The sequence below is a fragment of the Polyodon spathula genome, chromosome 9 (genome assembly GCF_017654505.1).
Source record: "Polyodon spathula isolate WHYD16114869_AA chromosome 9, ASM1765450v1, whole genome shotgun sequence".
NCBI lineage: Eukaryota > Metazoa > Chordata > Actinopteri > Acipenseriformes > Polyodontidae > Polyodon > Polyodon spathula.
In genome coordinates this window covers 31331174-31464494 of record NC_054542.1, presented here as the reverse complement: position 1 = coordinate 31464494, position 133321 = coordinate 31331174, and the positions used below count along the sequence as shown (strand labels likewise).

The following is a 133321-nucleotide window of genomic DNA, read 5'->3' as shown; positions in this document are numbered from 1 at the left end:
AATAAGAACTGACAATCTTAGATTTGGACCGATCATATCTAATTCCCTAAGTTCTACTGGCTAATATAAAAAAGTTAATTGGACACTCCCACACATTCTGCAAATCATCCCCTATCTGGAATAAAAACAATGTATTGACCAATAGTCAACCTTTTGTGTACCCAGCTTGGTCTAATAGGGCATTCATGATCTTAACGATATATTCAGTGGGACTGGCCTTCGTACATTCAAGGACCTAAAGGATACTCACTCTTTCCTTGGCTTTTCCTTTTTTATGTACCTGTGGCTTTGGTCAGCACTTCAAGCTTACGGTGTACCATGGAATATATCTCCTCCCTCTCATCCCATCCCGCTGTCCCTCCTTGTGGTACTGTGTCGACTATCTATGGACACCTTATGACCCAAAAGTGTAATAATCTAGCAATATGTAAAACATGGGAACTTGGCAAACTAAGCTTTACACCTGATTTGGATACAATATGGTCAAATATTTTTAAACACTTTAAAATAATTAATAGGGCTTATGCCACTCATAGACGTTTCCAAATGAAAATCATACTTGATCTCGCTTGTACCAGTTGTAAGCTCAGTCTAACTGGTACCAATTTACACATGTTCTGGGATTGCCCAGTTATGTTGCTTTTTAAGTGAGTTAAAAATTCAAAAGAACTTTGAGGGGCATCACTCTGTGGGATAATGACCACTCTACTCAGAACAGAATTGGCAGAAGTGAGGTTTGCTCAATGTCTTTGGCACAACTTATGATCTGGAAAAGCAGAAATTCCCTTTTCTTTTGTTGTAAATGATACAATGTGGGGTTTCCAACTGCTTTGAAGAACAATGCACATTTCTTGGCAACTAAGAAGAATATAGAACTATGTTTTTAAATGATGTTCACCATTCAGTTCTTTGGAGTTTTTGTTCTCCATATGCCTAATTATTGCATTGCCCCAGCATAGCATATATCTGAAGAACTGTCTGCCCAGTAGGTTACATTTAGTTTCTCTTTGAGCCAGCCCGGGTGGTTGGCATAATAAAGAGCTCTCAGCCTGTTTGTCATTTTCTCTAACTAAATCCCAGACATTTAATGGAATTCTGCCAATACCTTGAACAGCAGATAGGCCATAATCTATCATGCGGGAGTTTCTTTTTTTTTTTTAGTATATGTATATTTTTAAGAGAAAAGATCTCATACCTTTTTATTACAATATTCAGAAACATTATATTATGAGTTTTCAAATCCCATGCAATGCTTAGCAATGTTAACTTTACATTGCCCTATTAAAAAATGACCCATATTTTTTGTTTTTTCAAAGTTGAATAATTGTACACAGCACCCTCCAATAACTGACAACAGAATAAAAACAGATTGAGTGGAAGTTTTACTGCTCTCACACCCCATCCTTTCCATAAATAGATACTCGCACTGTCATCAAAGACATGCAATACATTTAAATACATTTCTTCTAACAATTACAGTGCTACCAAAATACTTACTACCATTGCAGAAGAACTTCGTATTAATTTGACCTCATACCAGTCATGACATTTGTTATTCAATATTGTATTAGTTGCTATTTCTGGGGGGTATAATGAAAAAGTTAAGTCTAACCCATTCTGCATGGGTAATAAATATATCATATTGGGGTTACACTGCTACCATGGGATAGATTGCTCATTACAGTTTTTTTTTTTTTTGTATGCAACAAGAATAAACCTCATGTACAGTATAGCCATGTATATATGAAATAAAACACAATTAAACAATTTAAGATAAATTGAAATATTGGCAGAAGTAAAAAAATATGTATTAAATCGATATAATGTCATTGTCATCTCCGAAACGCTCTTAATCAAAGTATAATTCCTCTCCCAATGAAAACAAGCCACATTGCTACATTTTCCCATCGCAAAAAGCTTTACTAAAGTGCATATGATACTTAGCATGCAGCCAGTGCCTGTGTAATGTTGGTAAATGTGTGGTTTCTGCAGCTGTTCCCAAACAAGAATGCAACACCCTTGAGAAAAGAAAATGCAAGCATGGGCCATTGGCCAACACTGAATTACAGATAAAGAAGTTATGGTGTCCCTGAATATTGTTTGTAGTGCCACTAGATGGCAATAATTACCCACCAGTAGCTATTCTAGAAAATAGTCATGCTTTCTGAAGAGAGCCCAGTGTCTCCTAAAAAGATCATGTGTCAACAGACAGCTTTTCAGGAACTAGCTACAAAAACAAACATTTTCAGTCAAGTTTCATCAAAAGTTGTTAAATGTTACCTGTATTTTCCAAAACACAGTTTTACACAACTTTATTTTCCTTACTATACTTCCAAATGCTTAAAACTTGTTTGGCATCATGTATGTCCCCTAGATGGCACTACAGTGTAATAAAGTGTCACATGTCATTTAATCCTGGCCATGTCAGAGTTACGTAAACACTGTATCAAAGCAAATGTGTTTCACGGACATGGATTTCCTTAAATCCCACAAACCAGATCTTAACACAGAAATTGGTGCCTTTTAATGGGATTATCCGCAGATATATCAAAATATATTTACCGTACCAAATAACTTGACTGGGTTGTGGATATATTTTCTAAATATTGAGAACAAATGATCCTACTATAGTCAAAAAGAAAAAAAAGAAAAAGAAAAAAAAGGTTGTGTTGATACCATGTTATAAAAATCTTTAAAAACTACAGTTTAGGGTTATGTTGTAGATTGTTTTGCTAAACCAGCTCACTTGATCCAAGTCTGTGGGAGTGTATAAATATATATCTTACTTTTTCTTTTCCTGTTCACATTAAATAAGTTCCTTCTCAAGCTTGACCAAAAAATAATTCAGGACTGAAGGGGTTAAACACTGTGTTGTTACAGTGATTTATCTACGTTCATCACCAGACAGCATTACCAATTAAACCAGCTGAAACAAAAACCTAAACTGTGGAGGGTACCTGAGATTGAAAACCACTGTCGTAATACAATTACTGCTCAAATAATTTGTTTCTAGCTTTTTTTTTTTTTTTTTTTTTTTTTTTTTTTTTAAAGTAATCTATAAATATTGCACTGTAGCACTATACTGCATGTCAATATTCTGAAATATCGCTTTTGGTCGGTCCTCAGTTGTGGAAGTGGTAGCCCATTATGTCGTCCGCAGCAATCACTACTTATTTACCCTCTGATTGGCCAACAATCTTCCACTTTTAGGTTAGTCCCCACTGTGCCCTTCTATTTTCAATCATTTCAATGAGCAGCTATATATTACCAGGTGGCATTGTTGTTTTGATGGCTTGCTGTGTGAGCTACAGGACTGTGGTTTGGTTCATTCCTTTGGCATAAAGCTCTCAGGACTGAATCTTATGTCAGTGTAAATTCTGTGGAAAGATGATCAGGAATCTGAGGGCCAGACAAAATGACTGTGATTTATTTAACAGAAGGGTCCATTTCAATCTAAATACTTGTAAACCAGCCCTATTGTAGATCTCTATTGCAGTGATGTCAATGCATTACCCCTAGAGAAAAAAAAACAAACAAAAAAAATCACTAGCAGGATTAATACAATGCAGTGCTACTGAGATCCATCAGACTACACAGAATACATTTTAACCAGAAGAAAGAAATGGCTCGTAAGGATCGGAGTATATCCAGATCACACTCCTCCAGCGACAATGCTGGTTTTCTTTTCCCAGAACACACCACTCATTTCAATCAGGGCACCATTGTTGGTTTATCAATGACATCTCAATGACACAGATCTTTTTCATATTTCCATATTGCTTCATTACTACTGCTTGGCACAACTGTTTCTCCTGTGCAGATATTTTTGATCGCAACTTCCTAGTTTTGTTTTCTTTCCTGATATTGGGATTCAGGGAAGCTGCACTAAAGCCCAGTTGTCACCTGAACACAACTCTACCTTTATTAAAGAAGATTAGCCAACAATCTGCACTTGTAGAAGAGATCCATGTAACTGGTGCCCCAACAGCTTGGCTTAGTAGGAAAGTGCCAACACAGTCCAGGCAATATTTTCTCAATATAGTATAACTGTTTTGGGATCCCCCTTTAAAGTAATAAAAGTCTGGGGATTTTAGGGTCCTTATTCAAAATGACCGTGTCTGTCCATCTGTCTGTCACACTCTACATGGGAACGTAAGGGAACTGTCTTGAGTTAAACCAATTTTTTCTTTCTTTTTTTTTTTTTTTTGTGTCTGTAGAACCTTTGATTTGTACTGGGGGGATGACCCTATGAAATGTAGATTCTCTACAAAACTCTTACTATATTATATGCTGTGCATGCCACAGTAAAACAAAACATGTTTATACTTAAACATTTTTATGTGCATCTTTTTACGATGAGGACTCCACCTCAGAACTGTATATGTCACAGTGTTCTTAGAGCATTAATCTGTAAGTCATTGTGTAACTTTCAAACCTAAGCGTATCGGTTTACCAGCTGTTTCTTCCATGCTATCAGAACAAGGTGGAAGCTAAAACATTTAGACTGATAGACAGAAACATATGGTGGCTCTCAAAAGTATTCACCCCCTTGGACTTTTCCACATTTTATTGTGTTACAACATGGAATCAAAATGGATTTAATTAGGAGTTTTTGCCACTGATCAACACAATAAAGCCCATAATGTCAAAGTGAAAAATAAAATCTACAAATTGTTCTAAATTAATTACAAATATAAAACAGGAAATAATTGATTGCATAAGTATTCACCCCCTTTGTTATGACACACCTAAATAAGCTGTGGTGCAACCAATTGTCTTTAGAAGTCACATAATTAGTTTAATGGAGTCCACCTGTGTGCAATTAAGGTGTTTCACATCATTTCAGGTTAAATACACCTGTGCCTGGGAGGTCCCACAGTTGGTTAGTACATTTCCTAACAAAAACTACATCATGAAGACGAAGGAACATTCAAAGCAAGTCCGGAATAAAGTTCTTCAAAAACACCAATCAGGGGTAGGATATAAGAACATTTCCAAGTCATTGAATATCCCCCAGAGCGCAGTAAAGTCCATTATTAAAAAATGGAGAGAATATGGCACAACTGTGAATCTGTCTAGAACAGGCAGTCCTCAAAAACTGAGTATCCGGGCGAGAAGGGCACTAGTCATGGAGGCCACCAAGAGGCCTATGGCAACTCTAAAGGAGTTACAGTCTTCCACGGCTGAGCTGGGAGACACTGTGCATACAGCAACAATAGCCCGGGTGCTTCACAAAACTTGCCTTTATGGGATAGTGGCAAAAAGAAAGCCATTGTTGAAAAAAGCTCACATCAAATCTCAGCTAGAGTTTGCCGGAAGGCATGTGGGAGACTCTGAGACCAAGTGGAATAAGATTCTATGGTCTGATGAGACCAAAATAGAGCTTTTTGCCCTCACCGTTAAGGGCTATGTTTGGTGCAAGCCTAACACCGCATATCATCCTGAGAACACCATCCCTACCGTGAAGCATGGTGGTGGCAGCATCATGCTATGGGGATGCTTCTCTGCATCAGGACCTGGAAAGCCCGTGAAGATACAGGGCAAAATGGATGCAGCAAAATACAGAGAAATCCTGGAGGGAAACCTACGGAAATCTGCAAGAGACCCAGGACTTGGGAGAAGATTCATCTTCCAGCAGGACAATGACCCCAAACATACAGCCAAAGCCACATTGGAGTGGCTTAAAAACAAAAAGGTTAATGTCCTGGAGTGGCCCAGTCAAAGTCCGGATCTCAATCCAATTGAGAATATATGGAAAGCTTTGAAAATTGCTGTTGACCAAAGGTTCCCATCCAATTTGCCGGAGCTTGAGCAATTTTGCAAAGAAGAATGGGCAAAAAATTGCAGTGTCGAGATGTGCAAAGCTTGTAGAGACTTATTCAAATAGACTCATGGCTATAATTGCTGCCAAAGGTGCCTCTATCAAATATTGACTCAAGGGGGTGAATACTTATTCAATCAATTATTTTCTGTTTTGCATTTGTAATTAATTTATACAATTTGTAGATTTTATTTTTCACTTTGACATTATGGACTTTTTTTTGTGTTGATCAGTGGCAAAAACTCCTTATTAAATCCATTTTGATTCCATGTGGGGAAAATGTGGAAAAGTCCAAGGGAGGTGAATACTTTTGAGAGCCACTGTAAATTAGGGCTCCACTTTTTATTTACTAGTGTCCTAAGCGGTGGTCATATATTTTGTTGCAGAATCTTTGTTAGTTAGCATGTGTAAAAATTACATCTTCTTCTGACATTAATAGCCAGAGTAAATCAGATAGAATTAAGCAGATATGCAATAACCATAAACATGATTCTCTTATTATGTCATATGGGGCTCACTGTTGGCTCTTCAGGCTATGTTTTCATCTCTATAGTAAAAGGCTAGTTAGTAAAAAGGGCCTTACACAGCATGATTTCCTCTCTAGTTATCAAGAACGCAGCACGAGGCAAGCTATAACAAATTCTCCAAGATTGCATTAATGATAGCTGGAGCTTTGTGATAACTGTAATGCCCAAAGCTATTTCATGCTTCTAATCTTGTCAGCTTGAAATGTTGTCTTATGTAATGACTATGTGACATAACTGTCAATATATGAACAAACGGCATAATTAAGCCGTCATTAACCACTGTTTTCCTGCAACAAGCAATCACGTTAGGGTAACTGAATTGATAGGTTTATGTACATTTTTAATGTATACTAGATCTGAAACAAAAAAAAAAAACATCAGAAATGTGAAAAAACGGCAAGTTATCAAAAGTGCCCAGCCATTTAAAGTGGAGATATCAAAAACACAAGCCACGTTTCAAGAAACCATTGGGGCAACCGTGGCCCATATCACTTTGTTGACTGTTGCATTGTTCAAGCCAACCGGTGGGCAACTGCGACCTGGCAACCTTTGCCAGCTGGCTGCAGCTGCACAGAAAGAGTGGCGGAACATCCCACCGCAGTCTATCCAGAGGCTGATCAGGTTTATGCGTCAATGCTGCCAGGATTGTATTAATGCTCAGGAAGGTCATATCCGATACTAATTTTTTAATGTTTTCATTTTGACAGTGTGTCACGATTCTTTGATCTGTATTTTTGTTCACATTATCTGTGATTTTGTTTGATATCTCTGTTTAAAATATTTGATTAAAATCCACTAGACTTGAGTGTTACGTTTGTTTTGTGCATCATTGTGTGTGTATATATATATATATATAATTTTCCATGTTATTTGATTTGAGATCTGGTGACTTATATAATGTTATACTGTAGTACACACAGACAACACTTAATAAGTTACGTTCCTGTAAAATAATGAATAACTCCGCTTTTAAAATATTTTGCACACACAAGCTATTGTCTGTTTTATAGAAAAAGCTTTAGCTTTAAGAAGACAGATTTTCTTATGGCAAAGATATATTGTGTGCATTTTTCCCCCCACAAGTTGTGTGCTTTGTTTAAATGACAATGCAGTGTATTATCTCATCAAATGTACATAAATCAAGCAGTTCAGACATTCCAAAGAATTGAACGCTATAATATGTTAACATAATATACAGACTTTTGTATTTATTTATATAATAATAATAATAATAATAATAATAATAATAATAATAATAATAATAATAATAATAATAACATCTTTATATAGCTCCTTTCACAGTGGACCACAAAGTGGTTTACAGATGTAGGCTGTGAACTGTGCAGAGTCACTTACAATAGTCACTTCAACATCTCATCTGCAGGATGGAGCACAAGGAGGTTATGTGACTTGTTTAGGGTCACACAGCAAGTCAGTCAGTGGTAGAGGTGGAATTTGAACTGGTGACTTGCTAGTTACAAGCCCTGGACTTTAACCACTGGACCACATTGCCTCCTATTTTAGAAGCAAGGTGCTGCAGAAGGCCCTATACAGTGACTGAAGTAGTGTCTATCCTGTCTGTCAATAAGCACTATATATAGCACTCTATAGCACCTGAGATTTGTGCCTGCCTGCCTTTGCTAAAGTCAATTTGCATGTGACCACTGTGGCTCTGCTTGCGATTGGAAAAATATTACATCAGAGAATATAGGCATAAAGAAATCAATCAAAGTAAAACCTGATTTAACCTATAAACACTTTAAGGACTACATGGTGTCCACTCAACACAGATACAGCATGTCTTTTGCCAGACACATACAAACCATAACAAGTCATATTTTTGGAGAGCTTGGTCCAGTCAAGGAAAGATATTATCAGGTTAGTTTGTTGCTTTAGATCGATGTTATGTCTTGGTACAAATGTTAAATATTTTAAAATTAGAATTCTATTTGGATGTTATCATAAGCTAATTGTTGTTCCATACTTAATGGCTTTAAAATGAGGAGAGCAGGATGAATTGCTTTACTGAAGGATTATCAAGTATACAGTATGCATGTAGTCAGTTCAACTAAACAGAATTTCCAGGGGAGTGATTAGTCTTCTATGTTGCAACATCATTTTATTGTCCTGTCTAATAAGAACTGTGCTTTCTGCAAACAGATTTTACATTAACCTCTTAATAAGCTAATGGAATAGTTTAATGATTCTAGCTTCTTTATAAATATGGAGAATGGTAATCAGTAAAAAAAAAAAAAAAAAAAATTGCGTGTTTAATAAACATGAAGCAAATGAAATTATCTTTGTACATGTTTGGGTAATTAATGTAATCATTCAGATCCGGACTGTGTTCCTTGATGAATTAACTCCATCTGCCATTTTATGGGACAGCTCCCTCCATTTTACAAAGATAGCAGGACTAAAGCGGTTTAATTGAAGCAGATACATTATATAGGCCTCACATTAAATGTCATTTAAGGCACTGTTGGAGAATTTATTTTATTAGGGTGTATTAGTGTATCAATCCTTGATTGCATACTTTTTCCCACTCAATTTAAATGAGTAGCCAAGTGTAAAGATCACTTTTATGAGCAATAAAAGCGTTTAGTCCAGTGGCATTACTATGGAGTGCAACACCCTACAACTTGTATCATGTGCCAGCATGCCAACCTACTCCTAGCCCCCCTGGATCTGCAGCATGAGTTAATATGCATGGAAGCCGAGACACACTGATCAGCGAGAATAAAAACAATGAAAATGAATCTATGGTTGTTGCTTGTTAATGGACTTGTTTTGAACAATAATAAAAGATCAATACAGGCATGTTCAATAAAAAGAACTTGGACAAAAACACATGTGTGTCTTTAGTAAACCTGTAACAAGTGCAAGTGGCACCTTACACGTCACATGAATGTGCTTTTCATATCATCTTGCAAGAAAATGGCGTTAAATGAAGGAACGAGTGTTACTTTTTAAAATGTCCCCAGAGAACACAGTACTCTAAGGTAGCATTGTAGCTTACCAGAATTTTTCATTTTTGTTTTAAAACACTGAAAAGAGAAGCATAGCCTGTATTTAATGGATTATCTTCACTGTAAGTAAAGAATATTTGTTTTATTTAAATTTAAAAGTCCTTTATTATGATTTTATTAAAATGCTGCCGAATAAAAGCTACAGCAATGCAGTGTTTTATCATCCTATGTTTTCTTATTTTTATTTTTAAGAAGGCCCATTTTGATTTATCAGATCTGTGCCTATCAGCATTATATAACTGACCTGTCCCATTACACATCTGTTTAAAAACTGCTGCCCAAATTTATTTTCTATTTTTGTACAAATTCTGCAATTGACTTCATCGCTAAATACGATGAAGTCAGTTATTTTAATTTAGTGTAAACTGATCTCTGGATTTTGATAATAGCTTGGGAGGGAACTGCATTTTTCTTTTCATTATTTGGGCCCAGTGACAAAAATGTTTAACAAAAATATATACAGAATTAAGTACACAATTAACTTTCCCAAACATGAGCCAAAAAAATAATCTATAAACACAGACATTAAACTAAAAGTACATGGCATGACTGCAAGAACCCAGCCGGATAATTATACAATAACACTCATTTAAAAAACTTACCAAGTAAAGAGATTCGACCTCCACGGCTGTAGCAGATCCAATGTTGTGTAATGTCTCAAAAGTTAAAATACTTCAAAATAAATCAAGATCCAGCTGTAAAAATCATATTAGTAAAATGCATTTTTGGTGTTGTTGTTATCAGTATGTGAGCAATTCAAAATGTTGCAAGTGCCTTTGGTTAATGTGACATGCTGTAGCTGGCAGTTTTTGATGCAGAAATCCTTGAACCTTCATAAATTTGTGACACTCCATTTGGTATTTTAGAGAAATTGTCAGTGGGGTATAATAACATTTTGTGGGGTGCAAAAACTCCTTACAATCCCACTCTAGCAACACCACATGTTTATTATCCATATACAGTAAATCCATATATCTACTTGTATTAATTTTAATTTATGTTAATGTATAAAAACACTGTTAGGTTCTTTTCACAATGGCAATGAATGATCAAGGAGGGAAAGAACAATTTCAACAGGTGCGGTTAATAAAATAAATGAACCTGGGAGCAGACAGTGATCTTTGTTATTTGAGAGCTCAGCTGCTTTGCTTGTTTTTCAAAGGATTGGAACACAAACACATATTTCAATTTCCATTTACTTACATAGTGTGGGTGTAAATAATGTGCCCGCATTAGTAGAGCTGCGAGAAATCTCCATGGAAACACTTGATCACTGCCATTTAAGCCTGTGGCACAGATAATATGAGCTGGCTCACTTTAACCTGTTTGTCACAGTGCTGAACATTTCAACAAGATCCCTGGGCCTTCGTAACACATAATTTGTTTCTCTACTGACATCACCTGCCTTGTTTACAGCTCTAAACCGTCCTGTTTTAATTTACCAACATTTAAGATTAGATGATTTTTCCAAAATTAAACCATTAAACACAAGCAAGGAACATAGATGTTTTCGGAGAAACAAATACTAGATGGAAATGGTTTCAATATATAAAATGTACCCCTTTATTGTGTTAGTTATGCTTGCTAAGTTCTTTGTTGTTATTATTATTATTATTATTATTATTATTATTATTATTATTATTATTATTATTATTATTATCTTTTAGGCTAAACTACATGTGCGTTACATTTAAATACAGTCCCTGAAATTGAAGACCTATACACAGGACAATTATTTAAGTACATACAGCATGTGGGTTGATGAAAATATTGTTGACCTGCAACTGACTTACATAAAAATTTAAAATAAACTAAATCCCATTAGCAGTTTTTTCATTCCACGCTTTCTTTTTTTGCTTATATTTTGCATTAGTGTGCTAATTCTTGGTTTTATTTTAAGTGGTGCAAACTTTTCACTGGAGCAAATGCTGTTTTGTTTTTGAATAAATGAACAGAGTTTAAATCCTGATAAACCCCAAGCTTGTTTTATATACTGGAGCCCTGCTTCAGTGCAGGGATTGAAATATAATTCCTAGCGTTTTTTATTTTTTTTTTTATTTATTTTTTAATGGGTAGATTGTTGTATGTGCAATTATTATGACAGTCATGCATTAGTAGAGCAGTATAAATATATGTAGATTTTTTTTTAATTTAATTTTATTGTATTTAGGACATGGGCAGTTAATTAAAAAGAATGGGGGACTGTATGTTACCATTACTGTTGCTAATGAGAAATTATGGCAACTAAATTATTTTTCTGTGCTAGGTTGAAAATGTTAAAGAAAATTGGATAATGTTTAATGAACAATATGTATGTAGTTAAAAGATTATGTATATTATACTATTATTGATATGCATCTATTTGAGTTGTTTTATTACTGTGTATCTGTAATAAAACTAAATTGGTGAAAAATAAAATGAAAAATTGTAAAAAAAAATTAAATTATTTCAAGGGGCTCACCAATGCCCCCCAACAATTAGTAAGGAAGACATTAAAATCTGAGTAACAGTTTACATTAAGTATCGTTAATTACTGTACATACATAGTCACTTAGTAAATACACGTGTACTAACACATAATTGCGTTATTATGCATAGTTACAATGTACTTAATGTGCAATGTTGTTTGCATGATATAACCCTAACCCCATTAACCCTAACTCTAAACCAAACCCTAACCCATTTCTAGTACACCTGTGTACTTACATATATCATACAAAAGGATATACACGTTAAGTAAATTGTAACTGTGCATAATAACATTGTAGTTATGTGTAAGTACACATGTATTTACTATGGAACTATTAGAAACACTTAATGTAAAGCGTGACCAAAAAGATTTTGGTAACGCTTTACATTAAGTGTTTCTAATAGTTCCATATTAATCAATAGTTCCAGCAAGCTGTTAAGATCAGAATTAATTACTAGTGATTTATTCTAAGAACATCTCTTTCGGTAATGATGGGTGGTATCTAGTAACAATACTGAGGGTTTGGAACTTATCTTCATTTTATAACTCTATGATTGCAGCCCATTCAATTGGTTTTAAACCGAAATCAATTATTTTTGGGTGGCAGAGTTTTCCTCTCACTGAGGTGTATTCCTTTATCCATTAATAAGCACTCAATAATATGAGTAACAACAAAAGAAGCTTCTTTGCCCAACCTTTTGACAAATGTCTTTCAGTGTCTTGTCAAAAACCTTTGTGTCAGAGACAAAGAATGTTCTCCAGTGTTTCTCAGATTTTTATCAACATAGCATAGTGCAACCTGATGACCCCATTAATAGGCACATTTTACAAAAGTTTCTCATCAACGCAGGGAAGTTATCCTTGTCCTTTACCCTGCCCTCAGAGGTTTACACTTTCCTCAACATGCTTTGTCTTTTGCCTTGCTCAGTGTTGCTTTTGCCTGCTGTTCTGACAACCACAGTCAGGTTTGATGAGTTCAGACCTTTCAGACTCTAAACTGATTCATGGTTTTGTAACAGAAGATATATTCTGAAGGCTCAGCCTTACCAAGCTACAACATTAACAATTGAACAATTTGACATAGTTTGAGATTTCAGGACAATATGCATGTATACCTCATGAGAATTGTATAATACCTAATTATCATCGATGCAGAACTTAAATTACATATTCAAGAGTGGTTAGGACAGTGTTTATTATAAATTCAGTTTTTGAAATCAGGCCATGGGCAGCTTAAGTTTAGTGCTGTGAATGTATTAATGCACCAAAAGCAGCCATCTATGAAATGATTTAAAATCTGGCCTATCAAGATGATTTGTTATTATCTGCCCACATACAAAAGGGGATTTAAATATGAAACAATAAGGTCGACCTTTTGATATACAGTACTATACAGGTGTAAATAAAGTACTTTGGATAGGCTCAGACTTTGTTAAATAATATTTAGATGTTTTTATAGTTTGTTTTTATTTGTGTTGATGTCCCTAGGAATGATCGTAAAGATAGAGTTAATGCTGAACCATTCAACATATTTATTTGTTTAAACTGCAAGAGGATGTTTAAGTAATTTCACACCATCATCTTTACCAAGGCTACTGAAAAACAAAACAAAGACTTAAATTCACATGACTTACAAATTCTCCTTTGTGAAGCAGCATAATGTTAGCCTGCATCTTCAGCCTTGAGTCTCTATGGAGCTTCAGTCACAGCTAAATCAAAATAATAATTGTTAGCTGCTGTGAAATCTGTACTGGAGATTGACATGTAAGCAAATTGTTGCAGTCCATCATTAACAGTAGTAGGGGAGTGCCCAAGTACGAGTATAAACAAGTATTCATAATGAGTATGGCCATTTTAGTGGACCCTTTTTCATACATAAATGCTAACATATTTTATTTTTAGTTGAGAAAAGGGATCCTGCTAGAACATGTTTCATTCACACAACACATTGGGAGTAAATAATTTAAAGGTGATGGAGAGTAAACAAGCTTTGGTTATTTTTCTTAGTGTACGGTACATATTTGAAACTCTTCTTGGGTATATTAAGTTCCTTTAAAAATACAACATGTTTATCAATAAAACATAACAGTGTATCATGGGCGTTAATGTGAATGGCAAATGTTATACCGTACCACTTATCATTAAATGAAAATACTCTTTATTGTTCAGTATTGGAAAATTGTGTTTTTATTGGTTATACAGCATTATAATACTACTCACTTTCATTGTAAAATCAGATTAGAAAATTTGACTGTATTTTTTTTTTTTTTTTTGTAGTTGAAAAAGTAGAATCTCTTGCACTAACTAGCAAACCCGCTGCCAGTCCCCCAAAAACAAATGCAATGTTCTTGTTTAATCATTTTATCATTAAGCCTGTTATTACTGTATATTTTACATATGGTATTCTGTAGCTTCGCCCGGCTCACAGCTTATTTCAAGTTCACTCATGTTAACATCTGTTGCTCGGGTTGGTAGGGTGAAAAAAGGTAATTGGCTTGACAGCAGTAATGTGAGTCACCCTGTTGATATTTATCCCCATTTTAAATGGTTGTTTCAAATTGGTTTCAGAAATGGCAGTGGAATTGATCCAAAATAGATCCAAAACCAAAATGTTGTGTTTTGGTATGTTCTAGCATCGACATGTTACAGAAGGACTGAGCTCTGTCACCATGCATGCAGTCTGGCAGAGAGCACATTTGTAAATATCCAGATTTTTTTTTTTTTCACTTTTCTCTAGTCCAAAACTTGCGGTGCTCCTCTTACAGATCATGTGAGGTCATTTGTGTTGCCACTGTGTTTTCACAAAGGCTATGAGACATGAGCCATTCGGTTTAAAATAGATAGTAAATGCCCCTAAGGAATCCTCAACCACTTTCACAAATGGAATATGACAGCCTGCTGGAAGCTAGACAGCCTTTTTGTGCTTCAGAGGCCACTGAAGGAACTTGGAGAAGGTTATAAAAGATTACCAAAGACACTGATAGTCTAGCACCAGCACTGTCCCCAGATAGCCTTTTAAAGAGAGGATTTTCTAATTGGGTTTATAATGTGACCAGACACATCATTTTAGCTCTTTCTATTGTCCCTAAGGACAATTTCTCTATCACAATGCATTATTTTCTACCTAGTACTGTACTGTGCACGTTACATTGAGCCTTGCTTATCTCTGATAGCTGTGTGCTTATCTCAATACAGTCTCATTTGCAAAGGTGAAGGAAGGGCAGGAATACAAGAGAAATTCCATATCGTCATAGGCATCCATTCTGTCACTTCCAGTCATTTGAGAGACCAGTAGTCACTGCTTTCAAGGCATGAAGGATTCGTCCCATGGCGGCAAAATAAAAGTAAAATAGTTGGCTATCAACATTATTAATACTGCAGAACCAAGAATATGTTTGACAGCCTGTTTAGAAAAGCTTGGCACGCCGTTACTCAACCTCATTCTTTCTGCAGATGTTTGTCACAAAGAGGCAGTTTAGAGTAAAACAGGACATCCATTTATGTACAGATTAAACATTTCTGGTGTGTCATTTATAGGCATATCATTCAATGAATCTGATCTGCTGGTTTTTGGGGTTTTTTTTCAGAAAATACTAGTAGTTTGTTTGTAAAAAACTTAAAAAAGAAAAAGGGAGCCCCTTCTGTTCCACATAGAGAATAAGCAATACCGGCTTCTGCTTTTTGTTACATATAAACACAGTAATTTGAGATTTACTTTATAATAAGGCAGCTTTGAAAACACCAAACTGAAGTTCAGCATACATTGTTTTTGAAAAATATCTGGTTAAAGATCACAGCAACACCATTTACTTACAGTATTTGAAATAAAAGCAATAAGCCCACAAAAAAATAGCCTTGAGTAAATACAGGACACCCGGGCCGGCGCTAGGGGGGTGCCACGGGGGGTCCGGCCCCACCAAATGTCCCCTTGCCCCCCTCAGATCCATTTTCCTAAATGGTTTTAAAAAAATAACATCAAGATTTTTTTTTTTAAATCTCTAAGAGTGTGAAGTTGTGTGGGACACACACACACACATACACACACACTCAGTTTAAGCTCACATCCAGTTTAAGAAAACATTAAAATGAAGACAGAGTGTGTGTGAGAGAGAGGGAGGTACTGTGGACAGTTAGTAAAGTTAATGTAGAGATTATAAAAAAGTTAGTGATTTTAGTTTAAATGGACTAGTTTCAAGAGACGGTATCAAAGTTAGTGATTTATTATAGATCAAATGTTGACTGGTTCTGATATAATCTATATATATATATAATATATATATCTAGATATATATTATATTATATATATATATATACTTATGAAGTAAAAATGATTATTTTAGTTTTTGACATCCATTCATTTTTAGTTATTATTTGCCTACATTAAGTTAGTTTTATTTACTTCTGGGCCTTCTTACCATAGTTCTGCTGCATCACTGAATCAATGAATCATCTTATTATTCAACAAAATACAGAACCTGTGACTCACACTGCTACTAGTAGGACTGATAATAAAAGTCCAACAGAGGAAAGTAACATAAAATCTTGTTCTTCAAATGAAACAGCTGATGATAGCCAGTCTGTTTTAAAATATTATCCATGCTGAGGTATGTTTGTAATAAAAGATACCTGCTTTTGTTTTCCTTGTTTCATTTTCGGAGTAGTAAATTACAAGGATACCATGTTTACACTACATGGGTTTAACAACTGGAAATCTGCACTTGAACGTGAAAAGGGTTTTCACAAATGTGCCATGAGTCATGCTCATTTACAAGCTGTTGCTGGTTGGAGTGAGTTTAAACACAGACAGGCAACGGGAGAAACCATTGAGTCTCTGTTTGGCCCTAAACAAGTGGAGAAAAACAGAAACTAAGTTAAAAGCATTGGAGAGATAATACATTTTCTTGTAGTCAATGAACTCCCCCATCGTGGACTGTTTTACAACTGGGCTTTTCATAAAGCTATTTGAATACATTCTACAGAAAGATTCCTCTAGTTCCCTCCCCATCTTAAAGGAACTGGAGCCGAGCCTGCAAGTGACCGAGAACAACAACAAAAAACCCTGCTTACATTATAAACAGGATAATAGACCACTTGAGTTCATTGTGACAGAATCATTTAAAAACAAAAGGTATGAGAGATTACATTGTGCAATAAGTCTGTTATTATTTTAATAACATACACAATTTTTCAAATCAGAACAAAGAATGGATATCTTGCCATATTTAATTAAAGGCCTGTTGCTCTTCTAGAGGTGAGACAACCTCCGCTCTGTAGATTTCTGGAATTATTTTAGTAATTTAATTTCCTTTAATCGGATGTGACTAGGGTCTGAAACCAAGGTAAAATTAGAAAAGAACATTTAACAATGTATTAAATATAACCTTCCACAAATTCTTTCCTGATATATTATTAAAATGTTATAATAATGATTTGTCAAAAAGTACAAATGTACTCTTAACCAAATTACCTTCATTAATAACTTCCTACAGAAGAGAAGGAAGATGTTCCATTTATAGTTACTTTAAAACACTCAAGGGGGAGCAGCATTAATGTTTGTAATGTTAATAAGTGGTTTGGAAATTGATTTTCCAAAACCCTGGTTAGCACTCCTTTAGTGACCTTGGAGTGCATTGTAGGCCTCTAATGTGTTATGATTGTGTTTAAGAAACACAACATACAGTACAACAACAGGCCTCTCATGAATGAACGAAGGACCTGCCCAGCTCCTCGTCACCAACCTTGATGTGCCCTCCCTCGTCCTGTTAAATAATAATAAGAGATATTAAAACAATGCAACTGTACACCAAGGCAAAAAAAAAGTGTTGTATCCGTAGCTGGAATCCCTTTGGAAAAGTTAGTGCTTCCATAATGCTACAAATGTAAAACAGAGCCTTTACGCCAGAATGTATGAATGAACGTTTGACCACTAAGCTCATTTCACTTATGACAGATTTTAACCCAGGAATACAGAGATGAACACTTCACCACACAGCCCCTACATTGCTCCTGTTTTTAACTGTTTGCTTCAGAACAGCTAATTGTATTCTGGACATGTTAAAGATATATTTGAGAAATTCAGACATATACCTGCCTGGTTAGTTTTTTGGTAAAAAAAAAAAAAAAAAAAAAAGCATACCAATCTATTTTGGAGCACTGACAGTACTGTATTCGCTCAAGTAAAAGTAGACTTTATGTAAAATTCGACCCCCCATTGTGAGGGCGAAGTTCAGGTATCATTTATTTTTCCTAAATATATGTATTAGATATCTTTATGGCATTTGAGTGGCAGATTTGCAAAAATAACAATTTTATAAGCACTTCTATCTAGAACCGCCAGACGCGTCATTTTGGCGTGTACTTGTGTAGCCTACAATAGTATTATTTAAGTATACGAGCCACACTTTCTTCCTGTATGTATTTCAATGGAATGTTGGGGGTGGTGTGGTCTGGCTGAAACTGCGCCTGTGTTTCATGTGACAGGTCCTGGATGTAAACAAACCTGGGATTAATGTTTTTATATATAGACAATGTCATGGAATTGTTTTTGTCAAATCTTGAGATATTTGCATTTTGATTTGAGAGAAATTAAATTTGCTCTGGCAGCGAGGGCAACAAGGACTTGCCCACAACAATGGCAGTGCTGCTGTTTCCCACAGAAGCACTGTGCTGCAGGGTCACGCAATAGAAAAGATAACATTATTATTATTATTATTATTATTATTATTATTATTATTATTATTATTATTATTATTATTATTATTATTATTATGCCCCTTCATAGCGTTCATGCTGCCGCCGGTCATCACAATTAGTAAATATAGGCTCTTACTATAAATTATACGTCGGTTCATATGTTCAGGATTGTAGTTTGGGTTTAAATTTCTTGACTTATACTCGAGCAAATACGGTAATTTTTTAGTGATATTAGCCCATATTCATAAAACTTACTGCCTCCTTTAACGTGCCAGTAATAATGTTTACCATGACAGTATTTCATCAGGTGATGCATAACCCCATTTACCGTGAAAAAACTCATCGCATTAGAATAACATGCCCTTAGAGACCACGTTTCTCATTAGCATATTATCAATCTAATTCATAAATCTGTATTTTGTCATTAATTGACCCTTACCAGCATCATAATGTGTCTTAACGATATCATTTCATTGCATCATTTTGGCGTACGTATTCTTTTAATACGGGGGTGAATGCAGGTTTTCTTAACCTTTCACTCGCACCCACCTCCTTTTAGTACAGGAATTCCTTGCTAAACAGATACCGTCCGTACATTATAACCAATTAAGTGAGACGTGTAGGAATTGCATTATCCAAAGAGACCCACTGAAAAAAAACAAAAAAAAAACGACTGTTATACTGACAGGATGAAAATAAACCCAACAACAGAATAGTATCATAACGTGTTAATGCGGCACCATGATCTGTTTTGTGTACTAAGAAGGCTTCGGTAAAAGAAAATTTAATTTCAATTTAACATCATGAGATTTTTTTTATTATTATTTATTTATTTATTTTAGTAAAGAAAGTCATTGTATCTCATAAGATTCGGATAGCCGGTGTAGCCACATTTTCACGATGACACGACATATCGATACCGGTTTTCAAAAAGTAGTGATTTTTAAATCCTTACTCATATTTTAAAAAAAAAAAAAAAAAAAAAAAAAAAAAAAAAAAACAACAACAACAAAAAAAAAAACTATATGAACATAATTTTGGGCTGCCTTTTATTTTTTAGAGAAAGCACAGCACAGTGCAGTCAGTGCAGGGAGTATGTGATTACGCTGTGATTTGCGTAAACCACGTTAAACTCGTTGAACATAATGTGACAGCCGCTTATTTGGGGTATTTTTCCTTCTCCTGAGGCATCCCGATAAAGCACTGCCGACTGTATTAAAAAGTTGCTACATACTTCTACGTTCGACATTCACTGGAAGGTGGTGCTTATTTAGCAGTTTATGTTCATTGGTTTATACTTGATACACAGTGTAAAATTCTTTGTGGAAAGCAGGTGAAATGTATCAAGCTGAACTTGAGGTTGTATGTAACAAATCTACTGAGATGTACAGTTGGAGCTGACTGTATTAGAAAACGATTTGCCAGCTGGAACGTTGAAGTGCTTAACTGTGAATTCAATTTTAAATTACTCCGTGCCTACATACCTTTTTTTCTTAACATTCTAATCAACAACTACTCTGATAACATAAAACTACTTAAACATACTTTCTGACGTTGGTCTACAGACAGGCCATGTCTGTGGCAGCACATCGTAATAAAGACTCAATTCACAGCTACTGGACAGCAAATCAACAGGGAAGACACGATTGGTCCACACTTCTGTCAAACAACACCCTCCTTCAAAACCAGCCAGTCAAACTGCCAACCCTGTTTCAGTTCTTTCCGCACCAGCGGAATTTTACCTGTAAAAGAGAAAATAAAGAAATAAATCATTATTAGCGAAGCGGGCTCTTGATGTGGGCTCTACCGTCTGGTAGATGACCTTGACTTTCGTTAGCGCCCTCATCTACGTCTTGGGATGCATAACTCTGGTCACAGTCATCTACCACACGGTAGAGCCAGCATTGGCAGGCTCTATGGCTTAAATAAAATATAGACTAGTAAAAATGTATGCTTACCACTGGCTCTTTTTGTAAAGCCCATGCAATACATTACATTTTGTTTTTTAAAGATCTGAAATAAAGTAGTCTAATGTCCCTAGCTGCTACTGTAAAATGATTTTTTTAAAAAAGTTGTACCACTGTTTGTTTAATGTTGCCGTAGTTACAGCATGTAACTGAAATGTTTACATAACTGGGTTATCAAAAGCTGGCAGCAGACCAATTCGGTTAGCGTTACCCTTTACCCACTATAAAAACACAAAAGTTTCAGTGAAAACGATGACTGTAAAGTTACATACTCATTCGTGATGCTATTTGGGACAGAGAATGATCAATGATGACCCACAGAATTGATCTGAAACAACGAACCTGTTCTGGAAGTAAAAAAAAAATTAAATGAGTTGATAGAATTCATTAGCTGTCGTGCACCATCACAGTTTTCTTTCTGGGAAATCCTCACTGGTTGTATATGTCAACAAATACGAAGTAAGGATAGGTTATCTAAAGAAAATGAAAACGTGAGTTGAGGTTTTTGAGTTGAGGTTCTATTCACAATACTTCAAGGAATGTTTTTTGAAGCTAATTTTAATGAATAAATTAAGCATTGCACTTTTTCAACTGTTGCATAGACTATTAGAAGTCTGCAGTCGTTTTTAAGCACTGTTTAATGTAAGAGAAGGTTTAAAAATACACTTTAAAAACAGTCTTTTGACACTTTGTCACTCACACACAAACCATTACGGGATTGACTTTTGTACTTTTTCCTTATGACTGGGATGTTGTCTATTTCTCTTCTCGGTAATCCTGTTGATGGATGTAGTGCTCAGCCACACTTTATGTATGTGCTCACATAATTAATAATGAGCATACCTATAATGTTTGTGACAGACTTGTTTACTAACCAACCAGATCTCGCAGCATATACTATCTATGAATTTAAAGACATTTCAGCCGTATTGCCTTATGTGGGTCAAGACCTTGAGAGTGTTCCATTAATCTTACACTGCATTTTATGGTATAGTTTTATAAATTGATTTCTGTGGCCTTTCCTGGAGTTTGTGGGGTAATGAGAAAGTAAATCTGTCTAATGTTGCAGCCAATGTGTAATATGTTACTTGACTGAGAAAGACTTCTGAAACGTGAAAATATGAAACCTTGTGAAGCCTGACAAAAAGATCTAAAGTGGTAACCCGTAAGAGCGCATCTAGTTTATGTACAAGTGCAAATGTGTCCGGTAGAAATTGCTCTAGGTCTAGGAACAGTCAGACTTTGAAGAGCATCTATAATTTTGCAAGCTGGTGGTTTTTATGGTTAGGATTAAGAGTAAGTAAGTAGCTTCAATTTCTTTGTGTTTGCTGTGATTTTGTGTTGTTATAGGTTCTATTGTTTCAACACTAATAAAATACATGATAGTAAGTAATGCAATAAAAATAAAGTAACAATGACATTGTGACAGAATAGTAAACTGCAAAATGACTGAACAAATCCAAAGCCTAGTAGAATTGTATGCCTGGTTTGTGCAAATATGATTAAGTTAAACGGTATAAATCTATTCAACCTTTACAATGTGTTTGTGTAAGTCCAGAGCTACAGTAACATGATAGTGTTGAAGGTAGTGAACAATTTTTGCTATGATATATGTATGACTTTGACAGTATTATATCAACTTTTTCATGTAATTCTGTTTTGTGTACGTAGGCTGCAATGTCCAAATGAAGAGTAAAGCAACAAAATAAAAGGATAGAGACTTAAACCAGGTTACATTTTGCCAACAGAAACAGCATACATATTTATGGATTTAGATAATCTGCCTGTGCTGCTAATAAATTTAATCAGGAATCTTCCTGGATGATGTTGTTTGACAGGCCAGTCTTGTAAGACCCCAATATGTCACCTTGTTGAAATCTATCAGAATTACTTAATGCTAAGTCATTCCAAAACCATTACTATGATGGTCAGGCCTGCCTTCCCTCGTCTTTTTTTATGCACATTTGCTTTTCTATTACAGACTGTTTTGAGATTTTTCAGCAGCAGGTCTGCAGATGTTGCTGTGACTAAAATGTAGATTAGCTGCATACCAGAGAGTGTAGCAGGAAAGCAAAATACATTCCAAAATATATTTAACAATGCAAGGTAGCTTTGGAACTATTTCAACACTTTTTAGCAACTGCTTAAAACACACTGCTTTCCATAATACTAGCTCTGTTCTTCGATTTCAATTTGTTTTGTTATCCGAAAAAAAAAGTTCCATTAATGCCATGTAGGTGTTGTATAACAGTCTGAAATATTTTTACATAATAGGAGTTGCACTTATGAAAAAAAAAAAGCACATGAAAAATGTTATTCTTTCTCCATCCTTTGGGTCCCTGAGTTGCTCACCAGGAAAAGGCTTGACCTCATGGTGTGCATCCTGGCTGTGCAAAGCTGCAGGTTAGGGAGACATGCAATCAGCTTTAAATTTAGATATTTGTTTCTCGCTCAATCGCTTGTATGTAACAGGATTAACCAAGGCTGCCCTAATTGAACAGATTTAAAAAAAGTTAACCCCTAAGTACATACTGCAATAACATTGGTTAATGAATTCAGAAAGCCTTTTACTCTATGCACTTTAACTCCAACATTGCTCTCCTTGGCACTATACAGCAATCACACATGAACGATTTTCTATCTCTGTACACTGAGAATAGATTAAAACATTAGTTACAAAAGAAAAAAGGCCGAAGCATTTAAGCTTCTGCTAGCAGCACTTATCTCCAGGTTGTAATGTCTAATTACTATATGTACTTTGCTAACATTAGAAACCTTCATAAGGCACATACAGTGTAAGCAGTTGATATACAGTAACCATCAACTATCTACCAACAATAGATGCTGGCTTTAGAATGCAGCACAATATACTTTTTCAATTCTCTTTATAATTTGTTAATGGGAAACTTGTTTAGTCAGAATGTTACTTAACAATTTTGCTGCAGAAATATGCTGCTTATATTGCATAATGTCTCTAATCCACTGAACAGTTGAGGGTGGGGCAGCCTGCTTCATCAAATAAAAATGGGCATCTGACCAGCAATTCTACAAAAGGGTTGTCCGGCTGTAGCTTGAACAAGAGGGCAGTGCAAGTGCAAACAGTGTGGTGGGATGAATGAAGAACAGCAATTTGAATTTTCAAACAAACAGCTTGAAATGTATAGGTAAAATGACCATGTTTTATTAGTTATACAATCAGGCCACTCCCTTGCCATAGGCTATGCCACGATACACCAGAACTTTTGATTTCTGCAGCTTATGAAATGGATCAAGTTTAATCTGACATCAGTCGTGGAGACTACTGCAGAGGAGAGCAAAATAAAAAGCAATTAATAAAAACATTTTATACATGTATTTAGGAATCCATGTATTTAGGAATCCAAGTATAAAAAGCAAAAGAAAATAAACAGATATTTTCTTCAACCTCCAGATTAATTTGCATTTTGTGCTTATTATGAGGTCTCTTCTTCCATCAATGCGCAGTCCAAATCAAATGCTTTAGTGGTCCAGATGCAGACCAGGGTCCACCTGGTAGAGGGTATTGGCTGTGTTAGGTAGCAGGTTGGGAATAATTATTAAACTTGTTCTGTCACTGCTGGTATACTTATTAGATAAATACTGGCACTTTTAAAATCTATATTACTCTTACTGGAGTTTGAGTTATCAAAAAATGACCCCCTCATGGGCTGGATGTGCTGACATTGCCTTTTCCTAAGCTCTCCTTTTCATAGCCAGTCTAATGCCTGGATCAGAAATGATAGGTAACAAAAGCTTTACTTTGTCTGTTCCTAAAAATAGCACTCAGGCTACAGTATGTGTGTAATTGTATTTTGGCTAATCTATTATAAGTAGGTGTGTTTAGAATCCAGATATGTTCCAGAATATCCATGTATTATTGCCATTAATCCTATATTTACTATCAAGGGGACTTGTATAATTGAATTTATATTTAATAACGCAGCAAATGAAAAATTACATTACAGTTACTAACATTTTCTGAAAGATCAATAGCAGTGACAACCCTGAACTAGGAAGCCCTTATTAAACCCCACCATGCTGTTTTGGTCCCTGACCTTTGACATGACCTATGTGTCACAATCTTAACATCTGAGGCCCTCCGGTTATCTGAGTTCCCGCCATCTCCAGATATTATTCTCTGAGAAGTAGAATAAGCTGGTATCTACAAGAGGACAACGGTGTTAATATTCCTTCAGAACAAGGATTGTACCAAAAAGTATTAATTTAATAATACTTCAAATAGCTAGGTAGATAGATGAAAATGGCAGATTTGACATAACCTATCATCTGAGCCATCTCAAATATTGCCTAGATCGACTGAGAAAAAAAAAAAAGAAGCCTTTGGGATTGCAAACATAAAACGTATTTGTTTCATTTACAGTACCTAATGCATGAGTGTAAAACATGTTATTAATGCTGGCAGACAGACAAGAGAATTATTATTTTAAAAAAAAAAAAACCCTAGAGTTGGTATAAAAAATATAGCCGATTACTGCAGTGGGCAATGCATTAATATATTCTGGCACTGAAGGATGAAAGTGGAAGAACTAGAACATAATATTTCTCCTTTGTGGTAATGATCCTGATTCCCAAACCTCTCTTAATTACAGCCCAACCAGAGCAGTGTGAGTTGCAGCCCCCTCCCCCACAGCAGCATATTACCATCCAAATGCTATGCTATCTAGAAAGGTCATGTGACCCTCATCAGGCTCCCATGGTGGAGGAGGGGAAGCAGATTGAACCTGTTCTTTGTTAAGAGGTCAATGCCAGCTCTCTTGCAGGAAGGGAATTACCAGCCACCTTCTAATAGCAGCTCGCTAAGGAATGGCTTCTTAGAGTTTGTTATATTTTAGAAGGTCAGTGTTTGTAATGGTTCATGCAGCATCGTGGAATCCTTTTTATCCAAACTGTTCCAGACACATGAGAATAAATTATATAATGCATTTGCATGAAAGGGAATTTACATAGAAACTGTGACTTTTTCCATAAACAAAATGACAAACACTGTCAGCTATATTCCTTTTTTTTTACTTTTGCTCAGTATTTCCTTAAACTGTATTTCAATGTTATTAGTAGTAGATAACAGCAATAGTTGCAATGTAGGAATGGATAGTTAGTTCTTTAGAAGCTATTTATTTATTTAATTACATTCCTGCTCACAATAATATACCCCTTGACGAGTTACATATCATTAACAAGGGGGTCCCGAGGAGCAGCAGGCTTCAGTATAAAGGACACACACAATGTAATTGCACTACATTTGTATAGTTAATCTATATTAATTTTCAACCTGGCTAATTGTAATTTACAAATCACAATCCTTGTAGACAAGTGATCTGATATTTAAAAATACTCAAAAGAAATTAGATCGGTACAATAAGATGTGTGGTGTTTGTGTTGGTTCAGTGTCGAGAATACAGATATTGAAGGGAACTGCAATGTGTGTGTCACAAAAACTGCTGTAGTGGGTGACGTCAGACCAGAAACCAGGAAATCAGGAAATAAACAAGAGGTGGAGTTTGGTGAAGCTAAGCGAATGGTCTCACTCAGAATTTTAAAATGAATAGACAGACAGAAAATAAAAGGTTGCAAGACAAACAAAACATAGGACACGGCACTGGTTGCCAAAACAAAGAGATGAAACACCAACAGATATCCCATGTACCAATGACTATATACAAACATTAACACATAACATGCAACACAAAATACACACAGGGCGGGGCACTTTACCACAGTGTGACATGAGAATTCTTTGTCAATAGTCTGCTTCAGAAAATATTGATCATTATGGCTGTAAGTATAAAGGTTGTTTGTATCATGGGGTTTGGAGACTACATAATTACACTGTTACTCTATTTTAAACTTACCTGTGATGTAGAACTAGAGTCCTGTGAAATTATTTTTATTTTTTATAATTTTTCATTTTATTTAGTTTTATTACAGATAAACATTTAAAAAAAAAACAACTGAAATAGATATATGTCAATAATAGTATCAAGTTTTAACTACATACATATTTTTTATTAAACATTTTCTACTTTTTAAATAACATTTTGACATCAACAGACCTTAATTTAGTTACCATAATTTCTCATTTGCAGCATTAATGGTAATATACAGTCCCCCACTCTTTTTAATAAACTGCTACTATCATGCATTATGCACTTTCCACTATATTTAATGTATTATGCTTTTTTAATTTATTTTTTAATTTTTTTACTGTATATTGTATATTATGCACTCCTCTGGATTTAAAGTATTATGGATCTTCTTGTTGTTACAGCATCTTGTAAAGTGCTTTGTGATGGTGGTCCACTATGAAAGGCACGATATAAAATAAAGAGTGATTGATTAATTGATTGATTGTTTGATTACAGTAAATACTGCCCATGCCCTCTATAAAAATACAATAAGATCAAATATTACACTGCCCTACTATTGTGGGGCATTCATAATAATTGCACATACAGCAATCTACCCATTAAAATAACATTGTATTTCAAGCTTGGGGAGGTATAGAAGTATATAACAGTATAGAACAAGCTTGGGGTTTCTCCGTATTTAAACACTAAGCAAAACAGAATCATTCATTCAGATTCATTCAAAACCAAAACAGCATTTGTTACAGAGCAAAATCTGCACAACTTTATTTTGTCACCATTGTTATGCACCGTTTAGCCATTTTAGAAACATGTCTCTTCTCTTCCAGCACAATTTTAATTCCCAAACGACTTGGTCCAAACTATACATTTGCACAAGTGCTAGTCAGAGCTTCTGTTTCCCTTCAGACTGTGTCTATGGTAATGGCTGAGCCTTGACAACTACTGCTGCAAGCATTTACCAGATTTTGCAGAGTCAACGGCCATGTTTGAACTGTCTCCCACCACCACTTTTAGCTAAATGTCAATTTCTCACTGTTTCTAATAACCATGCGCAAAAAATAAAAAAAAAACATACGCAAATAATGCCAGAGGTTTCAAATCTCGCGCTTCAAGTGAATAGAACAAGCTGTGCAGTACAGTAGTTGCTCTTTCCATTGATTGAATACATTGTTAGCACTTTTCGATTACATTAACATGCCACCAAAAAGAAGTTAGACAGTTGAAACTAAACTTCATATCATTGACTTGGGTGTCGCAAGCCTGAGTTGCAATGGATAAGGATATTATAGCCATGTCATTTAAAGTTTGTGGTATCAATCTGGCCGTAGACGGCTCTGAAGATGGGCTCCTGCATAGCCAGCTCGCCGAAGCACTTGCGGACTTGACCAGGACCGCTGTTAGAGGAGAGACTGAAGGAGATGATGAAGTTGTAAAATTCTGCAGTTTTGGATCTGACAATACAGATTTGGAGTCCGATTGATTACACTTTCCTGTTAAGCTACAATCCATTTTTTTCCTTTTTTTTTACAATAAACTTCAGCTTTAAAGGTTAATGTGTGTTTTATGAAGATTTAAAATGACATTACAGTGGACTTATGCAGCACCTTTTTTTTCTGGCAAACCCTTTGTATTTCACAATTAAATAAACGTTAACTGCATTTCTTGATTCTTTAACCTAACTGTATGCTGTGCTGTAGCTTTTGAATTTTAAACACACCTTGACTCGGCAGAATCCGGTATTTAAAGTATTTTTTGTATAAACCTCACAATTTAAAAATGTCATTCTATGTTTGCTTTAGAATGATTTTTTTGTTTGTTTGTTTTATTTCGTTTTCTATTCGCGTTTCGTTTTATACGTTTAAGTAGCTGTTTATGTTATCAGATTAGTTGGATTTATTTAAAATTTAATTCACAGAAGCCCGCTAAATCTGAAGGCTGATTGGCTGTTCTCACTCAATAATTTTCTAAATTATATATATATATATATATATATATAATGTGTGTGTGTGTGTGTTATTAAAAACATATCAAGTATATAAACTAGAGCCAGGCTCTCTAGTGTGTTCCCATCTGCAGCGCATGACCTGTTATACATATTTCATGCGTTTAATACATAACTCTAAACCTGCCATTCCTTACAAATTACAAACTTTACTCATGCGTTATGGTATTGATTATTTTAGTAGTAGGATTAGGTTTTATGGAGTGGCATGGTAACAATGTATTATTTCACTGCAGTGAAGAGGGAAATGTGACAGATTCTGTATGATAATTATAGCTCAGCTGGCCAAACACATTTTGCTCAATTAGCAATGATTTATATTCTCCTGTCAACTAATGTTTTCTGCTGCTTCAAAATAATCTGGTGCTCCCAGCAACCATTAATGACATACTAAATAAATCCTCTTTTTCACACCAGTAATGGTGGTAGCTGGCGGATAGCCAATAATACAACAGTAGAAAAAGAAAAGAAAGAAAATTGTGATAGATAAAGCTTCTGTTGTGGATGCTTAGTCTTGACTAGAGAGAAATATCTGGCTTGTAAGACTTTAAAAGCACTGCTGTCTTGGGGATTTCTCCATTGTAAACATATTTTCATAAAAAAAATACAATTGGCAAATGCAAATGGCAACTACAAACAAGTCCATTTTACCACCTAGAGGTAATTTAAAACAGGATTATATCAAATACATGGATTAGAATGGTCCTTGCTGTGAATCCTTGACTTAGATTGTCCTGAACCCTATTGGAACTTGAAAGTTCAAAGATCCGGTCCGGATGGAGACTGCCACAGCAACAGGGCTCAAACCTCGATAGTGTCCAACGATATTGAATTTATGCAGAACAGATTTTTATCAGACTCATGTATGCATCCAATTCCAAATAACTATCATTCAAAGTAATTTAGGGGATTCATATTTTATTAAAAAAAATAATAATAATTATAATAATAAAATAAATAAATAAATAAATAAATACATTCAATATCCTGTCTCCCGATATGATTTTACTTGATCTACTGGTACTGTTTTGTATGAGTATACAGTATGCCAGACCACACATTGTTATTGTTTTTGCTAGACTTTATAATGTATTAAATCATCTTTAAATCATTAATCCTAAACACCGTCCGAGCCCCTTTCAGGCAGCTAGCTGAGCCCGTCTTACACTTTATTGTTTCTGCTATTCCTTTGCCATCTCTACCCTGTCCCAAATAGAAGAGAAAGATTTTATCTGAGACACAGGTTATTAAAGTACAAATTCAATTGTACAGTGTGTCGAAGAGCTGCTGTGTTTCCACTCTAATGGACCCAGTTCTTGATTCATTATTGATTTGCGTTCTGTTCTGTGCTGTTCTTGATTTGCTCTGCAAGTTCATTCAGATCTGTGAGAGAATGGTTTGAAAATTATTCTCAGGACAGCTTGAGAGTGCGTGCAGTCCTCAAAAAAAAAAAAAAAAAAAACATCATAAGTGCTGATGGTCAAAGATCTTTAACTTATTTTTGAAATGCAGAGAAACATTGAATGTGGTGATGTGGGGGGGTGAATGAAGGAGATCTCATATGTAATATTGCTGTTTAACAAGCAATAGAGAGCAATTATCATTTTTAAAATTGCATTACTACAATTTTGGTGGCAATTGCCTGTAGTTCAATCAGAAAGAAATATTTGCATGAAGGATAATATAGTCCCCACACAAAGTTGGCAGTGTGTAAGCTTCTTTTTGCCTGACATGGATTTTTTATTTTAAAGTGAATAGTTACTAAACCACATCCTTGGCTCTCTCAAAAATGGGTTTCTATGGCTTGTACTGTTGCCACCTCTGGAACCCTCCAGTAAATGAGATGAAAATAATCTTTTCTTTAGTTAACTCTTTTTGTTTTGAATGACCTTTTTGTCATTATAGGTCTACCCGGTTAGCTCAATAAGCAACACACAGAAAATGATAATACCTGCACAGCTCTGGGAGCTTCATCCATCATTATATGTTGGTCCATACAGCAATACAGCCTTGTCAAGTTACTGATTTGTTTTACCTGATCAATCTGTATTTTGGGGGGGGGGGGGGGGGGGGGGTCACGCAAGAGCCAAGTACCATCAAAGGGGTACCATGTTACAAAAAGTGTGAGAATTACTGGTAGAAAAGATGTCATCTTGTGGGGTTTGGTTCTGGCTGCTGAAATTATGTCTCTTATACAATACAATACCCTACACACAACATATTAACTTAGTATAAATCACACAAATTAAGATTGTACTCAGGAATAGCTTGAAAATGTAAATTATTGTTCAGTCTAAAATCAGTAAGCTGTGGCAAGACTATAGTATTTATTAAAAACAAATGTACTGCTGGAAAAAAATCTCAAGAAAAAGTTAAGTTAATAGGATGCTCCCTTTCACAGAAGGTACCGGGTATGTTTTCTTTTTTTAACATTGGAATTAGTAGTGGTGTTCTTTGCATGGGATGACATCTGCACACAGGATAAGAGGTACTGAAATGCTGGCAAATACTGCCTTTTGATTGGTTGATTTCTGATATATGATTAATAATCATCTATAATGAACCCCACACCACTATATTACCTTCCCCATTGCCTCCCCTGATCCCATCAACAAAAATATTGAAATCTGATTCTATCGGAAACTTTGATTAGCCTGTCCTATCCATAGGAGAAAAACAAGTTTTATGATGTTTGGCCCAAGGTTTCCTGGCTGTGGCATGACCATTTAGAGTGATGCAATAAAGGTCTCCTGACATTTGAAACAAATACTTCCAGTGCTTTCTGCTTACATTCATGTGTGTTGATAGTTGCTGGCCTGTCAGACACCTTTTACATTGCCATCTTTATACTTTGTGGTATCTCTGTCTCCTGTGCAGTGTTCCCGTTGTTGGAATCTGTGTACACCATGTGCTGATAACAGTTATTCATTTTTTTTCAGATAGCCATTCTTTCTATAAATCACAAATTCCTTGATGTGCTGGTGGTGGTTTGTCACTGCTCTGAAGGACAGCCTATTAATATTGAATCCTCTGTGAAGGTTTTATTTGAGGTATACCATGGTAAAAGCATACCAAAGTAACATGGTACATTAGGTGATTCTAACTACATTGTAATGGCAGTTTACAGTTTAAAGATTAACGTTTTGTACGGCATTAACTTCCACTCGGCTTTTCAAATGCTCAACATGGAAGTCAATTGCCCCTATAACAAGTAATTACATTTTACATACAGAACCTTGTGTGGAAATACAGTGTAATTAAAAAATATTTTTCATTTTGTAATTAACCATGTTGTTGCATCATAACCAAATTATCAAGTTATTAAGGTGTAGAATCCAGTTAGCATTAAAAAAAAAAAAAAAAAAAAAAAAAAAAAAAAAAAATCAAAACAAAAAACCTCAATGATAATAAAGCTGGTGAAGTTAACATGTATTAGTACTACGGTAAATTAAACAAACATCACTAAAACAAATTCACCATTCACATCAGTGTGTACCCATTGTAAAGTTATGGATTTCTTGCAAAGCCAGGAATAGATCAGTATTTATTTATTTATTTATTGTGATAAAACATTTGGCTCCAACCAAGAAAAATAAGTAAAAACAGAAAGAGAAGTACCTTGCCTGTACTTTCAGTTCAAGGAGCTTTGCTAATTTAATACTATATATACCACTCATGTTTTTTGTATGTGTAAGTGAAATAATCAAATAAGTGGGAGTACAATATGTGGAAGACAGCTGCATTCTGTATTTGCTTAACCTTTGATTTGTACCTGTCTCAAAACCAAATAAAGCAGGGTCCTCAAACCCCTTGACAGAAAGCTTATACAGCAAGCCTTAATAAATAATGTTCACCTAAAATATGTTATATAAATACTGTAGGGGGTTCCCTGACAGACAAGGAGCAAGCCCTTTAAGACATCAATCACTAAGCCATGCTGTTCACAATTCCATCCCCCAACTCTCTTAAATTCATTTGGCTGAGATGGTGCCTTAAAACAAATACAGTATTTAATATTACAGGCATTTTTACAGCATATATTTTCTATATATTTTACTGTACTTATTGGCACATTGTTATATGTTTTATGATCTCAACAGTGGTGGTGTTTAAATTTTCCACTGCAATCAATTTTATAAACCAAACAGACCAACAAGTTAATTGTAATTGATTGAACAGAATATAACCTTTTTATCCTAGAGGTTATAGCAATCACAGAATGGAGAAATCTATTGTCAAAAAAGCTTAAGAAAACAGAATTTCCTCTGCCAATTTACTGCAAGCTAGTGTTACCACTGTAAAAGAGATCTGGAGTTAGGTGCATAGAGAACATGCTTTGATCCACCGACTTTCGAATCTGCTATGCAACCTGTTAAAAGCGCCTAATCCCTGAAACCATGTTTATAGAAATGCATTCATATCACTAACTTGTGCTCTTTAAGTGTAGGATGTATGCTTAGATATATTTCACCCACACATTTGTGCTCAGGGCAATAAATAATATTTGAAAAGAAGAGTTGAATGGAGTATATAAAATGCCTTGCATTTTTTTGATACACAATGATCTTGTGGTTAACAAGAGGCAAATGTTAAAGTCTGGTTACTATAGACCTTTTCAATTTGAACCATGCAACGCAACGGGGATTCAAAGTTCTTATTTTTGCATTTTTAAAATTACATTTATGACTTTTTCATTTTCTCTTAATCCAATTAGAAATGCTAAAACTGACAGATGTTTATATATATATATATATATATATATATATATATATATATATATATATATTATATATATATATATATATACTAGATACACATTGGTTTGCAGAAGTATTCATCCCTCTGCAAAGTTTTCACATTTTCCTAGCACCTGAACGTATTCCACGACGCTTTGAAATTTGATTTAATGATTTCCATTACATGAGAGTAGATGTTAAAACTTCATGCTGATTGAACTCGGCTCTCACCAAGATAAGCACCAACTAAGATGTAGCTTTACAGTAAACTATTATGATCTAATGCATCTCCATCCATTTGTGTTTCTTTCCATCTGTTGACTTAGATATCTGAAGGCTGAAGTGTAATGGTGGCTCCAGAGATCAGCTTATTTTGCCTCCCCAGCGCATCAGCACACACAACGGCTGCGATGCTGCCTCCAGGGAACAACCACAGTGCGGTCTCCCCAGCGCATCAGCATGACAACCGTCTGGATTGAGCTAAGCAGGGTACATCTCTGGGGTCTTCAAGTGGGCAACTTCTGTCCTCAGTGTTTCGTTGACTAGCTCACGACACCTCAAGTGGGCTCAACAGTGATTCTGGCATCCCAGCATCATCCCCCTCCATCCCCCACTCAGCTCAGCCCAGCTTACGTATCTGTACATCAGCGTTGCTTTCTTTCTATTGTGCTTGAGATCCCCATCCAGAATCTTTCCGTCTCAATTACAGCCAGCTGCTGTTCCTTTCTGCTGCTTCAGGTAAGTTCTTCACTGTGCGATGCAACTTTTGGCCACTGAACCCAACAGCTCTGAGAAACCGGCTTGTAGAGTGTGCCACAAATCCTCGACAACCCACCTCCACTGGGTACACTCTGACTCTCCATCCTCGCTGTTCCGCTTCAGCAGCTAGTTGAATCTATACAAACTACTCATATAGATGCATTCTAATGCATATAGAATATAAAGAAGTAAGATTATCAGTGAAAAACAGATTAATTCCACTTGCATAAGTATTCAACCCCTTTGCTGCTGCAGCTTTAAATCAGCACAGATGCAAATGATTTGTTTGAAAGGTCACAAAATTATTTTAATGTTTTCAGCCTGTGTGTACTCAAAAGTGGTTAAACTTGTAGATAATTTCCCTCAAGTATATAAAGACTGTCAAGCTGCAACTCACATAGTAATCCAACAAAGCAACCATGAAAACCAAGGAGCTTTCGAAACAAGTCGGATAAAGTGATAGAGCAGGAGAATAGTACAAGAAACTTTCAAAGTCACTGATTATCCTTCTCAGCACAGTGAAGTCCATCATTAAGAACTAGGAGATGCATCATACCACCCAGGCACTACCCAGATCAGGTTGCCCTCTCAAACTGAGCAGCCGGGCAAGCAAGAAACTCTTTCTGTCATTCTGACGCCAACAATGACCTTGAGAGATTTGCAAAGTTCTGTGTCTGAGATGAGAGTCAGTGTGCATACATTAAAAATAAGCCGGTCCCTACACAAAGCTGGCCTGTATGGGCGGGTGGCAAGAAAGAAGCCATTACACAAAAAGCCCCATCTTAAAGCACATATGGAGTTTGCGAAAAAGCATGTAGATGATATAGCAGATATGTGGAAAAAAGGTTTTTTGGTCAGACGAGACACTAAACTCCAAGTGTTACGTCTGGCACAAGCCCAACACTGCACATCACTCAGTCAACAGCATCCCAACCGTCAAGCATGGTGGTGGCAGCACCATGTTATGGGGATGCGTCTCTTCAGCAGGGACTGGGAAGCTTGTCAGGATAGAGGGGAGAATGGATGGTGCAAAGTACAGACAAATCCTTGAGGAAAACCTGTTTGAGTCAGCCAAGATTCTGAAACTGGAGAGGAAATTCACATTTCAACAGGACAATGACCCGAAGCACAAAGCCAAAGCCACACTGGAGCAGTTGAACAAGAAGAGAATTAATGTTCTTGAGTGGCCCAGTCAAAGTCCTGACTTGAATCCAATCAAAAATTTATGGCGAGACTTGAAGATTGCAGTCCATCGGTGATCTCCAACAAACTTATCAGAACTGAAGCAATTTTTCCATGGAAAATTAGCAAAAAGTTTAACATCCTACTGTGCAAAGCTAGTAGAGACCTATCCAAAAAGACTCATAGCAATAATTGCTGCAAAGATGCTTCTACCAAATACTGACTTAAGGGGCTAAATACTTATGCAACCAAAAAATTTCATTTTGTACATTTTCTTTGCAAGTTTTGCTGACATATAACCGCCTCCTTGTATAACAGTGCTCAGTAGCTTTGAATAAAAAAAGTTTGTTTGAAAAACTGTCCATACATTATTTGTAGTTCAGCAAAATGTATTATTAGTAATACTTCTGCAAACCACTGTGTGTGTGTGTGTGTGTGTGTGTGTGTGTGTGTATTAACAATACAATGAAATAAGGACCCTTGTGCCTAATAAAGGCGTAGAGGGATCTACCACATTGATTCGGTAGAACCTGTTGAATGTATGTGGAGTAGCCCAGCTTGCCGCAGTACAAATTCCAGTCAGTGATGCATCTTGAAAGAGCTCCCATAACGTGGCCACCCCTCTAGTAGAATGTGCGGCCACCTTCCACGGTGGGGGTAGGCCGGCATTATTGTAAGCTGTCAAAACTGTGTCCACAATCCAGTGGGCCAGTTGTTGTTTCAAGAAGGCTTGACACAGGGTCCTTTCACCATAGCAAACAAAGAGCTGGTCAGACTGATGCAGCACTTTCTTCCTATCCATATAATCTCTCAATGCCCTCACTGGGCAGAGTGAATTCAGTTTCCTGTCCTCCTCCAAATCAATGGGAGGGGGATGGAAAGCCTCTAATTCCACTGACTTGTTGAAGTGGAAAGCCTTAATCACTCTGGTTAGGAACGCAGGGTTCGTGCTTTATGGAATGTATAGGCTCAAACAAGGCCTTAGTGAGAGCCTCCAGTACCATGTCTAGACTCCACTCGGGGAGAGCGTCCATTCTAGGGGGACGCAATCACCGAGCACCCTTTAGAAACCGGGTCGCCAAAATATGGGCTCCCGGGGAAACTGAGTCTATAGGGACGTGGCATGCAGATATAGCTGCCAAGTACACTTTCAACGTAGAGGGGGACCTGCCCACTTCTAGCAGATCTTACAGAAACTGTAAAATAATCACTATGGGGCTGTAGATAGGGTCATAGTCTCTGGCCATACACCACTTCTGAAAATACCTCCATTTGTAAGCATATAATGCTCTTGTGGAGGAAGCCCAAGCATTCTGCAGTGTACTAACTACTGCATCTGAGAGTGGACAGACAGTCCCATTCATGGGCCAGACCCACAGCTGGAGTCTGCCTAGTTGTGGGTGCCAGAGGGTACCTTGCATCTGACTGAGGAGATCCATGCGCAGCGGGTTCTCCCAGGGCTGGCCCTGCAGCAGCTGGCAAAGGATTGAAAACCAGATTCTCCTGGGCCATCTGGGAGACACCAGGACAACTGTTGCTTTCTCTCTCCTAATCTTTTCCAGAAAGGTAGGGAGCAGTGGTATCGGCGGAAAAGCGTATAAAAGCACTTTGGGCATTTCTTGGCTAGGGAGTCGACACCTAGTGGACCTCTGCCACGGGGGAGGGAGAACCACAGGGGGCAATGAGTCATCTCTGCTAAGGCAAAGAGATCCACCTGGGCTTCCCCGAACGATCCCAAATGCGCTGCACCACCTGAGGATGGAGTTGCCATTCTGATGGGTGGGGACCCTCCCTCGAGAGGAGGTCCGCCGCCAAGTTGACCACTCCAGGGAGGTGAACAATAAATGTTTCTGTGTCCAGATCAGCAGCCAAAAGGCTATGCGGTGTAACCCCGGGGACAGAAGCCCACCCTGGTGGTTCATGAGGACATGTCTGTTCTGGAGCACAGGAAGGAAATGCTGGAGTGCAAAGTGCACTACTCGGAGCTCCAGCGTATTTACATGTATGTGCAGGGATGTCCAGCAGCCTGTCCAGGACCTGCTGACTCGTCTGCCTGCCCAGACAGCACCCCAACCCTGTCATCACCACTTGATAGCTGTGTATCACTCACATCACTACACGTTCGCGCAGGTGGGAGGTTTGTCTCCACCACCGTAGGGCTTCCCAAGATGAGTGAGACGCCGATGGTGTCTGCCGATTGTGTAGCTGAAAGGCATTAAGCCACTCTTGAATGGGCCACATATGCATTAACTCCAGTTGGATAGCTGATGAGGCTGCGGCCGGCCGGACAGATTGGAGGATATGGGAATGCAGGACCATCTGGAACCGCCTCTCTCTTAAGAACTCGTCTCCGGTCTAGAATGGGGTGAAAAGGAGGTGGCCCCGCCACGGCCCAGTTTGTCTGCACCCTCTAAAGAAGTGAGCGGTGCCTCTTTGGACGCTCAGTTGTTGTAGACTGTCTCGTTCCCTAGGGCTGAAGTGGTCTGCTGGACAGCTAAGCACAGCGCACATAATGTATGCCCATCCTCCTGGGGTATGTTTGCGACACAAGCAAAGCAGACCGTAAGAAGAATGAAAAAGACTCAAAATGGTGCTGCGCAAAATGCTACTAAATACATGTTAACCATGAGCCATGATGTACAGTCTATGTAAAAATAACTAAACAACATTTGCAGGAAGATGGGTATTACAGACCAGTCCACTCTCCTTTATTCACTGGGAATATCCTGTATTTTGGACCTCTCCCGGGAAAGTTTTTCTCGTATTTTTCTCAAAACTTTACTGTTAAACCCCCTTATGTCAGCAAACCTTTAATGTCTGCAAAATTCATGGCCGGTGTATAAATATTTTTTAATAAATGTAGAAATTAATGTTTACATTATTAATGGATACTGTAAATAAATGAATAAATAGCAAGCCAAACATATTAATTGATTTGGCTGATGCTTTTATCCAGAGCAATTGACATTTGTATACTTATATACAAAAATAATAATAAGAATAATAATTGTTTACAGCAAGACAATAGCACTTCTTCACTTGTAGCATATGTGGAGTAGTGGTTAGATCACTGTGCTCTTGACTGGAAGGTTGTGAATTCCATCCCAGGTAGGGGACACTCTGCTGCTTTACCTAGATTGGTCCAGTAAAACTTAACTGTATAAATGAGTAAGTGTATAGGATTCAAAAATAACGTTGCAATTGTTAATTGGCCTGTATAAGGGTGACTGCCAAGCAAAATAATAATTTTCAGGCCTGGTAGGTACTTGGATGGGAGACTGCTTTGCAATTCCACGTACTTTATACATTTCTTTGGAGTTTTACTCAGTGGTCTAGTTGAGAGTATATGCAGGTAAATGGCATTTACCCACTTTAAATTTGGGCAATATGTCATTTACCCACTTCTCATACAATGAATACAGAGTTTACTTACTTCTTCTCTCCTGTGTTAAAGACGATGTGTTTTAAGGGTGAGTGTCTGTGTTGTGTTCAGAGAATGTGAGCTTCGCTCTTTCTTTGCTCCACTCGGTTCTTTCTTTCATTCCGCTCCCCTCCACCGCTCCAGACAAAATGGCGCATATATATATATATATATATATATATATATATATATATATATATATATATATATATATATATATATATATATATATATATATATATATAAATCGTGTTGCCGATTGCAGATGAAGAGATGCAATATTCAGAAAGGAATGCTTCAACACCCCAGCCCTGGATCTGCAATGCCTGCCTCATCAACTGTCATTTCCCATACACTTACCTTGCATTCTCATTATCTCTTGCTCTCGTTGCCATTATTGGTCTTGTTCATCATCTTCATTGTTGGAAATATATTGCTTCATGCTCTTTCATGTATTCTTATTTGCTTGATGCTTGACAAGGTTGCCACAATTGTTTCTCCTAATTTGGACTTTTGTGTTTAATATCAACAGTTTAAACGGCCATTGCGTTTTTCTAACTTGTTTTTTTTTTTTTACATTGACAATGTTTTTGTTATAGATTGCATATACTGGTACATTAAGTAGGGATGCAGTTTTATGGGATACATAATATTACACAACACAGGTATCAATCGCTTTTTTAATGACCCGCCTTACAGAAGAAAAGTTAATTTAGCCAAAAGTGCTGCATTTAATACAGCTAACAATGTATTCGTAGCAGTAATTAAATTAAATTAAATTAAATTAAATTAAATTAAAAAAAAAAAAAAAAAAAAAAAAAAAAAAAACGAAGAAATGACAAAGCAACACATTATCACCTGATTATGTTGCCCAATCAAAGTCTGATTATTGTGGCAATTGCTGGGCTTAGTAACTACTGGCTTGATCAAAAATTAAATTGAAATACTTACACGAAAATATAATATGTTTAGTGAATGAGGAATGGAGAGGTATAAAAGCAAATTATGCCTTGAACCCTGTCATTTCACATGTTTTTTTTTTTGTCTACGGTTCTCTCACATTGAGGCACATTGTCATTAAACAATTTTTTTTGCATTTAGATCGTCCAGAACGATTAGCTTGACCTAGAGCTTATTCTCATCTGAAATTCCTCCGTGTGTTAAGTCGATGTGGGAAATGGATGACATGCATTTCTAACACTTCTGCAAATTTGTTGCGCATCTACCAAAAAGTGCTTGGTATCAAAGGAATGTGTCACACTAATACAGAGCTGTAATGATGTCAACTTGTTATTTACTTTCCAAAAATGAATGACTGACCAAGGCGAAAAGGGAATCAATCAACCACAATGTGACCGTACAGGCGAAAAAAAACAGCGCGCACTCACACAGACACACCACGGGCGAGGTGGGGGAAGGGAAGCACATGGAACAGAAAGGAGGTAATATTGCATCATGTAAAGACTGTAGTTTGGTCTTCATTTTACAGTAAATATGTTTGTGTTTTCTAAGATTTGTTTATGATTAATTAAAAATTCAATTTTTGAGAAATGTGACTCATTATTAAACAGTGATAAACTAATCACTTTCTCATTTATGCTGATTCATATTCTCGCACATGCATACCAGTGTTATTTACACAACCCACAGACATTTTGAGACAACGAGGTTATGTCCATATTGTATTTTTGAGTAAGAATTGGTGGTACGTTGATGCTAGTAATTGTAGGCTGTTAACTACGGGTTGTGTATTACAGTACGTTTGTCAAAATTAAAATAAATCATGGGAAGCTTTTTTTGAGGGTGGAGGGTGTATGCTGCTGTAAAATACAATGCTATTATGATTTGGTCATTTCGAATTCTATATCATTCTATGTGGTGCATGTCTTTTTTTTTCTAATTATTGGCGTGTGGGAATTGTGCTTGGTTCATCCAGGGTTTAGGTCATTTGCAGATTTTACCCTTTTGGTCACTGGCTGTTGACTGTCTCAATCAATCTCTCTCTCTTTCTCTCTCTAAGGTCTTCTGTACGTAGCTGCACACACATACACACACTAACTCTGGAAATTAAATAGTTAGCAGCACCTCCTGACTTCATTCTTCTTCAAACTTGACTATTGTTTTTTTTTTTTTTTTTCCTCCGATTTTGCGGATTACAGGCATTTAAGCACATACAGGAACCGTAAACCGAGAGTTATAACGATGAATGTTATGTGAAGAAAGTCTGCATTTTTCTAACTGAAGTTGGAACCTCTTTCTTCCTGTGCTAGTGGAAGCGAAAGCTGTGGCATATAAGCGCACACACAGTCAGATTTAAGGTGAGTGAACATTTTCTCTCTCTCTAACAGATGGTTCTGTAAAGTTTAAGCAATTAAAGGAAATCCCCCGTCAGATTTATGATAATGCAATATGCTCTAGTTTGACTTGTTAGTTTACTTTTAAGATCTGAGTTCTAATAGTTAATTTAGATGTGATCTTGTTAATTAAAATTGAAAGCAAGTAGATTATGGTGATTTATTCATATGGGTATACTAAACTGAAACGCCATCCCTTACTTAAACATTTGTTCTTATATGGAAATAGTTAAGATGTGTCAGCTCCACCTCTTGGCATTATACTGCTAGAGTGCATTTATTGCAGAGGTGTAATTGTATTAGTAATTCAGTGTGCATTTGCGTTTTGTTCTGGTGTTATTTTGTTACGTTTGTCAAGTAATGTGGCAGAGAACTAAACATACTGCCGTACAGTGTAAACTAGGTTGGTGGGGGGGAGGGGAAGCACATTGATCTCTCCTAGCAGACAGCGTGTTTGTGTGTTTAAGTGATTGTTGTTTTTGTGCAAGAAAAAGGCACCCGCATTACTTTATTGTATTTTATTTAAAGGTTATGATCATCTGCAAGTAGTCAGCATTTTGTTGTGGATCTTTTGTTTTGTTGTTGCTCCTGAGGGTACAATACAATTTGGTCCAGTTCACCAATAAACTTGTGAAGTAGCACACAGTGTGGACCTCAAGAGAAGGCTTTTGAACTACACATTATGCTGTAGTGTATTTCATTAGTAAGAGTGAAAGTAGATCAGCAAGTCACAGATGTTTTGGCAAATGTTTATCAGTGGTTTATCTTCACAGCTTGGGGATGCACATGTTGGGCTAACAACCAATAAACATTATATTATATTATATATTACAATTACCTTATAACCCATTTAATGTCACCTGTTACACATGTGCAGAATGATGGAGCTGTGTAGTGAGAAAGATGGCTCTAAACTTGAACAGTACTTAGAAGTATTGTAAAAAAAAAAAAATTGTAATGATTGGGTGGAAAAGGTACATAATGAGACAAAACAACAAGCAAAATGGCTCTGTCATGTGGTATTTGCTGTCTATATCATAGTCTGGAATATGTGTACATCTGTCAAGAAGTGTATAATAAGTGAACCACAGATTGTCTGGCCATAAAGATGGAAATTAGGAGCAGATTTTTGTCTTAAGTCACACAGCTTGTCCTGTTCATCTCTCAAAGCTTGCTTCTCTCAGATATTGTCTCCAGGTCACCTGGTACTCAGTCCTGTTTTTCTTTGCTGGCTGTGAGCTGTGACTTGTCTCCTTGTGTTAAAGTCTACTTGCTGACTGCATGCAATCACACATCCATTGCATGTAAATCTCACTTTCACCTGTGAGTGTTAAGAGTATGATTTTCTGGTGATTATGATGGAAACAGACAGTCTGGGTTTAATGTGTGAATAGTGTGATATCCACTGTCACGTTAGATGGAAATAATGTATGTTTTTTTTTTTTTTTCCTGTTGATAAATACTATGTACTACGGGTCACTCCAAATGTAAACTGCATTACCTGGATATGGACTATAATATTAGGGAAAACGTTGTTAACTGGGCAAAGGTGATTTAAAAAAATCAAATGTCAGGTAAAATTTGAGGTTACTTAAAGACATTCGTTGATAGTTAATGTATGCCATCATACTTTTACGGAATCGTAGGCAAAACTGAAATACTGCAAGCATGAAGAGCCTAAAGCTTTATACACCAAAGCATGATTTGCACAGTACTAAAAATCAGATGCCCTCAGCTGTTCAAAAGCAGAGGATGTGTAGCAACCAACCTTCCAGATGTGGACTAATTTTAACAATGCAAGGTCAGTAAATTCAAAACGGAAAGCAATGTTGTGGCCAGAGAGGGCACTTTTGTGCATAATCTGTTAACAATGATCACTCGTCCAAGTAACTCTTACAATATGGAGGAAGAGTGAAGCATATCAACCGAGTGCCTTTTCATTTCATTGTACATTATTTTGCAAAGACGTCCAGCACCCTGACCATGTCCCTTGAGTGATATGTACACATATCTCAAAATGCTTTGTTCAAAGCATTCATTATTTTAAGAGTTGCTTATTCTGTTTTATATTTTCACCTGTTCCTAATGTAGTTGTGCCCAATTATAGCGTTTTACTGAACTGTAGAATCTCAGGACGGAGTGTACCAATTTTAATATTGTATTATGGGTTATTATAAACGCCATTGTTGCTTTGAGGTGAATACCCCGGAATTGCTATATCAAATCTAACATAACACTGGCATGGTCATTTCGTCCGGGACTAAAACAACACAGGATGCTTGAGTTTGAAATTTTACAAACTATCTGGGATAAAAAGAATTGGACGATTCGCACAGGATTAAACTTCACAGATAGACGATGCAAATTACAAGGCCACCTGTTTATGTGGTGTTTTTAAGTCCTGTGCAAGTCTGGTATAAGATGTAGTCGGGTGTAGTTCAGCGACAGACATTGTTAGTTTCAGAACAGTTATACCCTGGTTTGTAGGCATGCTAACCAAAGTTTTAAAAACCATTTTCTTACCTCTTTGCTTGTTTTTGTTATTTTAAATTGGGATGGAGATACGTCAAGGGCAATGCTGTAGATGAAAAACTGCTGTTACTTCACTTGAAGTTCGAATTTGCTCCAGTCGTTAAGCTGCAATCAGCTGATAATAACGCTAATAAAGCGAGTGAGCTATTTTTAAAACTTTGTTTGAACCCTGCTGGGGATGTAGTCTGAAACCAGTATAATGAAGCTGTTTCATAAAAAAATCTAGACACTGTGTGGACTGAACCATTTAGTTCACTGGTCATGTTCATCCTAACCTAGAGTTATTGTTTCCTAAATGAAAACAACAATTCTGTATTTTACATCTAAAAATCTGTAGGGTGTCATTCAGAAATTATAGGGTGTGTGCATTAGGCCAAAGCTGAAGAGCTTTAGGGCCATTCAACAAAAATGTAAAGTTTGTTGCATTGAATAAGTAATACATAATTTACTGACAAACCCAAGAGTTTTTAAATATCGTCTCGATATTAGGATATCAACACAAAAAGCTGCGTGATCTGTGGTTTTATTACAAAATATAGTGAGAGGGATATAAACCGAAATAAAATAAGAAACAAACTGGGATGAGTTGTTGTATCTACATTGGAGTCTGGTGTTGTTATTCAGTATGTGGTTGCGGGAAGCATTTGGGTACCTATTCCTTTTTTTTACAGCACTTGTATTTTAATTTAATTGGTTACACACTTTCTCATATTGCAGGGTTAAGTTCCACACTATGTTGTCTGGCTGTCTGTGATTCTACTTGCAGATCATGTATAGGACAGAGTCAGTGCTTGAATAGACATGCTCTGGTGCAGTGCCAGCAATGAGCTTTTAAGCAGTGTTTCCTTCTGGTTTTACCCAAGGTAAATGTGGAATCCAGTGTGTTGTGTGGTTTTGGTGAATTGTTAAATAGAAATAGAACTGGTATTGGGTGCAAATCAGTTCAGTTGTCATAAATAGGTTTTGATTGATAATACACCAATTGAATGGGTTTACATTATGATGTAGTTTTTTAGTTTCTATAAGTAGTGAGTAGTTGTTTCTTGTTGAAAGAAATGCAGTCCTTTTCTTCATATATACGTTTGGTTTATTCAATATATACAGGTCTAATTCCAGAAACAAAAAGAACACTCAAAGAAAAAACGGAACAGATCACACTTTCATATGCAGACTGCACGGTGCAAAACTTAAGTTCAAAACATAACAGAACAAAATAACACAATTCAATACTGTAGGTTTGATCCTCCAGGACTTTCTCGATCGACAAGTCTCCAATACTAGCCTTAATGAAAGAGAGAAGTGAGCTGAGCTGAGTGTACCGTGATTAAGTAGCCACTGACCTCAGCCCCACCCTCATTTCTTCTCTTTGTGGGTTCAATCACCCACACAACCCCCTGTGGAGAGTTTCATGTACGTGTCGTAAAGAAAACTGATTCTGGCTCACAGTGCCTAAGATGGTGTTGTCTTGGTGTGGGCCTTTGTTCCTTTATGTTTAATCTATGTTATCTCTTGAGCGCATCGGTTCCTCCAGTAATGTGTGATTGTTTTTATTCCAGCAGTCAGAGGGTCGTCGTCAGTGCAATGCAATCTTGCAATCTTGCAATCTCGCATTTACCAGTTACTATACCTCCTCTGATAATCTCCTTTTAAAACTAACAGAGTGTACAAACCTGCAAACAAGTGTATCTTATATTGCATTCAAACTTCTTTCCATGTTATCCAACATATGCCACTTTTAGAAATAAAGGTGTGGGGGGGGTCCTACCGCGACAGGGTCACCCACGAGGTACCGAGCCGCCTGCTGTCCTCTTCACTGGGTATAAACTCTGTATACTCCCAAGTCTAAACTATCATGCTCTTGTCATTACAGTATGTGTAAATATTTGTCATGCATGGTAGTTATGTGTCTCTTGTGTTTCAGGCTACAAAAATAATCTTAAAAGAGCAAGTTTCTCCAACACATTAAGAAGACCAACGGTTCTTACTGTGTTGGATCCTGACTTTGCCAAAGTTGGGTTTAAGGAGGCATATACAATGGGCACATTTTTTTATGTCCTTGTAATCTAAAATCTAATCCTACTCTGTGGTCATATAAACGGATCATCTAGGCTGGCCATAAGAATTTGAATGTTCAAAATGTACTTGTAACGCTGGTCTAAATCTGGAACTGCAGTACCACAAGTAATTTCTAAATGTTTTAATTTTATTTTAGTTCACTGTTGCTATAGTGGGCACAGATTGATACCTGATCCATTCACTTAACGCAGGAGAGGTCAGAAGGAATGATTGAAACTGAAAGCCTGCAGTGGTAGGCACACATTGTCTGTCTTTTGTTGTGAAGAAAATCTAGGGGTCTTCGCTTTATTTTATGTATAGTCAATATATGCATATATCTCAAATACAACTCTATACCTGCTGGCCATTTGTAAATTTCTGTGGAAAACAGTGAACCCACATTTAAAGTAGTAATTGCAAACATTTTGTGGAAAACTGTTTACATTGCCTTTTTGGAAGTGAGAATAAAAATATAGAAACAAGATTGCAACTGTGTTCAATCTTAAAGGAACTTCAGTCACAGGAGATCAGTGCCAGCAGGGAGTTTTATTGACATATTCAGTCAAACACATTAGGGTTAGGGTTAGTACCATAGAAGAGTCACATTTCATGTATTAGAAAGAATGTAGTACAGTTTTACATTCGCCCGTCTTTCTGCACCAAGTAAAGAGCGTGGCTCGTCTTTCTGCACCTATGCCACCTGGTCTATAGTTATATAGTTTTTATTATATTTTTTGACAGTTGAGCTAGGCTAAATTCAGCCATGAAGAGTAGGGCACCTTACCAGCAGCGATTTTTAGGGTCACGATATGGTACATATCACGATACGATACATATCACAATACAGAATCACACAATTGTCTCATTTGCTTGTTGAAGTGTGCAATAACACTGGTAAAGCACTTTTGGTCAGATATGCTTCACAACCGGTTTTCCTTTTGTTTCCTGTTTATTCTTTAAAATACATGGATTTAAAACAGAATTACAAATCAGGGCTCCAGACAAATCCGATTGCTAGGTGGGTGCCACTTCAGGAGCAAGTTGGTTGCGATCATATTCAACTGCTTAAAATACAACAACTTGCTAAGACACTGAAGTGTCGTAAAACAGTAACTTAATCCCTGTACCCACTCATTTGTTGCCACATTCTGCTGAATGGTTAATCTATTTATATTTTAATTATTTTGCAAGTGTTGTGTCTAGAACTGGTGACTGCACCTTTGATTGTGTACAGTTGTGAAATGGCATACTGCAGCTCCCATGCTCAGTGTTAGTGAAGATTGACATCATGTAGCACATACAGCTGTCATGATTACACATTAGTTTATTTTTCATTAAAAACAAGTTTAAATTGTAGTGAGTTGGTTCTGCTATTTACAATATTATACTACATTTTTGCACTCTTAACACGTTTGGTCACAGCTTGCATGAACCTACCATATTCTGCTGGTGTTAATACAGCACCTATCTGCACTTACAAACATTTGTATTCAATGAAATTGTTGTTATTAATATTAGTTTATTTACTACACTCCTTCTCCCACTTCAGTTTATTAAAACATGTGATGTGTCCCCCCCCCCCCCCCCCCCCATAACAGACTAATGTCATAGTGCTTTCATAAATATTGACACATGCTTTTAAAGGAAGAGGAAGCATTTTTGAGTTATAGGCGGCAATGCGCCTTACCCCAAAAACAGTTTACAATTTTTTAAAAAAATTTTTTTGCTGCATTTGCAGTCTGGAGCCCTGTAATAAATAATAATAATAATAATAATAATAATAATAAATAATAATAAAACTTAAATAAAAATGTGCACAGTTCTTGGAAACAAAAGTTTTTCAAAAGTTTTTAATCTGACAAAAAACAGTTCTCCTAAATACAGATTATATTTAAAACAAATATAATAATTTTTATATTTTGAGTGATCTGTATGTTCTGGTTCGCAAAAATCCACTGGATTTTAAACCGTCAAGAGCAGGTTGAGTTTTGCCATCTCCCTGATGAGATTATCAACATTAATAACTCTCCTCCGCTCAGCTTTCATTTCAACTAGCTGCTGGCAGACTTGACAAAAACACCCTTAACAGAGCGATTGGCAGTTGAGGCTGCTAGAGTGAATTATAATAAATACTATTATGTAATTATCAGCGTAGACACAAATTAGGCCCTGTCCACACTACATAACTTGAAACTGTTCTAATTAATCCAGCTCAAAGTGTCCACACTAAGTACCGTTTCATGTTTAGTCTGGCTTACTTTATACACACACTGTTAGAATAGTTTGGTTACAGTTCCTAGCAGCGCAATGAACGGTGGAAATTAATACTATAGTATCCCACCATGCACTGTATTTTATTTTAAAATAATGTGTTATGCCCCATATTAAGAGGTCCATATTCCTAAAAAGAAATAAAACAAGTATTTTGGAGAAAGTAAATGCGCACTTACACACACAGTTTTTGGGTTCTATTTTTAATCAGATGAAGTCCCTTTAAACAAATTGAACTGATACTGTTTCATAATTTAAACTGTTAATTACAAAACAAACTTTGTTTTTACCTTTTATGTCTTGCGCCTAATTCTGGTCCCCTTAATTTGTCAGCTTTGATTGAAATAAAATTATGTGAATTGTTTATCCCAGATCGTACTTTTAACTGTTGCCTAATTTAACAGTGTGGTTTTGTTATTTTTTTTTTCCCCACTAGTTTAACAGAGATGTCCTGACAGGTTTTTATTTAAGCATAAAAATTAATGCCCTTTGCGGAGTGTACACTGATAGCAAGTCCCCAAATATACCACAAAACATTTTGGGACATTGGAGAATATATAAAAAATGCAGTTCTGTACTACAGCGCCCACACTTCTCCAGACTCGACTACGTTCTGAGTTTAACCCTTTGAGACGGCCCATTTTATAATTCTGATCAAATTTGATCGATAATGTAATTGCTTACTAAGCGGTGACGAGTCTTTTTTTTTTTTTTTTGTCAATTAGCATAAAAACCTTCGTCAGACTTCCAAGTCTCCCAAAATGTAAACATTTACTGTAGTGAAATATGTGTGACAAACTTCAGGCATGACAAACCAATCAAAATGTTTTTCCATTTTTAGGGTTTTTGGAGGCAGTGCAGCATTTCAGTATCAATGGTTGCAGTGTTTACTCGAGATTACCGTAAACAATGGCATCAAAGCCCAATTCTTTTACCAGAGGGGTTTCTAAATTGTTTTGCAAGACCCACAACGCTTACTGATCCAAAAGAAATACAGTAGAAGACATTTTTATAGAAGATGTTGATGGAATGAATGCCAGAAGGAGAATAGCCCCTTGAATTATGAACTTCACTCTGAAGATTCTGAAGTAGATGAGCCTGTGAACATTCTGGTTTTTCTTGTTTTCAATGTTAGTTATGTGAAATAAGCCCTGGTTATAAATAGACCAATGTGTATAAGGATAGTACATTGCTTAGTTGTTTGGTGTAGGCTAATGTGTTACGATTACAATATTGCATTAGACTTTGCTGTTTAGTGTTACCCTTTTTATTTAATTTTTAAAAATTATTTTATTACATTATTGGTTCGTTTTTCATTTTGGCATGTATGAATTTGGTCCAATGTATTATATTACTTCTATAGCTATTAATTAGTCATTATAATTTAGTATTTATTTATATTGAAAATGTGATGGTTTTTTAAATATTTTACAGACAAAATGCACTTAAAGTATTTTTTCTGAAAACAAAAGTTGTTAAAATATAAATATATATATATATATATATATATATATATATATATATATATATATATATATATATATATGATGTGTTGCTCAGACATTATTAATATTCTAACATATGTATGTACATAAGTATATAGACGATATTTGTTATGAATTAAAAAATATTTTTTAAAGCAATTAAAACAAAGGGTAGATGTGCGTGTTTTTTCTACTTTTGTTTTGTTTTCTAGATGGGCTAATTAAGATTGTACTCGATGTCAGAGTGTAATCCTTGGTATGTCCAGGTGCTACAGACACTCAGCTTTTCAAAAAGGTGTCACACTCATTGCTGTAAATAGATATATACATTAACTCACATAATAAGCTAAAACCCTGCCTATCGCTTCTCAAAAAGGTAAAAATGTGCACCTGTCAAACAATTTTGTATATAATCAAGATTATACATGATGTTAAAATATAATTTCAGATTCTAGTTCCTGCAGTGTTTGGCTACCACTGATAACTTTTACATATTTTAAGTAGGAGATCAGTAAATTCCACTGATGGGGACATTTCTAAAGAAAAATGAATTTAAGTGGATTTTTAAACTTTTGTGTCACTTTCAAACTAGGTTAGTATGGGTATACTTGATCATAGAATAAAATCATTATTTAGTAATCTGCAGAGTAACAACTTTTTAGAACTGTACAATAATAACATATACTTGAAGTAGATATTTGGTCTGATACATGCTCTAAAGTTAAGTCATCTCAGTGGCCCCTCAAAATGTTAGAAATCTCACAGTCTACAAAGGGTTAAAGGCAACTAAAACAGTTTAAAGGCATAGTGAGGACAGGGCCTAAGTGCATGCTCTTCTGTTAACAGATCAAATATTACTTGCATTAAAAAAAAGTGTATCGATACAGGGGTCACTGTATTGGTAATCGTGTCGTCAAGAAAAATATCACGGTTCAATCGACACACCCCTACTGAAGTTTCATAATGCTTTAGATTCAAAGTGATTGTGAAAATAAAAAGCAAGAATAATTAGCTTCCTAGTTGCTAACTTTATAGCCTTTGTCTCCATGTTACCCTGCAGGCAGTACTTTGTATACAAAGCTTTATGCTCTAAATCAATAGGTTTGCAGTGATAGGTATGTTCATATGCATTGTAAATGTACTAGTTTGTTTATCAGACAAGAGTGGTTTTCTGTGTCATGTTGGGTGCATTTACTGTACTGTATGATGTTTACCCTTCTCAGGTTGTAGGTTATATAATGAACTGTGCAAGTCAGAAAGAGTACCTTATTTTATACAGTACCAGTCAAAAGTTTGAGTAGACTTGCTGGAAACTAGGTTTTTTCATAATTGCCAATGTTTTACGTCGTATATGTTTCTGTAAATACTTGAAAATGAAAACATGTTACAATATACAAAACATAAGGAGTATCAAAGCAATGTTCAAGAAAATTGAAAATTGTCTCTAAATCTTGGATTCCTCAAAATAGCCACCTTTTGCCTTAATAACAGCCTCCCAAACATGAGGCATTCGGTTAACAAGTTTCAGCAGGAAATCACCCGACATGTCTTCCCAGCTCTTCTGCAGCAATTCCCAGAGATGTAGAGCACTTGTGGGTAGCTTTGCTTTGACTCTTCTGTCCAGTTCATCCCATACAGGTTCTATGGGATTGAGGTCTGGAGACTGGGCAGGCCAGGTCATTAGATTGAGTTGTCCTCACTTTCCTTCTTCGCCAGATATTTCTTGCACAACTTTGAGGTGTTTCGGGTCATTATCTTGCTGAAGAATGAAGGACTGCCAAACTAGCTGTAATCCTGATGGAATGGCATGCCTCTGAAGTATGCTGTGATAGCCATGCTGGTTGAGCTTGCCATGGACTTGCTAAAGATCACCAACTCTTTCACCAGCAAAGCAACCCCAGACCATGACACTGCTTCCTCCATGCTTGACAGTGGGAACCACACATGCAGAACTCATGCGTTCACCCTCTCTGCGTCTTACAAATACTCGGAGGTTGGACCCAGATATTTCAAATTTTGACTCATCGGTCTATGAGACCGACTTCCACTCCTCAAACGTCCAGTTTCTGTGTTTTTTGACCCAGGCAAGTCTCTTCCTCTTATTCTGCACTCTTAACAATGGTTTCTTTGCAGCAATTCTTCCAGTTAGGCCAGCTTCACTCAATCTCCTCAGTTAATTGGCGGTTTCGCAGACTTGTGACTCAAATGAACTTGTTCTCTGATTCTGAGGTCACCCTTGGCCTGCATGACCTTGTTTGATCCTCATGAGTGCCAGTTTCTTCAAATCGTTTGATGGTCTTGGCCACAGCAGTTACAGACACTTGCAAAGTTCTTGCGATTTGTCTTAAAGATTGACCTTTATTTCTTAAGGTAATTAGTCTTTTTTCTTTTCTTAACTGAACGTATTTTGCCATTTTCTACCTCCTTACATTCAGGAATGACAAACTTGTGCCTATGCTACCTATATTTATTGTAATCATAGACCCTCACCTGTTAACAATAATTGGTGACAAAAGTTTAATTAGGTAACATGCTAGTTAACTCAGAGATCATCTAACAAAGACACTTTTACACTTAGGCCAGTGTTCTAACACTGTGTTATATACATTTCAGACTTTTAACTGACTTGGGCTTCAGACTGTAATCCCCTTACTTTGGGTGACCATTTCATTGAAATTGACAACATTTACATTTTCATTTAAAAATAAAATTTTTGAATGCAATTCACTTATGATTATCAGCTTATATAAGTACACGTATAATATAATGAAATATTAAGTGTTTATAGACACGTTTATTCAGTTAAAAGCATAGATAATCATGAAAAACCTGGTTTCAAGCAGGTGTACTCAAACTTGACTGGTATTGTATATTGCTTTTAAAACTGTTTAATCATGTTCTATCGCTATGAGCTATACAATTTACATTGAAATGGTTAACGCATAGCATTTGTGGTTATTGCTGAAGGATCTTTTTTTCCAAACCACTGCTATATTGCTGTATCAGGCATAGGTGCCTAACCCATAGGGCAGAGGGGGCAAGTTCCCCACACTTTCCTCAAAGATGGGGTGGTAAACTATATTTTGCCACTCCACTTTTTTCACTCTGTGTGTACACACTATGCCTTAAAGCAGTTTAAAATGTAAAAAATAGAAAGGCACTCCAAGGATGCCAGAAGAGCTACATTGATCTGCATTGTGTTACAACATCTAACGTTTGTGGTTTTAGGATGGAATGACTGAAGGAGCAGCCGCTGTGGAGTTAAGTGGAAACTATAAAAAATGGTTACTTAAATATAGGCTAAGTAATTGTTTGTTTTATTTGTTTTTTATTCTCTACATTGTGTTAATTGAAAAAATGAAAGAGAAAATCAGACTGCTTTTGCTGTTATTAAACACTAGTGATAATCTGAAGCGTGGTATTTCAAAATGACAGAAACCTGTTCTTACATTAGTGAAGTAGGCTACGATATGTTTCCATTCATTGTCGTTATTTATTGAAATGAATGTTCAGCTTTCATATTGAAAGTTGTTCAGAATTTGTTGGCATTGTTTAAGACATTTTTCAAGTCAAGTGCGCTTATTTGTATGTAAAAAAAAAAATAAAAATAAAATAACAATAAGGTTGTAGTCCTGCAACTAAGTTTATACTGTTAAATGTATATGTTTTAAAATTAGTGTTGTTAATCTAAAAAAGTGTTTAACACTTTTTTTAAGCTGCATGTGGTAACTTTTCAACAAAGTTAGGCGCCTATGGAACCAGGCCCATATTTTGGTATGTTTATTCTTAAGTGGCAGTTTCTTCTATATCGGTGCATGTTTGCACGGGGTGGATGATAATGGACCAGCCATGCCTGCTGAGTAATTTACTGTATCTCCCCAAATCATACAAATAAAGCTGCATTCTAGATTTGTGAATTAAATACAAAAAATGGCAGTCCACCATTAAGAAGTGTGTGTCATGTCTGCAGGGATATTCCGTTAGTTATATTTTATTAATTTTTTGTCACTGCTGTTTTATTGATCTCTCTCTCTCTCTCTCTCTCTCTCTCTCTCTCTCTCTCTCTCTCTCTCTCTCTCTCTCTCTCTATCTATATATATATATATATATATTATATATAATAAATATATAATAATATATATATATATATATATATATAATATATATATATATATATATTATAATATTTTTTTATAAAAATAAATTGCTTTAAATTCTGAAAATGTGATGCCCTTTTTTCTTGTGTTGTCCATGTCTTTTAAATATCATAGATTGTAATTTAGAGCTGTTAGAAACTAAAAGTAGACAAACGTGTTAGCTAATTGTGTCATCATCACACTATTTTTAGATAACTATCTTCTGCTGGACCCAAATACCTATATATAGGTATTCAGCCAACATGGTGACACAAACTGTGTCACCATGTTGGCTGGAAATTCAAGTGTGAAATGCATACTAAAAAAAGGCAGAGCTATTTAGGCTTTCTTTGAAAATGAGAGGGAGAGAAAGATGCACACACACCTCTATACTTATTCATGGACCGATTCACTAGAATGAAGCAGATCAGTCAAGTTATTTTGCTGTAAACTGCTTAGTTTGTTAAGCCTAATGATCTTTTCCGGCCCCTAAAATTTGTATTGAGTAACAAATTAGACTACTGAACAGTCCCGCCCCCCCCATTCCTCACCTAAGAATCCAAGTGCACCTCATTTTTATATTAAAAGTAAACTACTCATCTGGCTAATCCTGGAGTTTCTCGATGAAGCTGGGTCTCATTGGTGTCTTGGTCTCATACAGTAGCTGTGTGGCCTAAATAAATATAGGCCAGTGGGTTTATGATAAGCTAATCAGGTTTGGAAAAGAATGATTAGTACTACTGGATTAAACCAACAAATGCGTTGTACTTGATGATTGAAACATCAAGAAACCTGTTCATTGCATAAGTGCTTTTGCTACCTGTTAATTTGTTATTAGTGTCTGACCTGCGCTAATGGGGCTGAGATACAGGTAACTAGGATAAACAGTAGAAAAGTGTACGAGTTGGATGTTCATTATGTATTTTGATTTGAAACGTGTCGTTCATGTAGAATCTGTGACATTATGAACGGACTTGTAGAAACAGTTTTACAATAAGGAAATGATCAGGAAGACTCCTCCTACTGAGATATCTGCCCCTGGCGCTCTCCATCAGCTGGTTGAATTGAAGCAGAGAAGTACAAAAACAGTAAAATACCATTGGCATTGAAGAATAATGTCAAATGCTTATATTAGGTGGATTCTTTCAACTGAATGTTGTAATTGCTTACAGCCATAGACAGTGTTCTTCATTTGTTTATTAATATACTGATCAATGATTTTAATTTTTTTTTCTCTGTCTGTTTTACGTCATATTGTACTAGATTAATTATGGATAATCTAGAATGTTTTGTTTCCTCAAATTAATAAAGTGCTTTTATTTTAAAACATCTAGGTTTTTACTAGTTTGTTTGTTTACAACATACGGCAAAACTGAGCTTCATTTTGCCCATATATTTGGTCTGCTTTGTATGCATACATTGTTCATTCTGTACAATTGTAGTCAAAAGCAAAACAAGATCATTTATGTCTTTGGGATACTGATGAAAATAGAGACATTTAATAGCAATGCTTTCCCAGTACCTGCATTGTGTAATTGAGAAGGTACAGTATAGAGCATAATAATCTTAGAAAAGAAAGAAAAAAAAATCTTCTTTGTCACAATACCGGTATGTGATGCATAGTTTCCTATCTGTGAGGTAGCTTTTTTCTTTTTTTTTTTTTGCTAGTTAAGGTAATGCCCCAGGGAAAGGCAGGGTGTTCATTGCAGTTAATTAAGACAAAAGTACACCAAGTCCAAAATGTATAATCCAGTTGTCTTGAAATTTTATGTTATACAGTCTGTCATTTCTACCTTTTGAACATGAGCAGGCAGACGAGTTTTGGCACATTTAGTCTGGTTTAGTTTCAGTGTGCCCTGTGCAGCTGAAGCTCTTGTATAATCTGAAATGTCAGACTGTGGGGATGTGCAGTGAGCTGAGTATACAGAGGGGGAAGGGATGAATGAAGTCAGCTATTATTGGATTGTCTGATCTCTATGGAGCCACTGCTGCACATTAGTTTGACACTCTGTTTACAACATATTTGTGAAATAACTGTTTCCTGTAAGACTTGCTGAAGACAGATCTGCGCTTCTTAAATTAGCAAGTTAAGGTCACAAGGAAAGCAGCTGGTTATGGCGAATTAAAGCTTGCTAACCTCGGGAGTAGTTTATGTTTAACCCTTTGCAGATGGCCAATTATAATTTCAACCGAATTCGATTGACGTAATTGCTAGCAGCATGGTGACTGGTGCTGTTGTGTTTTTTTTCTTACTTTTTTTTTTTTAAAAGCTCGTAATTGCTAGAATTTGAATCTGAAACATTGTTTTTTTGCAATTAACAAAACACTGGTGTTTTTTTTTTTTTTTTTTTACAGTTTTAAAATCCACCTTCCGAAGGTTATTGGGTGGTGTGTTTTTCTATCTAGATGTGTTCATTGTGAAGGGGATATTGTGGAAGTGGTAGTGTGCACTTATTTCACAATCCTCATTTTTCACAATATCTTAACTAGTTGTCATGAGACATGGTATTAATATAATATAATAACATTTTTACAGAATATCATATTCTGTGGATAAATGGGGGTTTCTGCCAGTCCATACATCACTCTGTTTCTGTAGCACCTACATGTTTGTGTAAACAGTGCTCCCCTTTATAAGACGGCCCGTTATACTGCAGAACAGGTTATAACAGGTCATGGGAAAGGATGATGGGAAATGTAGTTCTGAGAGGCCCATGCGGGTACATGGGAAGCCATCTTGAGGCAGGGAATGCAATTTAAAAGTTTAAAAAAGTGGTCAGAATAGTAGAAAAAAAGAAATTAAAACAATATACACACTTTATGTAAACAGTTGTAGCAACACATGGGAACATGCAACACAATAAAATAAAAAGGTCCTAATGTGCCTTTTAAGTATGGCTCCCGACTACAGTGTTATAAAGGGGGAGCACTGTGTATGGAGAACTGATTACCAAATTGTGATTAATCGTTTCATTGCTAATTCTGTTCCTATCCTGTTGATATGTCTTGGCTATCAACTTGTTCATCGTACTTGAATTGGGTTGAATTTTAAACTTACAGCTAGCAGTTACTGACATACTTGTTTACAATCCCCAGATTATTTATTTATTTATTTATTTATTTATTGGTTATTTCCCATACATTACCTTATGTTGGATATTTGCTGTATGAGAAGGTTTTTAATAGCAAGTCTGATTAGGGGTATATTGTAATAATTGTATACAAACTTGACCTCTGAACTCAAATTACTACCATATTGTGGTCCAATGTTTTTGGCATGTATATAAATTATTGTCAAGAGATTTTTACATTGTGCTGGGTCATGGGATATTTTTATTTTATTTTTATTTATTTTTTTACAAAAAGAACAGTATTTCTATTCCTCACAACATAGCAATTTCCTTTCACATTAATATTGAAAATGTGATAAAAAAACAAAAAACAACAGAGAAGCACTTTTCGCACAAAACAAAATTGAGAAGTTAGAATGCATACGCATTCCCGCCGGCTGCAAGCAACATGTTAAATGACATGGCTGTGTTTCAGAATCCCCCTTCCCTGAGAGTATTAATGATTGGTTTCAGTTCTTACAATAGTTACAGTTTGAGATTCCATTCCATATGACGAGATTAGTCTACCTGTTAGAATGGACTTACTTAGTTGAATTATTCAGAACCTTTGCTGCGGTTTAGAATCGGAATACTAACTGCTGCAATAAGGGTAGCATTTCAGTTCTAAGAGAGAGTTGTAGAGTGTGTAGAACTTCTAGAAATGATTTCAGCAAAATGTCAGCTACAAAGCAATTTTGATCCAACCTTATAGGATGCACAAACTTCCACTAACAAGTTCATAACATGTTTCTTTTAAGGTAGGGCTAAGGAAAGGCTTTAAAAATAATTAACAGATTTATTTCCATTTTCTCACCAATCATTTAAAATGTCTGAAGTAACAATAATTCATTAAGATTTGGTTATCTGATTTACATTCTGGGACCAAAAAAAGGTCAAAGGTCAAAATTCAGGGTAATGCATTTTAAGTAGACCAATACATATTAAAATATGTGTTCTTAACCAGTATTTGTGGTCTTAAATATGACGGTATATTGAATTTTATTTTGTGGACATTTGTTTTTGCATACACATCCAAGAAAAACACAATTATCAAATTATCTTCTTCTAGCCTTTTATGGCGTACGACAAAAAGTGAATACCTGCTGTACTGGTGTGTTTTTGTTTTTTTGCATATACAGTATATTATCGCTCTTTGTGATCACTTCAACTTCCTTTGCTGGTGCATGTGTGATCGAGGACATTTTTCTAAACAGATTGAGGTTTAACCCTGTGCGGTTCTATGTCAGACCAGGTCCGACATTACAATTTTCCCTTTCCAGTCCGATGTCGGACCCTGTCTGACATCATCAAAAAGACGTAAAGCATAGGTCTCTAGGGGCATATATCATAGCCCCATACACCACAGAGATAACACGGACATAATCAAAGGAGATAGCTGCTTCTGCATTCAGCACTAAAAGAATATCACAAATGTTTGCAGAGCTTTTTGAGATGTTTATAGTAATAAAATAAAAATGGATCGTATTATTTCCAGTGTTCAGGACTAGTCCTCTCCTAAATAGCCATACGTGCAGATATTTTTCCACCCCGAACTTGTGGCTACCTATAATGTCACGGCTCAAAGGAAAACACTTTTGTTATTTCAAAATTTGGACAAATTTTGGAAGGGGGACCTTGGGGGAGGGGGGGGGGGGGGGGGGGGGGGGGGGGGGGGGGGGGGGGGCTCTGACATCTTCACGCGCGCTGTCAGAAATGCTTTCCGTAAATGATTTAAAAACGGTAATGATTAGTCACACACACGTGACCTTTCCAGCAGAGTAAATCCTGCCATCAGCTTCCGCAACAACATATATAAAATCTCGCACGGATAAAATTATTTCTGATGGACTTTTTTTTGTTTTGCCTTGGAATGCATGCAAAAAAATGTTTGTTTGGATATTTGTACCATTAATATTTAATTTTTTTTTAAAAAAGCAAGAGAAAGCAAAATATGTATGGTTAGCACCTTGTTATCATTTTACCCAGCATATCGGTAAACTTGTCAGATACTGTATTGAGTCACCCTGACCTGTAGTATAAATTACTTATTCTCATCAATTCTATGGACGTTTTCTCAAAGGGTAATTGACAAGTCCATTACACTGTGTAACAATTTTTTTTTTTTTTTTTTTTTTGTTCCTGGGTAGTAGGTGTTATTTCCTAATTGCTTATGCCTCAAAAGTATAGAAAATGGCTATTATTCCCCACAAACTTTGCTTTTGTGACCAGGACAGTGATATTTCAAAATATCACTATTTCCAATGGGAAAACGGGCAAATGTGTGTCTTTTTGTTCACATAAAGTCAGAAATTATACTGTAAATACAGTATAATCGTAAATCTCGAAAAACTACTCACTTCTAAATCTTTTGTAATCATTTTTGTATTACTTTGGTATAAATACATGTTAATTTGGATTCATATGTTGTTTTTTTCTGACTTTATGTGAACGAAAAGGCATACATTTGCCCGTTTTCCCATTGGAAATAATGATATTTTGAAATATCACTGTCCTGGTCACAAAAGCAAAGTTTGTGGGGGAATAATAGCCATTTTCTATACTTTTGAGGCATAAGCAATTAGGAAATAACACTTACTACCCAGGAACAAACATTGTGTTACATAGTGTTATTTAAAGCATATTTTCTTTTTAATATTTTGAAAACTGTCATCTAAATTACATTTTGTGGGTCATTTTAGATCCTGAGGACAAAACTAGCATAAACCTTCAAGCCCTTTTGTGAAAAAATAGCAGCTGCTAAGGTCTTTAAACGCAACTCAACTAACTTGACATCATGTGTTCCCAAGTATATTCTACACACACACACACACACAAACACACACACACACACACACACACACACAAAAGCCAGCTTTCAGCATGAGTTGCAAGCCTCTGACAATAAGCATTGTGTGTCTGGGTCGTGAGACCTGAGATAATAGGGGTTGTAATGCCTTAATACCTGTAGAATTTAAGCAGAACTTTCATTTCTGGCTAAGGAAAATGACCAGTAGATTTTCTTATTAATGTTGATATTTTTCCACAGTGAACTAGGTTTAACCCTGACATTGTCAGTTGGTTTTAGCCAGCAACAGAAAGAAATTCTAGGTATAAAACCGCAACCCATTTAAGAGGCTTCTAGGTCACTTAGAGTTTGCTGAAGCGTCTTCCAAGCCTGAAGGACCAACTACTTGTGGTGTTCCCTTCCTGCCATTCTGTTCTGCTTTGCAAATTGTTCCCCATGTTGTATAGCTGAAGATCAAACTTCATAGAAGTTAAGATTGCATTCTTGCTCCATTGATACTGTCTTTGCCAAGCACGTCTTGGAGTACTACAGTAGTCTTGTTTTACTTGGCTTATTGTGCTTAAATTGGACTCCTGTTTAAAAAAGTTGAGAAATGAAAATGCTGTACCTATCACACAAGCTTAAATGTTGCTTTGCTGATGTCACATTCTGTCCTTGCTGTAGAACACAGCAGTGTAAACTTCACATGCTTTCAAAGAGATTCTACGCAGCATAGACAAAGGAAATGGGATCTTCCCTTTTCAGAAGTCGTGCTTCAGCATTTATTTTTACATTTGGGTGCAACTGAAATTACTTACACAGGGTTACGCATTACTGTTGTGCGGCAAAATCTTAAGCAGTGTTGTATGTCTTAGCCCCTGTTTAGGCACAAAGATAAATGAATTCATTTCTAAACTTTCTGTTTAGGCTTTTTGTACTATGCATCTGTAGGGATTGAATTTTGTAACAATTTTACGATATGTATTGCATACTTGGCAACATTTGGAAACTGTTCAGCGGGACGCTCTTGGGGGGGGAGGTCACACGCGTCATACACATGGGAGGAGTCATAAGCAAAAAAAATATATATATATATATATATATATATATATATATATATATATATATATATATATATAGATATATAATATATAAATATATTTATAGTCCTATAAGGATACGTAGTCCTACGCCCGGGTAACGATCTTTTGGGCCTGAGTGTGTAAATATCAGGACTTTATTCCTATGCATCAGGATGCGGGACATTTGCTAGAAAACCCGGACTGTCCCGACCATATAGGGACTGTTGAAATGTATGTGTGTTGTATTTTTGCACGGATCTGTGTATTCCTGCTAAACCTCTCAAGTTTTACGTATACAATAAGATTCTTTTTAACTGTCCTGTAGTGCCTTGTTGCGTAAGACCTAGGGTTCGGTGATAATGACATTTTCAGCTGTCAATTTATCATATGTAAATTATCACGATAATCGTGATTATCGGCCAAATAAATAAAATTTAAAATTTTTGTAATTTCTAAAATTCATACTTGAGCAGCATGACAACCAACAATCATTGAGTTTAGAAGAAAAAAAAAAACTAGACCGTGCATGTGCTGAGTTTTTAAATTTCTGGTGGGTGCCCAGAACAAACAGGAGTATAAAAATATACCTATTGTAATTTGTATATTAATAAATGATGTAGTATAACATAATCCATATATTCTTATTTAAACATTTGTTAATTCAAGAACATTTACTCATAAAAGAAAGTGCCACCAAATGTATTATTATAACAAAACAAAATTGCTGGAAGCTTTTGTTTTCTTGTGCGGCGATTCTGCCATTTAAGAGAATCAAACTAGGTTTAAAAAAATTGCAGACAGTTTTAATAAAATAAACCACCTCTCCTTCCATTAAAAGTTATCCCTGTACTATTTGTGCAACTACCCTTTTTACCGTGACAACGCCATGGGAACAGATATATATATATATATATATATATGAGGGTTCTGAGCACCTGCTTATTTTTTCCCCTATGTGGTGCACAGGCTGCAGTATAGTACTCATGTCTTTACTGTTTGTAGTTTAAAATAAAGAAGCAACAAAAGCAACACATTTGTTTTAAGCTATATTGCACGTGTGCCATTGGTTGTGTTTTCTTGTTTTCCTTTTGCAATTATATTTAATTTACTTTAAAAAAATAATAATAATAAATCCTGTGTCAAAATGTTTAATAGTCAAACATTCCACTTTTCTACAGTGAGCAAGCATTTATTTTTTTTTTTATTATTATTTTAAAAACAAAAGTATTTGTGTTTTTATGTTAGAAAACCAGTCATGCTTTTGCCAGTGTACAAATTTATTATGAAAATGAAACCATGTCGTGAAGTTAAAAGATTTTGTTTAAAATCAATACTTAACTTCCCAATGTAAGCAGTGGTCACAAAGATCATGTTTACTCACGCAGACAGTTCAGTACCACTTACTGCTCGGGCGATAATTATGATTAAAGGTCATTTTTCAACACAATAAAATTATCGCTACAAAAAAAATATTGTGATTATTGTTCAAACCCTAGTAAGACCACTGAGGCATCATCAGTTTTTGCTGCAAATACCTGCTGGTCCCAATGAGTTTGGATAATCAGTGCCTCGTGGTAGTATTCAAAGCTATTTTAACAGTTTTCATGTTGGAAGAATGAGGTGCATAAAATTGCAAATGGATGTCAGTAAGTGAGTATCTTAAGTTCTTTGGAAAACTATTGAAGACCATAAATGTAGGTCAGTTTTGTGTTGCATCAGATTTGCTTTGAGAACAGAAGAGGGTACACGAACTCGCCTTGCTCCTGATTATTAACCAGCGTCTGTCAGTAAAGCATATATCATTATTTACCATTTTAGTATCCTCCAGAGAACTTAAAAGCCATCATTAGGTAAATTGATCCCTTACTGTACAGGGCAGCTATGTGGAAACATTAAGCGGTTGGATCACACGAAGCCAGACTAAGCAGTGATTTAGACTTTGAGTGCTAATTTAATCCTTTTAATACATTAATCAAAATGCAGATGGGTCAGTAAAACCAATTGGTAACAACAAGACGTAACACATTTTGAGAACCTGCCCAAAGCAGTCAAGGCAATCTTGAATCATTAATGACTTGTCTCGTAATAAATTCTCTGTAGGGAATAAGCGTACATTGAAACAACACTACAGTTAATAGATAAGAACAGCTCCTTTATGCTCTGCATATATTGTTGCATGTTTTTTCACAGCCAGTGGTACAGGTTAAATATGTTCTGCGTTGTAAAGGACATCCTGCAAATTGATTACATGTGCAACAGCCTTAAAGTGTGACTTACCAGGCTATAGTGCTGTCAACAAAACACATTGTTGCCTGCTGAGTTGTACATATTCCTGCTAATATATTTTTAACACTATCTCAATTGTTTTGACACTTCTGTTGACATATCCTCAATCAAATAAGTTTTTGTATAGTTTTGTTTGGATAATAACATGAAGTCTACTCGTGAACACTTTTTGTCAATGTCACATAAAGTGCCATACCACATATGTGATGTATGTTTTATACAATGCAAATTAAATAAGCAGACAAGTAAAATGAACCATTTTTATAGCTTATTGTAATTGTCATTGTGTCATTGCAAGTTGTGTTTTTATTTTTTTTTCATTACGTGGTCATAACAAAATTATGATTAATAAATATGGTTCACACCTCCGTCTTGGTGGTAACTGTGCAATTGTTACAAGGCTCTAAATTGGCGAAAGAAAGGACAAGGCCAAAATTACTTTTAGTTCAATACATTTGTAAAGGGCAGCAAGGCCACTAAACATAAATCAAGGCCAAAGTGTAGGATGTTGTGTCATTTTGCTTAGGATTCATATATAAAGCTATTTGTTAGCCATAGAAAGAAAGAACAGTTAAACTTAATAACTATTTATTTTTTCAGAAAATGCTGTTTTTGGCAAAAGCTGCCTCTGTATATTTTTAATTGTATGAACTGTGTGGCTACTGGCTTGCTGGCATGAGGGTGACTTGTGCCCACAGGGTCAGAAAATACTTTTTTGGCAAACAGCTTCACTGTCAGAGGAACAGAGATGGCATCACAGAGACGCACAGACAGCAGTTCAGCACTTGGCAGCCAGGGGGTAGCTGTGCACCAAGAGGCGGCGAGATCCTTGACTGGGAAATTAAACTGGGAGGCCCGGCAACCGGCAAGCTACATTCAATTTGAGCCTGTAAGGACGTAGCTCCCTGCACTGAAGGCATTGGTTTTCACCACTATGCTATGGGACCATTTTGTTCATTTTTGGTAGTATATGTTCTACACAGTTTAACACAAGCTAAACTCTGAAATACTGTTCCTGCGTGTAGCAAAGAAAATGCCGAGGCGCTGTGTTGCATTTATGGATGACCTGAAAACATAAATAATGACAATAAACTAATACAATGTAGAAAAGTATTTCCTACCATCTTGGTTTCGTTGTGGTTAAAAAAAGGAAATTAAAATAAGGTGATAATGGCAATTAAACTGAATTCAAGTGAGTTTCAGTAAATCATGTTTTATAAACCTGAGAAACATATTTACAAGTGGTTATACATTTTTAAACTACTGACCTGCAGAGTGTGGAAGGCCGCCTACTTTTTTTTTTTTTTTTTTTTTTTTTTTGAAGACTGTTTTCTGAGATTTATTGCGCGATAAAAATTCATGTGCATGAAAGGGTAGTGTTTGCTGTTTCGTTTTTTTTCCCCAGCTGATGCGCCTTAATCAGGTAATCATGTTATTGTTTGGATCCAAACACTTCCTAATTTGGTATGTAGAGGCATTTCTTTGCTGTAGCAAAAGGGCACTGCAGTCATAATTACAGTGAATAGACCTACATGTTGACAGGCTTTGCAGAAATTGAGAAGGGCACCCATGGCAATTGTCGCATGGCCACCGTTAATTTTGAGCCCTGGTATTAGTCATTGATAGCCCACATCTGTTTTAACAGATTACATTCACACTAGGCTAAAATAAAAGGAAAGAAAAACTTGTGTCTTTTTATGAGGCAGTAGTTATTTGGGGTGTGTCCTATATTTTTTTCTATAAAATGGATTATACCCCGCGATAGCATGTAAAGTGCAGTTGAGGGCAGGGCTGTGTACTTGCCAATAGTTGATGCCTGCCAAGTATGCTCGTGGTTCATAGCATGTCATAGGGCTAAAATCAGTGAGGTGAGCGACACATACCCTTATCTTCCCCTTTCACCACACTCATTGAAATGGCCTCGCGCGGGAGGAGGAGCAGCTTGCAGGCTTGGAGAGAATGTGTCGGCTAAGTGCTCTTGCATCAAGCGTGCTCACTGTGCTTAGTTACACTCCTTGGAGCTGCATGTCAGCGGCAACTGCCTTGAAGTGAGAATTAGCAACTTTGTGTAAGTTTAGATGAGTCATTTCATGGTACATTGTACTGCTGTATTATTTAAAATGTTAAGTATTAAAAGCTCAAGTCCTAGTTCTATTTAGAAGTGCTACTTTATAACTGTGGTTTCTTATTTATAGGCTGCTAGAGTTTTAAACTATGGATTGTTCATTGATACGGTAATAAGTTTGCTAGGGTCCTGTTGTCATTTAGAAAACTGCATCCTCACTGTAGCTTCTAGACTTAGCTATGTATGGTATATCTTTCCTCATTTATTTTGAATCATTCATAGTTCTTGGCTGCTTTTTGTTTTCTTTTGAATAGCTTTTGACTGACAGCAAACCAGCTCAAACCCTCTCAACCTTAAATACTGTAGACCCTGCCAACATACTGCATCATTTCAATTCCAGCGAGGCAGAGATGGACTGCAAGTAAGAGAGGCAATAGCTCCGTTTTAATATGTATTTATTTATTTATTTATTTATTTATTTGCCTTCTTAATTACCTTAACAGGGTTCTCCCCAGGCCTTTTCAGCCGGACAGGCCGCCTGGCAAAGTGGCTGTTGCCGCCCGGCTGAAAAAACCCGACCTGCCTGTCTTGCAGATGCTACTGTGCCTTTTAACAATAAGGATTGATTTCGCTTCTAGGAGACAGTTGTGGGTGGGAGGGAAAAAAAAATCTTGAAACACATGACATTTGTGTTACTCCGAGAGGCTAAAACGTTCAAAATGACTGCTAAAAAAATAACCAATTATTTTAAAAACAAAAATGGTGACAATGAATGCAGACAGTCAAAATAAGTTGAGCATTTTTGGGTATTCAGTCAATTTTTTGTCGTATTATTGTACTGTAAGGTGATATATAGTACATAATAGTTATGCATATGCACCAAAAACAAAACAAAAAAAGTGTATTCCTTTTGTTGTGGTATTGCAACAATATGTACTGAGGGGCTTGTGAGAGATGTATTGGGGGTTCATGTACAGAGGCTGTACGCCTGTAAGAAGAAAGGCGTAATGGGATATCAGATAAGCAGTGCTAACAAGTGCTTAAGTGGAGAGGTGCTGGATTATTACACTGCGGTTTCATGCAACAGTTATGACCAAATGTGTCCAAGTACTGTTGTGTTAAAAAATAATGGTTAAAATGAACAATTGCATCAAAAAAATGTAGAAGTGAAAAACAAAAATAGACGCACATTAATAAAATGCCCTGAAAACTTAACATACAGATTATTATTATTATTATTTTTTTTTTTTAATGAAGCATTAAGCTCAACGATTAAGCTAAAAAGGAAGTGAAAAGGTTACTTTTTTTTTTTTGTGAACTCCTCCAATAACCCTACGTTAACTTTCCCCAGTCAAATCTTCGTGCCCAAATAAGCACGGTAATTTCCATAATAAAAAAAAAAAAAAAAACAGTAATGAAAAAAAAATTGAGAACATAAAGAGCGACCAGATTTAGTCAACAAAAGACAACACAATATTCAGATTCTTTGTCGTATTATATATTTAAGGTAAGGCAAGTTTATTTTTCCGTTAAAAGTTCTCCCGGCTATAATGTTCTGCCCGGCTGTACAGAATTCCTGCAGAGAACCCTGCTTAAGTGAAAATCAAAACTAAACTGGCAAAGTAAAATATATGTTATTGCCAGCTAGTCTCCTTCATGTGGTATCAGTACTGGTAGAATGCACCCTTTGGATTGAAGGGTTCTTTGTTTTCCAGCTGGATTAATTTTGAATTAGTATTTTGTTTAAAAACCTTTCTCAAATATTTATCCAGGATAGACCAGCTTGGATTCAGAGTCACGTTTACATCACTCGAAAAGACTACCGTGCTTGTGGTTTAAGTGTTTTAAATGAATAAATAAATTGTGCAGTTCATCAGTTATGCAGGTGATGTGTTTAGTCAGGGAGTGGTATTATGAAGTAGGTAATAAATCTACAATATTCCCCATGATTAAGTGAGTTGTTGAATCCCTGCTGATGCATGCTGTCATGAGTTTGCTGAACTATTGACTGAAAGAATGTTTGCTCCTTGTCAAATTGAGATTTTTTTCCCCCCCGCAATAAAAGAAAGCTATGGATGCACACATTTAACAGGTTAACTAGTGAATTATTTATTCTCTCAGATATTTATACTCTCGTTTGTATGAGGTCCTGACCTGTTTCCAATGTTCTTGACCAAGGGGATTTGAGGCTAGTCTGCAGACTTGTGCAACTTTGTGCTGGATGCATGTTTGCTTTAAAATGGGATTTTGAAATTATTTTAGTCGCAGAGTGGATTCTTTTTCCTGACAATTTTGCGTGGCTTGGAGTAAGAAAAAAAAAAAAAAAAAAAAAAAAAAAACCCTTGCACTTCAACCCGGTTTGACATCAGATCTGAAACCGCATTTTGGAACTCTGCACGAACAGTTTTGCAGTTTGTGAGAAGTTTAGTAAATTACATTTCAAACAGAGGCAAGACATATACAAAATACATTTATATTTCTTTAGAAACATGTCAATAGGTTGAAACGTGTAATTTTACGATCCAATCCTTATGCAATAATTTTTTTTAACTTCTAGGAATTACTTGTTACTGATTTAAATGGCGCAAGGCTTTGCTGAAATAAAAAAATAATACAAATAAAAACCTGGCAGTGTGTTTACCTCCAGGCGCTGCAATTTTAAAATACTTTTTTGAATCCAAGAAGTGGTATATGATTTACACTGTATGATCCTCCCAATTCCGCAAGTGCTAACATTTACTACTTGTGAAGGCATTATCTTAAGCCTACAATACATATTTGAGGAGTGGAAGACTCTGAATCAGCCAGATCACATTTTTATATGAAATAGAAATGGTTTTCTAGGACACAATTGTGATGAAGCCTGTTTCTCTAATGTTTTTCAACTTGGGAATTGAAACTACCATCTTGTCTTGCAGTTCTTTACAATGCATCTGCAATTGGAGCGCTACCGAAAAGGTTGAGATCTCAATAAAGACTGAAGACATTTTATTAAGAGACATTGCTGGCAAATGTTTTGGTGAAAGCAGCTCAGTTAGAATGTAATGATGAAAGCTTGTCAAACGAAGGGAGTGTTTTAACAACACTCTAAATGTCCGACTTAATGTTGGTTTATGTTGTGGGAGTGTGTGTGGTTGACATAGTGTGTGTGTGTGTGTGTGTATTTAAATGTTATTTAAGGAGGCATTTGGTTTGGTATTCATGAAACTGTAGACTTCTCTAAAGCTGTTGGTTTATTTAACAAGTCTGTTTAGTTGTGTACATTAAACAAACAGTCTAAGTAACTTCTGAGTTGAAAAGTTATAATCAGAGACTATTGGTACAACATTTCAAATAAGACCAGAAGGGGGTAACTGGAAGGCCAAACAAATACCTGGGAAGGATGTGGTTATTACGGGCTTCCGTTTTTATGGTTTGTACGGCAAGTGATGAAATAGCATATAAAGGCACATTATTGCTCAGACAGTAAACATCTTAAAAAGCAACCTTGCTCTGGCCTGACTTGTAACTGGGGTGGTCAGGTCATGAACATCTGAAGCCACGTGGCTATATGATAGTCGAGGAGGCAGGAACAGCGGGTTCCTCTCCTTTTAACCTTGTAGGCCTATCGGAGAAAGACATTGATTTAATTAGTTTCTGTGTCATAAACTAAAAAAGAATTGGGGCTGCACACAATTAGTTTGCTGATCTGTTGCTTTGAGTGCAATTTTCTTTCCTAGACCTGTGTACAGGTCTGCAGTGTTGAAAAAGTTAAGCCAAGACCTGTGCCTTAGAGCTCTGAGATACTATCGGCACGTAATTGGTTCTCCTTGTTTCAGGACCAGTATCTGGGAGTGTAATTACAATAGTGAGAAAAGGTTAGCTCCCAGATAATTTTTCTTGGGGATTCTGTATTCTCCAGGGACAGACCCACACTGCCAGTGTGATACAGAACAAATAATTAGTATTGTTAGGCTCAAGATTTGACTGGGAATCTCACTCTTGCTCTATATATGGATACTTTTTTTTTTTTTTTTTTTTATGGAGCCTGGGAGGGGACATCAGGGAAAGAGAGAGAGAGAGAGAGAGAGAGAGAGAGAGAGAGAGAGAGAGAGAGAGAGAGAGAGAGAGAGAGAGAGAGAGAGAGAGAGAGAGAGAGAGAGAGAGAGAGAGAGAGAGAGAATGTCTTACTATCTTGTGTCCACGATAGAAAATCTCATACACACTTCTAAAGATACTTTCGCAGCGACATGACCATACACACCAAAAGCGATACAGAGGCGATGCGACAGGTTTGAAAACTACCAGATCTATAAAACTATTACAAATTGCTATTGACAAAACTATGATCAAGACTGGTACATATTTGTCAGCATGATGTGGCAATTATGAGTGTCTTCTCTGACGGTATATGGCAATAAATCATACATACCAGGCTTATCCATTTCCTTCGAAATTGACTCCCTGTGGCAAAGTGGTTTGTAGTGCTTCGGTGTATAGGTGATTTGAGGTGCTCCAACAAAGGACAAACACAAGGTTTCCTGGTCAGGTTTCTTTTAATGCCCTTTTTAAACCGGGTTTCAAATAATAAAGCTGGCTCTACCCAGCAATGGGTATTGCCAGCAAAAACTGGACTCAAAATAATAAAGCTGGTTCTACCCAGCAATGGGTATTACCAGCTACAAAACAAAGGGGTTGCAGTCCCAAAATAATAACCACAGAAAACACGTCTCCAAACTGGGTGCTCTGGTGCAGGTGCGGTGCTCTGAGTGCTGGTGCGCGTTCAGATCTGGGCTTCTCGCTGCAGCTCCAGCTTCGTATCAGCCGTCTGGCAAAACAAACACAACACTTCTCAATGAACCCACACTTAATTCAAGGTCCCGTCCTTGTCTCCTCCCATTAACCACAACAAAGGAGCCGATTACGGCGTCACGTCCCCCTAAGGTACCCTAAGCCCCGCCCCCTCCGATAGCTAGTTCAATCACGTCTCCTCCAATTCATGACTGAAACTTCGCTCACCGTACTAGGGCGATGACTCCAGGTACCGTAACGCCGCCCTCTTCCTGAATGGCCGGCTCCCGACTGTCCCTGGGATGAACTGCCCAACCATTCAGTAGGAAGCCCGCAGCTCCTGTTACAGTGTCCAGCTACAGTGCCCTCACCGGTCGAGAGGGAGATTGTTGATTTGGATTCATTCGCTCTCCGTCACACTCCCATATATTGTCTTTGAAAACCTGTATCTTTGTAATTGCGATGACCTTTGTCAAAGCGCTGGGTATTTTTTTCAACGGCAAGTATTATTGTTTCCTCTGTCATTCTGGAGACTGCTTCACCCTGCTGGACCACGTGCATTGGAGCTGTTTTCTGATTGCTCAGTGCCCTAGTTGACGCGCGGATTCAGTCCTATTTATTTCGCGCCGCTCTCTCGTTGCCTAATGCATTGCTTGTGTTGTGAAAGATACTTATCAAAAGTATAGGTTCTATTTATTTTGTTGCATCGCTGTACAGTTGCCACGAGATAATACCTTGTTCAAATGACTTAGTAACTCGAGATAAGATAAGACGCACAAGATAAATTATTTTTTCTCTCATGTCCCCTCCCGAGCTCTGTAGTTTTTAACAAAAATGTCTTTTTTTTTTTTTTTTTGTCTTGCTATATTTGCATGCATGATGTGAAACAATAAGTATAATGGGGTAAGGGTTAGTATAATAGTTCAATGAATATTTTATGGCCATGCAAGCATAGTTACATCACAGGTAGTAATGTTCTTTCTGTTTATAAGCAGGGTTCTTGTTCAATAAAAAGACAAGTAACAGGAACTGTGTGTGGAGTGGACCTGGGTGTGTCATTAAACCTGCAGGTGATTGGAAATAATATGGTACAATATAATAATACAACAATACTGTTGTTGTATGTGCTGCAGTCTGAAGAGTCTGACATTTGTAGTGATCCCCAACTCCTCTCCCCATTTTTTATTTGGACTCTCAGACAACTTTCTGTTCCTGCCAAATTCTTTCCATAGAAGTCTCTTCTTAGTGTTTAGTGATGGGGTGGCAACCTGTTGTAATCTATCACACCACTAAGAGACTTGCAGCATAATGAAAGAAGAAAACCATTGAAACACAGTTATGGAGTTAGATGTTCATGAAAGTATTTATAGTAGTTGCCATGTTTTTAAGTCTAACTGCCTTTTGAGCAACAAACTTAAATAGATTTGTATGTTTTCAGCCCTTTATTTGTGCATTGTCATTTTAATTATGTAATCTCTATCACTAAAACCATTATTAGCTGTACTGCAATAGCTATGGCAAAGACTATAAGTGAGTTAATGGCCATGGCTTCAGGTTGAATTAAAAGAGCTGTAGTCTGGTTTGTTGCCTCACTGAAAGAGCAGCCAGTTGGAACAGCACATTATGATTTAATAAAAATGTTATTCTTGGTATTGTTGCCTTAGAATTATATCTGTATTCATTGTGATAATAGATTTATTTTTCCTTTTATTTCTAAAGGTTGTTAAACACAATGAACAAAGTATTGGAGTGTCCTTGCTTTACTGTAATACATTAAATTAGAGAAGAACAATGAGCAGCCTGTTAAAAATTAATAATAATAATAATTTTCTGGATAAGTGTATGCATTATTTGTCTCATTGCAGGGATTTAATACTACATTTGTTTTTTTAGTTTATTTTATAGCTTGTATTATGATCTGCTAGACAGTGTAATGTGAGTATTTAGTTGCCTGTAATATGGCTCCCCCTCCCCCACTCCACATCTGTTGTTCTATGAGTCATAGTGGCAGAGACACAGGCAAAGACAAAAATGGCTGTGGTTGCTACCTGTTTGTGGTTGATTGGTTCCGTCCGTTCCCCCCCCCCCCCCCCCCCCCCCATTGCTGGAGGCACTGAAGAGAACAGCCAGCCGCTTATCAAGTGCTTCAAAGCTAGTTTGCTCAGTGTATCAGTTCAAGAGAAAATGGCTGCTCTTTCCTTGCCTTGTTTGCAGATCTGTCAGCAGATGACTCTGCAGGAGAAAATGGGGTCTCCATCATGTGAAGTCTGAATGCTTGCTTTTGTTTCCCTTTTTAGTGCCCTGTTTTTCCACATGTTTGTAGAGGCTGGTGTATTTAAACACATATGTTATTTGTTTTAATTTACAGCTTGTAAAAATCCGAGGATCTATTTTTTTTTAGATTTCTTTCCAATTTGTTTGGTGTTGTTGCTGTGAAGTAAATTGTTTCAGTAACTGCATTGTTTTTCTTTTAAATCCCTTCTACAGCAGGGAGGGATAGAGGTGATTGCTGTTAGCTCAAATTTGAATAATCTCTTGTATTTTTATTTATTTATTTATTTAAATTAGGGCTGTTATTAATAACCATGTTTTTAACATTAAGAGAATACTCACGAGTCTGCCAGTATTGATGCAACTTGTATAAGATGACGTACAACATTTATTTGTGGAAAAAGTGACATTATAAACATACTACTTTTTTTTATTTATTTTTTTATTCACGAATGAAACACAATTGGCGTCTGTAAGAATAAAAATTACCTCAACCAAACCATATTTCAAAATAAAAAAAACGATCTCAGTAATGTGTGTTTCAAGTTTGCTTTGATCTTGGATCTCGCACAGTGTAGACCATGAGCAGTGGGTCTCACACAGTGCAGATCTGTCTAGTTTGCAAGCAGAACATGGTTGAAGTTTTTTTTTTTTTTTTTTTTTTTTTTTTTTTTTTTTTTTTTTTTTTTTTTTTCCCACAGTCTTTGTAGTTAGAATTTCTGTTTTAAATGATAGGTATTACAAACCTTTCAATATAAGTGCTTCTAACTTTGCAAAATAGATATTCCTAATAATGCAATTGGCTACTGTAAAAACTGTGACTTTAACATACTCGTTTACTTTGATTTCTGGTGTATCCACCCCTCCTCCAGTCAAAGAGCAATGGTGCAGCTCATCCATTGCTCTCACCTCCCACAAGTAATACTGTGTGACATTCCCTTTGTCTTTCTTGGGATGTTTGGGCTGTCCGTGACAAACTATGTAACTAAACAGGACGCCATTATGGCATGACATTGAGGCCCACCAGCTCTGCGTCCGTGCTCCAGTGTGAGCAGACTCGCTCTTCTGGGCAGCCAGTTTTATCTGTTAGGGTATTACCGTTACATTTTAGAAGTGTTGCAAATATAATAGGATTGCGATATTATTGGCACCTTAGTCTGTGTGTGTCTGTGACATATAATAATTTTATTGATCAGCACAGGTACCAGTCAGGTTTTAAATTACCCGGCCCGGGTCTTGTTTAGAAAATGTGACAATGCAGTTGTAAGTACGGGTCTCTGACTGGCATAGTAAAGACAATGTTAAAACAAGCTTTGCATTAGCGGTAAGTACACCTCAGTAACATTAACTGCGGTGATTGTTCTTCTCAGGAACTAAATGGGAAGGAAAACAACATAACAACAACCTGTTGGGTTTGTCAACGTTAACTCTTAATTATCCATTAATAATAATAACCGTGTGGCTTCCAATACAGAATCCGTTATCTGCAGTTATTACGGTGTTATAGTTTTTTTTTTTTTTTTTACCAAAAAAGGTCGAATAAGTAGCCTTTATTTAAAAATAAATAAACAAATAAAGTATTGTGAGAGGTGTACCACAGAAAACAGGCTGAAAACCATAAATAAGAGCTTGCTCCCTGCGGTGTAATGGGTTGACCCGCATGTATGCGCGACCACGAAAAATCCACAGCTGCTTATCCTTAACGAATTAAGGATAATGGTCAATTGGTTAACTGTCTGCTTGTTAAAGTTAATGGCACCTCGATAAAAAGGGCTTAGCCAGCAGCTTTGTGACGGGTTATAGAGGAGTAAGGAGCAGAAGAAAGAAAAATAATCCAAAACTTGAGTAATAGAGCCAGTGTTTGTTCCATACAAAGTATTGTTTACTTAGTGCTTCAACAGAGAGCTGGGTTTATTTTGTTTGTTTTATTGACAGTTGTTTCGCCACCTCGGTGTAAGAAATAAAACCAACACTGGTTTAAAACTGTAAATCAAGACTGCGGCCTGATAATTTACACTGTACTCGGCCACTGTGTCATATTACAATTAGCAAAAGCATGCCATCAGCAGTTTAAATACAGTATACAGATCTCATTGGTGCTCAATCATTGAGGACAATACATAAAAACAAGTCCTTGTGGGGTCGCGATTATGTTTACTGCAGAATTCTATTTTACTACAGTACACTTGAAGTGATCGTCTCGTGAAGGTGCCTAGTTTTAACTGCTGTGCTGTGTTACTTGTAATGGCCTTTGAATTAAAATTACATTTACAGTACAGTATTTTACTGTCAGGACTACCACTGCATTTAAGCATCTGTGGCTTAGAGAGAGAGAGAGAGAGAGAGAGAGAGAGATCCGCACTCACTATGGTTCGGTATCTGAAACATGCTATATTAAAAACCTAAGTAATTCATCAATAACTGCCATTTTTTCAATTAACCTTGCAGGATATTGTAAACCTCTGGTTCACAGACCATATAAACGAACCTTGTTCACTTGAAAACTGCATTGTGAACACAAACTAACTCAGTCCTTAAAAAAAAAAAAAAAAAAAAAAAAAAAAAATGGAGAAAGACCAAAAAAAAAGAACTTTAGTTAGCATCCACAGGAACTTGGTCCCTTTGCTCGCAGATAAGTGTGAACAGCAAGCACAGTGATACATTGTTTAAAACTAAACGAACCAGACCTGTTTGAAACGGACGCAGTGTGAATGCAGCCTAAGAGTTAGCCTTGGCCGCTGAGTCTGCAATGATCTATTGTCAACGGTTCAGTGTCTTGCTATTGGTTGTGAGACAGAAGTAACAGTCATTTCATTGGTTCTTTGTTTCCCAGGGGAAGGGTTGTGGAAATTTAGTCTTTTTGAAGCTCGGTTGAACTACGGTGGTTGAAAAGGCAACATGTCCTATGTGAAGTGTGGATTTGTGAACCGACACCCTGAAAAACATATTTATTTCTTGGTCTAGTTGATTTGCTTCACTGATTTGTTAAGTGTGCTATCTGCTTACAGAGCTGAATGCAAGTACAGCACTGAAATTGAAGCGCAGTAAAATCAGGCTTAGCAGGAAAACATCCTTTTATTATGACAAACCCATCGACATCCCACTCGAGAATATTTTTTGCTCTGACTTTAAACATCAAGAAAACCGGTTCTATTGTAGTTGGGCACATTATAAGCAAAAGTAACATGAAACCTATTAAAATGTATTCCACACATATAAATAAAGATCTAGACATAGATGCTTATTCCAACATCTAAAGAAATGTCTAATATGCAAGAATTAGGGAATTCTTTAAGTGGTGTTTTGTTACTTACACAATATTTAGCATTTTGTTTTCCATATTTGCAGAATATTGATACAGCTTGGTTAAAGTAAGAAAGGAGTCACTGTGGTATGTACAGTTTACTTAATCTGGTTGAATTGCAATACCAAAACTTAGAGGGTTTAAATGTAAACTTGTGTCGTAGATTGAATACATTTTTTGACATCAGTGGCCATTGGCAAATGTCTGAATTGTTTTCTGAAGACCAATATTTGATTTTGTGTGGTGGTTTATTATTATTATTATTATTATTATTATTATTATTATTATTGTTTATTTAGCAGATGTCTTTATCCAAGACGACTACTAAATATCACTGTTCATTTAAATAGATGCAGTTTTGGGGCAATTCAGCAGTTATTAGCAGTGCTGCCTAGCTAACCACGTTTCAAATGCAAACTGTCTACACTGTGCGTGAGACTTGTGCATTTTGAACACTTTCTGGGGGTAGCTGCTCTGACACATCTATGAAAAGCTTTAGCAAGTATTTTAAAAATACATAGCACATCCTACAAAGAAAATTTTCCTTATTATTAGTAATGTCTAGCCTGTGTATTGGGTGTATGTTTTTGGCTCTTCAAGTTCCATTCCATCCAGTGTTATAATTAATTGGTTGTGACAGGAGACGAAAGTGAAGAAGCTACACCTTTTTTTATGTAAGCCTTTTGGTCCAGTGGCACAAAAGCAGCGTTTCTGTCATCTGGTAGTTACCCATCCAGAGGTGGTTTCAAAAGCTAGTTGATGGGCAGAGACTGAAGCAGTCTGTCAGTTTGACTGGCAGTAAAATGTCTGTGACGGGCAGCTAGAAACGTTGACTGTCCCTAACAAGAGTGAATTAGATGCCCTCTGGACTACGCTCTTTAAAGGCAGAGGCAATCAATGATTTGTTAGTTCCTGCCTTAGTGAATGCTTGTTAACAAAGCAAGTCACCGATAGGCCGATTCAATCCACACCCCCTCCTTTCATTCCTCTTTAACATGGGGGTCAGAGTTTTCATCTGGAGTCCACACTGCCATGGTTATGATGGCTCGTGATAGAAAGAGCCGTCTTGTTTTCACTTTTCTGTTGTCAAGCAGTTCAGTTTCTTCAGTTTCACTTAGAATGGTAAATTAGCCCGATTCGACATCAGTGACCATCACATGTTCCTTATTGTTCCTAAATTGTATAATCGGTTTCTGCAGCTTTTAATGTACAGCAATTTAAAATAAATAAATAAACAAAACAAATATTAAAAATACCCAAGGCTATTGAGAACAGAACAAGATGAAAATGATAAACTAAAGTTGATGTGGACTGACCATGTCTTTTATAAAAGCTGCAAAGTTTGTTTTGAGACCTTGAGCTTATTAGCAACAAGGCAAATGTATTATCCACAGAAAACTTTCTTCAGTTTTTGCTTTCCCTTCCATTTAATTCAAGTCCCTATGTCAAGATGCTTGTTACATTACTAATTGAAGGACTGCCATGCACTGTGTGCTCGTAACTGAATTCCATCATTTCAAATACAATACTGGAGTGGTTTTGTGCATTCGTTGGACAATACAACATAAATCCCTTTTTCATCCTGATTGCTCAAGTGTTTTTTTTTTTTTTTTTTTTTTTTTTTTATTGTGTAAGATGTAATACAATGGGACCAAAGAGGGGAATCCAAGAGACTCCACTGGCTGTGTGTATAAATAGACACATCAAGGGGATCAGGACTATCTTTCATAGCGCTGTAACAGCAATGTATATTGGGGAATCCTTGGACACCAGCTGATGTTTCTCTGTTGGAGAAATAAGAACCATTGCTCTGATTTGACTAGTGTTCAGCACTATATCGATACCTACCATATATTATGATACCAAAATCCTACGATACCTAATATTGGGGTAAAATAAAAATATCAGTGTCACCGTTTTTCGATACTGTGTTTTTTTTTTTTTTTTTTTAAGCTTTTAATACAAAACTCAAATTGTGTGCTTTAAAAACAGTATAAACTAAGCTTACTCATTTCCACTTGGCGGAAGTGACCAACTACCCTGCGCGCTCTGGAAAAATTAAATTACCGCAGCAGTCATGGCAAGTGCCGAAGAGAGGAGCTTGGTGTGGAAATATCGAATGTTTTTTAAAGAAGTGAAAAACAAACAGAGGAAATGCCACGAATTTATTGAAATATGCCACCACGATCTCTTTGCCGAAGTTCACTTTGACTGTAGTTTCTTCCGTTGTTTTAGTTTTAAGTGAATTCCAGTGCATATTACTTATAAAAAGTCACAGTAACGATAACACATAAAACAAGAGTGCGCTAGAAGCTAATCAAAAGGGAGTTCATTGGTGCTTGTTTGCTTTGTCATTACAGTGTATTTGCTAGAATGTGCAAAAATTTAATTTAACTCTACCGCATGTCAAATGTCAGCGATGTTTTCATATTCTTTGGATTTTCTGTTAATCCGTATTTTATGTGCATGTAATGTGACAGCTGTGAAAATCCTGTGTTTTGAATTACATGCATGAGCGATGGAAAGGCCAGAATGAATGCAGACTTCACTGCCAGCATATCAGTTTCCCTAACAGGATCAATGTGAAGCCTCACCTGCAGAGATTCCGAGTCAGACAACACAAGTCCGCCAATGCAGACAGCTACAGATTCAGCATGAAAGCAATGAAAAGTACTTGGTTTGTTATAGCAAGTATAGTGGTAGTCTTTCGTAAAAGATTGTTAAACGAACGCAGTGTTTTAAAGTTGAAGAATACAACGTTTGTGTGTCCTAATTCAAAACATTGTGTTTAAAAAAGTGTTTTACACCATACATGTATCAATTAGGCTAGTCTAGTTTAGCATTATGCTCTGTGTTTACTTGTTTTAGTTTTTAAAAGATTTGAACAGTATAGATTCATGGAGGTGTTATGTTGTAGTAACTTTTTAAGAACATAAGAAATGTTACAAACAAGACAAGGTCCATTTGGCCCATCTTGCTCATTTGGTTGTTTATTGATCCAAGCAAAACTTCATCAAGCCATTTCTTGAAGTAACCATGTAAATCAGCTTCCACAACAGTGTTTCATTTTTTCATTCCTTGCTCACATTTTTAGGGCACCTCCAAGATAACCTTGTATGAAAAACACCTGGCCTAGTTATAAAAAGTCTTCTTCAAGGAAAGTATTTCTGTGTTATCTATAAGAATTGAGAGATTCTTTGTAATTGGAGTATTTGAAGCTGGCCAAAACATCAGAGCTGTTTTATATATATATGTAAAACAACTGTATTGAATAAAAATTATTTAATTTGAAAACAGTAAACGCTTGAGTCATTCAGATACACGTGGAGCTGAGTTTGAAGGTTTGTTTGCTAGCCAGGAATTCAAAGGTAGTTTTAAACCGTCAAAGGTTTGTCAAGTTGCATTCACGCACTGCATGTTGTTTTTGTTTTGTTTTTTTCCCTCTTAATATTAAAATCCACTACCAAATCATTTTACGAAGCAAGTCCATATGGCGCCGCTGGCGTGAATGGAGGAGGTTACAGTATCCAAAGTTCTGGGGCGGTACCTACGGTTGTAGTGTTTCAGTAAAATATGCACTAAATATCTTGGTGTAAGAGAAGTGCTAGGTAGAATATGTTTGAAACATGCAAAATATACGCTAACACTAATAATTTTGAAAACCTGAGCACCGTCCTCCCCTCCCATCTCCATCTCGAGTTATCCAGAGGCAAACGTTTAATTTCTTCATTCGCCATCTTGACAGCAAAGCGTTGTATAGCATAAGCTGTATTGAAAAAAATGTCTCGGACGAGCAAAAAAAAAGGTGAATGCAAACTGTGCAAGCGACTCGTATCATGGAGGCATAACCAATCTCGGGTCACTTGACAAGCATTAGAAGTAGAAGTAGAAGAATATTTTTAATAGTAGTAAAATGTGACCTGTGATCGATAACCTGCTTGGAACGGTGACTGTTAAACAAAGCTGTGTTTTGACCAAGTCAACTGCAGTTCTCTTTATTGGCAGCAATAAGGTGCTGCTGCAATGCAAGCTTACTGTATGTATCGTAAGCAGCATCAATTGCATGTACATAGACATGTATTTTTATTTAAATTATAAAAACATGATTTATTTTCTGTATAATATATTTTTAAACTATGTGTGAATGTATTATTCAATGTTTGTATGGATTACCAGTAAAATAGGATTTTCAATCAAACATAAACAAGTAGCTATGGTGATGTCACTAGTAAATTATGCAAATTAGTACTATCGAAGGTTTGAACCTTCCTTCGGTAATGTGTTCTGAACCTTCAAAGGTCTAGATGTACGGGAATTCGTATAATTTGTTTTAGAGAAATCATTATTGTAATTGGTGTTCCGATACTTTAAGATGTAGGACTACTCCACTGCATGTAAGGTTGGTGGTACCAGCAGCATATTTTACTTCAGCCTTGCATAAACAACATACCGCAATGTTTGATGCTATACAGCCATTCTTTTAACACTAGAACCGCCATGTGGGTCATTTTGACCCATTTTGCACTTAAAATGTTAATTGCTGTTTCGTTGTAAGTCGCGTGTGTATATCCATTTTTGACTTTTCCTAAATATATGAATTAAATATCCTGATGGCGTTTGATAGCCAGAATTGCAAAAATGATAGTTATAAACAGTTACACCTAGAAACGCCACGTGGGTCAATGTGACCCATTCATTACAATACATGTCTTTTTTATATAATGTAAGATATTCTGCATTTACAAAAATAATAGCAAAACAATAGCAAACTACAAACAAGGCACCCCCCCCCCCCCCCCCCCCAAGACACATGTGTTGTTTTTTTTCTGTTTTTCAAGCTTTTGTTTGTAGACTGACTGAGACAAAGATTGCTATGATTGTGGCTTTAAGATGCTAACTCAGTGAAAGCCTAGTTGCTTATTTTTCTATGTACCTGGGAGTCCTTTGTTTGTGAAACCACAAATGCAACGGCCGTTATAGAAGGAAATATTGTGATTGGCATATGGCCAGCTGCACTCGCATGCATATAGAACGAAACGTACATCGTTTGATAACAACTTCCATGCCTAATGTTGAAACGGATTATATGTTTTTTTTTATATACACTAAAAAAAAATAATGAAATCCTTTTCTTTGTTAAGGGGGGGGGGGGAGTTTTTGAGAATTTTTTTATTTTAAAATATTTTTATTGTTAATTTATTTCCTCAAGGACTTTTCTGTACTTTGCTCCATTCATTTTCCCTTCTATCCTGACAAGTGCCCCAGTCCCTGCTGATGAGAATAACATAATGCTGCCACCACCGTGCTTCACAGTAGGGATGGTGTTCTTTGGGTGATATGCTGTGTTGGGTTTGCGCCAAACATAACGCTTTGCATTTAGGCCAAAAAGTTCCATTTTAGTTCCATTTCAAAACTTTTTTTGCCTCATGGCTACATAATCTCCTGAGTTTTTTTTGTATACTTCAAACAGGATTCAAGGTGGGCTTTCTTGAGTAATGGCTTTCCTTCTTGCCACCCTACCATACAGGCCAGATTTGTGGAGTGCTTGGGATATTGTTGTGACATGCACACTGACTAGTCTTGGCCATAAAAGCCTGTAGCCTCTCTGATCAGTCTCCTTCTTGCTCGGTCATCCAGTTTGGAGGGACGGCCTGATCTAGGCAGGATCTTGGTGGTGCCATACACCTTACACTTCTTAATAATCGTCTTGACTGTGCCTCTAGGGATATTCAAGGCCGTTGATATTTTTTTATACCCATCCTCCGATCTGTGTCTTTCAACAACTTTGTCCCAGGGTTCTTTTGAAAGCACCTTGGTGCTCATGGTTGAGTCTTTGCTTTCGAATTGCACTACCCAGCAGAGGGAACCTACAGGAACTGCTGAATTTAGCCTGAAATCATGTGAATCACTACAATTTAACACAGGTGGAGGCCACTTTAACTTGGTGTGTGATTTTGAAGGCGGTTACACCTGAGCGAATTTTAGGATTGCTAATATAAGGGGGGTGGACACTTATCCAACCAAGCTAGTTCAGTTTTTATTTAATTAATTTTCTAAAAATGTCTATTTTTTTTTTTCACTTGGAAGTTGTGGAGTAGGATGTGTAGATAACTGAAAAAAAGAAAAACAAACTATTTTAATGCATTTTAATTCCAGGCTATAAGGCAATATAATATGAAAATTTTGAAAGGGGGTGTAGACTTTCTATATGGAGTGTGTGTATGTATGTATGTATGTATGTATGTATGTATGTGTGTGTGTATATATATATATATATATATATATATATATATATATATATATATATATATATATATATATATATATATTTGTTTTCGTGGTGCAGTACCTTAGTACAGTGCAGGTAGCAAGTAGTTTACTGTTTATTATAGGCTATAGGCTAACAAGATGTTAACACAGATTAAACTCCCGACAGATCTCAACTTGCAATTTTAACATTTTAAATAGTTGTGTTAATCTGATGTAGCACAGTCCAGTTAATGTCTGGCTAATTGTGTTTTCCATTTAATTTACATCCCTAGCTGCAGATCTTTTGAGTTTGTCCTCTGCTGCTAATAAAAACAGAAATTACTGCATTAGGTGGGCGTAATTGTATTGTACAGGCTGCAAAACAAACAAACAAAAAAAAATCCTTCCAGGCAATGTTCAGTTAATGGTTTCCTTTAGATTGACAATTTCTTTGAAATACTACAGAAGTGGGAGAGCTCTGACATTTTGACTGGAGAAATATTAATGGAATAGGACCAGCAGTACAGATGATTCAGTCATCTGTCAGCCTAGTAAATGGATTAGTGTAAGAGGTGTACCCCTGGGATATGCAGCCCTTTAGGGCTTCTGACTAATTATATTTAAGTTGTTTTGGAACCTGCACCTGTCATGAACTATCAATCCAGCAAAGAGAATAAAGTTTTATAATGTTAAATTGAAGTGTAATAAAAATATGTAAATAAAATATGTAAAAACAAAAAAAGCACATTTTATAGACTGCATATGTTTTATAAAAATATAAAACACTCCCCCTTCTCTCAAAGGGTTTTTTTCTGTCCCCTTTATTTATAGGTGGCCATTCCCCAATTAGCACACATTGACCTCATTAGAGAATGACCACATCTTTGATTGTTGGCAGGGAAAGGTTTAACCCAATCCCTGCCAAACTTGCATTTACCCAACTTTACACTGTTGGCTTCTGCCCTGCCACAATATGTATATTAAAAAATAATAAATACAATTCACAATTGTGTTAATTTTTATATGAATAATAGAAAAGACATTACATGATATGTGTAATAGTCACACGCTGGCATAATTATAAGAACATGTTTTAATATATTGTCCTAAACCACTTTTTTTTTTATTTGTAGAAACTGGAAGAAAGACCACAACCTCTGATTTCGGTAAGTTGTTTTAATATGCCTTTTTAAATTTTAAATACAAAAGCAGTAATTGTAAATCATAAGCAGTAAAAAAAAAAAAAAAAAAAAAAAAAAGTATAATTTTGTTTTTATATTTAGCAATTGCTAAAAAAAAACACCCAAAAAACCTAAAAAAACACTTACTGTAGTCTGGCTCTTGCAAATTATTATATATTTTTTTTGTTCACCTTGTGTTGATTAGTTGATAACTGCTGCTTCATACATTTGTCTCAGTACTGCAGAAAGCCTGGCTTCTGCACAAGTTCAGATTATAATTGCTTTTTGTACTATTTCACACATTTTTTATTAGGTTATATGAATAAGTTTTTTTTTTTTTTTTTTTTTTTTTTTTTTTTTTTCTGGAGTAGAGCATTAATGTCCAAAACATGGCTATCCTCAGTTAGTATGAATAATTACTTTTTTTTTTTTTTTTTAACGATTCCAATTCTAAAATAAATGCCTGTCTTTACAGCATAGTTGGTAAGTCACTAGTACATGCCTAACAGTCTAATAGATGGACGTTAATGTCATGTTATGTCTGAATACACCAAATATTTTTCAAATATCGATAATATAGTAGTAGGCAACCTAAAATAAAGGTGACTGGAGACTTACTAAATCAGTTATTTTAGAAAGATGATAGAGTTGACCATGATGTTAAAGTACAGGTAGATGAATAGCATCCAGAATGAATCACAGCAGGAAGTCATGACAAAGAAACGCTCCACAAAAAGACCTTCTAACTTTTATGTAGGGTTAGGAGGGTGATCGAAATCACTCTGATGAACATTGTGAAGAACTGCCAGTACTATTGGGTTAAAATTTAGGGTCTTCTAGCTATTCTCTGGTACTGTCATAGGCCTAGGTTGATTAGATGTACACCAGGCTTATGTTTCATGTTGTTGTTGTTGTTGTTGTTGTTGTTGTTGTTTTCTTCATTAATAGTGATAAAATTAACATTTAAGCTGTTGGTGTCAATCTGAAAGCATCTTCTAATGATTAGTTCATTTGATTACTAACATTGTTAGCCCTTTAGCAACACCAACTGGGTTGTACGTGTGCGCATTGAGCAGCTCCCAGTTAATCACTTAAAAAGAAGGTAGAGAGCTTTGGGAGTAACCTGTGTTAACGAGTGGGCTACGTATTTTAAGTACATCACACTGACGTCTGTTCTAGAATGGAATTGTGAACCTAGATCTGAGCAACATAGAGGCCCTGCACCACAGACCTAACACTCAAAGAATATCACAGACATTTGCAGAGCTTTTGAAGATGTTATAGTAATGAAATAATAACTTGGGTCGCATTATTGAGGAATTTGTGATAAATCCTCTCCTGATCGCTCATTTTATCAGTATTTACTACTATGAAGAGGTATGTGATAAATACAGCGAACAAGGGGTGGGGCTGGAGATGCAGTACTGAATGTCCTGTTGATATGCAGTGCCTTTCAAACCTGATGGTAGTTTTTTAAATCTTTTTATTCTAACCCCATTTAAATCATTTTACATGTATTAGTAAAGCCTACAGGGCAAAATTTAAATACCTAAAGATTGATTCTTCAGCTAATAGCGCTTTACTGTCTGACACTCTCCATTTTTAATTGCAAATTACCAAACTCAATGCATTTAAAGGCATAGTGTAAAACCCTAGTGAATCTTGGTAGTGTTTCATACTTAAAAAAATATCAACCAAATGGAGCTGTTAGCTAAAAGTTATCATTACTCAACAATTAGTGTATTCCCCTCAGAGAGTAATATTGTAAAGTCCTAATTGTTTGTACTCCTTTTATGTGATTTATCGTAATTGTTTGCAGTTGTTCCTTTGGCGGGTGGAATCCATGTCCATGCATGTCTGAGCCTAATAGTTGTGCCAGTTTTTGAGACTAATTTTATTTTAGCTGTCTCGGCCTAGCAATTTTTGAGATGTATGTAACCCTTCTTGTTAATCCTGAATTTTTTGCTAGAATTTTTTTCTTCTCACTTGTTTTGAAATGTCCTATTTTACTGGGAAAGATAAGAACAGATCCAGGCTTGGGGTGCTTGGGCCCTGGCTACAGCTGCATAATAAAAACGGCTTGCTGCCATGTTTCCTGCTTTCTGGTTAATTGGTGTTGTAAAGTAGAAATAGATGACCCCTCCGTTCTTGGTTTGCAAAATGCTAATGCTGTTTCATTGTGTTAATCCTTTCTCAAAGAAATGGACATTGAACAGAATGACCTGTGTGAATAGGGAATGTTTTCTTTTGAAATATTAAACATTGTGTGTGTTTTAAAAACATGTTTCTCCCTTATGGGGTCTTTTTTCTCTTTTATAAAAACATTGGTCTTCAAAGCCCATGTCTGTCCATTTCAATCTATCCCATTAAAACATCAGCTTTAGTTTCATTTCTGTAAGCCAGGCACAGACTGCAGTGCTTCCCAGAATACATTTCTTGGATATAGGTTGACAGTACTCACAATCCTGTAGCTCTGATTTGAAATGTGCTTTAAAAAGAGAATTTATCGTAACATGATGAACCATGACCCTGGTGCTTTTTTTTTTTTTTTTCTCTAACATATTATAAAAGAAACAGGCTGCTTAATTTCAACACTTTTACAACATGGCATAGGGTAGGTCCCTTCATTAGTTGGAAATGAGAACAACTCTGTCTTCATTATCTTTGCCCCGCAATCACTTACACAGCACAGACTTTTAAAATGTTTTTTTTTATTGAATGTAATTAATCATAATACATCAAAATACAACATGCGAAGGAAACCTGTACAATGTGAAAGTTGTCTACTGCACAAAACGAAAGCAGGTACATATTCGTTCCTTCCTTCCTTATGGAAAATTAGACGGACCATGTTTGTTTCCACGCTGAGGTACTAGAGCTTACACAATGCTTCATTGGGCATTCGTCTGTACAGCTGACAGTACACGCAGAAGTCAAGTTTTTGGCTCAGAAGAGATGCTCCAGAAGAATGCTTTTGGACATTGGCAGTGTGGCATTATGCAAATGTTTGGACGCTTAGGGATTATTATACAGTGACCAAATACATTTGGAACAGCAAGGTGGGATTTGTTTTATTTTTCTTGTAGTGATGATGTACCCTTTTAAAAATAGGGGTTTAAGTGTTTTGTCTGCTTTAATGTATATTGATCTAAAGTTATACCATGTTTAGAAAAAGTTATACTTTTACATATACATGCAACCACTGTTTTAGAAAACCGAAAAGAACTGGCAAAAAAAAAGCTATATTTTGCTGAAATTACAAGTTGTTTTTAAAATCCCAAACTACCACTTGCAAATCCAAACTCATGTACACGCTTACAAACTTAAATCAAATGTTGTTTTACACGCAAATTGAAACATAATAACACACTGCAAGAAATGAAAACACAAACAACCCTCTGGAGCTTTTAATCATTTTATTTATTTTTTTAAATTCCTGTAGTGTTTTTTTTTTTTTTCTACAACCACCGCCAGGACTGGCATGAGTTCTGCAACTATGTGGGATATTCAGATGTCATTTTTGAGCTACCCTTATATTCATATATTAAAAAATGTAATTAATTACGTTCAGATCTACATTAGTTATTTGGGGATTATAGCCATCACAATTCTAGTGTCTGTTGGGGATGGGTTTCTTCTTTTGTAATTCATTTCAATCATGTACAGGACCCTACAGACTATTTCAACCATAAGCTTTTAAAAAACAAAAAGGATATTCGTATGTTGTGCAAGTTCAAAGCTACTGTTTTACATTTTGTATTGTTCTGAATTTGAGTTTTTACTCTAGCGACACGTGGTCTCTGTAGTCTGATGTGTTTCTTTTACAATACTAAGCATGTTATAAGCATAGCACAGTTAACCATGTCAAATAAACATCATGTTTTTTTTCTGCTCTTCTCCGAAAAAAATTGTTACAGCTTTTCTGCTTCGATTGGTCCAGTGGGAAGTAGGCTACAGTACGATGTTAACTGTGCTGTGTATTTTTAGTGTTCAGTGGCTGCCTCTAATCAAGTTGAGCCTATTTCTTGCTGTGCCAGGCCTGCAAACGAAGAGAGCCGATTTGTCACATCCACTGTCAACTTGACCAGAGGTAGCTAACAAAAACACATTGAGTCATTAAAGCTAAGTAAAACACGGATGAAAACCTAATAACTTTTTATAATATAACCTGTTGTGGTTTTAAAGATTTCCAATTCTTTGTTTGCATTCTAAGTGTGAGATCGACGAAAGTGTAAGAGCTGTTGTTATTTTAATACGTTCCAATGGGGATGTGACTATTAAAACACTGCTCTAATTCACTGTTAGTTTTCTTTCTTTTTTTTTTTTTTTCTCGCACTCACAATGTCCTAGGCAAACGTGAAACCCGGTTTATATCCCAAATAAGTTATGCCTGCATGACAATCATGATATAAAGCGGGTTCATCTGTATTTAATTTAATTTAATACATCAGGATTTGCATGCTGGGCAGATATTTTAAAGTTTGGTTTAAAAAAGTTTTGCTTTTTTTAAGAATAAAATTCATAAAAACAAAAATGGGGCAGACCAATAGGCACAATCAACATTGCCAGATGAAAGGAGGTTGAACAGTTCAATTATTACACCAGTAAAAAAAAAAAAAAATTGTTCATTTTCGCGGCTCTGGTATTTTGCATGTGTTTATGAAACAGCAGCTACAATACCAGCTTTTTACGCCAGTAGGGTTATTCAAAGACCAATTGACCTCTAGTATTACTCTAAGCTTACATATTTTAACTACATTGATTGATTTTTATTTAGACAAACTGTGCCAAGTATAGTGGTTAAAGGGTTTATGTTGCGATGTGTTCTGTGTGAGATATTTCTCTATTTCTTATTAAACGTATCCGTGAACAACCCTTTTTTTTATCTGTGAAAATTATTCGTGTTGTAACGCACATTATGCTAAACTTGCAAGATACATTTCTTTCTGTAATATTAAGCCAATTGGTTTGAGTTTGTTGACTTTGAACTGGAACATACATGGGCGAGTATGCAATGGTTTTATAAAAGAGGAAGAGAAAAAAATTCACTGCTTAAGTGACACTTTGTAAAGAGCAGTTCTGTTCAAGCATTTAGCGCAGCACCAGTGCTCCACAGCGCCCCCCTCAATGCCTGACGACACTCGATCTCAACGCATCCTTCACTCAAGCTTCACGTTACTTTTGACGGACCATTCCTGCAATGTCCTTGTGGCGCTCACTCTATATTAACACAGGAATCCTGCGTGAATCGCATTACGATCACGCTGCATGTGCTGTATGGCAGGAAGTTTATTTATCATCTGTGTTTCTATGCCTAGAGTAATGCTTGGTTTAAAATTAGACCCTGATTTTCTGTTTAAAAAAAGTGGTACAGCCAAATCCTTTTAAGCATCCTCATGAGGGAAGCATATGTTCTAGTAAATTCGCTGCTGCATAATATCTCATAAACCATCTGGGATTGTTATTTCATATTTCAAAGCTACAGAAACTCTAATCTAATGGTACCCTTCTTTTTTTCCTCTGACTGGCTGTCATAATGGGCTCATGGAAGTCACTTGAGATTTAACAATCGTTTACGAGACCTGGCCAAGAAGAGTGTGCAGATAAACACAGAACAGCTTTCTGTTACATAATCATCAATTATGTGCTTAAAGTTAAATGTGCTCATGCAGAGATACCAGGCTTTCTGAATATGATCCCAGGACCATAGAGAAAAGGTTGTTTGAAATATGGGAATGTTGCATAGCAATATTCTTTGATTCTCCTGGGCAGTTTCAATGAGTGTCTTGCAAGAACAATGAACCCTTTGTGGAGTAAATTTATAGCTGTGTTAGTTTTAGTTTTGTTTTATTTTGAAGTCAGCTGCATGATTCTAGATACTCAGTGGTACCATGGTCCTCATATTCAGCAATACGTATTATCTCCTGCAGTGGTGCACTCAGATGTGCTATTTGGCTGGTTGCACCTTGTTTTTAGAAACTCACTCAGACATTCGCTCAGGAGGCAGACATATTTCATCATATTAACACAATAACATAGCTGTCCCAGTGTATCGCTGTCTTACCGTTTGCAGCTTAGCTGTCCTTAGAGTCCATTTATCTAGGTTTCTTTTTCTATAAAAAGAGACAACATTGCCTGCCACAGTTACTCATCAAGCTAATGTGTTTTACAGGACTATTAACAACAAGTCTTGAATCAAAATATAAAATGGAAATGGCATCTAGGTTGAAATTGCTGTTGAAAAATATGTATTTTATGTGGTGAAGATTAATTTGCTGGAGAAATTACTTCCCAAGAGACATTCTCAACAGACCAGAACTAAAATCCAAATCTTTGTGTTTGGCAAGACGAGGATGAACGGAAGCATGAATTAGCAGATGTTTCATCATTGGTGACTCTGGGTAATACTGTACTACGTGGCACTTGGTATTATTGTCATTTATAATAGGATGGTTGAAGAAATCCTTTAATCTCCTGATCCCCAGGGAAGGCATGGAATGCTCCTGCAGCATAATGATGATGGCAGTCATAATTCATTTCATGGGTGACTTGAAACATCTAAGAGGTGGGAAGGTTGGATGATAAATGCTGGCCTGGCTTGCTTGGTATTTTTCAGTCAAGTCACACATTGTAGTGTCTTTGGAGTAGTGCGTGGTTCTGTTGGCTCAGAACAATGGATTTTTATTTACTGTCTAATTGATACTAAACAGTGCAACATATTTAGTCAGATAAGAAAGTCGAAGTAATGCTAGGAAAGATGCATTGCTGGTAATTTGAGTTTTTGTGAAACCACTACCACTATTACTGTAGTAGGATGTCGTAATTAGATGTGGTGTATTTAGTTATTATTTTGTTGCGTGTTGCTGCTGATGAGAATCGCACTGCCGCCGCTCTGTATCTGACTCAATTGCTGGCTGCTCACACTGCTTCCACGCTGGATCTGCAGCTGCCGAGTCGCATCGCCACACGTGCCGTCAGACTCCGGAATCGCTGGCTGCTTACTCCGCTCACATACAGGATCCACTGCTGACGCTCCTTACCGCACCGCCCCGTCTCTGACTCAGGGAATGCCGGGTTCTGGAACTCTGCTTTGCACGCTTGTGTTTAATGGAAAGCTCTTTGTATTGTTTGTAAAATGCTTTCTTTAAATAGTAAAAGGTACACAAAATAACAATCTTCAGTACAGGAATCCAAAGGATCCCTGGGTCTGACTCCAAGCACTGAGCTGAGTACAACTTTTCATTCACATTTCCCAGGGTTAAATAGCCCTTGTTCCTCCCCTAGCCCCTGTAGCAGGCAACCTGTAGAAGGTAAGGCATCCTTATCATAATTCTCCGAATGGTCAAAATCCTAACAGAGCTTGGCTTCACTCAGTCTGGGCTCACGCTGCGACCTAGATGGTTGTCAAGTGTACCGCAGTGTGTGTGACTAATGCTTTTGCATTCCTACATTCAATCTTACTGTACATAATTGTGATAAACTAACATTCAATAGTATCTGATTACAACATCATACAGTACATAAAAACTAGCATTCAAGTGGTGTTCAAGGACTACAGATAATACTGCATATATTTGCCTTTTAATGCAGTGTTTTACTGGTTATTGTCAAGTGTGTAATTCCTGCAATATAGTAGTAATAAAACATAGCTAATTTGCTTACAGCTACTCATGAACCTTTCAGATTCTAGCTTGCATTTTTCAGTGCTGTGGAAACTTTTGACTGTACTCATCACTTCGACCTGTGACCTAAGATGAATGCCATATTTTGAGCATTGTGACTTTTTCAGCTCTGACAGTTATAATTGTGCACAAATATTTGATATTTCAGGGTTGAAACCACGTGCTGATTTGGTTGGAGCCGGTTTTCCTGGATACATAAAATAAGGTTTTGTCTAGTTCCCATAATTCTGAACTGCTGGTGGCTTTATATAAACCCTGCATGTTAAATCTGTTGATATGACATTGACCTTGGACCTAATATGTATATATATTTTTTTAAGTACAGAGACATTACGCTTTGAGTTATTGTCTTCATATTTGCACAGCAGTTTTCGAGGATGTTTGTAATAAGTTTCATTTACTCTGTTGTAAATCAGAAGTTACCATTTCACTGTTTTTAACTGTTCAACATTAATAGCAGTTATTTTTTTTTTACATAGGCCTGTACATGTTTGTTCATGTTCATAACCAATTCTAAAAGACACCAAAATTCCCATTTCTGATAACTATGTAAAGAACAGGGTCTTGTCAGTTGATCAGATGTTGGTCTATATAAAATAAGTTTATGGTCGGTAATTTAGGTAATGAACAATTAAAATAGAATTGCTGAAAGAATATGCAATCTAACGTTCACTCATCTGCACTTTGTTAATGATGATGATACTTTTGTCCCAGAGAGTAAAGGCATTTATAATTTCTGAAGAACGTGCAAAAACGAATACTGAATATTGAATAATATATTCACTGTTTCTGTTGTTTACCGAACAGGACTGAAGGTTAGTGTTTAGATTGTATATGTGCTATTACAGATATATATATATATATATATATATATATATATTATATATATATATATATATATATATATATATATATATATATATATATATATATATGTGGCCAGATTACCTTAGCAAGTTTCATCTTCACATTGTTTACAATCTGTAACCATCCTACGGTAACACCAACCATTGTACAGGCAAAACAATGATCTCTTTCTGAATAAAGTAGGAACACCCAAATACTGCATTCATAGGGATAATTACCATCTAAATGAGCATTTTACACAAAATAATGTATGATTTACTTCTAGAATGTTCTTGTTAGTTATAGGGAATATTTAGGTAAGTGACTCCATTTTAAATTTAGATTTTTAGCATTCTATTCACTGATAAATTAGAAAAGGATTCAGTATCATTAGCCAATGAGCTTCCAGCTCTAGCGGGCTTCTAAAGACAGTGGATACCTGCTGGAATGTCACCGGATCAACTGTGGATCAAATTTAAAATCAATTTGCGCAAGTGCTGGCATTTTTCATTTTCACTTGCTGTAATGAAAGTTCAGCAAATACTAAACTAAGACACAATTGGTCCAAATTTTATTTTATTAACAACAAAAAACAGCCAATTAATACTTTGCACCGACGAAAGCAACCAATCCTGTATCCGCAACTGCCAAGTCAGCCAATCACAGCCTGTCTGCCAAGTCAGCCAATCGCAGCCTGTCAGCTCAACCCAGAGCTAAGACAGCATCTTTCAACAACAACAAACGGAGACATGGACAGCTTTTCCATGTGGTATTTGAACTCCGGCTCGGTCAACTACAACGCAGTGAAGCCTTCGTCGATGGGCACTATTGCTTAATTACAAACTGTTCCATTTTTTTTTATCTGCTGCATATCATTTTGTTCGCCTAATATGGCAGAATCGGTTAACGAAAGTTATCATCGATTTAACAAAAAATGCCTTTTTATTTTCTTAAACATTATTATTATTATTGTTGTTGTTGTTGTTATTTTAAACCACCAACAGTATTTTAAGTGCTTTTATTTTGAGGAGGTCTTTCTTCCCTGTAGTTGAGGGAAATTATAAATATTTTCTTTTCTGCTGTGACCCATAGTGACAACATAATTTTGTCAAAGTTCAGCAAATATTAAAAAAGTCACTCTCTTAAATATATTGTACTAACCTTAAGCTACATTCATTTTACTAGTCATTATCCTTGTGCTAGTTTTGTAATTAACATAACTGCATGGCCTTGCTGTATTTCCCTCAATGTGAATCCTTGAAATATCTTATAACAGGTTTGTTATTTTTAGAATAAAAACTAGGTCTGTCATGAATAATATAATTTGTATTATTCAGTGCTATGTATCGTGAACATTTATTTTCCAGTGGATTTTCCGTTGATAGTATTTTCAGTATTGTACAGTAAAGAGTTAATTATCCGATCATTTATCAGCTGTACTGTGATGTATTACACACTCCGCTTCTGCTGCTAAAATGGCTACAAAATTTACTTGCCAAAAAAAGCAGACTGAGTCAAAGGAAAGTTACAGAATTATTCAGACCATTAAAACATTTGATATCGCACCGTGTGCTTTTAAATTGTAATTGCAATTAAGCAAATTAAAACAGTGACCTCATTCTTGATTTTTATTTTATTGTGTCAGTAAGAGCAGGAGAGCCTGTCTGTTATTGAGCAGCTAAAAACTTGTATTTTATTAATCTCAATTGCACGTTATTACAATGCCTTAATAGCAAGTATCAACGTATAGAAACATTTTACTGAATTTTTGAAGTTTTAATGATTCTTGAATTTCTGTAATGTGTCAAGTTGTACTGCATTGTATTCTTTTCAAAGTTTTGGTATATGGTACGTTTAATTTCAGTATTTCATTACCTTAACTGTAAAGTTTTACTGAATTGCATTAATGTAACGATTTGTAAAGCTTTGTAATGTTGTCTGCTTACTGTGATAGAATAGGTTACTAGCTCTATGTTATCAGTAGGTACTTATGTACTAAGTACTTGTGTGTGTTAACTTTAAAGGTACAGTAGTTGTTAAAACCTGATCGATTATCCATACAAACCGATTATGCAAACTAGTATCAGTCCTAATTAGTTTGGATAATTGACTCTACTGTATTTGAATGAAACTGTTTGCAGTATGAATTGACCGCACTAATTTTGAGTAAGTATTGTTATTGGACAGACCTTGCATTTTATACAAAAAATGAGAAAAAGCGGGTTGCGTAGAGGACATATATTGATTGGACCCTAACACTCCTGATAAAACGATGGAGTGATTTGTACAGTATTTATTTGTTTTTCTATGGGTCTCTAACTGTATCGTGGCCCTCGATTATATAGGAGATTTTTATTGGACCCCGACACCCGCGATGTATCAAGTGGGTGGTGTATTAGCATTTGTTTTTACTGTCACGTTCGGTAGTCTCAAGTGCTCCTATTAAATTCATCTTAAAGCAGTCAGGCTGGTATTGAATCGTGAGAGGTCAAGGCTAACTAATAGCAAAAGAGTGCTGGATTACATTAGAATTAATCTATGTTGTACTGCCTAAAAAAATAAATAAACTAGAATTCTGCTGAAATATTTTTGCACAGTTTTGTTAACCCTAATAAAGGATGTGTTCAATCAAAACTGACAGTGTAACGCTGTTACCCTGTAATATAGAATTCTGATAAATACGCTGTTCTGTCTCATATCTGTTTACCCACGTAAATACATTTGTTTGTGAGTCATGTCAAATGGGCTTTGAAATACATGTGTTATTTTACAAAAGGATAATTTATTATTGTTGGTGTGTTATCACAAATGGTTGACAGTGCTATAAATGAATAGGTTTGCCACATGCAGAATGTATTCTAGTTACTAGATATTTATGCAAAAATTCTGTTGCATCGATTCTGCATAATTGTTCAACATTCAGCAGTGCTGAATTTAGAAATACTGAACAAACTTTATACATTATTTTAGTATTTCTTAATTCAACTATCTTTTTTGATTCCTTTTAAGCCATGATTTATACAAATCCAAAATCCTGTGTCTTACACCTGTCGAATCGTTTGACACCTTACCTACTGTATCTTGGCACAGAAAGCCCATACAACGTGCAATTTCTATCTGCAAGACAAAGGGGGGTAAAAAAATAAACCTGAACACCTGGCAACAAAAATGGAATAACTTTAAGATACTTTGTTTCTCTTGAGAAAACTACTGATTTTAATTTTATTTATTTGTACTTATTTGTTTAAAATGTATTGTTGCAGCAGGTATTTTCCACTTTCTGTTAAGTTGCTGAAAATGGCCATTCATTGGGAGATATAAAATATGCAAGTCAAATATACATCATATAAGCTTTTTTTTTTTCTTTTTTTTTTTTTTTTTTTTTAAATACAGATTGTGGAACACCCTTTTTAAAAACCTCATAATTTGAGGTGAGGCTAAGATGAGTATAACCAGTGACGAAGTGAACTTCTTGGTATATCGATATCTCCAGGAATCTGGTAAGAAATGATTTTCAAGATTAAACACATTTAACATATTGACTGGCTGTACAAAGGCTCAACAACAAATGTACAAGAGAAAGAAATGCACTCAGACCAGTGATTTGTAAATAATGTAAACCACTCCAAAGACCACCAAGCATACTTGAGGCTATGAAAATCATATTGTACTGTGGTTTCAGCAGTGCAGTTCCACTGAGTGTGTCCTTGTTAATGTTCTGTAAGTAATTGCTGACGTTGGCACGGAAACTTCAACCCAGACATCAGCTTAGTGTGGAAAGGTAAAGCTGTAGGAAATCTTGATTGATTGAAGTCCTTAAAGTAGAAGAGGTGGTGGTGGTGTTGTCATATAATAGGTTTTGCTCTGTATCATTGTAAATGACTTTCTTTTATTCTAGTTTATTTATTTATTTTAGTCTATAATGTGCAATATCATCCTGAATGATTACTGACTACACTGCAGTTGGGCAAGTAGAACTGGAAAGTTCTCTCACTTCTGTTATCAGTGCTTGGATTCAGACTCCCCAGGAAAGCGAGTGTGTGGGTGGCTTAGTGTGTTAGAGACATTTAGAAATATAACAGCAAAATACCTAAACAGAAAACCACAGTTACAGCTACTTTATGTATACTATTAGATGAATGAACACCAGTCCCTGGGACTGTTTGTTCATTCAGCAAAACATCTGTAGTGGGGACTGTAGCTGCTGTGAAAGTAGGCATTTCAGTTTAGACATAGGAACCAAAGCGAGCACATTTTTAGATCCCCCCTCCCCCCCATAGTTGGAAAATTGCCCACATCCATCCATAATTTGCAGTGGAAATGATAGACACTTGTGTTAATTTTAAAATCAAATAAAATACTTTGGAGCCTATTTTGAGGTAACAAGCTCTGTTACACAATTCTTGGTTACTCACTGGCTGTTTGATTCCATGCAGTAAATAGTTTGATCAGTATCGCTGGCCATACATTTATGTCTGGGCTGAATTAAATAAAAGTTTGTCCCAGTGCCATTACAGCAGATCTTCTCTGCACTGTGTCTTCTCTGCACATGTGATTTTAAAGAACATGAAATACATTTTTAAAATACAAATACCACATCACAGATGGCCGTTTGATTTGGTGTGTCGTTGTGGACAATCCCTGGGGAAACTTTGCCCTCTGCTCTTTATATACTGCTTTGACCTTTTGTTGTTATTTTTTATTTATTATTTTTTTATGCATTGGCTCTTTACATCACTGGTTTAAAAAAAAAAAAAAAAAAAAAAAAAAAAAAAAAAAAAAAAAAGCAAAAGTTGCAAGTCTTGCAGGATTTTTGTATTTATGTTTTATGAAAGGAGTTAATAAATACATGCTAACTAGTTGTCTAATCTAACTCTTATGTCAAGTGAACCTGTTCTGTGGTTTATTTCAGTAATAAGTCACAGTAGAAAGTAATTATAGATTTGTAGCAAAACTGTATTTGATTGCTTTTTTAAAAAAAAAAAAAAAATTGCAAACTGGACATGCCTTGTCTGCTATGAATCCTGAATAGTGAAAAGCACACATCTTACTCCTAATACTGTGTGTGACTTCCCCTGACCTGGACCGCTTACAACCCCCCCACCCCGACACATGGAATTATTTAGAGCACAAATCGAGCTCTTATTTACCAGGCAGCTTGTTGTGATCCAAGGATCTTCTTAGTCCTTTTGTGTCTGTTTTTTGTGTCTCAATTTAGAGCCACAGGATCTGTATGATTCACACAAACTAAAGTTTGAAATAAATTCCACTCTTCTGCTTCCATGAATTGCCTTGTGTTTATCCACAGTTATATTCTGCAAAAGCAGCTTGATGTGATGGTGACTGGAGATTCTTCTGCTTTTTGGTGGTGTTTTAGGATTCATATATTATATTATTGGGGTTGTACATACTACTACAACTACTACTACATGAATAAAAAAACTGTTGACAAATGAATAGTTAATGAGGTAATTAGCTCTATTGGGTTCATTGAGGGGAGTATATATGTTTCTGCCAAACACAGATCTGCCTGTTTCATTTTCATCTCATTACTCAAAAGGCACCTCTTTGTCCAGTTATCTCTTACCTTGAGGTGTAGACAGTTGAGGTTTGCGTTTCAGGTTTTGGCAAACACTTTTTACAATGGAGAGGGTACTGACAAAATCTACCCACCTTAATCATTTCAAGTGTGTGCTGCCCTAAACCAGCCTCCTATATCTTTTATTATTCTGTTCTTTCCCAGTAGTTCCTTTTAAGACACATTCCACTGTAAACTATGGCTATGCTGTAGATCACTGGCTGTTCTACAAAGGGAATTACCCCCTCGTTCAATGTGGTCACATCAGCTCATTAGTCCTGGCTGAGTTCTTCAGACTTGGCCATCGTGCTTAAGGTTAGCATCTTGGATTTTCTAATATGAATGAATGTTACTGGTTTTTGTTTTGTTTTGTTTTAACACTGAATCTTTTTAAATCTTTGTTTGCAATTTCACCTTCACTTTTTGTTTTGGATATATTGTAAGCTCGGCTATGTCTTACGTACTTTGAAAAGCACTATCTTTGTTTTCTGTTGTAAACTGTTTAACATTTCAGTTTGACATTTGAAATGTTAATAGAATACCTTTTTGTGTACAAAGCAACAGTTAAGTAAACCAGAGAAAATGATCACAGATAAGACAGTCGGCACCAATTTGCATGTTTGGTGCATTTGTCTGTTAATACTACTGGTGTTTCGTGAGCCTGCTTACTAGTGGTGGAGTCTTGTCTGTGCAGAGGGAAATTTAATACCAATTCAAAACTATGAAAAGAATCGGAAAATGAAGAGCTATGCTTTGCATGCATTTTTTTACCGGATGTCCTCTTCGGGGTGAATAGGTTGCGGAATCCTTTTCAGGTATGTGCTGATTTGTGGAAACTGGATGCCTCTGAATTTTGAGTTATATGCTTGGTGTTTGCACATGTGGAAAGTATGTAAGTATGTCAATAATGAGAGAGTCACTAAGTGGCCAACTGCTGCTCTGAAGCATGTCTTTAAAGCAGCAAACTCAAAAACAAACAGGAGCTAAGGCTTTGACTTGAACCGGTTCTGTTTTGATAACCCGGTTTATTAACTTTTCTCAAACGTAGTATTTTTAACATCCGGGACTGTATATCCCACCCCCTGAAATCCCTGCGTTACAATGTCACTCTGAAAAGCAATTTCCAACAGCGTCAATATGACATTTACATCTGATGAATCATCCATCTTAGGAAACTGAGCTTTTGTTCCAAATGCGGTTTGAATTATGCAAAAAATATTTTAAAGCAGACAGCTACAGTTGGGTTATTAATAGCTTTCGAGATTACGTTTGAAACGTCATTAGAATATATATTTTTTGTTTTTGTTTCCAGGCTTCTCCCATTCAGCATTCACCTTTGGTATTGAAAGCCACATTAGCCAGTCTAACATCAATGGGACTTTAGTGCCACCTGCTGCCCTTATTTCCATTCTTCAGAAAGGCTTACAGTATGTGGAAGCTGAAATCAGCATCAACGAGGTAAACACAGTACTGGAGTGTGATCGTGATTGAGGGGGAAAGCTGCTGCCTCTCTTGTGTTACTTGCATCCAAGGCATCGGTATTCTCAAGTGCAAAATAAACTGACTGACAACTGATATATATATATATATATATATATATATATATATATATATATATATATATATATATATATATATATATATATATATATATGAAATCACGTTATATCACATGTTATGAAACCCTTGATCTAAGGAATATAAAAAACAGACAAATAATTCTTAATTATCCTGAACTTCAACAGCGTGTCAGAATGGTTTATTTTGATGTAAATAAAATACTCGAATTAACAACAAAATCAAATTTAATCCTGTTCTATTTTTAAAAATACGTTTTTAAACCGCAAAATGAATGAACTCCTAAAGGTTTTTGTGGTTAGTTCAGGGAGGAATAAGTACAGTATAATTTATTCTGTAGCACATTATATATCAAGGGGCCTTAAAAAGATAACTAGTTAAAACGGATGTTCAACAAATAGATATTCAATTCAAACTTAAGATGGCAAACAAAAAGCATGCTTACAGGAAGCACAGCGTGGTTTTGGGGGGCTCCTTTTTAAAACCGCTACCTTGGCAGCCATACTGATTAGATATTTTTGTAACTTTTCTAATCCAGGACGGCACAGTGTTCGATGGCAGGCCGATCGAATCACTTTCTCTAATAGACGCGGTGATGCCCGATGCTGTACAGACTCGACAGCAGGTGTTCAGAGAGAAGCTAGCCCAGCAGCAGGCTGCAGTGGCAGCCGCGGCAGTGGCTTCAGCGGCTGCCCAGCAAAACACACCAAAGAACGGAGAGGCTACTGTAAACGGAGAGGAGAATGGGGCACATGCAATAAGTAAGTTCTACTTCATACGCATAGTTAAGTATGTGTGTGTTTGGTTTGTAAACTGCACTGGAAATGGTATTTAATACATCAGATTTGAGTTTTGATTATACTGAATGTACAAACTGAAAGAATCATTCACATATTTGTGTACAGTTGCCCTAAACAAAACAGTTGCTGTAATACGTGTTTACATTCGTATTGTAGGAATTAAATATTATACCTTTTATCTTCTGTTAAGTCTTCGCCATCTTTTCTGTAATAATCAGCGTGCCAGAAAGCAACACGGTTTTTAATAACTTTATAAATTTAGTTCATGTTTGCATGCCATACCACATCAAGTGCTGTTAGAACATACATTGTTTTGATATGCAAGTGGTTATATTGAGAATTGGAACAAAAGTGGTTATTAATGTATTTGACAGTCACAAATCAAAACAACATTCACAAGGAAAACTAAAGATTCTCTTTGAATGGTACTCTGTTCACTAATTAACTCGGGACATACGAATAACGGCACACAGGAGACAGCAGCAGTGGATAAGGTAGCAAGAATGCTGTAAAGGGCTTGTGTCCCTTGATGCTGTTATAATACAAACAAAACCACAGTTTCTATCTGCTTTATCTGAAGTGTGTGCATAGTTTAAAAATTTGTGCAAGACTTGCAAATCAGTTAAAATGATCTAACCTTTGTATTTATTTTGATTTATTTAATAATTCCACAGTACAGATGGTTTATGCACTTTGACATCATGAAATCTCACTTAGACTTCATGGAACCTTACCTTTTTTAGAGATAAGCTACATTCCCTAAAGTTAAGGTATTGTAGTTTAGTGTACAAGAGAAGTAAATGTTCCATTAATTTAACCCTTTACTGCCTTCATAATTTTTTGGTATTTCATGTGCTTGTGTTTTAACCCTTTGTCAGCATCAAGGTGCACAAATGCACCCCAGTGAGTTTAAAATGAACACATCTCATGATTCTTTGAAGATCACGGGATACCCGTACATGTGATAAAACTTTATTTTTTACCTTTTATTTTTATATCAAGAACATCCCTGTCCGACTTGGGAAATGGGAGGAATCCTTCTTCAAACTGCACATGGTAATTTTTTGGGGTGTATTTGCACCCCATTCCACCTTCCGTGGGTTGCAGAAATGATACACCTTTCATATGTGCAATAACACAGTACCAACACAGGCTTGTACTGGCAGAGAAAAACAATATTGCTGAGAATATATATATTTTATAAAATCATTATTTCTTTGTATTTATTCAAACTGCAAATTTAGTTATAATTTCAGAATGATAAAAGCATCAAACCATGTGTCTACGTTTTTGTATGTAAATTTCAATCACTGTATGTGATAGGACACGGAGACACAGGCTAAGGGTGGAGTGGGGGGCGCTGGTAAGATTGGAGGGCTATCATATTTTATTTCATTTTTGTAATTATTACTTTTTCAACTGTACCCATTTTTAGACGTGTGTTTTGTTTTTTTTTTTTGCTTTTTTTGTCTGGTACCAGCTGGCTTTTATTGTATCACGTTGTTCATTTCATTATTTATATTTGTTTATTGTTTGTGTATTTGCTAAGTTACCAGTGCAATAAAAATATGTATTTTTGTATACAATAGCAAGCAAGTGATGCTTACTACAAAATATGCAGAATCGAAATACTGAAAATCATTCCAGAAGTTCTAAACTGTGTTTGGTCAATGTTTTGTGTCAATTTATTTAATTTTTTTTTTTAACAATTGCTACCCATTCTGCCTTTTGTGTGAGCTCAATTTGTACCACTGACGAGAAGTTAAGGTTAAAAAATGCATACAAAAAATATATATATCCGAAAGAAGAGACACCCTTTTTTTTTTTTTTTTTTTTTTTTAAATACAAACTACTGCAACCTTGCCAACATGTCTCAATTTCTTGTTGCAGATAATCATTCAGAGACCATGGAGATTGATGGGGACGTGGACATTCCAGCAAGCAAGGCTACAGTCCTCAGAGGCCACGAATCGGAAGTGTTTATCTGTGCCTGGAACCCAGTCAGCGATCTTTTGGCATCAGGGTGAGTCTTTTATCTTTCACTATGGATTTACTAACGGGTCGCTGTCTAATGCCGGGGGAATGGCTGTGGGGATTCAGAGCTGACTCTGTGGTTTTACGTTTGACTCTGGTTTACTTTTCTTTTCAATAAAGATTTGACGGTGATCAAGCATCCCCCATAGGGGTGTTTATATATGTTGGTAAATCTTTTGCACTTTCAACACCATCTCAGGTCCACACTTACATTAGCAATTTAGACAAACAGAAAGATAAAAAAATTACTATGTCAGATGATTTGGCAGGTTCATTACTTAAACATGTAAGTAATAAAATGTGTGTGCCACTCCCCTTGGTACTGCTAAGCATTTCAAATGTGACTTCGTGTGTAGGTGTGAAACTCATCCGTGCTTGTTCGTACCTGTTTAAGTGTGTGCGTTGTTTAAATGTTTAGATCTGGTGACTCCACTGCAAGGATATGGAACTTGAATGAAAATGGAAACAGTGGCTCCACTCAGTTAGTTCTGAGGCATTGTATACGAGAAGGAGGACAGGATGTCCCCAGCAATAAAGATGTCACATCCTTGGACTGGAATGTGAGTACAGTCATTGTGTCAATTATTACCCGTTCAACATGTTGCATTGCTATGAAACCAAAACAGCAACAATGAACATTTTAAGGCATGTACTAAATGTAATGGAAATAATAGGTCTGGATTATCTGGACCGCTTAACTCAGTGGTCTGTTAAAACCCATGATGCTAACTGACACAATCTGGAAACCTGCAATAGTGGTGTAATAGAATGAGAACAGAAGTGATATCTCTGCTTTCATAAATCTGTACGTTAATGTCATTTTATTTGTCTTGGAATAAGTGGAATTAGTAAAATGTCAAGAAATATTTTGCCTTTTAATATTCTGAGAAATACAGGCTGTGCCAATATTTGAATATGTTTGAAGTATTTCATTTTGCAGTAAACACTCTATTTGCCAAGTCACTGGATTAAGCAGCTGACTTCTTTAGTTGAGTAGCATTCACAAGTACTCTCTTTTTTCTGGATAGAGATTTACATCTTGGTATTTTGTCTAATCAACAGAGTGATGGAACACTTTTGGCGACAGGGTCATATGATGGCTTTGCGAGAATATGGACTAAAGACGGTAAGAATGTTATAGATGCAGGTACATGGAACACAAAAGCTTAATGTAAACTTCAAACAATGCAGTACATATTTTTATTTTTTAAACAGGTAATCTTGCAAGCACCTTGGGGCAACATAAAGGTCCTATTTTTGCTTTAAAGTGGAACAAAAAGGGAAATTGCATTCTCAGCGCAGGTGTGGATAAGGTATGTGTTTGGGAAACCACATAAAAAATGTCTGAAGGAAAAAACATGCATCTCCTAGTCTAATGTAAAGCCTACGACACAATCCCACTACTTTTTCAGTTTATTCAGCAGTGTATTTTTGTTACATTTTGCAGTGGCTGGAAGTAAATATTTTCCATTGAACTCTGCAGAGAATATGCAACCTTGTCAAAAGCTTCATCATTGCTGACAATATTATCTTTCTTTTTATTTTTTTTTTAATAACTACAGACAACAATCATCTGGGATGCACACACAGGCGAGGCAAAGCAGCAGTTTCCATTCCACTCAGGTGTGTGTCCGTGCTGGGAAAAAAGTAGATTGTTGAAAGGGAGGTGCTGTCAAGCCTCGATTTAAAAGCAGATTGTTGGGAGGAGACATTTTATAACAGTGATAAATTAGGCCTTTGAAGGCAGTGACACCAACATCTGTGATTCTATCAGAATGCCCATTGTGTTTAATCTTCAGCCTTTGACTGCTGCATATTCTTTGTCAGTTGCCTGATGAAGGGCTATTTGCAGGGTAAACAGTGAAGAAATTTGCATCCTGTGTAAGTTATTACTGGCTGTACTAACGTTATAGGCAGATGCATTGGATCAGTCCTGACGGTGAAAATATAGTATATACTGCCCAGTTTTAATGCTTGTGTTGCCAAGTTCCAAATTAAAAATAACTGGGAGAATTGATATCTGGACAGTGTCTAATTTGTGACTTAAGATTTAAAGCACATAATCAACAATGATTAAATGCCACAAATGCACAATGTTGCTTCTATTTGGTAATAGTTTTATTGGTGCTGCTGTATGTTTGTGGATTCTGTTTCATTTTCTGTTGTGCAGTGTTATTTACACACACAACAGCATTCAAATGTGTCCATTACATATAAGTTCATAGTTTTACAGCACTATATTAGGTGCCTGTTCGTATGGGGAGGATATTCATAGGCAAAGCACTGGCAATCGCCTGGAACTACAAGTGCTACAGTGCTGATAGAAAGTCTGCACCCCCTTGAACTTTTTTCACATTTTGTTGTGTCAGTACCTCAGAGTTTCATGTATTTAAATGAGGATTTTTTTTCCACTTATGTACACATCATACTCCACACTGTTAAGGGGAAAAAAGTTTTTTATTGAGAAAAAAATGATATATTAAATACAAAACTCGAAAGATCATAATTGGATTAGTCTCCACCTCCTTGAGTTAATACTTGGTGGAAGCACCTTTGCTCACAGTTACAGCTATGAGTCTGTTGGGTTAGGTCTCTACCAACTTTGCACACCTAGATTTTCCAGTATTTGATCATTCTTTACAAAACTGTTCAAGCTCTGTCAAGTTTCTTGGGGAGTACTGATGGACAGCAATCTTCAAGTCATGCCACAGATTTTTGATTTGATTTAGGTCGGGGCTCTGACTGGGCCACTCAAGGACATTTACCTTTTTGTTCCTTAGCCACTCCAGTGTAGCTTTGGCTCTGTGCTTTGGGTTGTTTTCATGCTGAAAGGTGAACTTCCGTCCCAGTTTCAGCTTTCTTGCAGAGGGCAGCAGGTTTTCCTCAAGGACTTCTCTGTACTTTGCTCCATTCATTTTCCCATCTATCCTGACAAGTGCCCCAGTCCCTGCTGATGAGAAACATCCCCATAACACCACCATACTTCACAGTAGGGATGTGCTCTTTGGGTGATGCGTGGTGTTGGGTTTGCGCCAAACAGCGTTTTGCATTTAGGCCAAAAAGTTCCATTTTAGTTTTGTCGGACCACAAAACTTTTTTCCACATGGCTACAGAATCTCCTGAGTTTTTTTTTTGCATACTTTAAACGGGATTCAAGGTGGGCTTTCTTGAGTAATGGCTTCCTTCTTGGCACCCTACCGTACAGGCTTGGTAGTACAGGCTTGGAGTGCTTGGGATATTGTTGTCACCTGCACACTTTGACCAGTCGTGGCCATAAAAGCCTGTAGCTCTTGCAAAGTTGCCATTGGCCTCTTGTTATCCTCTCTGATCAGTCTCATTCTTGCTTGGTCATCCAGTTTGGAGGGATCCTGATCTTGATCGGCCTTCTTAATAATCGCCTTGACCGTGCTCCAAGGAATATTCAAGGCCTTTGACATTTTTTTTATACCCATCTCCTGATCTGTGCCTTTCAACAACTTTGTCCTGGAGTTCTTTTGAAAGTGCCTTGGTGCTCATGGTTGAGTCTCTGCTTTGAAATGCACTACCCAACAGAGGGAACCTACAGAAACTGCTGAATTTATCCTGAAATCATGTGAATCACTACAATTTAACAAAGATGGAGGCCACTTTTGAAAGTGATTTGGTTACACCTGAGCTAATTTAGGGTTGCTATTTAGGAGGTGGACACCAACCAAGCTATTTCAGTTTTTATTTTTATATATATATAATTGTAATGCATTTTAATTCCAGGCTATAAGGCAACAATAAGTGAACATTTGTAAATATGGTGTAGACTTTCTATAGGCACTGCGTGTTTACTTAATTCTCTGCTGTGAGATTCCTTTTTTGGCCATTGTCTGTGCTGCTTATTTAGAGAAGCAGCATGTAAGGCTTTACCTTTTCAACTCTGTTGACGCCAGAATTTTTAAACTTGCACATTTCTGCTTCACAGCTCCTGCCCTGGATGTGGACTGGCAAAACAACACTACCTTTGCCTCCTGCAGTACTGACATGTGTATTCACGTGTGCCGGCTTGGCTGTGACCGCCCAGTCAAAACATTTCTAGGACACACAGTAAGTATAACAGTTTGTGCAAATTAACTGTGTCATACCCAAGCGCGTGCTGTTCAGAGCACCACTGCTGTTTTCAGACTACCTACTCTGCTAAAAGATTTAGTAATATCTAAGTGTTTCCTTGAGCCTTCCGGGAGCAGGACAAGTAAGCAGGGGTGCAATCGGCAACTAATTTCCTTATAAAATATTGGACTGGTAATAATTGCCATTGACAAAAGAAACACAAACAGAGGTTTAGTCTAGCAATGCACAAATAAAGCCTGTGTTTCTGGGTGAAGCTCTAAATAGGGAACTGCAAAATAAAGGCTGTGGCAATCACTAATTGATTGTATAAGTAGTATATGAAAAAATTGCTAAAAATCTCTTGAATAAAATGATGGGCTGCTTTTACTGCCATGTAAGAATTATTATGGACTTGCATGTGTTGTACACGCAGTGATTCAGCATCCTGAACTGTGCCAATCTTGTGTTTCAGAATGAAGTTAATGCAATCAAATGGGATCCATCTGGTATGCTGCTAGCATCCTGCTCGGATGACATGACACTGAAGGTGAGGATATCAAATTAGAGGCCTGCATTTATTATTAACTGACATCACCATTGACTGACAGGAATGCTTTACTTACTGTGAGAAAAGATGAGAACAAAGCTTGCAGTTAAAAAAACGGGCTTCAGCAGCAGCTACTGGTAAAGTTGTTTCTAGGGATTTAACAGCTATATTGTATGTCTACTGCACGTTTTGATCTAAACATTTAAAATGGCTTGTTTTAGAGGTTGATTTTTTAAGCCAGAATCAGGATGTACGTATTTTAATATACACTGGTTCATTTTATTTATATGTATATGTGAAAGTCAATTATTTAAAAATATAAATACTGTATATTTACTTTCATAAACATTCCTCCACTTGGCTTAGTGATTTGTTTTAATAGAGGTGGAATTATAGAAGCTGTGAAATTTTGGAAACTACTAATATTTTGGGTTTTTTCCTGTTCTTTTTTTTTTTCTTCTAGGTCTGGAGCATGAAACAAGATAATTGTGTACATGACCTCCAGGCCCACAATAAAGAGATTTATACAATTAAATGGAGTCCAACTGGCCCTGGCACCAGCAACCCTAACTCCAACATCATGCTAGCCAGGTACAGTAAAAAAAAAAACACGTGCACCTGACTCATGTAATACTCATGGAGACAAGGGTGGCTGCACAGAAATACATGTTTAGCTTAACTAAGTTTCAGCTAATTGTGTATCTTATGATAAAATATGTGTTTCATTGTCAGAGTATTTCACTGCTCTCCAGGTACACTTCCTGAAGAAAAACATCTATTTTTAGCTCTGACTAACACTTTTTTTTTTTTTTTTTTGTAGCTTATCCTCACATACTGCTTCCAGTGCGCGGTCTTCCTTGGGTTATCTTATGACTTGCACGTCTAAGTACACTTGTGACGCAATCTTTTAAGCAATTTTTTATTTTTTTGTTGTTTCTTTTCTCTAATTTTTTTATTATTTTTTCATACAAGTAGTGTAAAAAAAATATTTAACCGTTAACTTTATTGTTATGGAAAGTATTCTTTAAAATATTCACTGGGGTGCTGCTTCCTTATAATATATATCAAATTTGCAATTTTCATTTTGGTGTGAAGACCATACTGAATCTGTCCTGTTATGTTGACCATTTGTGCTGCAAGTTTGGTATTTATAGAGGAAAGAATATCGGCAGTTTAGCAACATCTTGCTAGCTATGCATTTGCTGCGGGACATACATTGAAGAGTTTTCTCTCTTTTAATTGAAACGATTGTTCCATTTGTTGTTTAATTGTTGTACAGTTGCAGTTCATTTAATGTACATGTCTCTTGTCTGCCCCACACCCTCTTTGTGTGATCCTCATGTGTATTTCTCACCCCCAGTGTGTTACGCTTCTCGTCTGCTTACCCTTTCCCGTTTGCGTCTTTATTTTCTGCTTAGTTCATTGTTTATAAATGCTACTGTTAGATAGTCACATTCGCAGAGCAAATAAAAAAGCAACACATTGAGATTTCATTTTCTCGTCTCGCCCTTCTTTGCTGAACCTGTGCACACCAACGCCGCAATATGCTTTAATTAAAGACAGTTATTTTATTTATTTTATTATCCCCATGAATTTATTCTCCCTCTGTCATTTTCACTGTGATTTTGAACGCATTGACGTGACTGCTCCGTGATTTATGTCCAAATGTTCTGTGACAAACTCCTAGCCCTAACGATTGTAAACTCTTGATTGTGTCTGTCTTCTCTCACCAGTGCCTCTTTTGACTCTACTGTTCGTCTGTGGGATGTAGAAAGAGGAGTCTGTATTCACACTTTAACCAAGCACCAAGAACCTGTATACAGTGTTGCCTTTAGTCCTGATGGCAAATACCTGGCCAGCGGCTCCTTCGACAAGTGTGTTCATATATGGAACACCACGGTAAGAATTTTGAATTGATATCATCAGTGCAGATATACTAATAAAAAAACACAGCAGGAAAACAAGAGAAATTTAGAACAGAATAATAGATTTTAAAAAAATAAAAAAAAGTTAATAGCGATTTTATATGATTGAATTTCAGTTCTGCCAGCTTCCACATTATTATTATTATTATTATTATTATTATTATTATTATTATTATTATTATTATATATTTTGTTAATCTTTTTAGAGTGGATCTTTAGTGCATAGCTACAGAGGGACTGGTGGAATCTTTGAAGTTTGCTGGAATAGCATGGGTGACAAGGTTGGAGCCAGTGCGTCTGATGGATCAGTAAGTGTGCTTGACTGTCAGTGTAAAAACAAACTTCATTTCATAACTATCTTTCCTGTTGGCTATCTTTCCTGAATGATTAAGTAACTTCACGTTTCCAGTTATGTTAGACATCCCTTCGCTGGTCTTTGTCTTTGCAATCATTGATCGTGGTTCTGGGTTCTGTTGCTCCAATACTAAGTTCTCGTATTTGTTTCTCAATCAGCTTTTAACAGGCTTTGAACTTTGTTTCCGTTTGTCTTGATCAGGGGTCCTCCTGGTTTTTGTTCTAACTGTACCTTAGATTCCTTATTGGACCAGTTAAACTTTTAATAAGCACTTAATTGGTCAAAGTAAGTTGTTTAGGGTACAGTGGGGGGGGGGGGGGGGGACACTAGGAGTGACACTGGCTCTCCTGGACCAGGATTGGAGACCCCTGATCTAGATTATCCTAATTGGACCTAAGTCTCAACAGAAGCCATCCTGATTTTTAAACCAAGCCTTTTATAGAGGGTTTTTTTGTTTTGCTTTTGTTTAACAAAATAAAAAAATATATGTAAATGTTACAAAATGAGAACCTCACACCTTGCATAAGAGAACTTGGGTTACTTTAATGTGTTCTTGAGTTCTAGTTTTGTAATTAACAGGCTTTACCTCTCAAAAAATAGAAGTTAAAGACTAGAGTAAACATTTTGAAAATATGGCCGACAGAACACTCTACATGCTGTTGTCTTACACTTACGATTTAAACCTTGCATTTCTTGAGAGCTTGTTGAAAAATCAAATTACATTTTCTAACTTTGTTTACCTCTTACTGATGCAAATTATTGCTAATGTTGTTTTTGTTTTTGTTTTTTTTCTGCATTTCTAGGTCTGTGTTCTTGACCTTCGAAAATAGTGTTCTGGCAGTGTGTTTTTTTTAAAATGGACCGTCGTGAATGTGTGGAGAGAACCACACTGTTGTATTGTGACAGCTTCAGAACTGTTGGAAAAACATTGCTGTGAATCATATTAAAGTACCAAGCAACTCCCCTGGCCATTGGATTGAGCTTGTCGTGAAACTCAAAATCAAAGGATGTGGGGGGGATACTGATCATACCTGAGAAGACTGGGGACTGTGCTGAGGACTGAAGGTTGTGCCAAAAAGTAACCATTGATAAACCAAAAGGAAAAAAAAAACAAGTGTTTCCCACCTATCAAGGATCCATTTTTTTCAGGTTTGGGCTACAGTCAATTTCCCAAAGGAATTGAATCAAATGAGACCATCTATGCTATCAGAACCCTCCTTTTTTTTTGTCTTAAACAGTTTTTTTTTGTTTTTTTTTATGGAAGCTGGGGTAACATGTAGAATCCTGAAATGCTTTTCACTCATGGGATTTGAATGGATAACATTTTTTTTTTTTTAAAGGGGGGGGGGGGTTTCTAAAAAGGGGGGGGGGGGGGGGGGGGGGGGGGGGGGGGGGGGGGAAAATATGGGGGGTGGGGGGGGAGGGGGGGGGGGGGGGGGGGGGGGGGGGGGGGGGGGGGGGGGGGGGGGGGTGTAAAACTTTTGATAGATTGCTTCTCTATGCTTTTCTTTTAAGTCTTCACATCTCTAGAGCACTTAAGTGAACTGTATTAAAATGCTTGACGCACAAAAGGCCCCAGCGTACAGGAATATTAATACAGAAAATAACCCACTGTATTTTCCGAGGGTGGTGTAACTTTTTTTTTACATATTGAACTTGAATTTTGGGGCCTGTATGGGCTAAGCAGGAACAGATCTGTCTTTCGATGAGTTGCAGGTGCAACACGTTTTGATTATCCCATCTTTTTAAAGCTGCAGTATCCTTGAATGGATCTATCACAGGTTTCAATGTAATTCCTGTTTTCTACAGACATGCATTTGTAATCCTAATACATGCAGGCCTTAAGGTTTTTCGTTGGACTTCAAGAAGCTTTAGATATGTTATTTTAAAAAGTGCAGATTTATTTTTGGATTTGGTTAGTTTACAACTTAAAATGTGAATTTCACAGGTGGTTGTGTATGGGAGCATACTGTATGTTGAAACTTTAAATGACTGTAATGTTAATTCAAAGTAAAATATGACTAATACACTTAAACAAAGAAAACCTGCTAGTGCTGTTTATTAAATGTTTATGTCCAAAACACGTTCAAAGATGACAGGACATATATTGTACATTTTAGCAAACACAAATATTTTTGGGTAAACACCTGCTTGAACATGCAAGCTTACAGAAGTAAAATATATCAAAAGTTGAGATTACATTTATTGGGATAGTAGATTATTAAAGTAAAGAAATAATCCAATTCCCTTTCTGGATGTAAATTTCTTGAATGTAAAGTTTGTAAAATAAAAAAAAAAGAAAAAAAAATTGAAATCACTCTGTATATTTTTTATGTCTGCTTTCAAAGCCAGTAATGCTAGTAGCTGCAATAAACATTGAGTCGATTAAAAAACGAGGTACAGTAAAATATATAGAGATCTTGAAAATTGACAGTTATATCGAACATCTGTTCAGGATCGGACAGTGCTGATCAATGGGAAAAGATATATTTGTGTGTTTTTGTTTGTTTGTTTTTTGTGGTAAAATATTTACATCTGGATATGCCAAAACAGACTTAGATGAAAATACTCCCTTTTGTGTTTGTTAAAGGTGTTTTTTTGTTTTTAGTTTTTTTGTCTGGTGTTTCTTACTTATTTTTTCCTCCTCTCTAAAGGGGTGGGGGTAGTTTTTTTTCCTTTTTTTATCTTTCAATGTTCTGTTTAATAAAGGGATACTGCATCTTTAAATGCTTGTTCAATCTTTGCATTGTTTGGATTAAGTTCATTTTAGATTCACGTGAAGTGCACTTTGTCAGATGTTAGGATCGGCTGTGTTTCGTCTTTGTATTAAAAAAAAAAAAAAAAAAAAATACTCAAACATTCAATCACTCTTTCATGCATTTATTCAATCACTGAAATTATCATTTTCTGGCTTCTGCTGTTTTTTATTGTCTGTGTCAGACTGACAGCCAGACTGTGTGCTCTGTTGCCAGATCCAGTTTAGAGCAGATCCTTTGACCATTTGATCTCTTTACCGCTTCCTGTGTAGAGTAGCTCATTTGTTTCAATAAATGAAGTCATATTCAGTGTCTCAAATAAATTGCTCTATTTTGATATTAGAAAACACTTGTGTCTGTGTTTCTTATTGTGTGTGCAATTGTTTTCAGCTAAATATTTCTTTGTATTTATTTTAATTCTGGGCTTTTCAGGTCTCATGCCTAACCCATTGTCTAGAGCAGTCTTAAGTTTTCAAACCCAAACAAGCGTTATTTCCTGACTAATAAAATTCAGAATTTAAATAAGTAGGTTTATTTGTGTGTCACGTTGCCATGCACCCTTTTCATAAATTCACGGCATTTTAAATTTGTAAGTGTACTAGAAAGTGATTTTAAACAGAGCACTGCCATCTACTGGTGAAGATGGTTATATCACTTTTTTTTTTTTTTTATTCCGGCATTTTGGGAGAAAAACCGATGACAACACACATTGTAATCGCATGTTTCAGCACAGAAACCAGCATTGCATGGCAAAACAGTTTGAGATGCAGTCACCATTTTTTCAGCAATTTCTTGGGTACTACAAGATTCAACAAAGTAATGCATATCATGAGAGAGTAAAACTAGGAATAATAGAATATCACAACTAGATTTGTAACCTTAACTAGCCAACAAATTAATATTAGCACAAGAATGATGACAATGCTGCTGAATTTTCTATCGCCTAGCATGTTAGTAAAACCAATACATAGTTTAAGATGAGCTGTTCTGGAAAGCAAGTGGATAAACTGTTAAGCAAAAATGTAATTTTATATTTTTAAACTCCTATTTTATGTCTTGGCATGAAGACTGCTGTGATTTGTTTTAAATATATAAATATGTTTTTCCATTAAGTATCAGGCAGCTTAAAGGAGGAAAAATGTCACAAACATTACAGTGTGTTGTGGGTTTTTTTTTTTTTTTTTTTTTTTTTTTTTTGTGTGTCAGGTAGGATCAAATGAAAACATGATGACTCAGTGTGGTGCACTGGATCAAACCAGCCTCCAGGTTCAGAAACCAACATGTGTGTGCCTTGCTACATCTGACAGAGAATACAATTTCAATTGTAGACCTCAATGGGTCTGCAATTTAAATGTTTAAACAATAAAAAAAACTGAATTCAGCTGAATAGCATATTCAGTTGCACAACATGTCGGTCTCCAATTACCAGGGATTTATCCAATGCAGGGCTTTGTTCAAGGTCAGTCAGTCTGGTAGAATTAGGAAAACATCAACATTCTTTTTAATAGTTTTATTGGATTGAACACACCCCTTGCTTCTTTCACAATAGAGCTGTCTTTTGATGAAACATCTTTTAGTACACTGTTTTAAACATAATGTGCATCCTTTTATAGAGATTCTGTAATGGGTTGGATGATTCATCTCACCAGCTGATGTTCCTCAGTTTTCCACAGATTCACCATCAGCATCTTTACCTTCTAAGTCATGGAGCTCACTTGAAATGTGGATTTCAATTGTACTAGACTCTGAACCTAACAAGACAAAACAACAAAGGATAGGACTATTAAATTTGTATATTCCTGTTTCCAACACTTTTTTAATATAATGCTTTATTATTTTTTTGTGTATCTTCCAATATCCCAGAATGCTTTCTGATATGTTTTGGTGCGTGGACATTACAAACACAGTACTCAGAACAGACGTCTGAAGGAGTTGAGAATGGCTGTCAATACTGCTGCACCATATACAATTTCTGATGCTTGTTGTAAAATGGTGGATCATGGAGCGACGTGATCAGATGCCGAAATCAAAGCACATTGATATCTGGAGCGATGAAATCAGTCAAGGAGAACTTCAGAATGCAAAATGATAACGTTATGTTTTTAAGAAACAAAGCCGTCATGTTCATGCTAAGAAACTCCATGTCTTCCATGTGCACAGGCTCCCTATTTGTGGAGTTTAAAACATAAAATGCATTGTGGGATAATGTCATATCAAGTCCCACAGTCCACTGTGCTGCTAGGAACTGGAACTGGAATATTTTAATAGTATTTGTATGTATTAAGCTCGACTAAACATGCAACGGTACTTTAATGTGGACGCTTTGAGCTGGATTACCGTAATTAAAAGTGTTTGGAGTACGGTTCTTAAGATCAGTTATATAGTGCAGACAGGGCCTTAGTAAAATATTTTTAACTACCTGTACTACTAATGTCAATTATTACTATTCATTTTATTGTATGGTTATCCCTCAGCATTGCGACCATCAGTATCAATAGCTTCACTGTGGTCTAAACTTCAAGTTAAAAATAAACGTGTCTGGGGGAAAAAAAAAATACGATTCTAAAACAAAACATTTCAAATGTCACAGTCTGTAATTATTATAAGGGAAGTATTGTACTTTTTCTATAAAAATTATTTTTTTTCTGTTGCTTTTTTTTTTTTTTTGACCCTTACATTATTTGGTTTGATGTTGTGCAGTAACTATTCTAAACACAAGATTTTCATAACACTGATGGGTGGATATCTTATAACTTTAATTACACTGGGAATAGCTCATCTGAATGACAGACATAAGGTGTTAAGTTTTATGGACTTGTTTAATTTAAATTTCTTCATTTCACAGCATTTAAAAAAAATCTGAAAAACATTTTTTACACTTTAAAAAACAAACAAATTGATATTATGAATAGCACATGTTTTAATGCAACAGTTTTCCTGAGTTATGTTACATAAGGTTAATTAGCATCAATAAACTATCCTTATATTAACATATTGCAACACTAAACTGATAACATTACAGACAACATGGGTACACAGGCTTGAGACAGTGGACATTTTTAGCAAGGGGCATGCATACAGCTTGTTAAGGAATTAAAAAAATATATAGCAACTTATTAAAATCTTTTCCTACCCATTTTCACTGGGGAAAAAAAAAAACATTAGACATTAAAACACACATTGCTAAACCCCATGGTGTTTTATTTATTGTTTTGTTTTTTAGCTTAGCAGAAATAAGATGGGGAAGCTAGAAACAAATATGGCCAGTGCAACAGTGCATGCTGCATAATGCCAATATGAGACCAATGTCAAAACTATTACATTTCTTGTATTTTAGCTACCAGTATGTGTTGAACTATCTGTTTCAAGAGCATGAATGTAGTCAATAAATGAATACACTTCAAAATGCAGGTTCAACAACTACACTCTACTTACACTGTTATACAACAAAATAATATGATCAGAAAAATGGTTAAATACATGGAGGTCCATCCTCCCAATGAAAACATTGTGCACATGCATGTAGTAAATATCGATGGTAGTTACAGCATGTCTATTTAATGCCCATATATTTAGAAGTGTATTCAATAAATTACACCAAACAGCAGTCTTTAAATTGTCGTACACAATAGTATTTTGTAACATATTTCCTCATTTTCAATATAAATAACATTGCCCATCTCCTGAAAAAAGAACATTTTCTTTGTTGAAGAATGCGGGGGGGGGGGGGCTTTTTAAGATACCAGAATAGTAAAGACACAATTGCCTTGTATCTTTGCTCCTACATTATAACTAGAAAGCATTTAATAAGTGAGAGTCACCACCCATGATATATTGGTGAGCTGCTTTTGGGATGTTCATTACTGATTCTGTTACCTTCAGAGAGGACGCTTATGGCATCCGAGTGCTGCTGGCCATTCCCGTTCATGCTCTTCTTAGCGTCTTGGATGAAACCCTGGTAGTTGAGTGAAGAGTCGACAGTGGGGTTGTAGACATCTGCAGCAGCAGCTGACGTGGAGCCTGAATCCCAGGGTATTTCCCTCCGGCTCTGAATGTTGAGATCAATCTCCCATCCAGTCCAGCCATAAAAAGCGAGTGTGTTGAGAAATCCCTGCATTGGATTGAAGATACCCTGCGGAATACCAAGAGAAGAAATAGAAACTTTCACAAAGACTCTCCATTTAGTGCCATGCTGTCCGATCGCCATAAAAATATCTATCTGGCAATCATTTCACAATATTGTATTTCAGCATGAGCCTACACTGTTGTCGGTATGCATTCATTGTCTATTGTGTTTGCATTCTGTAAAAGCAATTTCTTTATGGTTCTACAGATGTCCCACTATGGGCACATTTACTGTGTATATAAACTCTTCTGTATATAAAATCAGCATAGAAATTCTGGGAATTTTGTGACATGTATATACTACCAGTATGGCTAAGTGCGGAATTAGTGAAAATGTCATAAAGAAGACTTTACAGAGCAAATCTCTGATGCAAAGCAAATTAATCCAGTATTCCCATCATTTATAAAAACAAGCAATCAGACAAAGTTTAAAATGTTTTGCAAGGTTAATTTAATCAAGAGACAAAGCTATTAGAATCAGTTCTTGGTGTCACCTACCATTATAAACCATGTAATTAAGATTGCATTCCTGACATTTTTAAGGGGGCTTCCTTTGATATCATCCTGCATTTCCAGATAGAACAAAAGGCTCTCGTTGATAATATTTGGAAGCCAACTGTCAAAAGAATGAAAATAAAATGTATTTGTTAATGAAAACCTATAAAAAGGTAACTTACTAAAGATCCGCGTACATACAGAGTAATTATTCAGGACAATCAATGAATCTATAGCCTTGATCATTTTAATCCAGTAGTTAAGGGTGAAGTAAACGGTGAAAAGACATAGGTTGTACTAATTCGCCTTCAGGTCTGTTATTGAGCATAGGAAATGGCTGGTGTATGAATATTGAAGTGTGATTTTCCTGTCTAGAATTAAATGAGATTCAAACCACTGATTGGACTCTTTCAACTGTATGGGATTAGAATATTAACAGCTGGTCAGGATTCAGGAAATTTACAGGATATTTTCTAATTGTTTTAGAAGCAATAACACATACACTCCAGGTAAATGTGACTTCTGACTGTATTATTGTCTATCTTTAAAATATCAATAATCTGAAAAGTGTACAGCATTTAACTTGTCCAATCAGCTACAGATTGTTGTAGTCATAATTTTTTGTATGTTTCTTGACAGAATTGTATTAAAAGGGAGTGCCACCAAATGCCTATTTTAACTAGCTTTAAAGAGCATTCATGCTTACAAAATGTTCATTAGCGTAGGGTTGGCTCTGAAATTCACATTAATATGAAAGCTAATGTTTTACCTTTTGAACATAAAATTATATATCTCACCAAATAAGAAAAACAATCATAATCTTGAAAAACCGGATTTGAATCTCTGTTCCCAGCCGTCTTTCATTTTCTGTGTAAACTCCATGTCTTCCCTTCAGTAGTGAAGTAACTGTAATCACAAAGTTAAAGTGCATGGATTACCAACTTCGGATCTGTTTTTTATGCATGGCGCTCTATTAAATTATCCAGTTTAGACACATTCCTCTAATTAAAAAGTATTCATGAACATCTACAATTTGTGTGGATTGAAAAAGGTCACTTAGAAAAACAGTTGTGCTTACCGGCTGTTCCAGTTCTACCAAACAGGATCGGATTAACAATCAGAACTAGAAGAATAGGTGCATAAGTGGTGATGTAATGAGGCACTGCGTGTTCCAGTCCATTTTCACAGCTTGGGAAAAAAAGGAATAACATATTAAATACAAATACATGTTAGTCATGAAGTTATTAAATTACTGAATGTGTGTCTTAGTTTAACTAATAGACTGTAACATAAAATAAGCTTATTAAAAATAAATAATAATAAATCTGACTGAATGACAGCAAAAGCTATAAAAAATGGATAATATATTTAACCAGACTGCACAAAGACACAGCTTTAGTAAGTTTGTACTCATTAAACATGTATCATAAACTTAAATTTGAACTCTGCTTGCTTCTACCACAAAACAAGTTATATTTTATAGTATATTTTCAGGGTATTGTAACAATCCCATGACACGTACATACTACTCAAAGGTGTCAGTGTGTCAATGTTTTAATAGTCATATTCTGTTGGTATAAAAGTATTGTTAGTTCAGTTGGTTGAAAGGGTTGTCATGTAAACCCTGCTGCAGACATGAAATTCATTTTATGATTTCTTTTTCAAGACAACAGCATCCAATCAGATTTTGAGCACATTGGTAAATATAGCTGCCTAGAAATAGACTTTGATCACTATGAAAAAATTTTGATATTGAGAAAATAAATGAGGAGACACACAATATGTTGCAATACACAGTCAGTGGCCACAGCAGTCGTTCCAGTAGACCAAATTGAATGCACCAGAGTTTCAGTTTGCCTGGTAAAACGCTGCTGTCTATGGTCTTCAACCCTTCCACTGCTTGTTGTGTAACTTCTCCCACACAAACTGTGTCCTTTAGATCCCTGTCGTACCATCTCCCTAGACTTTTCACTGGCTTTTCGGACACTGTTGGTATTGCCGCACCATTAATGTAGAACCTTTTATCTACTACTTTACTTTTAATTATAGAGATGCTCCTTGATTTGGTGGGCTTGAATTGCATTCGTGCCCATTCAGTGTTATTGGTTAATTTGCCCAATAACCGATTAGTGTAGGCTACTGTTGTAGTCACTGTTGTCATGTCATCCATGTATGCTTGAAAAAATGTACTAACCAACTGTGGGACCTCCCAGAGACAGGTATATTTAACCTGAAATCATGTGAAACACCTTAATTGCACACAGGTGGACTCCATTCAACTAATTATGTGACTTCTAAAGACAACTGGTTGCAACAGAGCTTATTTAGGTGTGTCATAGCAAAGGGGGGTGAATACTTATGCAATCAATTATTTTCTGTTTTATATTTGTAATTAATTTATAACAATTTGTAGATTTAATTTTTCACTTTGACTTTATGGACTTGTTTTGTGTTGATCAAACTAAATTAAATCCAATTTGATTCCATGTTGTAACACAATAAAATGTGGAAAAGTCCAAGGGGGTGAATACTTTTGAGAGCCACTATATATATATATATATATATATATATATATATATATATATATATATATATATATATATATATATATATATATATATATATATATATATATATATATATATTCTGTTACCAGTTATCTAATTCTGTGTCTGCTAAACATACAGATTCATCTTTGTTTCATCTTTTCTCCTTTAACTTGTCTATTTATTATGTTTGCAGTTTGCACTCATTGAATGTGATTCTGGTATCTGATGCTCCAATATTCACTTATTATATATTTTTTAATCTACAGTATATGTGTCTTTATCTGTCTTGTCTGGAGAATTCTAACTGTCTAAGATTGAACAGACTTTCTTATTCCATTCAAATCATGTGACAAAATGACCTTTCAACTAGGATTGTCCCACCTATTTACCCTCTCTAAATAGAGTCATATTGACCAACAGTTGAAAGGCCACATTGTCACATGGTTTAAATGGAAGGAGAAAGTCTGTTCAGTGACTAGCTGTTAGAATTCCCCAGACATGATCAAAGCAAGTTTAAAGCTAAGCTAGATATAGAGAAATAACCCAGAACAGCTCTTAGTAATGGAAAACGTAATAAAAAGACAAGGGAAAGGTGGAACAAATAAAATGACATTTGTATTAGTATTACTATGTTATAGCATTAACCCTTTTTCAGACAGCAATTACTTTTGTTTTTAATTGAATCATTGTCATTGCTTTATGGTTTTTTTTTTTCTCTCAATTAAGAGATTAGAAATATGTAACAAGGTTGAATACAGTCTCAGAGTGTTGTACTGTCCATTTGACAGCTAATGATGGTACCAACTGCTACACTCTCTGGCAAGCTCACCAGAGGGAGCCATTGTGCATCAAGAGTCAAGATTGCATATTTAATACTTTTTGTGCACAAAACCTGTGAATTGTATTTCACTAAGCACTCAGTTTTAAAAGCACATATTACCAAATCACATTCATAGATCTCTCAAGGTCACAACATCTAGAACTATATTAAACATGTCTTATTAGGATAAAGTATTTCATAATAAAAGAAAAGCAACTTCATAATTATCTTTTTTAATAGACACTTGCCTATTTAATGCTGTTTACCTTTTCATTGGTTTAAACATACCTTGAAATTGAAGGGTAATATAGCATAGTCACTCCTTCCACACACAGCAGAACAGTCAGACCCCAGGTTATCATATGATACAATACAATAGTGCTGCAACACAAGTTAGCAAGACATTATAACATCCGGCACAGTATATATGAGAATAGTGGCTGCATTAACCCTCTAACAGTAGAACTACCTACTGATCTTGAGACATAGAAACTATATATATTATATATATATAATATATATATATATATATATATATATATATATACACGTCGCGCTTCTGATTTTAAATATTAAAATAACAATACCAAACTGTAAAATGTATTAATTGTACTAATTGCAACCTTATGCTTATGATTATAACATTTTACACAGGATACTAAGATAACAGCATCAAAATGATTGTCATCAACTGTACATAACCAGTAGGTATTCTTTCAAAGCTTTTAGTACCTTTGTCCAGCTGATCTTTTAACAACTAGGTATACGTCCACTGCATAGCAAAATGTCCACCAGAAGGAGGCACTGTAAAATAACTGGATCCACATCTATGAAAAGAGTTCATTAATAAGAATAAGCATGTGAGAAAAGTTGGGCACGAGAAAAGGCCATTCAGCCAGTCAAGGTTCGTCCAGTGTTAGCACACAGTTAAAAGCACAGAAATCTTTTTTAAAATCTTCCCAGTGTTTTTGATCCTTCTACTTTACCTGACAGGCTCTTCCATGCATTTATAACTCTGTGTAAAAGATGCTTCCTACCTTCACTCAGTTTCCATGTATGCCCTCTTGTTCTTCTCTCTGTGCTAAATTTGAAGTCGTCTTGGGTTAACCTTTTCTGTACCATTTATAATTTTAAATACTTTAATCAAGTCCCCTTTTTCACTTATTTTTTTCTAGGCTGAAGCGATTTCATTATTTTAATATGTCCTCATAGCTTAGTCCTGGGATCAGCCTAGTCGCCCTTCTTGGTACCTTCTCAAGTGCAATGATGTATTTTTTTTGTAGTGAGGTGACCAAAACTGCACACAATTATTCTAGGTGGTGTCTAACTAGGGCATTGTATATTCTTTCATATCATCTCTAGACTTTTTGCAGTGTAGCTGCTTCCAGTTTTTTTTTTTTTTTATACATTTAACTTAATTACATTTTCAAAGAAAACATTAGACTGAATTTGCTGGTGTGAACTAAATAATGTATTATGTTTTTTGTCTAATGAATTAGAGTTAATTTCCTAAAAGCTACTAAAGCTGTTATTGATTAAAAAAAAAAAAAAAAAAGAGAAATTACAAAAATATTAAATAAAAGGTTGTTTTATCTTCAATGTTACAAATAGAATGTAGCATCTGGCATGTCCCAAGAACAACGGAAGTGAAATATGAAATGTGCACTGATGATTGCAAATTATTCTACAGACAAAAAAAACAACTGCCATACATACCGCACTGCCAACACAGAAAGCCGTCGGCCATACTTCAGTGCTATTGATGACTGACATTTTTGTAATGAAGTTTGGGAATCCAAGCCATACAGATGATCTGAGAAGTATCCCTGAAAAAAACAACACACAGCTATTCTTAAGAACAGTAATGGATTGTGGAAACAGGTTTATGGAAGTATTACATAAGATTAATTTTTACTTCTGAAACAGTAACCAATAGTTTAATATCAAATTTGACCCCTTACCTACCAGGGTGCCCGGGGGGCGGGGGTGGGGGGGGGGGGGGGGGGGGGGGGGGGGGGGGGGGGGTTTTCGTAAACACCTTATATATATAAGTATAAATTAATGTATTATTTTCTTATTAACCAATTCTGATACAACACTGCTAATGGAATATGCATGATTTCATTTTTTTTTTTTTTTTTATAATAGTGTATGTGCATCATGAGTTTTGCTTGAAATCATCAGTCATCACAGAAACCGCAATGTTTGTGAAATGTGCCAGTGTTGCAAATATTTGACTTAATATCAGGTACCATGACCTTACACCAAAGTGATGAGTGGGTAGATGCCAGATAAAATATTTAAAAAATGTCTGTTACAGTATAAACCTGTTTTGTTTTGAAACATCTTGCATTAGTTGTTCATGTTAAAATAAAGCATGTATCATTATCTAATTGTTTCTTATTTCCAATCATTATTATTGGTTCTAAGTTCTGTTGAGTTTTTTTTTTTTTTTTTTTTATCATTGGCCCTATTGGTAATAATAGGTACCATCTTGCTTGCAGGCCCATGTAATTTTATTTATTCATTTTTTTGCTGGTGATATTGTGTGATATTTGATCGTTCAACTCAACCCAACTCTGTGGATCAACCTTTTTTTCTTTTTTTTTTATTTGCTCAAATAACCAACAAGTACATATCATAATTCTCCCTCATTTCCTGATCATTCAATACACTGTAGCTACAAGTTTGTAATCTCCTGCTTTGACACCTTGTGAGTTTTAATTTATCAAGTACAAACATTTGTGGAACAAGAATTTGAATAAAAAGTTACACAGTTTTTTCATTATCTTCAGTCAATGGGGTAGTGAATTATAGTAGACAAGCAAAAAACAGTCAGTCCAAGAAAACAAAACTGACCAATTCTAATATTTTAAACTTTGCCAGATGCATATTTCTTGAATGCAAAAAAGTTCAGACCACCAAGTGGGTTATTTTCATGCTCTAATATCAATTCCATTAAAACATAATTGTATGAAGTGGCCCAAGATAACAAAACTCTCAAAATACACAATATACTGTGTGTTTCAATGAATAGGGGGGAAAAATGGAGGTCAAATGGAGGTGAGCCTGTCAGTTATCAGCCAATCCCCTCTGAGTAATATATTGGCAGTGGGGGTCCCTGAGTATGTTACACTGGCAGAGGTCTGCATTTATCTAGCTAACAGTTTGTCATGAAACCTGCTAAGGATGTTCCTATCACAAATTATATCCAGTATGTATTATAATCTCTGGTTATATGGAGGTTATCTGTCTCATTTGCAAATCTGGTGTGAATTTAAATTGTGATTTTGCAGGATGGAAATGACCTTTTATTTTACAAACAGTTGAATGGTATAATTTAAGGTGGACACAACAGATTACAGATAACAAGTCCAGTTCAGATACACATCATTTTTGTTGATAAACTATTTGAGCTAAGAAGTAACTGAGGCTTTAATGTATTCCTTTGTCTTTGTTTAGTATTAGTAACACCACTCACTTTGTGTACATTTGAATAATTTGATTTTTTTTCAGGATGTGCCACATACATTCAAAAACATATTTAGAAAGGTAGCCAAACAGAAAGTTGACACGTGTAACTTCAAAGAACTGTATGCTGTCAATGGAGTGACAGTGTACCAGACAAACTCTAGTACACCAACAAAATCGTATATGTTTACAATTTTTGATAACCCAATTTGTTACTCCTCAGTTAAAGTCACATACATTTGCTGAATTGTGAATAAAAATATCATAAAATAAACTTTAAGGGCCAAACCTCAACCCCTTTCAAATGGACGTTTCCTTGTTTTCTGAGCTAAAATCATTGGTGTATGCGATGTACCACACAATGTATCACTTTTTAACACGTACCACAAAATAACTCTACACTTGGAATGGAGAGTAAAATTATTGATCGTTTTGCCACACCTAAACAGATGCAGACCTAAATATCATTGCAAGCGATCGGTTTTCGAGACGTACATAAGTGGGCTGAAAGCTTGTTTGAGCAGTAAATTCAGGAACGAAATGCAAAAGCTTAAATCCAATGTCCGTGTAATTAATGGAGGGTCACAAAGTGATGATCACATTGCTTTTGTTCCTGTGAATGCCATGGCTATTCAAGAAGCAATCAGTTAAACAAATGCACATGTTCGTAAGTTAACAAGCCAGGTAGGTATAAAAGGACAGGTTTCATGTATATTAAAACTGTGATTTGTGAATACTATATTTAAGTCAGCAAACCTGATTAGTGTCTAACTAAAGTTAGGTGTCCTGTTAAGTTTAGTTAGTGCTCCAAAACAGGAGCTAGGGTTTATTTTACTTTTGTATTGTTTGTCGAGTGCTTTATCAACCAAAGACGTGTTAGGAACCCAGAACCCAGAACTGTGTTCAAAGTTATACTGTAAATAGAAGCTTTGTCACAATTTGTAATTATGATAATTTTTTTTTTTTTTACACTAATAATGTTTAATTGTATTGCGCTACTTTTAGCAAACAATATGAAAAGTAAATTGAAATCACAAGCCCTGTTCTAAGTGTTGTGCTTGAAATGTGTAATACTAATCAACTAGTTGTTTAAATTAATGTTGCATAATAAAATGGTATTTGCTTTTCTGTTGAATTGTTCTGAATTGTTGATTAGTTAACGAATCCTGTTTTCTGAGACTAAACTTGTTTTGGGCTTTCCTTACTATAAATTACTGAGGCCCGATTTCATGTAAAAAGGATATATTATTCTCTTAAAGCTATGATTTGGTGTAATTTATGATAAATGTGTTTCTTGTCTAATTTGGTATTGCCATTACTGCAGGATAAAAAATTAATGTGTATGAATTTTAGATCATTTCAGACACATGATAAGCAACCCCCCTAAGTACCCTCCAATTCTCAAAAAATCAGCTGTTGACTATGAATAAACAGAGCAACATTAATTTAAGGTCTATTTTAAAACTGTAAAAATTAAAGCATCATCTTTACTGTATATATACATACAAAACCAAATGCATTTAACATTACATAACCCTATAACAGCTTTAACACCCTACAGCTTTGAAAATAGTTTTTCCTAATGATTAACTGTAGCTTAAACCCAATGCATTCTTCTGTTTTCATTGAGCTTACAATAACATTGTACTTCACCTGCACATCCCAGGATATCACAGAAACTGATGATGAGAAGAATCCGAGACGAGGATCCTGGCTTCGGAAGAGGATACTGCCCTAGACTCCTATACCCTTTTCTTTTGGGAAAAATCTGCAGGATAGCAAATATGAGGCTCACGCTAGCGCTGCCAATGCAGATTGCACTGAAGAACCGTGGCTGAAAGTTTAAAACAAATTGGGTTGACTCGTCTCTGTTGGGACAACAGAAAGTCTCAAGCCTTGGGGATGCCATGGTGGACTGGATCTGGTCACAGCATCAGAGTGAAAGAAAGCAAACTCATTCATTTCCTCTCTCCTCTCCTCAGTCTAATCATGGGATAGGACATCATGTGCTTCTCTTTAATCCCTCCAGCCGCTGTTAAAATGGCCTAAGGGAACCCTCGTAAACAAAGGAATCTCAAACATGGCATGGGATTTGAAATCCCCCCACCCCCCTTTTTATGCTCATTAGCAAATTACTGTATTTTGGTTAAACCCTGTTATGCTTTATGTTTAAATATACTAGCTGTTTTATCATTATTTATTTCAAGAACAGAACAGTTACGTTATGCAATACCCATACTGAATTAGTTCCAGCTAGTTTTCCATTTCACAGTGGAATCTCTAATGTGATATTTAAATCATGTCAACTCTTTCATTGCAGATGCAACTCCTTTTGCTGCAAGTCAGTTTCAGTGTTGTCGGGCAAAACAATGAATCTGGCTCTTGAATATGCATCAATCATTATGAGGTGAGTAACAGCAGGTCCTGCTATTGAGAGATACTCAGCACGAAAGTCTGGGGCACTCTGAAGGCCAGTTCTATGAAGGCCAGTTTCTAGTGTGTGATTATTTTGTCAGTGTCCTACATGAACTTCTTTATCATACAATAGAGGATAGCTGCAGAGTGATTGACTGCACAGTACTATATAGATACTCTTTACTTCCCCCAAGGATTTGGTTATCTTCTTCACTGTTGCCAGGTTCTGAATTTAATTTTTCCCCCAAACGCATCCCAAGAATCCCCCACATCAAACAATCATCTCCCAAAACTGAAATTAAAGTTGGAAAACAAACTTTAAATCTGTATGTGAATCTGTATGCATATTTGTCAGCACCCCTTCCAGGATTGAACTAATACATGAAGCAGGACTAATGTGAGTAGGTACTTTAATCCTACCTTTACAGTAGATCAACAAAGGCAACCAGGGCAACAACCCCCAACCAGCCCTCAGGGTTTCCCCTAAACAATTTATCCTGTGAAATTACCCTGCAACACTGGTCTTCAACAATGTGATAAATACAGCCTTGATTTAACAAATACACTGAACATTCATGTATGGCCAAATTCATCATCAAAATATAAAATACTGTACAGATTTGAAGGCTATTTGCAAGTATACAACCAAACTGAAGGACACTTTTTTTTTGGCATAGTGGAAGTTAAGGTTTCAGGACCTGGTGACCATGCACACCACAAGCGAGCATCTTATCACAGTATAAAAGAGCTTTTCTGCAATGGTGGTTACAGAGCTTTTCCAATTTAACAGGGCGGAGGCTGGGTATGGACTGGAGGCAACTACTCGTGTTGATACTGAAAATATTATTATTATTATTATTATTATTATTATTATTATTATTATTATTATTATTATTATTATTATTACACCGTGTAACAATTTATTTATTTATTTTTTGTTCCTGGGTAGTAAGTGTTATTTCTTAATTGCTTATGCCTCAAAAGTATAGAAAATGGCTATTATTCCCCACAAACTTTGCTTTTGTGACCAGGACAGTGATATTTTGAAATTTACCTATTTTCTAGAACATTCCAGATAGATTCAGTGCTGAGTAAACTTGGAGTAACTTCTAGAACTTTCTAGAACTTTCCAGTAATATAAATAGTCGTATAAATACAGGGGCCTTAAGCCCACCAGTTCAGTTTAGTTCCAGCTGCCTAAGTGGACACATATCTGCATTTTTCTGAGATGGCATCAAGAGGCTGCAATGGTGGTATTCCTGATGGGTCTCCAAGGCGGTTTTACCAAGTTTCCCTGCTATCTTTGCCTTTAGGACAGCAGGGACACCAAGGTGCACTACCACAGGTGGGACTGGCCACAGCAGACCGAGTTCTCTGTGGGGAGGAACAACGTCAAGTGGGAGCCACTGGTGGACCCCCGGAAGGTGCTGATGCCACCACTGCACATCAAATTGGGCCTTATGAAACAATTTGTCAGAGCTCTAGATAAGGAGTCGGCAGCCTTCAAGTACCTTCAAGACTTCTTCCCTAAGTTGTCTGAGGCAAAGGTCAAAGCCGGTGTCTTCGTCGGACCACAGATAAAGAAGATCCTGGAGTGCAATGAATTCCCCAAGAAGCTCACTAGTAAGGAGAAAGCGGCTTGGAACAGCTTTGTCGCAGTGGTTCGGGGCTTCCTGGGCAATCACAAGGCCGAAAACTATGTGGAGCTGGTTGAGACTCTGGTGAAGAACTACGGCACAATGGGCTGTAGGATGTCCCTCAAAGTCCATATCCTTGATGCTCATCTTGAGCGTACTTGGAGGAGCAAGGCGAGCGCTTCCACCAGGATATACTGGACTTTGAATGCTGCTGCCAAGGACAGTATAACGAGAACATGTTGGGAGACTACATTTGGGGACTGATTCATGAAAGTGATTTACAGTATAATCATAAATCTCGAAAAACTACTCACTTCTAAATCTTTTGTAGTCATTTTTGTATTACTTTAGTATAAATACATGTTAATTTGGATTCATATGTTGTTTTTTTCTGACTTTATGTGAACGAAAAGACACAAATTCGCTCGTTTTCTCATTGGAAATAGGTATATTTCAAAATATCACTGTCCTGGTCACAAAAGCAAAGTTTGTGGGGAATAATAGCCATTTTCTATACTTTTGAGGCATAAGCAATTAGGAAATAACACTTACTACCCAGGAACAAAAATTGTGTTACATAGTGTAATTATTATTATTATTAGTAGTATTGCAATATATATTACAATCTAAAAAATTAGTTGTACTCATGTCTTGCAAATGTAGTGTAATGTGCTCCCTGAAGTATTGTAAGTGCATTAGCTCTTCTCTTCCTTAGACACTGTACCCTCCTTCTTTTGACACTGGACCATTTTCCTGGGTCCAGCCTGCACAGGTCGTTGGGTTCAGTGTCACATTATAACTCCGCTCAGCAGGCTCCTCTTCTTACAGTGCTCAACTCATCCATTATTCTTTAGCTGTTGTATTTTTCCCAGAGGGCAAATTGAAAAAACAGTTACACGGGATCTTTTTCAAACCACAGATACTGGCAGAGCATTAAAACTAACTTCCTGTGCATTGAGGGAAAAAAGAAGTGACATCATCAAGGCATCAGATAGTTGCTGCTGAAAAGAGAACTGGGCGGGTGCAGTGTGTCGTTGGCCCAAGGGTAAGGTTGATGTTTTGTTTGGCAGCTCTTCTGCATGACAAGACTTGGATTGTGATTGGAGAAGTGGATGAAAGTTGCAGTCTCTTCTCTCGAAAGTCCAAAACTTTAAGATTTGGGACGGCTGGAGAGAAACAGGATGACATGTCAGGCAGTAACTACTTTTCCAATCCATTAATGAGTGGTGTCAATTTATACACTTATTATGTTCATAAGAAGTTATAGGTTAATGGTTGGACAGTAAGAGAAACTCTTCAAAGCATTATTTACACAAGTCCATGTATAAGTATGGCATGAGCCAGCACAATGCTGTAATGATGTATTGTGTGTGTGTGTGTGTGTGTGTGTGTGTGTGTGTGTGTGTCTATATATATATATATATATATATATATATATATATATATATATATATATATATATTGAAACTATTAAAAAAAAAAAAAACGATATGAATGTAATTTTGATCTTTTACTTAACATCATGTAATGAAAGAAACAAAATGATATCGCAAAAGTCAACCAGATGCCATAACAGTAGTACAGTATCTGATTTCAAAATGTTGCATTTTTCAATTTTTGTCATCATTGTATTACAGACTTAATACAAGTGCAAATGCAATGATTGTGAAACATAACATTTCTGTTTTGCAAAACAAATAATATTAAATGTACTATTTAAGAACACGTTACAGTTCCAGCAATGTCTAAATCAGATTGGCAGATTTTACCCAAATTGAAGTCAAAGTAAATACTATAGACGGAGGTGGAAGTAGCTTTAATTTCTTACCTACATAGTGTTATTTTCAGGTTGTGTTAAAAAGTGGTACTCATCGCACTGCACATTACTAAACAGCTTCCCCTAAGAAAGCAGAGAAGCGCCCATTCAAATCTGGTACATTATGCTGTTTTTGGTCTTTTGCATATTTTTAAAATGGAATTTATCATATTTTCTAGTCTTTTATGTCATTCTTTTAATGTAATTTATCATATTTTTCCACCAGTAAGAAAAAAAAAAGTATAAGAATATTTATCATATGCAATACAATGGGTCTTGTACATTTTTTTAATTGTCTGTTTCCAGTTTAGGTTTGCAAACAAATTGTGTATAATTAATGGTAATGTACCTCTTTTTGACAAAACACCCATCAGATCGCAATTAATTGCACCTCTACCAAAATCTGATTTGAGTTTGTTTCAATGACTCGGACACAGACTCAAGACTTTTTCAAGAGTATTTAAGTGTGTTCTCACCTATTATAGAACAATACCATGTAGAAAAAGTGATTTTTTTCTGTTGAAATAATCTTTCATTATCATCAGCAAATTATGAGCTGAGTAAGAACAGGGACAAACTCTAACAGCACTAAATATTTACTTCTAAGTTTTTCATTTAAATAGAGAGTGGACAAACTTTGAACTGGTTAAAATTCCTGGGACAGAGCTTGGCTTGTAATTTGTTTGGCTCATCTGTTTCAGGTTATCCCCCCCACCCCCTCCCATTTATCACAGCAGTTGAAAACTAACTTAAAACAAATACAACAAAATTGAAAAACAAAAACATCTACGCCCATCTTTTCACCACCAGGAATTTCAGTTTACTTTAATCACTACTTGATTTTATTGTATTAACCTATGCTTGGTATGGGCGTGAAATGTCAGAGTTGTCAAAACTTGTGTATTCTTCTGTTGTTGTTTAGACTTTTTAAAACTCAGAAGTTGAAAGCACCTCAGTATCCTTCTTGAAGCTGACAGAATCATGGTTTTAAACATGGTATATGAGAGCGTGGCTATTAGTCCGTCCAGCCACAACACACCTTGTGTATGTTTATCAGTAGAAATACTACAGAACAGATGTTGCATTCCTGCAGCGATGCTGCAAGATTGGCAACCTGTTTAGATAAATTAAATATTTCATAGCCATACCAAGTTGGTCATTAATTACTGACCCATGAAAAATGAAAAAAAAAATTAAAACTATCTTGATTGTGTTTGAAAAGAAATTTGCAACACAGGCTTTAATTACGTTTTGGTTATGGTGCTGCTGCCCTTGCTACCTTGTAGTTTTATTCCAACCTTGCATTATTGTTTTAGAACATAACTTTAATTTAAAACGAATTTACTTCATGTTCTTTTATTTCTGCACAAGATGTGGTAGTCAGCCTGAAAAGATCTGTCTTGGTAAAAGTATTGGAAAAATTATACTGTATGTTAAAATATTGAAATAAGTATTATATAATAATAATAATAATAATAATAATAATAATAATAATAATAATAATAATAATAATAATAATATGTGCAGATACTGTATCTATTTTGGGCTATAAACCATCTTTTCACTTTTTGTTTTACATTTTAAGATTTTGCATCTGATTGGTCTCCTGTTCATGATGCAGCCCTTCATGGACGCCTTCTTGCACTAAAACCCCTTATTGACCAGGCAGCACAGGTTACATTATTAAACATTATCCAGTGTTTTGCAAAATACGTTTTTCTTTTATTTTAGTTTGTTCATGTTTACTTTAATTGACTAGAAATGAACACCGAACCGAATATGGTCAGTTTCAGTCAATCCAGGCCCCATATTTATCTAGTGTGCACGCACATTTTTTCATTCTGAAGTGTGTTTTACCCAGAAGTCTGTAATTTATTAACAAAGTTTAGTGAGAATGTTATTGAACCATGCAGAGTATCATTCCCTAGTGTTTGGTGCTTCAAGGTCTTTACTTTGCAACACATGTATCTATTTTATTTTTTATCAATGCCATTGCTGCAATGTTCAATTATCAAAGTAAAATATTGTTAAATATATTCTCAATAGTTTTGAAATGGATACATTTTTCCATTGTATTTTGGTTAGTTATTAATGTTCTGTTTTCTGTTTATTTTGTAATTCTATGTGAAATCAACACTGTAACCCTAACCCTTTTTAAACAGTCACTGTTTGGCTGGCTTAATGTTAAAGAACATCCAAATGATGGTCTTTCATCCAATCGATTATGACATTTATCACCTACAGGATGTGTGATCGTAACTCAGAACTGCCAAGAATATAACATTACAATCTAAGAAATATAATGGATATAAACAACATCAATCTGCAATTGTATCTTAAATCTAGCAAATACTAAACATTAAATAATGAACAATAAAACACAACTGCTGCATTAAAGCAGGGCCTGCTTGTTTGCATTGTGTGCTGTAAGTCAATGCTGTCATATATTTAGATACATACAAGTAAACCCTATGCATGTTTTATTCATGTGTATCAATTTTGAACCCCTGCATTTTTGCATAATAAAGATGGTCATTCCCCCTCTTCCAGGGTTCCAGTGTAAATCTTCTGACACTAGACCAAGTTTCACCACTCCATGTAGCCTGTATAGGTGGCAATGCTGCCTGTGCAAAAAGAAAAAGGGGCTAAAGTAAGTACTTGTTACTGCATATGAATGAATAACAGGAAATGGTAACCAAAAAGAAACTACCACTGATCCATTAACTTACTTTAAACCCAGATATACAGTAATACAGATGGACTGCCACACTTGTAAATAACTCTTTTATATTCTCTGTCAACAGAGCTTCTATTGTTTTATGCACCGTTTCAAAGACACATTTTAAACCGCATACATTTCTAAACAGAAGGGCAAAAATATCTAGACTTTTGTTGCAGGCAATATGACCCTTTCTCAGCCTTACGCTTGCATCGTAATTTACTCATAGTGGGGTTAGGTAGGACCCTTTTATCTGTAATATAAGTGTTTGTTATTTCAGTTATCCAAATATAATTGACGTGAACCATTGTGGTGTGAAACACCACAAAAATCTTCTAACTATTCATAGATCTATAAGTATAATTATAATTATTGCACATGTCGGCGTGATTTTTCATATAAGATAAACACCTTTTTGGTTTACATGTTTATTTCCACACTCTTTAAATAGTAGTGTATATATATATATATATATATATATATATATATATATATATATATATATATATATATATATATATGACTGGAATACCCCTTCAATGCTTCAATGTTCAATGCCTGTGTCAGTGGAAATGTTGCTTGTGTGAATCTGCTCCTACAACATGGAGCCAAACCTCAAGCTGAATGTCATCTCTCTTCACCTATCCATGAAGCAGCAAGCAGAGGTTAGTTTTTAGGTTAGTTTTTTCCCCTTGTTGCTCCACAGACAGTACAGTGACAGATTACACATGTCAAAGGTCAATGACAATGTTGTGAATTTTGCAATGGTATGAGGTTAATCTTTAGGGTTTTTTATTTGTTAAAGAGTCAAATAAGCACCCTTAAACGTTGACCACAATTATGTTCCAGTTTACTATATGTCCCCTATGCTAACACTATTTATTTAGCACACTTTGACAAATTATGTTTTTCTCTGTGCTTTGCCTTACAGTACTTATCTGAGGTTTACAATGCTTAACTGGGCTTTATCATTTTTTTACTATACTTTTGCCATGGTATACCACAATAAACTTTTACAAGAGCAAACTTTAAAGCTGTGACTACTACATAAGACTGTTAAACTCTTACAGAACACACAGGGATTTATATAAAAAATAATGAACTGGAGAAGTGTTTTTAAAGTAATTTTCTCTACTAAGCCACTGAACTCTGAGACAGCCCTCTTTTTGCTGTGTGCTCTGCAATAACACTTCCTGAAACAGTTTGAGTGGTTGACAGTGAAATTACTTTTGGAGTATTCCTTTGTTACATGTACTTTACATATTGTTGTTGTAGATCATTTAATGCCCTGAGCTATGAAGAAATATAACAGTCAGGGTGTTCTGTAAATATGTACTGGTATTGAGAGTTATTTTACTGGTTTTTAGGTCACACAGAGTGTTTGGAAGCCTTACTGCATCATGGGGCAGACACTGACCACAACATTAATCATTTGGGCACACCTCTCTACGTAGCATGTACTAAACGGAATTTGGAATCTGTCAGGAAACTTCTGGAATTAGGTAACATGGTATTATACAGTATACAAGTAATTCATCTTTATCTTGTATATAAAGTACACCTTATAGAAATTGTCAATGAATGACAATGATATAATGTGTTAAATATTGATTTAAAATAGCTTCCACAGGATTGCTTTTAATGCGAGTTTACATCTACAAACCAAACCCTTTAACCATGATGAGGAAATTGTCATTTACAGTGGTGGCTTAAGGAAAAGAGAGGGAGGGGGGTTGTGTTCTTCAGAGGGAAGTCAGAGTTTTCAATCTGGGTATCTATGATGTGCTCTTCTTTGGTTTAATGTCCCATCCAAAAAACACAGTGCTGGAGGTTTGGTTGAGGTCTAGCCCAGGGAGGAAATGTGTGCCTTACTGTGTGACCAACACAAGCTTCCACACAGCATTTGATTTCCCTTGGGGATGTACCGACTGTGCCAGTCTGAGCACACAATCAGACTCCAAGGTGGTACTGTATGTACACAACAGAAACTCAAAGCAAATTTAATCTGTAAAACCCAGTTACAGTTTCTGTCAAAATGATCTCTTTGCTGAAGTTTAAATTTTTCATCTTCAGATGCCAATCTGAACACTGAAGGGGACACTCTACTCCACGCAGCTGCAAGAGCCTCAAGACCTGACAGTTCAACTCCCACTGGACCACGGAGCCGACGTGAAAGCCAGGAACACTGAGGACAAAGAACCCCTGGATCTGGCGGCCCCAAGCAGTGAAGCAAGGAGAATTCTCATTCGCACAGAGGAGGTATATTGAGCCGATTGTTGTCATTCAAATCACAATGACAGCCTACAGTCCTTTTCATCATTTCAAAGTTAACTCCTTTTTTTCTAAAGTACAGTATGTGTTTCTTTTTTTAATTTTTTTTTATACATGCTTGTACTATTAAATTCTAAGAATCGGAAATAATGTACATGCGCATACTTAACTCATATACACGGTATGATACTGCTAAAGTAAGATATTGTATTATTTCCAGTTTATTCAGTAAATTCTAGTATCATCTATTACATTTTAGTATCTTAATATAATTTCCCACAAACCAGCATGGGGTAATAATAATAATAATAATAATATAATAATAATAATAATAATAAATCTTATAAGCAGAAACAAAAATACATAATCTATTCACCTGT

At 36.0% G+C, this 133321-nt stretch overlaps 2 protein-coding genes across 6 annotated transcripts; one reads left to right on the top strand and one right to left on the bottom strand.

Moving 5' to 3' along the window:
• Positions 1-39740: 39740 nt before the first annotated feature.
• LOC121320663 (F-box-like/WD repeat-containing protein TBL1X) lies at positions 39741-109180 on the top strand. Of its 5 annotated transcripts, none has more exons than XM_041259206.1 (18): positions 39741-39952; positions 40670-40828; positions 82398-82430; positions 94367-94473; positions 97864-98009; positions 98668-98890; positions 99932-99985; positions 100820-100952; positions 101382-101523; positions 102026-102089; positions 102179-102276; positions 102526-102586; positions 104916-105037; positions 105513-105587; positions 106051-106178; positions 107321-107486; positions 107719-107820; positions 108671-109180. In XM_041259206.1, exons 4-18 carry the CDS (start codon positions 94416-94418, stop codon positions 108695-108697), a joined length of 1599 nt encoding a protein of 532 aa, XP_041115140.1. In that variant the 5' UTR covers positions 39741-39952; positions 40670-40828; positions 82398-82430; positions 94367-94415; the 3' UTR covers positions 108698-109180. The 5 variants fall into 5 exon arrangements, with proteins under 5 accessions (XP_041115140.1, XP_041115144.1, XP_041115142.1 ...); XM_041259209.1 differs by lacking the exons at positions 39741-39952; positions 40670-40828 and adding exons at positions 64605-64673; positions 64985-65091; XM_041259210.1 differs by lacking the exon at positions 99932-99985.
• Positions 109181-110698: 1518 nt separating this feature from the next.
• LOC121320662 (G-protein coupled receptor 143-like) lies at positions 110699-124044 on the bottom strand. Its single transcript, XM_041259205.1, has 9 exons — positions 123737-124044; positions 120329-120438; positions 119345-119439; positions 118901-118993; positions 116322-116431; positions 116041-116149; positions 115247-115364; positions 114500-114755; positions 110699-112374 (listed from the first exon to the last, which is right to left on the bottom strand). Exons 1-9 carry the CDS (start codon positions 123990-123992, stop codon positions 112283-112285), a joined length of 1239 nt encoding a protein of 412 aa, XP_041115139.1. The 5' UTR covers positions 123993-124044; the 3' UTR covers positions 110699-112282.
• Positions 124045-133321: the final 9277 nt, after the last annotated feature.

Excerpts from the sequence above, each read along its gene's own strand:
- LOC121320663 (XM_041259206.1), top strand. The coding sequence starts at position 94,416 with ATGAGTATAACCAGTGACGAAGTGAACTTCTTGGTATATCGATATCTC. Across the intron at positions 99,986-100,819 it reads CCTTCTTCAAACTGCACATG|ATAATCATTCAGAGACCATG; the intron begins GTAATTTTTTGG and ends TTCTTGTTGCAG. Across the intron at positions 102,090-102,178 it reads GAGAATATGGACTAAAGACG|GTAATCTTGCAAGCACCTTG; the intron begins GTAAGAATGTTA and ends TTTTTTAAACAG.
- LOC121320662 (XM_041259205.1), bottom strand. The coding sequence starts at position 123,992 with ATGGCATCCCCAAGGCTTGAGACTTTCTGTTGTCCCAACAGAGACGAG. Across the intron at positions 119,440-120,328 it reads CTTTCTGTGTTGGCAGTGCG|ATGTGGATCCAGTTATTTTA; the intron begins GTATGTATGGCA and ends CTCTTTTCATAG. Across the intron at positions 115,365-116,040 it reads ATGATTGTTTTTCTTATTTG|TTGGCTTCCAAATATTATCA; the intron begins GTGAGATATATA and ends TTCTTTTGACAG.